The sequence below is a fragment of the Misgurnus anguillicaudatus genome, chromosome 2 (assembly GCF_027580225.2).
Source record: "Misgurnus anguillicaudatus chromosome 2, ASM2758022v2, whole genome shotgun sequence".
NCBI lineage: Eukaryota > Metazoa > Chordata > Actinopteri > Cypriniformes > Cobitidae > Misgurnus > Misgurnus anguillicaudatus.
Window position 1 is genome coordinate 15,468,808 of NC_073338.2, and position 136,843 is coordinate 15,605,650.

The window sequence follows — 136,843 nt, forward strand, 5'->3', positions numbered from 1 at the left end:
ATCACATAATAAACCAAATATATTTACCCGTTTTAAAACACTCTTGTTTTCCAGGTCACAGTCATATCCAACAGGGAAAAAATCCTCGGGAAAAGCTTTCAGCACTTCAGATACTAATCCAAATCGTTTACCTGCATTACCGCGTAACCAAAACGCGACGCGTCGATAAATACAACACAGGTAAAACCCTACGCGACGCGTACGCAACACTCAGTCTAAAAAAATAAGTAAAACTAGTATATTTCTCTAAAAGACTGACGACAGTTTCATTCCTGTCGGCGTTTTACTTCCTTACATCGCAGTTTGGTTTAATTTTAGCTGAGGCGATTGATGACGCGCCGCCCTCCTCTGCGTTCAAGCTGCTATTGCAGTTGTGTGACGCCCTGACGCAGGTACACACCTGTGCTAAGCCTATAGCTGCTGTTATGTAACACTGGTCAAGTATTCACGATTATTAGCTTTGACTATTTATGTTTAACTCGTGTAAAAATGTAAACATGGACACTTATTTAAATATTTATTAAATAATTGTGTAAAGGCATATAAATGTTAACCCAAACATTCATTGTACATTTATAATAAAACGCATACAAACAATTACAGTATTTATAAGCAAAAAATGTTATTTCAAGCATTGCAAATCAGGACATAAAGTAATTTATTTAAAGGGACGATTAACTTTTTAAATATTGCTAACCACCACAGATTAAATCATATGATGCGAGGTTTTTTCTTTCTAAAAAATTTAAATACTTTTAAAGAGTCAACACAGTTTTTTGGGAAGACGAGAAAAAACAGCCTGTACTTGCTATGATCGGACAATATCTGGATTAATATATGGATTAATATAACCTGTGACGTCAGCGTCAACGCTTGTTTTCACCAGTAGGTGGCAGCATATAATAATCAAACGAAGACCTCAGCCTATGAGTCAACACAAGGACCACCCAGTTTAAAAAGGTTTGGGTTTTCTCAATCACACTTTTTAATAACTATATAAACTTCGATAATAACTTGTACAAACATTATTATCTACCAATTAAAAGATGATTCGTGTACTTCAATAAATAAATGTCGTTTTATACGTACACTGTAAAAAAATTCTGTAGAAATTACAGTATTACTGGGTGTTACTGGCAACTAGCTGCCAGTAACTTACCGTAGATTTTACATTTATGTTATTTACTGGCAACATTTTGTTTAAAGTTAAATGAACATGAAACATTTTTAGACTTTATCTTCTACAGTAAGTTACTGGCAACCAGCTGCAAAATTACAGCAAATTTCTTACAGTGTGCTTTTCAATGCTTATACACTAATTCAACACATTTAAATACATATGGTAAGGGTTTTGTATATTTCTGTGTGTAGTGTGTTTTCATGTCTTTTATTTTGAAATCGTGCTTTGTAGTTCATGTCCAGCTCTTTGTAGTCTTTTCTGTTACCAGGCCACATGTTTTGATTGATAGACACCCCACAGCATGATGCTGCCATCACCATATGCCTTACAGTTAGGATGGTATTGGGCAGGTGATGGTTGTCCTTCTTGTCTCATCTTCAAACAGGATCTCTGAAGCTTAGTCAGAGTGACCATCAGGTCTAGGTCCTCTCTTATTTAGCCTCTTCTCCCGCGATTACTCAGTTTGTCCGGGCAAACAGCTCTTGGAAGAGTCTTGGTTGTGCCAAACTTCTTTCATTTGAAGATTATGGAGGATATATAGCTATTGTAAACCTTTAAAGGGGCCATGGCACAAGACTTTTTTAAGATGTCAATTAAATCTTTGGTGTCCCCAGAGCAAATATGTGAAGTTTTAGCTCAAAATCTCATATAGATAATTTATTATAACATGTTAAAATTGACACTTTGTAGGTGTGTGCAAAAATTTGCTGTTTTGGGTGTGTCCTTTAAAATGCAACTGCTGATGAAGCGCAAACACTGATCACAATGATAGTGGTTTGTTGCAATTGAAACTCAATTGTGCTGTCAATTATTTTTTCTCTTTCTCTCTCTTTTTCTCTGCACTAAATGGCAGTGCTGTGGTTGGATAGTGCAGATTAAGGGGCGGTATTATTCTAATAAGAGCTCCTTATGACATCATAAGGAGAGCCAAATTTCAACGACCTAATTTTTCATGTGCTTGTAGAGAATGGTTTACCAAAACTAAGTTACTGGGTTGATCTTTTTCACATTTTCTAGGTTGATAGAGGGACTGGGGGCCCAATTATAGCACTTAAACATGGAAAAAGTCTGATTTTCATGCCATGGCCCCTTTAACCTCCTAAAACCCAAGCTTTGGTTTGTCTTTTTTTCAAGATTTTTTTCAGCTATTTGGGGTTAGAAAGAACCAATAAATATAATAAACAAATATTTTTCTTTGAACATGAAGCAGTGTAAATGTCCACATTTGTGTACAACTTCAGTTACACATAATTAAGTATTATGGTGCAAACAACAAAAAATATGATGTCCACGTATGTGGACACACCAGATCTTAGGAGGTTAATGAAGCTGATGTGTTTTGTAGCCCTTCCCAGATCTGTGTCGTGCATCCATCCTGTCTCTGAGCTCTGCAGCAGTTCCTTCGACCACATGGCTTTTTTTTCTCTGATATGCATTGTCAGCTGTCAGGCCTTTTATAGAGAGGTGTGTGCCTTTCCAAATCCTGTCCAGTTCGTTTATTTTAGCATACACTGTAAAAAATTAGCTGTAATCATGCAGCTGGTTGCCAGTAACTTACTGTAGAAGATAAAGACTTAAAATGTTTCATGTTCATTTAACTTTAAACAAACGGTTGCCAGTAAATAACATAAATGTAAAATCTACAGTAAGTTACTGGCAGCTAGTTGCCAGAAATACCCAGTAATACTGTAATTTCTACAGAATTTTTTTACAGTGTAAGTGGACTCTCATCAAGGTGTAGAAACATCTCAGCAATGATCAAGAGAAAAATGTCAAGTGTTATTGCAAAGGGTCTGAATATTAATGCAAATGCATGAAACAAATCGATAGTTTTCAAAAACTTCTAAAAATGTGTCATTTTGAGGTACTAAGTGTAGATTCATGAATTTAAATGACTGTATCAGGCTGCAACATAACACAATTGAAAAGAGTAAAGGGGGTATGAATGTTTTCTGAATGCACTGTATGATGTCTCTAGTGCCATTGTCTCTTGAGAGTTTAGTTTGTGTCAGTCTTCCGTTTGGTAAGTCAAGTACAGTCATGTTCAAGACAAGTCTTTATTTACTGGGGGTCTTACTTCCCTTTACTGATACATGTAGGGGCAGTTAGGGTTTAGATTAATCCTAGGCATTAGTTATATTAGGACATTTAAGTAGTTTGTACAAACATACCTTACAAAACACAATACTGGTGTGCATCTTAAGACAAAACAATGCCACTGATTTATGTTAAAGGGGACATATTATGAAAATCTGACTTTTTCCATGTTTAAGTGCTATGATTGGGTCCCCAGTGCTTCTATCAACCTAGAAAATGTGAACAAGATCAACCCAGTAACTAATTGAAAAAATGAAAAAATAGGCCATTGTAATATGGTTCCTATTGTGATGTCAGAATAGGATAATACCGCCCCCTTTATCTGCACTATCCAACCACAGCACTGCCATTTAGTGCAGAGAGAAATAGAGAGAGAGAAAACAATTCTCAGCACAATTGAGTTTCAATTGCAACAAACCACCATCATTGTGATCAGTGTTTGCACTTCATCAGCTCATTTGCATTTTAACCCTCAGAGACCTAATCAATCGTCGACGATTGAAAACGGCACCTCTGATTCATATTTAAATAACTTAATAACCGTAAAACGTAGCTTCTTACCGTTTTTTTTCTGCAAATAGCTGAGGAGTTAGCCTTCACGGGGATATATTTGGTGTCTTTCTAGCTTTTACAGAAAGTTTTTTATCCAGCCTGAAACTTGTCCCTCTTTTCGGAGTTGTTCAGCAATGCATCCAAACTCTTACATCCTAGATGTATCCACTTGATGTCCAAAATTTATCGATTTTTCTATCGGGTTTACCGCTAGCTAAATGCAACAATGTCCACTGATGCTTTCTGTTTGTGTACGTCATCACGCATGAGTGCGTCATCACGCATGTGTGCGTCATCACGCATGTGTGCGTCATCACGCATGTGGCTTGAGGCTTTGCATCAATAAATGTAATGAAAGCGCCTGGACTTTTTTTTGTAAAAATGTAAATAATTTTTGATCTGTATAATTTATAATGTTCATTTCTGTGCTCAAGGACTCCAAAGACATGAGACAACTGTTTTACAGAGGAAAAATGCTTAGCTTTTATTATTTTGTGTGTGATTACAATAAATATATAATTGATTCAATTTCTGTTTTATTTTTTTATTTGTCTTTATGGTCCCATAACTTATTTTACATGCATGTGACATCAATACAACACACATATTCTGACAGTCCAACTTGTCCTGAAAAAAAGATTTTGTAGATTGTCTGTGCACTACAGGGTTGATGTTTTACAAGCTTTTTAAGAAAATAAAACCAGACGGACAATACATTGTAAAAATGACCTTAGGGCTCTTAGGGTTAAAGGACACACCCAAAAATGGCACACTTTTGCTCAGGCCTACAAAGTGGCAATTTTAACATGCTGTAATTAATTATCTGTGTGGTATTTTGAGCTAGAACCTCAGTTACGCACTTTGAGGACACCAAAGATTTAGTTTACATTACATCTTTAAAAAATCTCATAAAATGTCCCCTTTAAGATATGCCAGCCCAGCTAACAAAGAAAAGTTTTAAGAACATTCCCTGAAAGTTCCCAAAAATGTTCTGCCAACATAAAAAAGTGTCCAGTTTTCTTGACGTTCTAACATTTCTGTGTTGTCTGAACGTTGAAGGAATGTTACATTTTACCATTTGCAAACGTTATAACAATGTCATATTTTAATGTTCACACACTGTTTAAAACAACAACTGTTTTTTATATTGACTTGTTTGATTGTTATGTAAATGATAGAGAAACATTGCATTTTGTTATTTTATAAAACATTATTTCTGAATGTTCAGTAAATATATTGCTGTAGAAAACACAATTCACTTATTGTTTAGATGTTGATGTTTTGTTTCATTTAAAGTCACTATGATGATGATCATTGTTTGTTTTAGTTGGACTCTTGACACTTGACTGTTTTTTTGCTAGTTTTTCCCTGGTTGCATTACTTTGTGTCTACATAACCATTACATATGTGTTTTATGAAGTTAATAGTGCAATTCTGTGGTAGTTGGTATATAATAGTAAAGGTTTTACTCACCAAAAGTTTTTTTCTGTTAATAATGTATATGAGATCCAATACTTTCACAACAGTTTGTCTTAAAGGAGTTTTAGAAACTATGGACAAAAATTAACTGCTGTATATTTGGGACGTACAAACATCAAGAATCAGCAAATACAGCGGTTAATTTTTGTTTAAAGTTTCTAAGAATCCTTAAAGGGACACACTTTTTTTTAAAATATGCTAATTTTTCAGCTGCCCTAGAGTTTTGGAATCTATTCAGCTGATCTCCGGGTCTGGCGGTACCACTTTTGGCATGGCTTAGCACAATCCATTGAATCTAATTAGACCATTAGCATCGCGCTAAAGAAAGAGTTTGGTATATTTCAGTTTTTTCATGACAAACATTTATAAAGTTGTAGACTTTAATGCCCAAATATGAGGCCTAATTTCATTTTTACCGGAGCTGCTATCATCTTTTTGTCCATGGGATTGCATCTGTATGAAAATGAATATGAGATGTAATAATGTACAGTCCTCCTAAGTTTAATAAGTTCTGTGATTTAATCGTGACAAAAAATTATATGTATGCATTTACTAGAGTAGAAATTTCCAATAACAACTCTTTTTTTTTTTTAAATATATCATAGATATATACACTAGACGCTGCTTGGGGATCTAAGCATGCATCAAAACCGCTGCCATCTTAGAACAGGGGTCTTGTCATAGGAAGTAGCTAGATAACGCTGCTATCTCCACCTGTACTTCGAGTTCATGGACGATGCCGGACTTTTGTGCTGCGTATGGATGTTAGGGCAATATGCATTATAGTTAGAAAAAAGTTGATTTTCATTATATCAAAACTTAAATTTTTTTCTGAACTCAATGCTAAATGTCTGACTGTTGAAATGAACCAAAAGAAAACCAAGAAAATCGCATTCATGATGATTTATTGTGAATTTATTTCCATTACACCATTGCCTACAATGACGTTGATGCGGGGTTCCCCTGTTTTAAGATGGCAGCTCTAGTTGACCCATTCGGTCCAATGAACTGCCGTAGCCAACTGTACATATGAAAATATATGCTCGTAGTTGCTGTACACTTGCAGCAACACTTTCAGTTTTAGTAGTAAAAAGGATTCAGACCTCCTTTACGTGCTGTTGCCATAGTGAACCGAGCTCCATTGATGATGGCTTTTAGGGGTTGTGCACACGCTTAACTCAGAGTCAACCTACTCAGAGTCGATTGAACTAACTTATTTCAGCTGTTCTGTAACCGAACACTCAGAGTTTCCTATCTCAAAGTAAATGAGTTCAAGTTTTGAGTTGGTTGAACTTCCTTATTGAAACGGGCCCGGTGACTTTAAATAAATCAAAACATCAACTAAACCTAATAAGTGAATTGTGTTTTCTTTGCAATATTTTTACTTAACATTCAGAAATCATGTTTTATAAAATAATAAAATGCAATGTTTCTCTATCATTTACATAACAATAAAACAAGTCAATATAATAAACAGTTGTTGTTTTAAACATTGTGTGAACATTAAAACATGACATTGTCATAACGTTTAAAAATGGTAAAATGTAACATTCCTCTAACGTTCAGACAACACAGAAACGTTCTTAGAACGTCAAGAAAACTGGACACTTTTTTATGTTGCCAGAACATTTCTGGGAGCGTTGGGAACTTTTTTCTGTTAGCTGGGATGGCAAGATGTTTTTAAATTAAGTCAGCTCAAACATGCATTTTAGGCTGGGACTAGCAGCTGTCCTGGAACTAACTTAAATGTTAATGTGATCTTGATCAAAAACAACTTATCCTAAAATATATCAGTGCAAGCGTTGTGTCTCAAGATGCACACCTGTAATGTTTATTTTTAAATTATGCTTTTAAAAATGATTTAAATATCCTACTCTAAAGTATATGGTCTTCACAACTACTTTTATGGATATTAAAACTCAAAACTTTATTTTGTATATAAATCTTTGTAATAAAACAAGAGAAAAATATTTTTGATAACTTTGATATCGAGACATAATTAATAATAAAAAGCAGGTTGTAGACTGATAAAATAAACATTCTAAGGGCTCAGTCACACCAAAAGCGCTTATGGCAGTTGCAGGCGCCTTTTTTGAATGATATTCTATGGGCAGGGCGCGTTTGCGCGCTGTTTATGCGCGCCGAGCGCCTTGCGGTTTTCTGCCGCCTGCCGCGCACGCGTTTTTGAAGGAGCGCTGAGAGCTGAGGAGCGCCTGACGTCATTCGCGTCTTCCATTGTCCAATCGAATGAGGGGAGAGGCGGGCCTTACGTTGTGGCGAGGGAAGTTTACAGTTGCTTTGAAGAACCGGACTCCACTCGCTCACTCTCTCCTGCGTGTTTGTGCTCCTCTTATCCTCAAACAAGGTCAGAGCAAGCGCCCTCTTTTTAAAGTTTCTGCTAATATGACAGTTAACAGCAAAAGAGCGCTCACGCTTCAATATTTGATTGACAAGACAGCTGACTCTGTGGTTGCTTAGCAATATGAAAAGCCGCGCTGCACTGCTCTTTTTTAAAAAAGGCAGTGCGTCGCGCCTTGCGTTTGCAAGCGTTTAAAGCGCTTTTGGTGTGACTGAGCCCTAAATTAATTTAATAGTATTGTAAATAAACCATGAGTGACATTTAATTGTATAACTCAGTGTTATTTGTATTTATTGTATTGTTTACAAAACCATATAAGTGTTACTCGTATATTTTTCACCACATCTACATCTCATTTCTCACTCTGTCTCTCATGTTCTTTCTATTTTTTTCTTCATGTTTCATGCCTCTATCTTTTCTGCATATAAAGATGGTAGCAGGAGGGAGGGGTCAGGAAACGAAAGAGCAGTTGTTGTGTTTGCACTTTAAATGATTGCAAAACACAAAAAAGAGTGGGGACAACGATGGGCAGTTCTTCTTTTGTACTTTACTGCGCAAAAGTAAACTCTGTAACACTGTTACTTGTTTCTCTTAACTGGCCAACCAAACTCTTACTCATGATGAGATCATCTACAATGGCCAATATCACTAATACACCACACTTAACACAAGTCACTGTTTCCGGCTTTTTGCAACAGCTTTTCTCTCGAAACACATGTCACTAACCATTGCTCAGTACAGGAAAAACAAATATCTGGTTTCCATGGTAACATTCTCTGCATCCTAGTAACAGAAATAAATATGAACTGATACATAGTATCTAATAATAACTTACAGCAACCTTTCACCTAAAAAAGCTTACTTCTCTAGTCTTTAGTCTAGTTTCAATTACTTGATTACATAAGTCAAATGATGATTTTGAATGTGGGTTACAGCTGAAACCACCATCCTCCAATTTTAAGATGGACTTTTTAATTGTAGAAAGATTACAGGGCTACATGCATAAATAGTGCCAAATTACATCACTGTGATCTTTCCTCTAGATTTATTTTTTCATGCTTCTGTATCACTTATAAAATCTAACCACATTTTTCTTATAGTGAAAGTGTAGTAAACATGTAAGGAATAGTTGACGACAGGCTGTTGAATTACAAAAATAATGGCCGACCTGACAAGAGTTTATTTATTCTGTTTATACCACAGTTACCACAATTCACACCCGTGAAAAAATCTTTAACCAATCAGAATAAAGCATTCAACAGCCCTGGTATAAAAGATTTTAATCTTTAATTTCATTACAAAACTATTAAACTATGGCTACTGTACACTGTCAGAAAAAAATGGTCAAAACATGTACCCCAGCTGTCTCTTTCCAAAAGTACAGCATTGCACCAAAAAGGTTATATGTTGGTACCAAAGGATGCATATTACATCAACAATACATAGTGTCTCAAAGACACCAGAGGTACACAGTATTTTAGTTACATTTTCCAAACATCTTTATCAGAGTTTGTCTTGGGAAAAATTATAAAGCACAGAATCACACTGTTTATTTCTTTATATTGCATATTAAAATGTATTTAATACCTAATGACAATAAAATTGCATGCTTCGTACTTTTACTTAATAAATGTACTTTTTACTTAAGTAAGAAAGTATGTTTAATGTATTTATATGCTAAATGTAAAACAAAAACTTTTATGAAATGTAGTGGAGTAAAAATAATGATATTATGCTTTTTAATGTGTGTTTTCCAAAGAAAAACACTGATAAATTACGAATACTTGAAAAATGTACTTAAGTAGACAGTGAAATACTTTCCTCTGATTTGTGCCAAATGTATTATTCATATCTGTACCATAGGGCTTTTTTAAAGGGTACTGCCCCAGTGACAGCTGGGGTATATTTTGACCATTTTTTTAACAGTGTAGCAAAACTGTGGTTAGTTTCTGGTAACAATGTTTTAACTATAGTAACCATGTTTTGGTTTGTTTCATCCGTAGTAAAACCATAGTGAATTGAATGTGTCATCATCTTTTGAGGAGAGAGAGAGAGAGAGAGAGAGAGAGAGAGAGAGAGAGAGAGAGAGAGAGAGAGAGAGAGAGAGAGAGAGAGAGAGAGAGAGAGAAGTTGGTAACTACATTTTTTCCCTCGCGCTCATAAATTCTTGTAAAGAGCAGTAGCCCTATATGGGCGGGGGTTGGGGATGGGGCGGATCGAGGAAGGGAGGGGATCCTCAAAAACTTGGGTTAAAGTGTGACTGAAAAATCTGATGCTGGACCGCGCCTACATGTTTCTGTTTCAGCTTGAGCTCGCACTTGGACGCAAAGATAACGGGACACGCTGGTAAGAGAGACACGGGATCATTTACATGCTTGTATCATTTGATAACACAGTAAAAGTTTGTTTTCTGATAGCGCATTTAAACGCATTTTACCTCTTTTTAACTACATCCTGGACGCAGATACCGATAAAACACTTTATTTTATTAACTAAACGAAGGCGTTTATTAAAAAGCGTACTGTTAATAATTAATGTAAGATTTTAAACTGTGTCTCTTATATATTAGCCAGTGCGTTGTTAGCTTGTGAGCTATATCGTTTTGATACGATTTGTCCATTTGAGACAGACTGTAAAGCATCGCATTTTAACGTGTACACAGGGCTATGTTCTGTACTATGGCTGGGTGCGGCACGTGGAGAGACACGCCCACCAGAGAGGGCTCGTCGTTAAAAGAAAAAGATCTTGGGGTGGTTTCACGGACAGAGATTATCTAAAACCTAGGGCTAAACTTTTAGTTTAATTCATATGTAAATAGTTTTAACAAACATGCCTTACTAAAAACATTACTTGTGTGCATTTTGAGGCAAATGCATGTATTTTAAGATATGTCAGTGCACGTTGTTTTCAGTTTGGACAGATCTTACATTTCTTTTAGTCTACTAAAATCCTTGTCTGGGAAACTGCCCTCATATGTGTTAGACAAATGTTAAGATGCGAAGTATCATGAATGTCATTAGTTTTACTTTTGTTAACTATTTAATTTTTGCTTAAATTAAAGGGGTCATATTATGAAATTTGTTTAAGATTTAAGGTTTTGTAAAATAAGTATTTGTTGTCCACAGAGTGCATGTGTGAAGTTTTAGCTCAAAATACCACACAGATAATTTATTATAGCATGTTAAAATTGCAAATTTGTAGGCTTGAGCAAAAGTGTGTCGTTTTTGGGTGTGTCTTTTAAAATGCAAATGAGCGGATGAAGTGCAAACACTGATCTCAATGATAGTGGTTTGTTGTAATTGAAACTCAATTGTGTTGTCAAGTCCTTTTCTCTCTCTTTCTCTTTGCACTAAATGGCAGTTCTGTGATTGGATAGTTCAGATAAAGGGTGCGGTATTATTGTAATTCGCCTTGCTACCTACCTAACAAAACAGGCGAAATCTGAACGACCTAATGTTTCACATGCTTGCAGAAAATGGCTTACTCAAACAAAGTTACTAGGTTGATCTTTTACACATTTTCTTGATAGAAGCACTTAAACATGGAAAAAGTCAGATTTTCACTAGCCTGGCTCCGCCCTCCTACGTGCTTCCGCTTAATTTTAATTTCGCTTCAGTACAACGTCTGGGACTGCTGTGTAGAGTTTCGTTTTCTCCTGCAAAAATCTGCAGGTCCAATCAGCAAACAGAGTAGGGCTGTGCAAAAATATCGATACAGCTAACTATCGTGATATACAGAAGTTAAGCCAGAGCAAGAACCAGGTTTGCTAAGTTTTGTTGGTCTGATTATTCGTACTTGTTGTTTCCAGCCGGTTTCGGCGCATGATATACGTCACGTCCACACGTTAGCGATCGCCTATGGCAGATCCTGAGTGACTCTGGGCAGATCCAATAGTTTTAAACTTCAACAGAGGACCATCCTTAATGGAAGTAACGCTTTGCAATGGAGCGTGGCCAGACTTAAAAACTATAGTTAAACCATGGTTATTTTGTGGTAACCATGGTTTAACTATAGTTTTTGCTACACAAATCTGGAGGTTTACTTTTTTGTTATAGTCTACTCAAAATGTTTTTCATTTACTTGTTGATTTTATTTGATTCTTTTATCGTTGTTTAAAATGTTGACATGCATAAAAGCCTTAAGCTAATATAAAAATATGTAATAAATAAATATTAAAATTAAGGCTATAGAATGTGCTTTGGCAGGCAACTTAGTTGGAAACCACTGCTATAGATAAACCATGATTACAGTAGTAACACCATGTTTTTTCTAATCAAAATATGATTACTACAAAAAGATAACATGCTTCATTTTCATAAGGGCTGTCTGGTCGTGTTTTGACTTTATATTAGAAAGGATGTCATGCAAAATGTTACTGAAGTTACAGTCTTCTCTAGTCTCTCTATCTTGTCCTTCTTTCTCGTTTAACTACAACAGGCAAAGTCTCCCTACACAGCTCATGTTTTCTGTCCAGTCTTGAATAATAGCACTTTAACCTGATTAAGAGAGAAATTGAGTTGCTTATGGCGTGACTCAGACAACCCCCTGACCTCCTCTTTAGCTCCATCTCTCAGAGCTCATCCCTAATGTCGTGTTCAGCTTAAACATATGTTTGCTTATATGGGCCTGTTTAAAGGGGTTTCCCAACAATTTATGCTGCATACAAATCAATCTTGTGCAGTCAACATATAATGAGTGGCTATGAGTGGATGACAAAAGACATTGTAGGGAATTTCCTTCCACTGATAGTATTGTATTTCTTAAATAGAATGTAAAAAATGTTGAAAGAAAACAAGCCAATGATGGGCGGCCTTTAGAGGAGCGAGACTGTGAGAAAAGGAGAGGAGCCGAGTTGGGGGAATACTGTGTGGAAAGAAACACCAGGCACATCCCGCACGTTTGGATAGGTCACAGAACATCTGAAACACATCAACAAGTTGGAAAATGTGACACTAGGCAGACTGTAAGTGTAGCGGGGAGAAAATCGGGATGGTGCAACGGGGTATATGACTCACAGCTATGCTATTCCCGCTTGTGTTTAATATACGAGCGCTGTGAGTTGAATGCTTTTTTAAACCCAGAGTCTGCTGTTTTTCCATATGTGGTTCTGAATGCATCTGCCTGTGCCTTTCTCTCCTCACTCAATAATTGCTGTATTTTTATCCTCTTTCCTTTCTGTGCTCGTTTCCTTTTGCGTTCTCTTCCATCCACTTAATTTGAAGGATTTATTACAAACAGGCATGCATTCACTGTTTACTTGAACGTCTCGGTGTAATCCAGGCGACAAGATGAGGGAAGAATTACTGGCTGTTACAGGACAGGACCATGTAGGCGAGCTAGGAAGGGAGGAGGCTCTCAATGCTACGATTGTTAGCTTCATTGGCTCCTCCCACTGAGGTTGATGACAGATGGACTGTGGGGTTGAGTTAAGGTCTCCGTTGTGCTGTGTTTGGCAAAATAGCAGAAATTTGAATGCATTCTTTCACCAGTCTGGAATCCAGATTGACACTCAGGGACATTTTGTTATATGGCATTTATTCGGTATGTGAGCGACTATAGCATTTGCATGATCTACAGGCTGGCAATTGTGAGGAATTTTAACTACCCGTGTGACCATAACTAACCAGCATTAGTGTCGTTACAAATAAGAAAAGGTTTGATCTGATGTTTTTAATTTAAAAATGCATTCTCCTTTCCCATGTTTAGTAAGCTGTGTGTTAGGCTCAATTGCCTGGAGCGTAAACATTGGCACTTTGGCCTTAAAGGGGTCATATTCTGAATTTTTTTTTAAAGATGTAAAATAAGTCTTTGGTGTTCCCAGAGTGCATATGTGAAATTTTAACTCAAAATACCCCACAGATAATTTATTATAGCATGTTAAAATTCTCACTTTGTTGGCCAGAGCAAAAGTGTGCCGTTTTTGGGTGTGTCCTTTTAAATGCAAATGAGCTGATGAAATGCACATACTGATCACAAGGATGGTGGTTTGTTGCAATTAAAACTCAATTGTGCCGTCAATTACTTTTTCTCTTTGCACTGAATGGTTGGATAGTGCAGATTAAGGGGTGGTATTATTGTAATTAGCCTCGCTACCTACATCACAAAACAGGCAAAATCTGAACGACATAATTTTTCAAATGCTTGCAAAGAGTGGTTTACCAAAACTAAGTTACTGGGTTGATCTTTTTCACATTTTCTAAGTTGATAGAAGCACTGGGGACCCAATTATAGCACTTAAACATGGAAAAAGTCTGTTTTGGTATTCCAGCCAGCTAGACAGAGCAGCATAATACCGGCCAATGCTATTACGGACATGACTTTCGGATTGGCTGACTAATGATAAGATGTCTAAGTCTAACCATTAATTCTTACTTTTCCTTCTTTTGCTTCTAGACAACCAAGAAACCCAGAAAAGCAGAAAATAAAAGAGGACAACAGTTGTACACAGCACTACAGTAACTCAGAGCTGACATTAACTGTCCTCTAAATCTTCAGTTTGTGAAGCCGAATCTTTGTCCATCATGGCGGTGGTGTTGCGTTCCTCTCCGCTCCTGTGGGCCCGTTTGGCTGCCATGGTTTTCGCCTGCGTAGCGTTCAGCGTCGCTCTGCACGGAGGGCAAGTGGGCCACGGCACGGGTGACTGGTGCATCTTCTGTTGGAGTTTCAGTTTCGCTGTAACTCTTTTGATAGTCTTAGTCGAATTGTTTGGCCTGCAGACCCGCGCACCTGTTTCCTGGAAGAACTTCCCGATCACGTTCGCCTGCTACGCCTCTCTCCTCTGCCTGTCCGCCTCCATCATATTCCCCCTTTACTTCCTCAAAGGCTACGGGGGCCGCAGCGAGACCAACAACTATCGTATCGTGTCTACTGTCTTCTCCTGCCTGGCCACCATCGCATACCTGACCGAAGTGAGTCTCAGCAAGGCCCGTCCAGGAGAGGTGGCCGGCTACATGGCCACGGCGCCGGGACTTCTAAAGGTGTGCGAGACCTTTGTCGCATGCATCATATTTGTCTTTATCAGTGATCCTGTGTCGTACAACCAGAACGGGGCAACCAACTGGTGCCTGGCCGTCTACTGCATCTGCTTCATATTGTCGGCAGGCATCATCGTGTTGTGCGTAGGGGAGTTCACTGGCTTGCTGCCCTTTTCCTTCGCCCGCTTCCTGTCCACGTTCGCCCTCCTGGCTGTGGCCATGTATCTGTCCGCCACCATCATCTGGCCCATATATAAGTTTGATAATAAGCACGGAGGTCAGAGCACCAGACCCAGTGGCTGTGGCTCCTACAGAGGCCTGTGCCCATGGGATAAGCTACTTGCCATCTCAGTGCTCAGCGCTCTCAACTTCCTTCTATATCTGGCTGATCTCATTTACTCAGCCAGGCTGGTGTTTGTCAGTGCTTAAGGTGTTAAGCAAGAATAAGTATGAAGTAAAACGAGAAGGAGGCGAGAAAAATGTATGACAGGAGGAAGGAAGTGGGGGGTTGAAATGTTGAAATGCTAGGTCTTGAACTGTATCAGTGTTATTTGTTTTATAGCTATTTGGATCGTGCCTGTTTAGCAATCATGTGTACAGGAAGGAAACATATGCTTAGTATTTTACAAAGCCTGACTATTTTATTTTTATTGGGTACAAAGATATGTTTTTTTACATTTACAAGTCAAACGTTTAGACACAATTAACTGTAATAAAATAACCTTAAAGTGTAGGAAATTATGTACTGACACAAATATGTTTAATAAATCAATGTAGTCAACCTTTATCAGCTTACCATATCCTGGGCATTTCCTCGATCAATGTTGAAGAGATAGTTCACCCAAAAATGAAAATTCTGTCATCATCCAGACACGTCTAAATTTCTTTATTTTGTTGAACACAAATTAAGCTATTTTGAGCAATGTTTGTAACCAGTAGTTTTTTTCCCTACTATGGATGCGGTGGGGCCGGTGACTTCTTTTTCGAGGGCGCATGATTCGAAGCTCGTCAAAACATGTATTTTGCCCATCATGTGTGTGGCTCATCATGTCAAAATGTGCGTTTGCCACGTCATGTGAACCTATGTGCATCACGCGTCGTGTCGAGGTAGGTGTCTGCTGCGGACGCTTCGAGGGGGTTTATGATTAAAGAGACGCTTGTGTTTGCCAGATACTCCCTTAAAGTTAGTCTCTTGCGAGTATTTCCGGAACGTGAGCGTCTCTTTTGTCATAAACCCTTTCGACGCGTGTGCAGCGGGGACGTATTTTGATATTACGCGTGATGCACATAGGTTCACATGACACACCGAACACATATTTGGATATGACGAGCCACACACTTGACACACCGAACACATATTTGGATATGACGAGACACACGATATTTCAAAATTTTTTTTTATTCCTGCCCCTTGGAAGAGAAGCCACCGGCCGGCACTGTATGGAAGTCAATGGTGCCCCTGCTTTCTGCTTTTGATTACAAATATCTTAATTTGTGTTCAAAAGAACAAAGAAATTTATATGGGTCTGTAACAACTTTAGGGTGAGTAAATGATGACTCATTTTTGGGTGAACTATACCTTTAAGAGTCGCATCCTGGGTATTGAAGGATTTTCTATATGCTGGACTCTTCTTGGCTACTTTTACAATCAGATCCAACTCTTGGGTCCAACTTTTATCTAATTTTAACTATTACTGTAGATCAAAGCATTTTCAGATAATGAGAAACATTAACTCATTCAGCTTTGTCCAAACCTTTGACTGAATTTATTCACTTTTGCTCATTTATAGTATTTTTTAAAGAGATTTTTGTACATTTTGCACGGCTTTGCATGAAGAATACATTTATTTTTCTTTGGGATATTGTACAAATGTTAAATTCCCAAAGGAAGACTTTCAATACTGTTGAACTATTTGCTTGCTCTTGATATATGTGATATAACACTTGATATATTTTAGTATATACTGTAACACTGCCATATCCTGTTATATATACTGGATTTAAAAAATCAGTCATTAATCATTCTCTAAAATCTAACTTCCATAACATATGACACATTAAACATAAATACAGAAAGGAAATATAAATGTATATTTGGACTTTTCATTCAAACATTTAAGCCACCCAAGGCATTGAATATACTGTCATTTCTATATGCATAGATGCATATTTGCTAGATGTTATGCTGTGTGGTCACGTTTTAAAAATGTATCTGCGAATGTTAAACATGTTTTCGTATGTCAAATCTTTGCTGTTTGATTCCAGCACACAGTATCAGTTACACAACACTCCCCGAAATGAAACCGAGATGACGGTTGCGGTGTCGAGTCTCTGGTTGGCCTGTGCCTGCCACAGACTGTTACAGTTCTCAATGCTTGAATGAGAACGTTTCCATTGTGTTATCAAAGCCATGTGTAATACTGTGCCTGCATTCTGTGCATCTATCTGTGCTGACTGGAGAATAGCACACACCGCAGCGCTGTGTGAATGTGTAATCCAGCTCTGAATAAAAGCCACCAAAAAGAAACCAGTGTGTGTTTGTGGTCCTGCCTCGTGTACGTTGTTTATGTGAATCAGACTCTCATTCATTCATGCTTTGTTTAAAGTTACCCTCATGTGAAAAGATAGAGAACATCTGTTGACTACGTCTGATCACATGATTTACATTTTAAGAGTATGAAGAACACGTATGCTCTTCTCGACGAGCAGATGAGCACACACGTCTGCATACTGAGCTCTTCGTAAACATATAGTACAAATGGTATGGTTTTAAAAATACAAGCACATAAACACAGCCAGAAAGTGGATTAGGAGTTATATCTAACCTACAGGCACCCAGTAATTGCTCATAGTTTGCGCTTTTATAGCTCACAAGACTTAAAGGCACAATATGTAAGATTTTGCATACAAATATTCAAAACACAGCTCGTAATCCTAGGGGAAACATTTTTAATGCTATTATCACCTATATATCACCTATAAAGCATACGGGAGTGATATAGCACCACATATGGTTCTACATAGCACAATATGGCTCTACACAGGTGCTATATGGCACTTAAAATAGTTCCCCTATGATTAGGACCCAGTGAACCTTGTGTACCGATTCAATGGCATTACTATCGACTCGCCATTGCAATACTTTGATGTCATTCTCCGATCGATCTGCACGGTGCTGCAAAAATTCTTTGTCGCACTTACATTTTTAAGTTCAATCAACTTGAATTTCCTTTTCATTTCAACTTTCTTGACTAGTGAGGAGTTGCTATAAATTATAAAAAGTTATTTAAACTTTACTTCATAATTTGTAGGAACTCCTCACTTATGGAAGGTATTTTTGGTCTTTTTTTAAATAATTGATTGAATGATGAAATAAAAAATTAAATTACAAAATGTCCCAAATCTGAAAATTAAATGCTAAAATAAAAAATTAAAACATTAGATTAAATTATTTCATTTTCAACGTGGTGAAGCACTATTCCGGCAAAATTGAAAAATAAAATTTAATTGGTGATTTGACATTTAATTTTTCTTTTTTTTTAAAGGCTTTTTTTTCATGCCCAAGCAATAATAGGGACAAAAATAGTTTTAATTTTATGTTCTTTTATATTTATTTGTTTTCATTTTCGTTTTCATTTTTAACTTGTATGCAAATTCAATGTTAATCAGTGGGTGGGGTTTACTTGCTTAAAAAAAGGGGATTGGCTGAAGCAGTTTTGCCAACTCAGCGACTGTGTTGCCAACTTAGCTACTTTATTGCTACATCTAGCGACTTTTAGACCCATTTAGACAAACCTAGCAACTGTTTGGATGAATCTTAGCTTCACGTCTGTACAGATAGGCTTCTGTGTCGCTTGTACTGGAGTACAATCCTCGAGTGCCGGGTCTTGCTGTCACGGTGAAATGTGCGTCTCTGTGCATGGAACTGGGCAGTGAGCAAGAGCTGACGCGTGGATAAGATTTGCATACATTGTTTACGTTTCAAAGGAGGAACAAACACTAAAAAGTGTCTGGTTCGCTGTATGTGCGTATTTTCACACATCTGATCCGGTGATGCATGAGTTCAACGAGCTGCAGCTGCAGACATACACAAACAGTCACTTACTTTTAAATGAACATTGTCTGTACACATACTGTGATGAGAGTCTTTTGGGGTCTTCTCTGTACACTGCACTGGACACAACATAGGCTACAGTTCTGACCATAGCTAAAGTGTTAAATTTTTTATTTTATCATTTAATTAATTAATTTTAAAAAGACCAAAAATACCTTCCATACCTAACTAGTCAAGAAAGTTGAAGATATTTGTAAATTCAAGTTGATTAAACTTAAAAATGTAAGTGCAACAAGACATTTTTTTACAGTGTAGGCTAGTAGTAGCACTACAGTGTTTTTTGTCTGTTGGCTTACATTATAACATTAAGTTTTATAACCATTATTTCATTACTTTACATTTGGGGGTCCCGCTGGATTGATTTACATCGACAGTGGACGTGAAGAGACCACAACCCCATCATTCTGCTTTTCTTCAGCTATGACAGCTACAACCTTTAATGGAGTAATTGTCCCAAATGGCACCCTAAACACTCACAATGTTCCTAAAAGTCTGCACTTGTGTGACGGGATGCCGCTTTGGCTGTCCGAAAGAAGGTGCTGCGAAGCTTGCTCAAGTTTGTCTGTTTTTGCACTCATGTTTTGTCTTAGTTCATTAACAGTTTCATTGTCTTCACCTGTTCTCCATTAGTTTAAGCATCCTATATTGTCATCACCTGTGTCTTGTGTATTTATACCCCTGCCGTTGTTTCAGTCTTGGTCCAATCTCGTCAATGTTATGTGTGATTACAGCTGTCATTCTGTTTGTTGTTTTTTATTATTATTATTAAAGTTTATAGTTTTTGGAATTTCATCATCCTCCTCGTCTTCCTCTACAAGAACCCTGACAGAAAATCGGACCAAAAACAACGATGAACATTAATTTGTTTTAGTGTTCAGTTCTCACAGTTCTTGTTTTTTTAGTTTTCCCTGTCCCCTGCTCATCATGGACCTCCCGGCTGTTCGCCAAATGTGCCTGGAGCAGGGTGATCGCTCCCTTGAGGATCACGTCAGAGAATTCTTGGGACAACACATCTCACCACCTTCCCAGACAGCTGCCTTCCTACATGTTGGCCTCAACCCAGCCACATGTGTGCAGCTTTCCGGGGAGGCTCCTTAAGGGAGCTTCGTGGCATACGTGTAGTGGGTGCTGGTATCCTGTGGATCTCTGTTTACCAGCTCTCCCTTGTTAGACAGCACATCTCCAATGCCCACAAGTGTCCCACCCAGCCTCCCACTTTCTCCTCCTTCATTGTCATCCTATTTTTCTGCTCTGGGTCCGCAGGCACCTGAAGACCCCTCAGCTCACCCATTTGCTCGCACCATTTGGTCCCCACTTTAGCCTCCGAGACCCTAGTCTCAGCCTCAGACGTCACGCCCACAGACTGTTGGCTGAACGTCTGATGTTTTTCATACACTTTTCTGGAAACCCTGGGAGAATGTCAAAGTCGTCTTTGATTGGTTGAAATAAACCGGATTTCCAGGAGAAGCGAGTTTCGCGATTATTTTCTGTCCCTGGAAAACAAAGCTCTGACGTTCCATTGATGCAGAGAATCAGTCGTGTTAACGTGGATAATAATGAGCAGTTATCGTGATCAGCTAAACATTGGATTCTAAAAAATATGCAAAGTTCGCAGCATAGACTCTCTAAAAGACGTCCAAGAGTTTTGCTTAAGGCAGTTAGTGGAGTCAAAAAGTTCGGTTCTCCTGAATTGCTTGTATGTGTTAAAAAGTGAAGAGATATGCTTCAAACAGACGTTTAACGGGAGCGTCTCATTGGTGTGGCTGTTGATGAAGTGCACAACGTTGTCCTATGGTGAGTAATGTTGTTTATTTAGATGCTATTCGGTTGCAGCTGGTTATTTCAATAACTGACTTGTTGCCAGCCGGCTCGTTATTGTGGGGAGTCCAAAACGTGACGCTAAACGAAACATACTTGGTTGTTTGACATGTCGGTCAAACATCTTGTGGGCGGGCTTTGTCCAGAAAAAGCAGCGAAAAACACCAGACCTTCAGTATTGAAGGTCTGGCTACGCGAGACCACCGAGGCCCAGACTCCACCTCGGCCCTGCAACCTTTCTGCTTCACTTAGACCGTTGCCCATTAGCCCAACAGCTCCACCAGGCCCCCTTATTGCTCCAGACAAAGGTGGAGAAAGGTTGGTCAGTCATTGTTCCCCCCCATGCCTCAGGACTCCACTCCTCTAGCTACACCTTGTCGCTCTGTCCCACCAGCTCTGTTGGGCTCCTCCCTCCCTCCCTCCATCTCCACCTTTGTCCTCAGTCACTCTGGCTCCACCACTGCCTTTGGGAGCCCCGCCTCCACCTCAGTCGCCTAATGCCGAGTTCAGACTGCATGATTTTCAAAGTAGTCGCGTCACAGATCTTTTCATACTGCATGACTATCTGGGGTAACGTTCAGTCAGTGTTTTCACACTGCACAACGAATCGGCGACAGGGGGTTTCACATGGCATGACTTTACTATAGGCAGAATCACCTGTGTCCCGGTCTGCACACGCCGTCGCACAGCCCAACGCCCGCGAGAAGTGACAAGGAAACAACGCAAGGTCGTGCATGCAAGAGCAGAGTTCTCACGTGACACTTTAGATTATTATTAAAAATGATAGCCCGCAAGAACCTTGCCATACAAACTGTATGTGCGCTCATTTGTAGTGAAAAGAAAAAGAAAAGAAGCCCTTTTCTTAACCAAATCCATGTTTGCTGATATTATGGGCTGTACCTTCATAACTCCTCCCTGAACTTCCAGCTGCCCTGTATGTTGCTCTCTCATTGGCTGTAGGTCATCGCCGATGTTATTTTCAGTCAGAACACATTTCATACGGCATGATTTTGAATCGCCGACAGGTCCAGATATTTAACATGCCAGATATCTCACGGGTGTCGGCGACTCCTCTGCAATTCTCTCAGATCACGTTTTTGATCATTCACACTCTGTGATTGTCACTCACGTGCACGAGCACCGATTTACCTGTGATTTCGGGCATTTGTCTGCGATTTCTCAAAACCTGTCGGTGAGTCAAAATCAGGGCTAAAATCGTGCAGTCTGAACTCGGCATAAGCCTTCAGCTCTACCTTGGCCCTTTGGAACCTCAGCTTTCCCCTGGCTCTCCGTCTGCTCGGCTCCACCTTGGTCTCCACCTCCCAAGTCTCCCCCCCCATCGCTTGTCCTCACAATCTCCACCCTGGGGCTGCATCCTGGCTGGTCTGTGGACCAAAATCTGTCTCTTCCTGCATTATTGAACGAAATAGGGGGCACCTTTTGAAACCCAAAATAACAAATGTTTGGTCTTGAAAGAATTATAAGGATTTTAAAAAATCTGTATTTTTGGGAAATCTGCACCCACAGATCTCTTCTGGAGATTTCTTGGGTCTTTGTCTATGAAGAGGTACAGTAAATCGTAGAAATCTTTCTATGCATTGCTCTAGAAGTGAAAGGGAATTATTAATAAAACGAAACCCTTAAAAGCACTTTAAATCGCTTTGGATAAAAGCATCAGCCTAATGCATAATTGACAAACATCTAAAATAATAATGCCAAATGTGATGGTCTCTTCAATAGGCAGGAGGACGAATATTTGTCAAACTCAAACACACACAGAGATTCATTTACCTATCTCTCATTTAAACAGGAAGAAAGGAAGGGTGTGGCCCTTCCTGTAACCTTGGTAGCCCAGTTTCAGAGCCTTTAACATTTCATTCACCTTGCTACACGAGAAAAGCACAAAATGGAGGGGCAACTGAATACACAAGAGTTTTGTTGTCCAATCTGTCTGGATTTGCTGGAAGATCCTGTGGCAATTCCATGTGGGCACAGCTACTGCATGGACTGTATAAACAACTACTGGCCCAAAGACGATCAGCTAAACATCTTTGACTGTCCCCAGTGCAGACAGACGTTTAGTCCCAGACCTGTTTTGAACAGAAATGGCATACTGGCAGAGATGGTGGAGAAGCTGAAGAAACCGGAGCTTCCAGAGGATTCTCACATTTACAGCAACTGGATTCCAGGGGAAGTAACATGTGATTTCTGCATAAGAAGAAAGCTAAAAGCTGTGAAGACTTGTTTGGTATGTTTGGCGTCTTACTGCCAAAATCACATTCAGTCGCACTACAGCTCTCCTGTCCTAAAGAAACACAAACTGATCGAAGCCTCCGTGAACTTACAGGAGAAGATTTGTCCTCACCATGACAAATATTTGGAAATTTATTGTAAGACCGATCAACAGTGCATTTGTCTTTTGTGTGTGATGGATGAGCACAAAGGTCACGATACAGTTTCAGCAGATGCCGAGAGCGCCAGGAAACAGGTAAAACGAAAAATGCCAATTAATTTTTGTTCACTATTGTACAGCATTGTATAACTTTTTACTAAGATGTTAAAAGAGAAAAAATTGAAGATATTGTGATAAACGATGGTAAGCAGTTTTTTGTGATTGTTGCGGGCAAAAATCCTCGATTTTGCAGCACGTTTTCTTAAAAAATGCGATGGAATATTCGGGATATTTATGCAATTTATGCATTGGAATTGCGGGAATTTGCGAAAATTGCGGAACTTGCAAAAACTGCGGAAACTTGCAAAAGCTGCAATGATGTTCACTTCACATAATCACGTCACTTCATAACGTTCCCATGGCAACAGAGGACACGGCTGCGCTTGTGAGAAGTAAATGCAACATTTTTCGACTTTCTGCTAATATATACGTACTTTTTGCTACGAAAATGCGAGGATTATAAAATCATGCAAGCCCCGCATATTTTGCGCGCGGAAATCTGTAATTAATGCTGCGAAAGTGCGTCGTATTTGGAAAAAATGTGCCCCCGCATAAATATGCGGACTTTGGCTGATTATGCAATAAATCGTGCGATCGCACAATCGCGTTTTTCTGGAGGGACTGCATTGACTTCCATCGTATTTGTTTATCCTACTATGGAAGTCAATGGTTACCATCAATTGTGCTTACTATCATTTATCAAAATATCTTCTTTTGTGTTCATAAAAAAGTTCATACAGGTTTAGAACAACATGAGGATGAAAAAATGATGACCGAATTTTCAGTTTTGGGTGAACTCTTCCTTTAAGTGAATTACAATCTCATCACTCTTTTCATTGAATCCTTCTGTAACTAAAACCAGTTTCCACTGCAAGAGCCAATGCACATTTTCCAAAGTGCACTCCACCTCGACATGAACGAGTTTGATTGTATGGAAAAGTTCATAAAACAGAGGACCTGGTAAAAATAGATTATGTCCAATATGTTTGGGTTTAGGTTTCTTGCCCCTAACTATGAAATAGCTGTGAATAGATGTAAAGTTAAAATGCCAAACTTCCTGCAGTACATTCAAATTTTGTCCTGTGTATACACAAAATGTCCTTTATTTCCGCAATGATGAAAATCTTCAGCTGTTAACCAAACAGAGACTGGATTGTTGTTTGCGCCAGTTTTCTTCTACTTTGAATAATCTGTATGCTACAGTGGGAGTCTCATTTGAAACTCATTTGTTTGTCACTAATTCAATGATTTCTGGATTTTCCTCACAGAAGGACCTAGGGATGACGCGGCAAAAATACAAGCTCAAAATCCACAGTAAAGAGAAAGAACTGCTGGAGCTTCAACAGGCTGTGGACTCCCTCAAAGTAAGAACTCATGCATTTTTGTCTGATGCTCTCTGTTTACAAGTAAGGCATTATCTTCTAGCATTATCTTCTCATGAATCACGTCTCATCATGTTGTGCCATGAAAGAGCTCGGCGCAGTCTGCAATGCAGAACGGTGAGCAGATCTTCAGTGAGTTGATGCAATCGATTGAGAGGAGGTGGAGTAAATTCAGAGATCTGATCAGAGATCAGGAGAGAGCGGCAGAGAGCATGCTGCAGACTCTTGAGCAGGAAATCACTGAACTCAAGCAGAAAGAACATGAGCTGGAGCTGCTACTCCAGTCTAAAGATCAGATCCATGTTCTTCAGGTAAACAAGTCTGTAAAGGTAAACATCTATAAATCCGATATAGTCCGGCTATGAGTAACTCACTTCTAGCCTAAGAAAAAAACTTGAATTTGGTTACATGTCGTTTTTGCCAAAATAACTTGTATATGATGCATGATATTCCATCATGTAAGCAAAGTCAACAGCAATTACAAGGTGTTTGGTTTTATTTATTTAATTTTATTTATTTTTGGGCAATGGTTAGATGTCTCATCATGATCAGATTTTCACTGATAGCCCAAATGTTGCTTTGTTTTAGCATAGGCCAATCTAAACATAACATTGAATGTGACGTTACAGTAAATTTCGTATCTTCTTCTGACACAGGTTAACAATTTAACAGATTATTTCAATGCAATCTTTGGCATCTTTAAAACACAAAATTGCTTGCTGGATACTGATAAATAGACAATATTTTAATCTATCCATCTATCTGTCTGTCTGTCTAGAACTGTTATTCCTTTTCTTCTTTTCTACTTCCTGATCCACCCTTCACAATAGCCAAACTCTCTGACTTTGGGAAGACAAACGATGCGATATCTGCTCTCAGGATAAAGCTTGAAGATTTCTTTAAAGGAGAATGGCTCAGGATTTATCAAGCTGGTAGGGGAAAACAAGTCGATCCTTCTGCCAGAGCAGTTTCTAGTGAACCCTTGTGAAATCATATCTTCTGGTTTAATGATTTTCATTTTTCCTCACCAGCCCGATCAATGAAGATCCTCCACTGCACAGTGCCCAAAATTAGATCAGAGTTCCTCTACCGTAAGTTTGTGCCACACAATAGATTTTAGGAATTATTTTATGAATGTTTATGCTCTATCCCCCAGTTTCACAGAGAAGACTTAAGGCTACCCCCTGCTGAAAAAAACAGCATACCAGCAAGACCAGCATATGTTGTGTTTTGGTGCTGGTTTGCTTGTGAACACCAGCTAAACCAGCACCAGCATCAGTACCAGCTAAACCAGCACCAAACCAGCACTAGCACCAGCATCGCAAGCTGGTCACACCAGCATCCCATGCTGGTCATACCAGCAAGACCAGCATATGTTGTGTTTTGGTGCTGGTATGCTGGTGACCAACAGCTAAACCAGCATTAAACCAGCATAATTCCCCTGCTGGTCCATGCTGGTTTGATGCTGTTTTTTTCAGCAGGGTATTCCAAGACGAAGACACATGTTTGAGCTGTCTCAACTGAAAATAACCAGTGGCGGCCAGTGCCTTCTCGGAACAAATTAAGTGTTTGGGGTGTCGTGTGTGGGGGTTAAAATATGTGTTCGGTGCGTCATGTCAACCTATGTGCATCACGTGTCATGTCAAAATACTTGCCTGCTGCATACATGTCAAAAGGGTTCATGATAAAAGACACTTTCTAACACTAAACTCTGATTAAACATGAGAATAAAGGCGGGGTGCATGATTTTTGAAAAACACTTTGGAAAAGGGTAGACTTGTAGCCAATCAGCAGTAAGTGTCTACTAACCAACATCATTGCCTGGGTTGCATATGTGTGGGGCGGGTCTATTAAAAGAAGGTCCAGATTCTATAGAGGTAGGGGCGTGTTTGTTTAGGTGATTTCAAATATCCACATTGGCTTTCAGAGATCATGCACCCCGCCTTTACAGTTTTTTACAATCACTTTGCTACTATTTTCAGAACCTTGATGTCATTTTTCACAACTCTAGATACAAAACTCAAAACGGTAATCACTTGTAACACAGGCTGTCTAGTGTTCAAAACATTGCATTGTGCATTCACATCTTTAAAGACATCTTGCACTTGCACAATCATTGTTTCAAAACACAAATTTACTGTGAAATACCATGGAAACATAACTATAGATCACCCACACACAAGCAACTGATTGTTTGTACAATCATTAAGTATTGTAGAACAAAATTGGTGATACAGATTTCATTATGGTACATGTAGAGCAAATACATATCTGTAAAAGTTCTGCAGTAGTAGAGAGAATACGACAGACACATTGGAATCATTGAACAAAGTTTGTAATGTATTGATGAAAACACTACAGTACAATCACAACATAGGTCACATCATTTCACAATCTGCACTCAATCATCAGTAACAAGTTGGCAGAATTGGACAAGCAATTACAAGGGCCTGCATCTATACAGTACAGTGATAATTGGTTCATGCTCCATGCTTATTGGTTACAATGAACCTCATTATCTTGAAACTTTCATGATTTTCAGTAAACATGGAAGATTCTTTGTCTGTTGCATACAACTATTACGAATAATGCAACAGTTACTTATCATTTTGGGCAGTTGTATTGATTGATAGTTAGATCATTGTAAGAAAATGAATAGACACTTATTTGAAATGTGATGTGTGAATAGCCTTTTGAAACAGTAGTACTTTGATGTTAAGTTGTGTCATATTGAACATGTGATTTTGGTTGAATGAACAAATGATCCAAGTTTTATGTGTATTGTATCCAAGCAATTGAGAAAAGAGTTAAGAGTTTTGAAAAATGTGCATTTTGATCTTTGGTTGTGGGTTTTGTGTCTGGAGTTGTGGGGAATGACATCAGGGTTCTGAAAATAGTAGCAAAGTGATTGTAAAAAACTGTAAGATGTTTAACCATCTTTTATAAACATGTCTTAGAAAAAGATGTTACTGGTCTGTATCTTGAGACAAATCAATGGCATTGGCTTATTGTAAGATCTGTCAGTGCAAGTTATTTTTAGTGGCGACTCGTGAATGCGAAACTCGTCGAAACATAGTCATGTATGTGGCTATTTATGTCAAAATACATGCCTGCTACAGATGCTTTGTAAGGGTTTATGATAAACGAGACGCTTGCATTTGCTAGACACTCAATTACAGTTTTTTACAATCACTTTGCTGATAAGGCCTAGTCCTGGCTTTAGCTAAGCCTTGTATGCATAACTAGGCTATAAGTTGCTGGGTTATTTTTAACTCAACATCGGGTCTAAAGCTAACTCACTCAGGCACTGGGTTGTAATTTAACCTATGCGGGGTTCTTTTAGCATATTGTTGGGTCAAATATAAACATTTTGTTTACAAAAAACAATACAAAACAATGGCACTGATATGTGTTAAGATATGTCAGTGCAAGACGCTTTTAAATAAAGGAAGCTCAAACATGCATTTTGGCGACTATGATAAGCCCTGTCTGGGAAACCGCCCCTTCGTGGGTTATTTTAACCAAACAACTGGGTTTGGCCCTTTTTGATACAACGTTGGGTTGAAAATAACCCAGCATTTTTCAGAGTGCTTACATGAAAAAACTTTTCATAAAAAGCCAAAAAAATGAATGGGTTGGAAAACTTTTAAAGATTATTGCTTGACATTTCATTAAAAAAAATAATTATTAAATCATTGCAAATTAAATGTGAATATACAGTGGGCTTCAAGAACCTTATAGGATTTTGGAAATTTAAAACTATATAATAATAAACATTTAAGATTCTTTAGTGCCAAATCAAAGCACATTTGGTATGTAGGCCAAGTAAACAGAAACATTTCCTTGCTTTCACTGAAGCACATATAATGCTTTCAAATCCTGCTGTGATATTATAAATCATCCGGTTTGTACAAACTAGTAAAGTCCGTGCCAGCTCAGCTATTGAGCCCCACTTTAAAATAATATATATCTGTTTCCCTGTCTAATTTCCCAGATTCCTGTCTACTGCAACTAAATCCATTAACATCCCACAAGGACCTGAGTTTGTCTAAGGAGAACAGAGAAGTGACGGTGCAGAGCAGGGTGCAGTCCTGCCCAGACCACCCTGAGCGCTTCGATTACTGGTGCCAGGTGCTATGCACAGAAGGCCTGACGGGCTGCAGCTATTGGGAGCTGGAGTGGAGAGGGATGGGTGTAAACATTGCCGTCGCATACAAAAACATTGCCAGGAAAGGGGATAGCAGTAAAGCTCACTTCGGCTACAACGATAAATCCTGGAGTTTGTTTTGCTATAGGAAGGGCTACGCTTTCTGGCACAATGGGATCGTCAGTAAGATCTCTCAGCCCGGTTCGTCGAAGATAGGCGTGTATCTAGATCACAGAGCGGGGATGCTGGCCTTTTACAGCGTGGGTGAGACCATGAGCCTACTACATAGAGTTCAGACCACCTTTACACAGCCTCTCTATCCTGGTTTTGAGTTTTCATGTTATGGAGCTTCAATCAAGTTTTGTCAATTGGAGTGAAGATGAAGGGCTATTTGGTTTTGTAAATTAAAAGTTAAACACGTAAAGTTTTTTCTAAGGCTGTCAAAAGATTGGTCGCGATTAATCGCATCCAAAATAGAAGTTTGTGTTTGCATAACATGTGTGTGTGTGTGTACTGTGTGTAAATATTATGTTTATATATAAATACGCACACATTCATGTATATATTTAAGAAATATTTGCATTTAAATACTGTAAATACATTTATATAATTTATAATAAATATTTTATATATAAATATAACCAATTTTTCTTAAATATCTACATGATTGGGAGCGTTTTTATATATAAATAATAATTATACAGTACCCACACATGTGTTATGTGGACACGGACTTTTATTTTGGATGCGATTAATCGCGATTAATCTTAGTTTTTTCATATAGACGGTTTATTTCTGATTACAAGCTACATGAATAAGTAGATTACTTTATTTCAAATCATAGCTAAAGCATATTAAAAACTACACTGAGCTATGTGCAAAATTAATGTATACAATATTAACTACAGATTGGCTGACGAATCTCCCTTCACATCGCGGTGATCCATGATCGGTGTGCCCCCTCTTCTTTAGGAAACCAAAACATTTGTTATTTTCAACGAGGTATTTGTTCCAGTTTAGCCACTAGTCAGACCATTAAACAAACAGAGACCGGAAGTTAAGTTTCGTCCAGTCGTGTAACAGCGACAACGCGCGTGATTCCGATAAAACCGTCTATATAAATATTCTCTCATAATTTACTCACTCTCAAGCCAAATACTTCTTTTCGTCAGTTAAAAACAAACATTAAAATGACGTAATGGTATCTTCTTATATGGGGTTTAACATGGTGAAGCTTCAAAAGGCACAAACATCCATCATAAAAGTAATCCAAATGACTCTTTTGGGAAATATATGTCTTCTGAAGTGAAACAATCCATTTGTAAGAACAAATGAGCTGTTTTGTGCTTATTTAGTGATCAATAGAGGGTATGCATTGACGTCACTTTTCCACGTGACCACGCCGGAACTTGCCCTGTTGAGTGGCAAACGTTCAACAAAACGGCTGGTTTTCATAGCAGGTGCTGCAAAAATGCCAGTAAAACTGACTATTATCAGCTTAAATTGAATTTAGTTGGACTTGATGGTAGAGGTGGACAATACTTAGTTACATTTTCCAAGCATTTATGCTTTATTAGGGTGTTTGTATTGGGAAAAACATTACTTCACCACAGTCTAAAGCATATAATCATACTGTGTATTCTTTAATATTGCATGTATTTAATACCTAATTATTAAATTTAAATTGTGTACTTTTACCTAAGTAAAAGTACGTTAATGTACTTAAATATTAAATGTAAAACAAAAACATATTATTTTTGAAATGTAATAGAGTAGAAATTATGATAATATCCTTTATAATGTATGTTATGTTATCACATGTTATAAAAAAAACACGGATAAAATACAAATACTTGAAAAAATACTTTTAAGTAGAAAGTAAAACCTCTACTTGATAGTGACCCTAGCAACTTGTCAGCCCACCTGTGATCTGTGGACGTTGGAATGAACAATCTATTTACTTCTCCTTTCTTCTCCGAATTCTTGTTAATCTGTTAATACGGTCTATCGCACAACAGCTTTTTTCCCATTTCGATGCGTTTTGCCACTCACTGGGCGTAACTGCAGTCCCTCTCGCCGACAGTGACGTCATGTGCAACCCTCTATACGTCAACCCGGAAGTTATTGGGACACTGATTCCCTCGCTAAAAAGCCCAATAATTTTTTTCCATAGACTTTTAGATTATCACAAAAAATTAGTTCTGTGTTTAACAAAAGTTTATTACACTTGAAGTGTAAATGCATTTATTAGAAATATAAAAAGCCAAATTTTCACTCCAGAATAAACATAAATTCATAAACGTAACGAACAAAACATATAAGTGTCATAAACTTGTTAAGCTTATTTTTGATGTAATCTTAAAGTCTATGGGAAAAAAGAATGGGCTTTTTTAGTAAGGGAACCATAAACTTTAAAAAAATATGGACGTAGTGTCCGTGATATAACTTATAGGTTTGTGAAGAGCTTTTTTGGAGGGGTCATGTCGTGAAAATGTTAGCATTGCCACTTTGTAGGTGTGAGCAAAAACAGGTCATTGAAATTTGGCTTTCCTTATGATGTCATAAGGATATCTTATTAGAATAATACCGCCCCCTTAATGTGCACTATCCAACCACAGCACTGCCATTTGTGCAGAGAGAAAGAAAGAGAGAAAAAATAATTGACAGCAAAATTGAGTTTGAATTGCATCAAACCACCATCATTGTGATCAGTGTTTGCACTTCATCAGCTCATTTGCATTCTAAAAGACACACCCAAAACGACACATTTTTGCTCAGACCTACAAGGTGGCAATGCTGACATTTTCACGATATGACCCCTTTAAAGCTAATAGTAGGCGGTGCCTGCCGTCGCCGTCTTGGCAGCACGTCACTCGTGAATAACTGAAAATAGGTAAAGAGGCGGGACGTGGGTGAAGCTGAGGTGGCTGGTTGCTGAAACCACGCCCACCTAGCTCGACTCTAGTGACAGCAGTGTCAACCCGTCACTCAAGTGGCCACGCCCTTAATTATGCAGAACTTTAAGGCTTAATATAATTATTGCGGATGAGTTACAAACAAATTCACCCCCTCACAGTTGTCATGAAGGGCAAAATTAGCTAGACAGACCAAAAACACTTTTTGTACCAGGCTGTAAATATAATAATTCCTGCTGTAAAGTTGGGCATTTTAACATGGAGGTCTATGGGAATTGACTACCTTTTGGAGCCTCTAGCGGACAGTCGATGAATTGCAGTTTAAGTCACTTCAGTGTTGGCTTCATCAGAGGCTCTGTCCCGGGTGGCACACTCCGGACTTGTGGACTTCCTCGGAGTCCGCACTTTGATGGCATCGTGTGGTGCAGACCTTGGGGACCCTCAACACGAGTTCACAAGGGTGCACTGGGGTCGTATTTTGGGACAGACGACGGAAGGGAGGAGTTCACACTGACGGACAACTTCTCGTATTTCCGGGTGACGCTCGGGTCTGTCCCAAAATACGACTCCGGTGCACCCAAGTGGACTCGCATCAGGGTTCCCTAAAGTCTGCACTACATGATGTCATCAAAGTGTGGACTCTGAGGAGGACCACAAGTCCGGAGTGTGCCATTTGAGACAGGGCCAAAGAGAAGTTGCCCATCAGTGTGAACTCATCCCTTCCGTCGTCTGATTGGTCGGATTCTTTTTCGCAAGGACTTCTGGGTTGGTAAAGTGCGTGGGGCCTGCTGCAGTGTGGGCTTCGCCGAAGACCACATCAAGGGTGCCAAAGGGGCGCTGATGAGTACACTTCGAAGCATAAGTGTGCTCATCAGATGGGACACCCTACAGTCTCGTAGACTAAGCGAGCACGTGCAATTTAAGGCCACCAGACCAAAAGTCCACATGAGGTGCGCCATTTGGGACAGGGCCAGAGAGATCAGAAAGTCGTCCCTCAGAGGGAACCCATGTCCCACTTCCGGGGTTGACCAACAAAAATATGTCATCCCTGCGCCGCTCAATTAAAATAATGACTTGTTTAGAAAATATGTCATATCTGGGAGACATATAATTGGATAATAATTGGTGTCAGTCAAGCAAATATTTACAACGTATAAACATCTGTGATCACATCTTTATATTTTAAATATATGAGGTTTACATGATCTAAGTAACTCTCATCCCTGCCTTTCTTCTGTCAAGTACAAGGATTTTTGTAATAACAGAAATAAAACATGTTGATTTAAAACAAATAAAAATGCTTACCCTACAATATGATTGACTGACGTAGTTTTTTTTTTTTTTGAAAGCTAACACCTCTCAAAAGCATACAACGATACATGAGCAAAAAAATGGAAACAGCGCACTCTGGTGGTTGATTTGATGAACTCGTTTAAGCATGCAGCGTTTAAATAATTATTTAGGAACACAAATAAACATAACTGTAAAAAATGCATAGCTTGAATGCACTGTAAGTCACTTTGGTTTAAAGGCAAATGCATAAATTGAATGCAAACGAAACAGGGAGGAACCGTGAAGGGGAAAGGATGGGGGATTTCTGAAATAAATTGTGTTTGAAAGATTAAAAGATAAAAACAGGCTGAAAGATATCTGCTGCTCAGGAGAAGACTCAGCACTTATAAACAGAAGCTAACCTCACCAATATGGGTTCAGACAATGTTACAACAAAGTCCAAGATTTGGGATGAAAATATGCTGCTGTTTGGCAGGGTACCAAGATGCAGTCTTGCTTGTTTTGGAAACAAAATAACATTCCCATAAGGCAGATTTTCACATAGTTACTGAGGTGAATCAGATTCATTACAGTGATTTACAGCTAAAATGAAACTATTTGTTTATCAGCTCTACTATTGGGAGTTATGTAATCTAGATTTTGTAAAGGTCAGGTTCTAATGTTTTTACAAAAGTTAAGTTTATCTCTAGACAGCACATTTCCTTTAATTCTTTGTTCAGTGTGGGTGCGAATGGTGTTCAAAAGTTAATATTTAATATTAATATTTGATATACAGTTGACCACTGTTAAACATCTTGATGATGTATAGATAGCATGTGTTTCATGAGATGTCATTAGTAGTTCTGGTAGCCTAAAGTACAAAACTACCCAATACCATAAAAAAGTAACAAAAGACAGCTACTGTAATTTTGCATTTACTGCCAGGGTATTTAAGGTATCATGATATAATCCTTCTATCTGATACAATCACTGTACCACGACATGCCACAGTAGTTTTTGTAAGGGTGAAAACAAACCTAACTAACACCAACTTTATAACCTTTCAAGTTAACAAGAAATTTAAATTTCTGGCAAGATGGGAAATAACTACGGCCTTATAATCTCAAGAACCGACAAGCGGATGACGTCGAAGTACCGCGAGAACTATTCGAGAAATCATAAAGAGGAGTTTGCTGTCGAATCGCTCTCGCGTTAGTTTGATGATGTCATCCCCCTGTCATACGTTGCTGCGCGCCCGCGCCGCATGAAGTCCAAGGAGATGACCAGCAGGTGGCAGTGTCTTTCTTGTAGCACAAACCTAACCAAATATGCACTCCCAATACATCTGCATGGTCCACTGACAATTAACTGAATCTGAATGTAATCATGAGCTTTATTTAATGATTATAAACCCTACAATTCTGCCTTTACAAATATTTATGTAAGTTAGTTTCATGTCAGTGTACGTTACATTTCAACTACCAGGACTACTTTCAAGACACGACAAGCTCACTGATCCCACAAACGGGCAATATCAATGCCAAGTGTGTCATTGGCATTCAACGATGTCCCTTAAAGGATGGGAACAGATATAAATGTGAAGATACTGTAATAATAATAAGACGGTTTTAGCAATAACAACATGAACGGCTTTTGTGGACTAAACACAACTTCAGGTAGACTTTCACATAACGTTAGAATCAATAACAATTGTATTTAATTTCATTTTACATTATTTTTTTCTGATAACAAGGGAAATAAATTGCAAGTAAATTACCTTTGTTCATATATCTAACGCGTATCAACTATTAGACTGAGCTAACGTTACTGTGTAAAATTAATGTATACATAGTCCTTGAATTCTTGCCTGGCTGCAAAACCTCTCTGCAGTTGTCATCCATGCTCGTCGTCTCCCTTCGTCTTTAGCAATCCAAAACATCTTATTTTTCGACAAAGTAGTTTGTTTCAGTGATCAGTTTAACAACTAGCCAGACCGATAAATAAATACAGACCGGAAGTTCATTTTGGTTCAGACTCGACCGCGACAACTCGCGTGAGTATGATTGGATGCAGGCGGGTTGTCGCGGTTACGTGTCTGTACAGAACTTAACTTCCGGTCTTTATTTATTGATCGTTTTGGCTAGTGGCTAAACTGAACTCTTGAACAAATACCTCAGCGAAAATGAGAAATTTTTTGGTTTCCTAAAGACGAGGGAAGACAGCGATACACTATTTGAAGGGAGATTTGGCAGCCGATCTTTAGTTAAGATTGTATACATTATAAATTACACATTTTACACAGTAATTTGGAACGTGTAGATACGCTTTAGCTATGATTTGAACTAAGGTAATCTAACTTGTTATTTTGCTTGTTATCAGAAATAAACTACTATAAAAGGACTCTGATATTGATTCTTTGTGGAGTTTACCGGAAGTTGTGTGATTCTCGCGAAATTAGACTTATGAGGTGTCATGAAACATTTTGATTAAAAAAGTAAATGCAAAGTAAGAGTATCAAAATAAGAAGCATACAGTTACAAACATCTCTTCATGTACTATTTTGCACATGATTTCAAATGACAAACCAATTTTTTTTTTCCACATTTAAGGGGAAATTTTTATTACCACAATGTGTCCATGACTGGATTTGTTTTTTTTACATGGAAATATTTATAATTAAAAAATCTAAAAAATAAAGAGCTTCAGTGCATGTTATACTAAAAACATGTAGAGTAAAGAAACGTGGTATTTGGTGATCATTGGTAAATGTAGATACAAAAATAAGGAATATTTAAATGTGTCCAAGACCAATTTTCTCATCCTCCGCAACATTTTCAATCATTGTTTAAGCCCTCAAGGAACTAACATTTTCAAAAAAAAAAAAAAAAAAAAATAGTTGGAAGGGACATAATTGACTGTGACACTCAAGATGGCTACGAGGTAAGCAGTTCTTATTTTTTTCTCTCCAGATAAAAGTTGAAATTTTGTTTGTCATAGTACCTAGACATCTTTTTAGTTCTCATTACCGAAACATGAGTTTGTAAATGCATATATTTAATGTAATATCATGTTGCGGTAATGATAATTTTTTATAATTATAATCTAAAAATGTAAATAGTTCTATAGGAAATTCTCTAAAAATAATGGTTATAGTAAGTTCCGACCTTAATCCTATATGTGCAAAAAAACCTGTACACCTTTTAAGTCTGGATTTCGTGAGAATCACCCAGTTACATTTGTTCCACAAAAGCAGTTGGTTTATGTTGTTACTGCTGAAACCATCTATAGCAATGATGAATGAACTATTTCCCCCGTTTAATAAATATCTGGCTGTTTATTAGCATTTTAAGTCATTTGAATTGAAGGTGAAAGTATTTGTGTATAGTAAACCACTGCAACCAGATATTATAACAAATTATTTGCATTCATAAAAAATAACAGGCAGACAAATAACAGTTACTGTAAACACTGGATTAACACACTTATATTGCAGCATTTCGGATATGACAAATATGGAAATATTCTTCTGCCAAATGCATGAATGTAAATTTATTGTAAATGGGATGAATGACAAATTCTGTATTCCTGCCAACAAACTAAATAATGAGGATATACAAATGGATCAAAACGTATAAATGATATAATGATAATGTATTCTGCATACAGATTAAAACATTAGTTTCATTCAAATATGCAGTCAGGAAGCCATGACAGTTAAATATAAACATACTTACAACTTTACCCACCTTTGTGTTATACCACAGATCCATTACTTAGTCATCAATATTATTGCCGTATTTTAGCAATACATCGTATTTCAAATATGAAATCATACACAGATTGATATGCTGTTAACTATACACTGATTATTATTGGACTATAACAGAGAGGATGTTGTCAACCAGGTCTGCTGTCCATGTGTTGCCCCATCTGAAATGATCTGATGTCCTCTCCGATAAATTCATTCACTAAAGAGATAAAAATATATATTACACATCATTTATCATCAGTCAAAGTTCATCCATGTTTTCAAGCTATGTAGTTTATATGAACTATTCCTTCATGTATATCACACAGTTATACCCACCTTCCTCCAATGTGATATGTTGCATCGATGAAGGTCCTGTAAAGTCAGGGTGACCCTCCAGCTTCAGACCGTCTCTTTCACACGAGGGTCGCATCTGGTGCTCCCAGCCCTCGTAGTGGTTGTACGGCGGCGGACACAGATCCTGATAGTGGCCGGTGTTTAAAGGAGGCGAGGAGCACATGTCTTGTGGCCCGTGAGGATACGGGGAATGAGCGAGCGGAGGAAGCGGCGAGCTGGAGATCGGGCTGCTTGCGGGATATGGACTCAAAGAGCAGGAGTGTGAGGGAGACGGTGATGAGGATAGGTAGGGGGAGTCCAGCCAGGGGGATTGAGACGGTGAGGGGGAAAGAGGCTGCGAGACTCTTGGATACATGGGAGGAAGAAGCTCAGTGAAGCCCAGTTCAAGGCTCTCGAAGCTGGGATGCCTTTCGGTCAGGGCACCTCGGCCCCCGCTGTCCTCTGGGACATCCGGTTTACGGCAGTACTCATCCTGGTAAGCATGCGAGGGAGAGTAATCGCTGGAATACGGAGGGAGGTGGAAGGACATGTTTCTGTCGTCTATGGAAAGATCTGGCCTCACATGTAAACCCCTGTCTGCTACACCACCGCTCCCTATGGGGCAAAGCGTCACCCCTTCCAGTGGTAAGTGGGTGGGGCGGGACATGAGGGGATCTTCTTCTTTAAACATGACTGATAAATAAGAACAAAATTAGAATAAGAATGAGAGAATGAAAGTAATGGAGTGGGAAAGAGATAAACACTTATATTTACAACACTTTTCTGTGCCACAGGTTTGAAAGACTCACTGGGGAGATATTTAAAACAGTGCGTGCTGCTCCTCTTGCGTTTCCCATTAGACACGTATAAGCAGACGGACACCGGATGACTCAGGGAAAGATCATTGTAGGCCGGCACTCGTACACACAACAAACGCTACACCATAAGAAAAAAACATGGTATTCTTTAAATGTTCAACTTACATACATTTCTTGTAAAGTTTGGCATTTGTGGATTTACCTCATTGCTTTTGTCCCTGTCTACATGAGCCTCTTCCTCCCACTGGACTTTGCCATCTAGACATCAAAAATAACTTATTCAACATTAATTTCCTTACTATAAGAAATTCACTTCCATTTGATCTTATACAACATACTTAAAGGAATATTCCATTTTCTTAAAAGAAAAATCCAGATAATTTACTCACCACCATGTCATCCAAAATGTTGATGTCTTTCTTTGTTCAGTCGAGAAGAAATTATGTTTTTTGAGGAAAACATTGCAGGATTTTTCTCATTTTAATGGACTTTAATGGACACCAACACTTAACAATTAACTCAACACTTAACAGTTTTTTTCAACGGAGTTTCAAAGGACTATAAACAATCTCAAACGAGGCATAAGGGTCTTATCTAGCAAAACGATTGTCATTTTTGACAAGAAAAATAACAAATGGACACTTTTAAACCACAACTTCTCGTCTAGATCCGGTCGTGATGCGCCAGCGTGACCCCACGCAATACGTCATGACGTCAATAGGTCACAGAAGACGAACGTGAAACTCCGCCCCAGTGTTTACAAGTGTGTTGAAAGACCGTTCCGACGTTGTTGTATGTCAACTGATACTAATTAATGTCTTTGTGTCAGTTTATTGTTTAAAATGGTCCGGAAATGTGCGTTTTATATATGTAACACGTGACCTCCCTACGTCACCACGCATTTACGTTAGGTCGCGCTGGACCGGATCCAGACGAGAAGTTGTGCTTTAAAAGTGTATATTTGTTACTTTTATTGTCAAAAATGACAATTGTTTTGCTAGATAAGACCCTTATGCCTCGTTTGGGATTGTTTATAGTCCTTTGAAACTCCAGTGAAAAAAACTGTTAAGTGTTGAGTCAAGTATTAATTGTTGGTGTCCATCAAAGTCCATCAAAATGAGAAAAATCCTGCAATGTTTTCCTCAAAAAACACAATTTCTTCTGGACTGAACAAAGAAAGACATCAACATTTTGGATGACATGGTGGTGAGCAAACCATCTGGATTTTTCTTTTAAGAAAATGGAGTATTCCTTTAAAAATACTAAATACTCCCACCACATATAAAAATTACCCTCAAGCATCCGAGATACATATGTACATAATTTTTCAGACTAACACATTTGTTGAGTTATTTAAGTAAATGGCCTTGCTTTTTAAAGCTTTATACTAAGAAAACAGGGATCTGGGTACTTTGAACCCAAAAAAAGTGCATTCATCCTTCACAGAAGTAATAAAGCTCATCTGCAGGTAGTCAATGCGATTTTGTAAGAAAAATATCCATATTTAACATTTTCTAAACTATAATAACTAGCTTTCGGTAACGACGCCATCTTGGACTCAAGCAATTTACACAAGAGTTTTTGCGTAGTGAACATTGGTTGCAAATCCATGCAAAATCGTGGACTCTTGCTTGGACCTGAACATGCATGGTATGTATTCCCAGAGTGCCTGGGCTTTAAAGGGGTCATATCATGAGACTTTTTTAAGATGTAAATATAAGTGTTTGGTGTCCCCAGATTGCGTATGTTAGGTTTTAGCTCGAAATACCCCACAGATAATTTATTATAGCATGTTAAAATCGCCACTTTGTAGGCCTCAGCAAAAGTGTGCAATTTGTGGGTGTGTCCTTTAAAATGCAAATGAGCTGATGAAATGCAAACACTGATAGTGGTTTGTTGTAGAGCTGTAATCGGGCCTTAAAAGTTAGGCCCGAAATGACCGAAGCCCGACAGAATGCAGCCCGAACCCGAACGTACATTTAGATTGACAGCTTTTTAAAAGCCCGAATCCGTTTACACCCCGACATTATTTAACAGCTTTTGTCAAGAATGAGTATTTTACACAGGTTTTAACATTATTTATTTATGAATAACTAGGCTACACGCCACTTGGAAGTTGAAACAAAGAAATAAAATAAGTAATCTGTAACATCGTAACATCTCATTCTAAATAGGCCTATGCAATACACTATAAATAGGCCAACATGCCAATTATTTTTTTAACAAATTAAATTAAGATAATACATTCTGAATTAAGATGGGTATTTGGCAATAACAAAATTAAGATAAAGGCTCTGCGGTATTTGCTTCGGCACTTCTCCCATTAATGCCACCATTAGTCTATATCCTCTGTCTAAATTATGTATTTAAGACTCAATTAATATTTAGTTATACATTGAAAAACCTTTACTCACCAAGATTAGGCTAAATGTTTTTGTTGAGGAAAATTATTAAATCCACTGTAAATGGCTCCAGTGCGGTCCTGCGCTTACTGATCCAGCAGCATTGAACTTGGCCGCTCATTTACCACGCAAAGCCGGAACGCAAGCCAGAGCCCGTGTAAAATGTCAGAAATAAAGCCCGAACCTGTCGGGTCCCGACGAGTCCCGTCGGGTTCGGGCAAAGATCTTCAGCTCTAGTTTGTTGTAATTGAAACTTAATTGTGCTGTCAATCATCTTCCTCTCTGCACTAAATGTCAGTGCTGTGGTTGAATAGTGCAGATAAAGGGGGCAGTATTATTGTAATTGGCCTTGCTACCTACCTCACAAAGGCAAAATCTGAACAACCTAATTTTTCACATACTTGCAAAAAAATGGTTTACCAAAACTAAGTTACTGGGTTTAACTTTTTTCACATTTTATAGGTTAATAGAAGCACTGGGGACCCAATTATAATACTTAAACATGGAAAAAAAATTAACGCTATGACCCCTTTAATGATGTGCTTGGATTAATGGCATTAGGTTTAATAAGGTTGCGGTCATGACAGTGTTGCCCTTGCTTATTTTTTTGTCCTCCATTCAAGTGGCGTGCCATAAATGAGTAGAAAATCAACAAATAAATAATTGAGTAAACTATTGCCCTGCCTCCCCAATACTATCGTCTATCGGCGATCTCACAGGCTGACGATAGGACGATCTCACTATGGGGCATACCGCCCAACACTAGTCTGAAAGATAATGGACATATGTATCTCGGATAGTTTGAGGGTGAGTAAATCAATTTTGATATTTGGCTGGAGTATCGCTTTAAGATTTTGTGGCTACTTCGTATTTCATGCTTGTAACTTATTCCTGTGGCTCAGTTGGTAGAGCACTGCATTAGTAGCGCAAATGCCACGGGTTTGATACGCATTATACATATACACTGATACAAATGTATATTTTGTATGCACTGTAGTCACTTAGGTTAAAAGCTTCTGACAAATGCATACCTGCATCTTTAATTTGATGTTAAAGGAATACTCCACTTTCATAAAAAATCATCCAAGATGTTGATGTCTGTCTTTGTTCAATCGAGAATGTTTCTGAAGAAAACATTCCAGGATTTTTCTCCATATAGTGGACCTCAATGGTTTACAGTGTCAATGCAGTTTAAAATTGCAGGTTCAAATGGCTCCTAATGATCCCAATCGAGGCATAAGGGTCTTATCTAGTGAAACAATCATAATTTCGCCAAAAAAACACACTTGTAAACACTGGTGCGGTAGTTTCGCAAACATTATGCATGACCTTTCAACGTGATTATGTAATACATAAGGTCACGCTGGCGTTGTGGTTTAAAAGTACATATTTTGTATTTTTTGGCAAAAATAACAATCGTTTCACTAGATAAGACCCTTATGCCTCAGTTGGGATTGTTTAGAGTCGTTTGAAGCTGCATAGAACTTGCAATTTTAAACGGCATTAAAACTGTAAACTGTTGAGGTCCACTAAAGTCCACTATATGAAGAAAAATCCTGAAATTTTTTCCTCAATAAACTTAATTTCTTCTTGACTGAACAAAGAAAGACATCAACATCTTGAATGACATGGGGTTGAGTAAATTATCCAAATTTTTTTATGAAAGTGAAATAATCCTTTTCATATGCAGTAATGTACTTACCTGAACCTCTCTCCATAAAGAAAACTCTGGAGTTGGGCAGGAAGTTGGTCCCACCCAGTATAAGCTCCTCCCCTCCTTCAGCTGAGCAGGAATTGAGACTGACAGACTCCACTACTGGAAGCTCTTGTGCAGAGCGCTGCGCTGTTGATGGAGGGAGATATTTAACCATATATACCTGTGACATTTAAATTATATTGAGCCTTAAAGTTCAGCATAATTAAGGGCGTGGCCACTTGAGTGACGGGTGAACTGCCACTACGGTCACTAGAGTCGAGCTAGGCGGGTGTGGTTTCAGCAACCAGCCACCTTAGCTTCACCCACCTCCTGCCTCTTTACCTATTTTCGGATATCCGCGAGTGATGCTCGGCCAAGATGGCAACGCAAGGCACCGCCTACTATTGGCTTCAAAAATGATCTTCAGAATTCTATGGGTGATGTCACAGACACTAAGTCCAGCTTGTTTAACAGTCTATGGAACACACCCAATGAGATTTGAAGTTATGTTGGGTTATAACAACACAGAAACAGTTAAAAAAAGTCTTAAATCACAACTCCAGAGGTTCACGAAACGAGAAGGGAGAGGAAGGATGGTGAACTTGCATGTTAGTAAAGTCAGGCGCAGGAAAAAAACTGTTCAGTGTTCTGGAGACACCTTTAGGACTTTCAGCCACAAATATTTATTTTCCCAGTCTCTCTTGTACCCACACCTTCTCTTTTTAATTGATGATGGTGGTGCAGAGTCAGACTCATTTTTCAAACTGGAAAGCGTGCATCTAAAAGGTATCCACGTTCGTGGCTGTGTGTGCACTGCGCTGTCATGACAACAACAAAAAAGTTGACAATAACCTAGTCAGCAGTTCAACTGATGGGCAACAGTAGCTTGCGAGTAGCGAGCGAGCCTGAACTGTCAAGTAATGTTCATTTGGCTGCCTGGGGCTCGAGGATATAGACTCTTTTTGAGCAAGCATTGACTATGCGAGTCCCAATTCGCCTACTTATACTACGACCTAAAAGTATGTACTGTTTTTGTGAGGAAAACGTACATACTTTTGAGTGTGTAGAAAAAGAGTATGCACGTTCTGGGACGTACTTCGATGACGTCATGCAATGTGATCGAAAACGTGGTTGCCTAGTTACGCACACCACCACTGTTAACAATATTTCATTCATTCTTACAACTAATGTTCAATATAATTTTATTTACTATTACCATCTTTTTTTCTCATCGTTTTTTTTTCACAATACATTTTACAATGTGTTCTATTAAGTTGAGGAGTGAAGCAGAGCATCATTGTAGAACCAAACGCAGGTCGTTTGGGAGGCGGGTGGTTCTGACGTTCATGTGCAATGTGTGTAACAAAAGCTACTTATTTTAAAGTCAAAATATTTAAAGTTTATAGTATAATTGTTTAACGTATTTTATATTTAATTTTATACTTATGGGATAACTCAAAAATACCCAGCTGAAAATGAACCATGCTTTTACTATAGTAAAAGTGTAGTAACCATGCTTCTTTCATTGGACTAATAAAGTTAACTTTGTACAGCCACAGTATTACAAGAAGCAAGAGGATCAGTGTGGTTAAGCTCCTCCCTCCCGCACGCAATGGGTTGTGGGCAATATTAGCCGTCGAATTCTAACCGGAAATAGTAGACCATCCGGGTATCTTTGGAATACTCATTTCAACATACTACGATTTGGGACGTACTTATTCTAGTTTCCAATACTATTTAGGACGGATAGTATGCGAATTGGGACTCAGCAAAAGTCTCAATTTGTGGGACGCATGAATTGAGCTTCAAACGCTGTGCGCGCACGCGCTACGCGGGACGGGTGGTCACCCTAAGTCCAGTCAGTGCAGCCATTTGGATTACTTTAATGATTGATGCATGTGTATAAACTGTAAAGTGATGGATACTTCTATGAAAAAAACTTTTTCAAATACAAGTCAAACAGATCTGAGATTTCATGAGGTTGAGTAAATTATAAGAGAATTTTTATATTTGGGTGAACTCCCACTGAAAAGACCAGTTTAAACCAGCTAAGCTGGTCTCCCAGTCTGGTTTTAGATGGTTACGCTGGTGTAGTAGGCTAGTTTTAGATGGGTTTTGGACACTTTTAGTGACTGTTAAAGAACGTGACACACACGTCTCCCGGAAATCCTGTATAATTCAACCAGAGTCATGATTTAATCAGAGTATGACTTTCCAAGCTACTGAAGTGGTTTCAGAAAAGTGTGCCATATGCATCAGATGTTCGGCTGAGGCTAGCTAAACAATAGCTTGTTGCTAATGTCATTCATTTATTCGAATGAATAGGGTTAACGTTTCGAACACTTCATATATTTTGTTTTGCAATTTTTTTGCAACTGATTAATAAATAATACAAATAATTTGACGCATACATCGAAAATTTCGTACTACAGTGTGCAAAGATCTTTTTGTTTGCTAATGAATCTAATGCAATATGCACAGCGTCATTCTATGAGAGTTTTATTGGAGAGCCTGTATTACATTTTGACAAGATCACAAAACAATCTGTGCTGCCCAGACTGTTCAGATTAGGCAAATAATCAAGGACCTTGCAAAGACCTTCAGACAGATGTTTTTAAAAGTGGGAGCCACAAGTACTGAAGACATTTCCCATAATTTACTTTTATTGTTAGTTACTTGTTTCAAAAAAGTAGATTCTTTTACATTCAGTACAGTATTCATTTTTTATTTCAAAAGATTGAGAAAAGGTTCAATGGGACGCCTCTAATTAGTATAAATTGGCACCATCTACATCAGTGGTTCTCAAACTTTTTCTCCTCTCCTTATAGGGTCCAAAGAAAATAAATGACATGAAACAATCTCAAACTTAGAATTTGAATTAAACGAAACATATTAAATTACAGATGTTTAGTTTGATTACACCGAATTTATGATAAATTAATTTTATAAAATGTCATAAAATTGGAGCACCCTGGCACCATCTCGTGCCCCCCCAGGATGAAAACCACTGATGTAGTACAGTAAATATTTTTCTCTCTCCATTATTCATTATCTTCTACCTCATAAGACACACACTGAATAATACATTTATAATGAGGAATTAATTTACCAATGGGCGTGGATAATGACTTGTTACACTCACAGCATTCAATGGGTAAAGAGGCCACCTGCAGGGCTAACACTCGCCCCGGTGGGACAATGGGCGGAGGCAGGGGCAGGTGCGTGCGAAACACCAAACGCACTCGAGTGTTTTTTCTCCCTACGTCCGTCTCTCCTTTCCTGAGCTCAATGTCGGAGTTCCTCAGCTTCAGAATACCTGCACAGTCAATACTGAGAGAGAAATAGAGGATTCAGATGATATCACACACTGAAGTATCTATGACACACACATTCAGATTGTTAAATAATGTCTCACAGGGCAATCATGTTGTTCTCAGGGTTGAGGGGGATGTCCAGCAGTTTGGTGCCGGCCTGGATGCTCTCCTGACTGGCTGTGCCCACCATCTTCCCTGTGACTCTGCATGGAGAAAAAAAACATATATCATCAAAGACATAGATCTGTGGTACCACACACTTAGTTTGGTCAAGTTCGCAGGATACGGAAGTTTAACCTGTGTATTTGATAGAACGGATGAGGCCGTATTGACCGGTCGTCAGCGGTTCCTACAAACACCTGTAAGGAGAGCGGCTGTCTCTCGGTGTAACCCGTGAGCTGGAGGACATTGTCAGGCAAAAAGAGGGAAAAATAAAAATTAAACAATAATAACAAAAAATCATGAGTCATACAAATAGACCTACGGCCTTAAAGGGGACATTTCACATGACTTTTTTTAAGATGTAAAAAACAATTTAGTGTCCCCAGAGTACGTATGCTAATTTTATTTAGCTCAAAATACCATATAGTAATTTATTATAGCAAATTACCACTTTGTAGGTGTGGGCAAAAACATGTCTTTTTAATGCAAATGAGCTGATGAAATGCAAACATTGATTGCCATAATGGTGGTTTGTTAAAAATTTAAACTCAATTGTGCTGTCAATTATTTTTTCTTTCTGTCGCTCTGCACTAAATTGCAGTGCCTGGTTGGATAGTGCAGATCAAGGGGCGGTATTATTATAATAAGATCCTATTTTGACATCACAAGGGGAGCCAAATTTCAATTATCTATTTTTTCACATGCTTGCAGAGAATGGTGTACCAAAACTAAGTTACTGGGTTGTTCTTTTTCACATTTTCTATGTTGATAGAAGCACTGGGAACCCAATTATAGCACTTAAACATGGAAAAAGTCAGATTTTCATGATTTGTCCCCTTTAACAGAGATATGCAAAGTGATGGCACCTCTAAATAATAAATGTTACCTTCACTACTGGATGACCTCCAGGCGATGCTTTCACTGCTCCTCGACTGCCCTCGGTTTCATAATGAGCCCGATGATGTGGTCGTGGCTGCACCTCTATGCGCAGCTCATACTGGTCAAACTGTGAAGGCAGGGGCCAATCCAGCGGTGGCAGTGCATTAGACCTGGAGAAACACCAAAGCGGAAAGAATCTAAGTTCAAAGATCAAAGCTTATTATTCCTGTAAAAAGGAGATGGTGGCAATCCTAAAAATTGGACTGTGTGCGCTGGCCCTGGTTCTACCCCAGCCCAGAGCAGGGGGCACCGATAGGTAATCCATTCCTAGTGCAGGGGGCTCCCTCCTCATCTGAGAAACCTCTGGGAGGGGGCAAGGAGAGTTTGGAATGGGGGTCGACTCTGGTTCAATTTCTCGGGATGATACCTGCAACAGCATAGGGGTTGTGCATGGCCAAAAACACATCAAGATGGTGAATATACAGAATATAGACAATTAGATTCTTACATCACACACATATTTATTTCATTGAATCGAAACTAGGGATGCACTGATATGATATGACTGGAGATAAAAGCAATTTTCCCACTGATCTGAGCCGATTATATCCAGGCATTAAAAACGGGTGGATAAATGGGTAGGAAAGTGTGTGGAAAAAAATCCTTTGTGTGGAAATATTTTGAATAATTAAATATTGAAATATCGTTATCGGCAAAGAAATTTTGGTGCATTCCTAATCATATAAAAGAAATGCAGTAATATTTCACACACAAAAAGCAGTAATATTTCACACGGATGCTCACAAGATGGTCCATAGGACCACTATTGAACTTTAGGACCATCACCTGTTCCACAGAGGTCTTCCTGGTCTTCTGTGGGATGTTGAGATCACAGCTTGTTGGTGCCTGAGCTGAAGTTTCTCCTGTGTCTGGCAGAGAGGTGGGATCCTCAGAGTAGCTACTTCTGCGGGAGGTGTTGGGGGAGGCCAATGGGGAGTTCCTGCGCTTTTTGCCCCCGGGTGAAGTGGGACGCGAAGAGGGCGATAGGCAGAAGTGGGCGGCTGCTTCATTAAGCTCCTCCTCCTCCACCAGCAGGGAATCGCAGCTGGAAGCCGGACTCAGCCATCCACGAGACGAGGAACTGGAAGCAGGGCTGGGGGTGGGACTCAAGGATCCTGACATGACATCACGGTAAGAGTCTAGCAGGGGCAGGTATAGACGTTCCCTGTCCCAGCCACCGCCACTGTCCCAGTAACTTCCTCCTCCTGGGATTGAATCATCTTCGGGGGAGATTGTGGTGATCTGGATGCTGGGGCACTCCAGCACTTTCGACTCTGATACCTGGGGTGAGAGAACACAAAAAGAAGAGAATTTCTTTTTGTATCATAAAAATATAATTGTGATTAGAAATTTTTTTGGAGAAATATCAACATAAAATAACATTTGTACCCAATTTTACTTTCAGAATGTGATATTTTAAATACTAAGCAAAAAATTTTGGATCATTTTGGACCAGAACAACTTGGTATTTATATGAGATGTGGCGAGAGAGTTTTATGAGAGTATAAAAATAGTGAATCATTGATTAAGTATTCAGCATTTTTGTTTGTTTAAGATAACATGCACAGATGAAAAAAGTGCATTAAGCAAAGAGGGAAAATTTCATTTCATGAATCTTCATGAAAACAATACACAAATATAATGCTTTAATAATAATAAAGCATTGTTCTTAAAAATAATAAACTATTTGACCTCTGTTATTTATTTGAGGGTCATTTATCTATGTGCCAAATTAAATATGTTCAGCAACAGCTCATGGCAACACATTCTGTTCACATTAAACATCACTGGGCAACAAAAACCAACTCCCAAAATTAAAGCCAGACATCTGGATTTATTTCACCATAATTAATCACAATGTGAAACACAATCCTTGTTTGTGGATATTTTAGAAATCTACAATGCAGGTTAAAGAGGTTCTCACCTGTATTGATCTGGCTGGCAGACTCTCATAAGTGCCACTGATGTCTCTGACTAAAGCCCGTCTGGGTGGTGGAGAGTGCATCCCTGCCCTGTGACCGGCTGATGGAGAGGGCAGAGGGATGCCCACCGGTTGACCTGACATTGTGTTAGTCATGTTAGTCTCTGTGAAGAAAATAAATAAGCTGATAATAGAGCAGGGCGAATCACAAGGTTTCTGGAATGCATATGGGATAAACATATGGGTGAAATATGAGACATGAGGCCTATAATTGCCTTTGTGTGTAGACTTTATTTATTATTTCCACAGGGGTACACAGAGACTTTTTACCTCAAAAAATATCTACAGTTTTACTAATGGAATGATTTCTGACATTTCACTACGTATACTACAAAACTAAAAGCTTAAACTTACAAAAGAATACCATGGTACACAACCACAGAAATGTTTGCACTACAGTGTTTTTGGCCATTTTGCCCTTATTTGATAGACAGTAATTAAGAGACGACAGGAAAGTACAGGGTGGAGAGAGGGGTATGGGATCGGCAAAGGACCTCGAGCCGGGATTCGAACTTGGGACGCCGGAAGTGCGTCTGCCCCATATGTTGGAACACTGTCCATGACACTATCGGCTCCGAAAGTAATCACATTTTTAGCAGATTGATAAAAACGCGGCTTTATTACAGTAAAAGTGCAGTTATCATGTTTTTAGCAGATTGATAAAAACAACCATGGGTTAATAAAAGTTCAGTAGTCAGGTTTTAGCAGATTAATAAAAAACACAGTTTATTACAGTAAAAGTGCGGTATCACGTCTTTAGCAAATTGATAAAACACTATTTTATTACAGTAAAAGTGCAGTGATCACATTTTAGCAGATTGATAAAAACACGGTTTATTACAGTAAAAGTGCAGTGATCACATTTTTAGCAGATTGATAAAACACGGTTTATTACAGTAAAAGTGCAGTGATCACGTTTTAGCAGACTGATAAAAACACGGTTTTTATTACATTGCATTTAACCTGTTTTTTCCAGATTGATTAGGAAAAAAACAGTAAAAGCAGTTACTATGTTTTTGGCAGATTGATTCCTATTTGTACTTTTTTTTTTTTTACAAAATTCCATGGTTATTTTGTGTAAGGGTAGTTCTAGTCACCATTCTACGTGGTGATACACTGTGGTTACCATTGTAAATAAGTAAAGGGTCAATATTTACTGTAGGCCCCACAACACAGTATGTTTTAATTGGTTATTATATACTTGAATTAAACTGCACATGTATTAAGATGTTAAAAATTTCAAGAATGACAATAAACAGTTGAAGAAAGGAGTTGCATTAAGCGCGTTAAACGACACTGTCTATCTGTACAGCTCAACGTTACTGACGTGGATTACAGTAAACGTGCAGTATCACATCTTTAGCGGATTGATAAAAAAACACGGTTTTATTACAGTAAAAGTGCAATAATCATGTTTTAGCAGATTGATAAAAAACAAGGTTTTATTACAGTAAAAGCGCAGTAGTCCTGTTTTTAACAAATTGATAAATTATATGTTTTTTTTATAGTTAGAGTAATCATGATTTTAGCAAATTGATTAAAAATTATTTAATTACAGTAAAAGGGCAGTAATCACGTTTTTAGCAGATTGATAAAAACACGGCTTTATTACAGTAAAACTGCAGTATTACATCTTTAGCAGATTAATAAAAAACACAGTTTATTACAGTAAGTGCGGTATCACATTATACAATGTTATTGATGCTATAGACGCGGATTACAGTAAAAGTGCAGTATCACATTATACAACGTTATAGACGCGGATTACAGTAAAAGTGCAGTATCACATCTTTAGCAGATTGATAAAAACACGGTTTTATTACAGTAAAAGTGGAATAATCACGTTTTAGCAGATTGATAAAAACACGGTTTTATTACAGTAAAAGCTCCGTAATTATGTTTTTAACAAATTGATAAAAGATATGGTTTTATTATAGTTAAAGTAGAGTAGTCATGATTTTAGCAAATTGATTAAAAATGACTTAATTACAGTAAAAGTGCAGTAATCACGTTTTTAGCAGATTGATAAAAACACGGCTTTATTACAGTAAAATTGCAGTATTACATATTTAGCAGATTAATAAAAAACAGATTGATTAGAAAAAAAACAGTAAAAGCAATCACCATGTTTCTGGCAGATTGATTTCTATTTGTACTTTTTTTTTTTTTTACAAAATTCCATGGTTATTTTGTGTAAGGGTAGTTCTAGTCACCATTCTACGTTGGTGATAAACTGTGGTTACCATGGTAAATGAGTTAAGGGTCAATATTTACTGTAGGCCCCACAACACAGTTATAATTGGTTATTATATACTTGAATTAAACTGCACATGTATTAAGATGTTAAATATTTCAAGAATGACAATAAATATTTGAAGAAAGGAGTTGCGTTAAGGGCGTTAAAACGACGCTGTCTATCTTTACAGCTCAACGCTATTGACGCGGACGCACGACGCTGGTGTGTGCGGTACATGCAGATGCCAGGAGGGGAAAAGAGGGCAGAGAAAATGAATAAAGGAGGGAATATTTTGGAGAGAGGTATGTATGTGCATGCTCAGTAAACAGAGACTGAGGGTTCGGGTCCAGATGGCAGCCGTTAACTGCACTCACACGCACAGCTGATTAAAAACACATTGCGCTGCTCTCCACACTCACTCATAAACACACGCACACTGCAGCGGGAAACAACGCAGACTAAACTAACGAGAAATTAAACTTGTGGTTGCTTTTTAAACGTAATAAGACATACAAACTCTCCTAAAAAGCGAGCAAGTATGAATATTCTGATTTAATGAACAAGATTAGAAATGCGTTTTTCCTTATTATAGATAACACGAGGTTGTGACACTGATAATAGTTTATACTGTTCTATTTGGGATTTAAATAGTAACGTTAACCCAAATCTATAACCAGTACTATTAAACAACACCATCCAAATATGTACGGCCCTGCCATGTGTCTACTGACCGCTGATGCCGGTTGACTCCTGATGATGCTGGCCGCTCTCATTGCAGTCCTGCGGGCCGCAGCGGTTCTGGTTCGGCGGGTCCTCCTCGAACACAAGTTTAAACTCGAACTCTCCCTCCTCCCATCCCGAGCCCGGCGCGGCCCCCATCTCTCCACTCCGACAAAAGTGTCACCCACACCGGCAACTTGTAAATCACCCGGTCCCGCACACTCCTCTGAGATGAAGAGTTGAGATGAGCTCTAAAACTCGTGGGAAATCATAAAGCTTTTCCAGAAATCCACCGTGCGCGTTCAAGTGTAATGAAATAAAGACGTAAAAGTTAATTTTCAGAGCGTCGTTTAAGTATCACGTTTGGCTGGATGGTTGTCTTATCTCCGCCTTGCATCTCTTTATGTAACTTTTTTCTTCCCAGCAGATTCGTTGCGATTTCCTTGACAGTCGGTTATTATAACTTCATCTCACGAACGTCTATCGTCCATATCCGACCGGCCGATCGCGCTCAAAATCCAAACTCTTTCACGTGCAGCAATAAATAGCCGTTAAACCGTTTTACATTCATACTACGTCGCAAACACTGACATTCAACAAAAAGTTATACTGTATGAAGATTTTCGTTCTTTACCCTTAATTGCCTTTGGGCGGGTTCATCAGACCCGTTATAAACTCCCTATTAGGCATTTGAGCTGTCGATCAAAAGACCCCCCTCTTCTTAGCTGTACATGCCCTCTTTTGCAGTACACTCTTTTCAGCGCGCCGATTGGCCAGCGGATTTAACCACATCTTTCAGCGTGAATTATAACTGCATGGTATCCTCAAGAATCTAGTCCAACAAACATTTAGGAACACGTTCCCCTTCATCCGATAGTGAATTCCTTTGGACGAGGACCAGGCAAATACGTCTGGCGAACAGCTCCTAAGACAAAAAAAATGTCTTTCCACATTCCACATGTTTAACAGTTTATTCATGTGCACGCGAAGGTTTTTCCCTCGTGATCCAGACAAAATACTGAACCTTCCTGTCACCAATATGAAGGCTGACACATTCATTATGACCTCCGTCCTTCTTTTATCATAAAGTGTATTCTATTTCATGCAACACTGCGCAGACCAATCGACATATGACGTCGATTTATCGCGAGAGCAATCGAAATCGCTGCGCTCTCGCGGTACTTTGATGCCGTATCAAGTAGAACACTCCGATATACACTCCCATCATACTTTCTTCTGTTTAGCCCCGCCCCTTCCTTCTCCCAACTTCCAGAGCCATAGAAAGATAGAGTTGCGTCAAGTCCGTTCACTCCAATGGAACGTTTTTTTTTACAGCAATGGCGGACCACGGAGTCTCTCCAGAGTTCCCGGAAGTCACAGTCAGCTCCATAGAGTTGCATTAGAAATATTGAATGTGTTGAACTTAATACAAGTTTTAAGACTTAATACGCTTGACAAATAAGATTGTATGTTAGCAATACATGTGAATCGAAGGACTTTATGCATCAGTGTGTTTGTAGTGCATTATTTCTCATTTAATTAGTACATTTAGGGGGTGTTAGTAGAAAACGGGTCAGGCTAGGACAAGCTGTGGATAACTTTAGCAACACACAACAAACCACGAACAGCCTTGTATTGGTAAATTTCGTTTTCTTAATGCAGATCCATCCATTATTGTAAATATTGTGTAATTAGAGAGGCTATTAAATAAAGTGATGGTGGTATAAAGTGCATATTTATGCATGAACGTATGGGTGTTTTTGACACTGTGGTTTTGCTGGTTAATAAATAAAATAAATGTATTTATTAATAACTTGTCAAATGTATACTTACATAGTTAAGAGATTAGTAATCATTCAAAGTGATTATGATGTTATTTCCCATCAGATGTTTATATTACCAACAAAAAGAAAACTACACTAAGTCAGAAATATAATTTTAATTTATAATAAATTAAACAAAGTGCTTTGTAAGTCTTTTTTAATGTTGTGCTTTGTACATTTATAAATTAAACCAGTATGAGTTACATACACAGCACATTCACTTTGTATATTATTAACAGGCATAAACATTATAAACTTACATTAGTACAGTGTGATGCATTTTAAAGTGGCTAAAGGCAGCGTAAAACATGTTAACAAGCCACATACCAGCAGATGACCATACAAATGTTCCTATATTGGTGGATTTAATTAGTCAAAAAACATTGTTTATATAACTACATAACAATACTACATTCACATTTTGATGTGATATATAAATATTGTAAAAAAATGCGTTTCTTGACTATAAATTAAGAAAATTCACAGCTCTTTGCTTCTAACTCAATGTATTTCAATGGCTCACTATGGGCTTCTAGGAACTAACTGAAGTCTCCGTGAATCACGTGACGGCCGAGCTTCTGGACTTCCGTTGGCACAACTCTGTTTCTCTATGGCTCTGCCAACTTCTATCCAATTTCTCTCCTCCTTCCTTTCCCCTGTAAGATCTGTTTCTCATTATCCTCTGTAGTCTGCACTCTGTCTGAGAAGAGAGACGAAAAAACTTAAATAAACATGTCCTCTCTCTATTCTTTCACCACCTCTATGACAGTTCTCACAATAATTATCTGTTATCTTTATTTCAAAGCATGTTTTACGTGCTGCCTGTCGTTTGATGAAGTTATAGTTAATTAAGAGGCATCTTTTTCTGTTAGCCCACGTAGTTCGTATTTACTATAGTGCTGCAGAATATGACAGTAATAATAACATTTTGTAAATGTATACTACAGTATTTTGTGGTCTTAACTTGATAAATTGTAGTAAATACTGTTGTGTACTGTAATATTTCCTAAAGTAAGGTTAAAAACACTAGTAACTGGGGATTTGAGTACAGTTTAGTATAATTTTCAACATTACATTCCCTAAATATTATTTTAGAAGAATGATGCCTTTTGTAACAGGATCTTATGTGTTCCTACCCATGGGATTTTATTGTGAGGCGTGCCCAGTTAGATTTAATCAGAGTTTTGCATCTCTTAAGTTTTTAATGCACTAACAGGGGATTCCAAAAGCATATTTATGAGAGAATATTGCCATCATGTGGCCAACAAAGGTAGCCAATCTGAATCTGTTCCCACACAGATTCTCATCACGTCACAATGACGTTGGCTACATGCAAATTTGACTTGTTACATGCATGCAACACGACGGATCGGTTACTCGTTTTACTGCCCCAGTGAACTCAAGTCATGAGAGTTTGGAGAAGCTTATGTTACTCATGGGAAGCAGGTCAAAGAAAAAATGAACCAGAGGTCAGAAATAAGGAAATGGTCCTCTCTCTCTCTCTCTCTCTCTCTCTCTCTCTCTCTCTCTCTCTCTCTCTCTCTCTCTCTCTCTCTCTCAGAAATTACTCATATACAATTATGGTTTCCCATACAGTTTAGGAGATGCGTAGTCTATATCCTCAAGGGAATAAGTAATCCACTTAAAGCATGTATAATCTGTGAAACAAATAACATCATATAGGCTACACACATTGGGCCTCATTTATAAAAAAAGTTTCTGCGTAGTAATGATCCTAAATTTAATCATTTTTTTCAAATGCGTATAGGACGTGTGATTCATAGAACGAATGTGCGCACAGAAAACTTTGAAATATGAAATAAATTGCTAATGATCTTCAAATTGTGCGCAGTTGAACAGTTTAAAATATCCGCCTTTAAAGGCAGGGTGTATGATTTTTGAAAAAACACTTTGTAAAAGGGAGTCGGGCCGAGTACCTAAACCGGGTGTGCCTCATAAGCCTTGAAAAGTGAAGCCTCTGGCTCTTTGATCGCCCCCTGGTGGCTGGCTGCAGTACAAGTCATAACCCCGCCCTCTCCATTCAAATGTATAGGACTTTGCTCTAAATAAAAAAAATATTTACACTTCCAATAAAAGTTTTCGAAAGATGGTTTTGGTCCTTTCAAGTAGTTGTTATCACGCTGATATATGTTCAAGTGTTAATTTTTGTGATAAGTTTCATTTTAGCTTGTAATTTGATGCTATAGAAACAGGGCGTGTCCAGAATGAAAGGCAACATTCCAACTTAAACCCATTGAGCGAGCTGTCTCTTCACTACCACGCGGTTTTATACATCTTGCCGCTGATTGGGCCGACATTTCTGACACATCCACCAAACAAGAGAAAACAAGAGCTTGAACGTGTCCCTGGGTTGCGTATGAGTGGGTTGGGTCTATCAAAATAAGGTGCAGATCCTATTGGGGTATCAAATTAATTTCTTTGACCTCTTTGTTTAAAGTATAATCTGACTCCAATTTAATATACTAAGAATTTGATGCAGAATATCAATTATCTATTGATCATAATTTAGATGCTTGATTATTTATAAATTCTCATAATCTTAATTATTCATTTATTAGTGAGCCAATATCGCACAGAGTATACGGACACAAAATTGTCAGTCTGATCTTAGTCAGAGGTTTCTCGGTAAACTAATACTTTTCCGTCTGGCTTCCCCATGTTTGCTCTGATCATAAAAATAGTTACTTTAGTCTAACGCTCATGCAACTTGCTAAGTCAGGTGATAGACATAAATCTGAGAGTCCAGGTGCACGTTTAAGCTCACACCGGTGCGTAACGTATTGCTACGGTTTCCTGGTTGATCGACATGTTTCCTAGAAACGGTGTGCAACAGGTTTTAGATGCGTTTGCTCTTGTTTGGTGGGTGTGTCAGAAATGTCAGCCCAATCAGCGGCAAGATGTATATAAACCGCGCGGTACTAAAGAGACAGCCCACTCATTGGGTTCAATTTGGAATGTTGTCTTTCATTCTGGACAGCAAGATCAGTGACTACAACATCGAGAGTATTTTACAGTATTAAACACACACTTATAACGATTTCATCAGGCTTCAGAAACATAAAAAAACCCCCGCAAAGAATGGCCTCTCAGCTACCGTAGTTGCAGCTCTTGCACAACAGGGTGTTCAACGCATCACTGTTTCTGTTTAATAAACGTTGTGCAACGTTTTGTCGGGGCTGAACGCAGCCCTGGTGAATGTGCCCCATGCTCCATTTAACATCAAAACACCGGTATGATCATATCCTGTTAATACCAGACTCCTCATAATCTACTGGAAAAAATAATTTCTGCAGAAATTGTATTGATTTATTTTAATTCTTAAGAATTTAGATGAATCAAATGTAACAATTTATTATACCAGGCAGGTTCCAGATTCAAACATCAATTTAAGAATATCATACAGAAAGAATATGATTCAATTCCAATTAATTAAAATGATCAACAGTTGGAAAAGTTACATAATGCCTCCATGAATCCCTTGCCATACCTTAACTACTGACCAGAACAAGACAATGTTAAACTACAAAGAATCCAGTTTGACGTGTTCCAAGTGACCTTAAAGGCCACCTGGTCAAAATCCAGTTTGACCTGTTCCAAGTGACCTTTAAAGACACCCGGTCAAACTAGCCAGAACTGTTCTGGCAAAACCCCACCTCTACAAGAAATGCATCTTCTATCCTAAGTTCTAAAACCTTGATCCATCTTATCTTAGACTTATAGAAATGAGACCTTTTTACTCATCGCACCATGACCTTTAAAATGAAACCACACATAAATATAAAATTGCAATCTCAGAACAACATATATACATATTATCATATATATTCAGCAGATACCCAATGATGTGAGCCTGAAGGCTAACAGTGCAAAAGCCTTTGTGACGAAGAGATTAGAAGAACAAAGAATTGCATGTCTGTAACCAGTTCAACCTGAGGGTCCAATTTGGGTTAACAACACCACCTGAGGTTTAATTGTTTTACAGTGTCTCTTCATGAATAAACTTAAAGTTTATAATATAGCAGCTGTCCTTTTCAAGCCGCAAAATGGCTTATATTTCCAAAAACCTGCAACAATTGGCAGGAGTGCATATGTTTTCTCATACCATGATGTTTCCACGTCAAAGATAGTTTCTATTAATATTCTATTAAAACGTTGCTGTGGGTTTTTGCGTACACACACTCCACGGTAAAATCTGTGCGTATGCATTCTTTATAAATGAGGGCCTTTGTATTGGCATTTTGTTGGCAATTAATCTTTCATTAAAGTAAACATAAAATAAATTACTGTGTTCAATATGGTTCAACAGTATACATTCAATTCATTGATGCATTTTATTCCTTTAAATTTTTTACAATATCTTTGCCTTGTCTCTCAAATTACTTTACTTATAGACCATTTCAAAAGATGTAAACAACACTGGTCCAGAAGCACTTCCTGTTTCAGTTTTTTAACACTCGATAAACGTTGGGTTAAAAACAACCAACAGAACATATAGAACTGAGTCAAAAAGTTAAACAAACATCTTAAAGATAATGATATATGTGTCACAAACTGAACGGGGAAGTGGTTCTGGACCAGTGTTGTTTACATCTTTTGAAATGGTCTATAGTCATCGATCTGTCTTATGTTAGCAAATTGTGAGTGGAAAGATAACACCTATTACAAGTTAAATATAACATCTTTTATAAGAGACTTTGGAGTTCTTTATAACCGTTATAGGGTGACCGTACGTGACATTCTTCCCGGACGCGCCCTGGACAGGATTTCGGTGCGTCTTCCGGAAGTCGTATTTGTTGACAGCATACGCCATTCAGTTAAAAACATAAGACATACAATCGTAGTTTCATTCTTACCTTAAAATTTAATGGTTGCTTTTCTGTAATAATAATAATAATCATCTATGACGTATGCGGTCGAAAATTACGACTTCCAGAAGGCGAACCCGAAATCCTGGCCAGGACGCGTCCGGGAAGAATAGCACGTATGGTCACCCTATGTAACCTTCCTAAAGTCAGATGAAGTTTGTGTGAAGAATGTAAAATGAGGTTATGTAATAATCATTGTAAAGCTTTGTTCTTTAGTATTTTGTCTTGTTTGTGTTCCCCATGAAATCAAAAATGTCTTGTCCTATAAGGATATCTAACTAGTGTGCTCCAAAACATTGGCATTATTTGCATAAAGCATTCAAATCTTACATCGCTGCGTCCGAAACGTCTACTTCCATACTTTATAGTATGCGAAAAGCACTATTCACCTACTATATAGTATGGAAGTATGTGGTTTTAGATGCAGTGCATGTCTCCGCATTGTCTTCTGCAACTATTTTTATGACATCACCCTATATTGTATGTCCCGCCTTAACTTCATGTTTCATTGAAATTACATAAAAACTATGTATGGTGCAGTATAAGTCATTATTTACTGAAAATCTGTCTATTAAAATAATGCTGATGTACAGATTGGACATCAATGTCATCAAATGTCTTCAGTTCTTGTGTTACCAGGTCATTGACACCATACCTGGCATGCCATAAAGGTTAAGGAGATCAGAACTGTTGTGGCATGGGACATTTTCAACGTATAATTTCAATTTCGGTCTGTTTTTCAAATATGGTTAGATTTTTACATTTTCAAACGTATTTCTTAACTTTTTATGGGGAGAGGCTGTAGACTAACCAAACAAATTGCTATCAGAAAGGCTAAAACATGTAAAAGCAGGTAGAGAAATAATGGTTGGGTGCAGAGGTATGGGACTGTGACGCATCCCATCCACTCCTCCATCCATCATGAACTCTCCCAGCAAGCTGTAGCTTGCAGGTTATGGAAACGTTTCCTTTCAAAAAAGGGAAAGGACATGGAGGAATTGGTGTGTTGAAATAAAGGGAGGAGGAAAGTGGGGGGCCGGTCAGATTTAATCTTGAAACAGTAGAATGTAAAAACTAGCTGTTTAGTGACAGAAAGAAGGAGCTGGGTATTGGGTATAAGGCAGGCCTATATAAAAAGTTTCTCTATGAGACGGTAAAAGAAAGAGAGCCTAACGGACAGATCCTCATAACCTAACCGTGTCCATCTGGTCACTTCGGGGGAAATATTTTTTTTCATCTTCTATCCTGATCGAATCAATATCGGTGAGTATATCAATCTCTTTGATTTGTCTTCAGTATTAGCACCAACTTCGATTTTCCATCTCCATTTCTTCCTATCTTTTTCTAGTTTTGATTTCGTGGTTGAAAGTTTTAAATTTTCACACATGTCCACTGCTGTAAGGTCAGCTCCGTGTATAAACAGGGACAAACATGATGACAGCATTGAAGACAGGACAATTACATCATCTTACACGATATCGAAAAGCGCTCATATCGTTCCTTGTTTCATTTTGCTACTTCTTCCTCTGTATTTTTTCACTTGAATTCACATATGGTTTGTTTTTCTTGACACACGCGATGGGAACAAATGTTTGTAAGACAAATGAAAATTTGAATATTTACAGAGCATAACAGTATCTGTGAGTGGCATTCCTGGTAGTTAAGCTCAAAACTTACACGGCATGTTGCAACACATGTAGTCTGCACGTGTTATCGACTGCTGACAGGTTATTGGCTGAATCAAAATATTTTTGTGGTTGAGAATCCTTGGCAGTCCTTAAGGCTGGCATGCACTTTAGTTGCATTCTGGAGGAGAAGGAAAATAAACTATAAAAATAGCTGATTATTTAAAATATTATTGGATAACTTGTGCACAGACATATTGGGACAGTTTCCCGGACAGGGTTTAGATTTGCCTTAGTAACATTAGGACCTTTAAGTTGTTTTTTACCAACATACCAACAAACATTATTGGTGTGCATCAAACAATGCCTACGTTATATTATAAGACATGCCAGTGCAAGCTGTGTCAAACATGCATTTTAGTCTGGGATTAGGATAAGGCCTGTCCGGGAAACCACCCCGTTATGTTTTATTGCCAATTGTTTACGTTGTTGTTCATACCATGATTACGAAAAACTTTCTCTTATAACATGATTCATCTTAAAAGGCAATAATACAACTTGAAATAATAACATGACTCAACATTACGAAAATCATTTGTGACCAAAATTTGTTATTGCGTAACAATGAACATTGGGAACATTGGAACTGCTATACAAGTAAACAGGACCAAAAAGTGTTGTAAATAAAAAAGCTTACTCTGTTATTAAGTACAATGACTCATTGAAGATCATTACATATCTTCTGCTATTCTTACCAAATGAAAGCATTTCTCACAGCATCAGTTATTATTGTCTGTTTACACCAGGTCTTCTGAAACCTCTCTGATGGAATCAATCAACAAGAGCACCTTCATTCACAACACGAATGCAACCATACCTGAAGATAAGAGCATCGTAGGTAACATCCCTGCTACCTTTGGTGCCCTCATCCTCAGCATCGTCTTCCTCTTGGGAGTTCCTGGCAACCTCTTTATTATCTGGAGCATCCTGGCACGTGCCCGCAAGCGATCCGTCACCACCCTGCTCATTCTTCACCTGGCCTTTGCGGATGGTTTTCTGATGTGTCTGACTATTTTCTTTATTATATACCTGGCCCAAAAGAAATGGATATTTGGAGCCGTCATGTGCAAAGTGCTCTTCTACTTGTGTAATACGAACATGTACGCTTCTATTATGATCATTATGCTGATGAGTCTGCACAGATTTGTAGCAGTGGTGTATCCTGGATACTTGAGAGCTTGCACTCGAAGGAGGACAGTATTGCTTTTGCTCGGAGGCCTGTGGATTGTCGTCTTTCTTTTGGCACTCCCAGCTTTGATATTCAGAGCAGAAAAAACTGAGATAAATTACAATGGGAAAAATCGCACCGTGTGTGCAACCGATCACACGCAATCACGTCATGTGAGTATTTTGTCTTTGCTTCAATACACATTGATGTACACGTTAGATGTATGCAAGACAAGTATGGAGCTCTAATGGTGCATTAGATTAGGGGGAGAGCAGGGCACAACCTAACGCTTTTTGACTTTGGCTCTATCATTCAACATTTTTTAAGTTAGATTAATAATTTTTTTACACAATCAACACACACATTTCTGTGGGGAGTGCAAACGTTATAACTTACCCCATAGGTGGGGTTTATTGTAACACCTGCTAGAAATTTAGTTTAAACAATGATTCAATAAAATTCTGTCTATATACTAAAGGTGGATATTGTTTATATATATGCCTATAATAGATAGATATGCACACATTCATCCATTAATGATCCTTCATCTAACCATCCTTGTATTATGAATCAATGTATATAAATGGATTTTTTTTAAAGAGATGCACAATTAAGACAAAAAATAATTGTGAGTTATTTCCCCTGATATTGTATTAACAGTTTTCATTTTGATGAATAGTATTTACATTGATTTCATTATCATCGTATACCTAAGGCTTAATTGTAACTAACCCCGCTGTTAAATATTTTTTTAATCCCAGCTATCAGTTACTGGGAGTTGCTGACATGTTTCAAAATGGTATTATGTTTAAGTAACAAGACAGTGATTAAAATAATATAAGGTTGGATTTGGTGACTTACACACCCATTTCAGAAATATAAAGACATAAGATGAAGAAATGTACTCCAAAACACTCTTTGTTCAATATATTAACCAAAACACATCAAAACTTTTCATAAATTCACAGGAGACCAAAATCACAGACTATATTGCCCGATATAAATATGTAAAGTAGCAGTGTTACAATGAACCCTTTGTATAGTTTGTGACCTCACCCCTAAAAAACACATAGAATTATGTATGTCTGATAAAGGCTTATTTATTCAATATAGAGATATTCATGGTGAGCTTACTGAGGTCAGATGATAGTTATGGGCAAAAAAGTTTGCAAATAAACCTTTAATTCTGTATTCTTGCTGAAAGGTCTCAATTCAAAACCACATCTGTATTAGACCTCGAAACCTAAATGTTTAAGACTTACTGCACCTTTACATTTTGTTATTATTTTTATAGACGGTTTCAGCAGTAACAACATAAACAAGCGGCTGTCGCGGTCCGCATGTAACTTCCGGTAAACTCCGCTAAGAATAAATAACAACAAAGTACTTTAAACGTAGTTATTTATATAACAAGCAAAAAAACAACACATAGATTACCTAGGAAAACAAAACATTTGTTATTTTCGACGAGGCATTTCAGTTTAGCAACTAGTCAGACCATTAAAAAAACGAAACCGGAAGTAAAGTTCGGATCCAGACGTGTGTCACGTGGATCCGATGAAACCGTCTATACTTACTGTATTCTTACATTATTACTAATTTAGGAATACAGCAAGTCTAAATATGACTAGTGTAAAAATTCAGTAGAAATTACAGTATTACTGCCAGCTATTTGCCAGTAACTTACTGTAGATTTAAATGTATGTTATTTACTGGCAACAGTTTTTCAAAGTTAAATGAACATTAAACATTACCAAATCTTTGTATTTACAGAATAAAGCTAAAATAACAGCCTTACACTGTAAAAAAAATTGTGTTAATTTTTTACACAATTACCGTTACCTCTGTGTGTTATGCCATTTAACACCTTATTTCATGTTAAAATTAGGGCTGGGCATAGATAAATCTAGATTAATCTCATACAAAAGTAATTTTTTGCATAATATAAGCATGTGATGTGTGTAAATATTATGTATATTCACACACACACACGAAATGTTTTATTTAAATCTTTTTTTATTATATAATTTAGAATATATAAAAATATAAATATGCATACACGTGTAAATGTTTATTAAATACACACATGAATGTGTGTGTATTTATATATACATAATAATTACACACAGCACACACTCATGTCTTATGCAAAAAATTACTTTTATTTTGTATGCGATTAATCTTTGCCCAATCCTAGTTAAAATAAATGAAAGGGACAACACAAGTTGTGTTAAAAACAGTGATGGGAGTAACGCGTTACAAAGTAATTCTATTACTGTAATTCCACTACTTTTAGCGGTAACGAGCATGTAACAAAGTATTTTTTTTAAATCAAGTAACGCAGTTACAATTACTGAAATTTAAATGAGTTTGTTACTCGCGTTACTCTATTTTGTGTAAAATGAACACTTGCAGACAAGACATTTCTGATCTAATGTCGCAGGACCGTGGTGGGCGGCACAATGAATAACAACACAGAAGGTGTGTTAGTTTAGGGACCACACTCATTACCGCTAAAAGTAGTGTAACCACAGCAACAGAACCACTCTGCAACGCGTCACTCCCATCAATGTTTTTAACACAACTTGTGTTGTCCCTTTCATTTATTTTAACATGAAATAACACATTAAATGGCATGACACACACACAATGTGTAAAAAAAATTACACATTTTTTACAGTGTATGTAAAGCATTCTGGGAACCAAAATCTGAAGAAAAAAACGGAAAAGGTTGATAAGGATTTCTGGTTCCCAGAATACCTCGCATGAGGCTGTTATTGTTTAGTTTTGTTCTGTAAAGACAAAGACTTGTTAATGTTAATTTAACTTTAAACAAACTGTTGTCAGTAAATAACAAATAAAAATAACAGTAAGTTACTGGAAAACAGCTGCATAACTACAGCTTATTTTATACAGTGTACCTTTGTTCATTTTCATGCACTGATATATTTTATCATTTTTAAACAGGCGGTTTTCCAATACACCCTTGAGACAATGGTGGGCTTCTTGGTACCTTATGCTGTAATAGTCTTCAGTTATGTTTGTATCCTCCGCCGCCTCAGAGAGACCAAATTCAAGAGGAGGATTCGAAGCGAGAACCTTATTCAAGCCATTATTGTGACATTCTGCATTTTCTGGCTGCCCTATCATTTTATTAATACATTGCAGGTAAGTCATCCCTTATCACCGTGCTGATAAGCCAAAAACTCTGTTATAATTAAGGTACACATTTTTACCATTTACCTTTTGGTCAGGTGGTTGCAGCACTTACACCAGAGGGCTCGCTGGCCAAAAATAAGTAAGTGCTATTAAAGATCTGAGAATATGTTTTTGTCAGCCTTTGCATAAGGACAACAGGGCCACATTAACCATTACATGCTTTCTGTCCCCAGACTGGATAAAATCTGGCAGTCAGGGCGCACCGTTACCTCTGCTCTGGCTTTTATCAGCAGTTGTGCCAACCCCATCCTCTACACCTTTGCTGGGCGCTCCTATATTAAAGCTGATGGACTGGCATTCATGGCTAGACTGTTTGAAGGCACCGTGCTCGACTACAATTCACGGAGAATAGACACATTATCACCCTCTACAACTGATAGTCCATTAGCACTGGGGCGCAGAAAAAACACTGGAACTTAAATTGTATTTGAAAAACACTTAAATTATTTGTATTAATTTAACTTCAGTTACAAATGGTCTAGTGCACATATGGACGCACACATACAGCAGCTCACTTTATTTGCTCTCGTAGATTTACAGATCTGTACACTGTTGTTATACATTTACAGATTTACCAGGCCTGAATAGAGAAGTTTATGTAAACAGTGGAATAGCAGAAATGGTTTACCTAAATTGGGCCTGAATTATCTGTAGTGTTATGTCAATACAGAACACCAGAAACAACATGACGTTGCGTCACATTTGCTATTGTATATTCAGAATTTTGCTGCTGGATGAAAGACTAAAACTGTATCTGAAACCGCATACTTTCCTACTATATAGTGAGAGTATGTGAGAAAAGTAGTATGTCCGAATCTATAGTACTCACATGACAGTAGGCGAGAAGTACGATGAGCTACTTCTCCCAGCTGAATTCTGAAGTGTGAACACATTTCTATCCCATGAGGCCATTGGCGAATGGAAAGCGACACAAACGATGCTGGTAGGTCACATGACAACAATAACATGGTGAATGTAGCATGTCTGGATTTCATACTATATAGAAAGTACTTCTGAGAGTGGAAAGTACTTAAGAGAGTATGTAATTTCAGACGCAGCCAAAAGCGTCAATCCAGGGACAATAAAACCCAAACTTATTTTCTTAAAACAAAAAAATAAAACATTCATCTGAATATATATTTAATTTGTATTTATTTATTGCAGCACGTTAGTGAATACTCAAGGAAAATACATAAAACATTGCACATTACAATTTCTAAAAAATAAGCAATATAGTTCACAGCACCATTTATTTATCTTTATAAATGTTAGCAATGCCAACACAATTATTTATGTTAGTTCATTGTGCATTAACTTATTACAACTTTGAGTTTATAAATGTTTTCGCAAAAACTGTAAATAATAAAAGACTAATAAACAATGTAAAAATAGTTCATTGATAGTTCTTGTTAGATAATGCATTAACTAATGTTAAATAGATAGTTCACCCAAAAGTGAAAATTGTCAACATTTTCACTCATGTTGTTACAAACCTGTACACATCCTTCGCTTTGATGCCCACAAAGGAAGATATTTTAAGTAAAGTTTGAAACTACACTGATCATTACTATAGAAGTGAATGGGGCTCATGATTGGTTTAGTTACAAACATTCATCTGTGGTTATAAGAACAAACACATTTATACAGGTTTGTAACAACATGAAAGAGTCAATGAAAATTCTCATTTTTGGTTGAACTATCCCTTTAACAAACACAACCTTATTGTAAAATGTTACCCAATTATGTTTGTCTCGAACACTGAAACTACAAGAAAAACACTGGAAAAAGGAAGAGGTACCAAATGAACCTACAAATAAACCAACTCAACATGGTTGTTGTAAACATTCATTGGTCACATGTGAAGTAAATGCCTAAAGAAAACAAGAATTAATTTTACACAATTATTAAAAGAAATGCAGTTCTACACATTGGTTTTAAAGACTTATTTGAAAAATGGTTTCATGTCAAACAGACAACACAGGATAATTTTACATACCTTTTTAAACCCACCTCCATGCTTCATAGTGCAAACACCTGTAACAGATTTAGTGAAGATGTTAAAATATTACAACCAAAACAGTCAAGTACAGTTCAGAGCATATAAGGTAAAACGGAGACTTGCACACAACTAATAAACAACGAATGTGTACCAGCACACGTATTAAACAGAATTGAGCAAAACTACATTCACTGCTTTGACCCGCAACTCAACCCGATCAGTGCAGTAAGATTGTAATCATCAGTTTCAGGTGAAACACGGACTGCAGAAATCATCATTTCTGGGTTGAGCAGCAGATACAGATATGAGAGATAAACACTGTATAACTATAACCTAGTAAACCTACTGTACACTATCTGGATGTAGTTAAACTAGGATGAGCCTGGCGTTTCCACAACCAGCCAAACTTCACGAGACACTTTTTGACCTTTTAACAAGATTGCTCAAATTCTTAACATCAGATGGATGTTTAGATAAAGAGAAAAACTATATGCACGTGTGCACCACATCCTTATGTGATAGGTTTGCAAGAGCCTATATGGCATGGGCACTTTCACGAAACGCATCTTTAAATAAAGAAATCTGCCATTCACAACATGCTTAACTTGTGTTTAAATAAATATGCAAGTTGCCTTGCATAGCATATATTCTTGGTAAGTGATGCTTCATACAATCTCCAAACCATACATAAACCTGTGTGGCAAATATTGATACAGTAAGATCCAACATACCTTTACAAAAACGCCCTTTATGCTTCACAGCCTAAAGACCTGAGGAGAATTAGAAAACATGTTAAAATATTACAACAAAATTTTTAAACATTTTATCATTGAGTAAAGTTGGAACATGAAGACTATCGCTGGCTTTCATATGAATCACATTGCAACACATGAAACAATGCAGTAACTCTGAAGTAGTGTGAGATTTAGATACATCACAAACTATAATTAAAAAACGAAATTCAGATTAAATCTACAACATTTCTGAATCCTATATAGCGCAACTCAACCCGATCAGTGCAGTAAGATTGTAATCATGAGTTTCAGGTGAAACACGGACTGCCAAAATCATCATTTCTGGGTCGAGTAGCGGACTTAAAATTAAACCGCCATGAGAGAAACATTGTATCACAAACCATATCCTACATCTGGATGTAGTTAAACTATGCACCTGCCATTTCCACAAGCAGTGAAACATGTTCCCTTCACGAGACACGTTTGAACTTAAGATTACGTAAATGTTTAAGACGTATAAATGAAGAAATAAAGAAATAAACTTACAGGTATGTGCGTCGCATCGTTCTTTGCATCTTTATCTCTGAAGGCTACACAAATCTTTTGGTCCGTTTTATGTAGTTATTTTAAATGATCAGAAAGGCAACCAGTCGTTTCCTACATCGCTTCCTTTTTGTCTAAATGCGTAAAGTGCCATTATATCAGATATACGTTTGTTTGGTCACCTGTAAGATTGCTAACATACCAATTAGATAATTTATTTCTAATTAAATAATTTAATATCTTCTAACTAATGCTACCGTTACTCAATGTATCTCGAGCGGAAAAGAAGGTTGTTGTAGCACGAGGCGGTATTTATCTAACCCTAATAAACCACGTGTTTCTTTAGAAAAAAACCCGCTTCCGGTTGTGGCCATTGGCTGTCCCTTATAAATAACAATAAGGGTGAAACTATTTCAGTGAAGTCAGTTCCTGTGTGATAAAATGGAAATAATCGATTTATTTGAGTTGTATTATTTGTCAGTTGGCATAAGGTAATTATATTTAAAACATTACTCGTGGGCCTAAATTATTATATTATACAAATTATATTATAAAAGTTAACAGTAGCTATTATACTAAAAGATTACCAAGAGTAAGAAATATGTTTAATCTCAAATTATACATTTATTACATTAAACCAAACAGCGTGTAAATTTACTGTTTCATTTATACAGTTTAAGTGAAACAATTGCTGTTTTGAAATTCATGCGGCGCCGCAGAGTACCGATACACGCATGACATCAAAGTAACGCGAGAGCGATTCAAAAGCAGACTTCTCGGTATTCTCGATTCGCTCTCGCGGTAATTCGACGTCGCATTAAATCGAATACACCTAATGCAAACAGACTCCATTGTTTTCAAGGAAGGTAACTTGAATATTTCCCTTACCAATATGGCTGCGGCTGTGCTCCTTTTCAGTTTTGATCATCACGTGGTAAGTTTACGAAACTATTTGCTGTTAACCTTCGTAGACAGAAACATGTAGTGGATTTCTGCTGTGCAAGTCAACGGATTCTACAATACCGACATAATGAGATTTGTAATAGGTACATTGCATGTATCCTTTCTGCGTTAGTGCGTGCTATAGCTGACAATTTATTTACTACTGTGTTGCTTATAGTTGGAAAAAATATTCTTTAGTACAGTATTAGTCACAAAAACCATTGACAATTGCACGTGATATTGCTTTATTAGTCACACATGACTTCATTCAATGTTTAGTTGTTTAAAAGTAACTTAGGTTTTATTCCATTTGATTTGTTTTGTAACTGCACTGTCTGGCGCATGCGCATCTAACGTACTCGTGCTTGCAAGCCAAATTGCACAAATATTACGTTATATATAACGTTTATTGTGATTAAAGTCAATGAAGCTCTATGTTTCTTACTGTGCACTTTCGATAGGTGGAGGTTCAGGATTTGTTGGTCGTGAGCTGACTCGTTTGTTGAAAAGCAAAGGTCATGAAATAACAATCATATCCAGGCAGCCTGGTCCGGGAAAAATAACATGGGTATGGGTGTGATGCTCTTATTTTTATAGACGTAAATACTCAGATTTCTTTTAAATTACTTTCATTTCTGTTAACTCATAAGGCTGACGTAGCGTCTGGAGGTTTACCGCCATGCGAGGGTGCTGTTAATCTAGCAGGGGAGAATATCATGAACCCCTTGCGATGGTAAGGATTGTTTTTTTTTTCTTGACGTTTCATGTGGCGCTCCTCAGACCAGTGGGTTTGTGACATCAAAGTACCGCGAGAGCGGACTTCTCTTTTTGCTTTCGAATAGTTCTCGCGGTACTTTAATGTCAGCGCCTCATGAAAACACTTTTTTTTGTGTAACAATTAAATGCCAATTTAGGTAATCTCCTGAAACTTTATTGTCGTTATTAATATTTTTGCTTAGGTGGAATGAGAGTTATAAGAAGGATCTGTTATCCAGCCGTGTAGATACGACCAGAATGCTTGCCCAGGCTATTGCTGCCTCACCTACTCCACCACATTCATGGGTGCTTGTCACAGGAGTTGGTAATGAAACAATGTTGTTTTAATAATAATAATACAAAATTATATATTTATATTAACATACAGACTTTTGACAATCTGTTTAACAAGGTGGATTTTAATTGTGACTTTTCTTTCATTTTGTCCTTAGCATGCTATAAACCTAGTTTTCAAACCCAGTACACTGAGGAAAGCGACTGGACACCGTTTGACTTCCTGTCTCATCTGGTACAGGAGTGGGAGCAGGCAGGGCAACTTCCTGACAACAGTGTTAAGAAAACAAGACAAGTGATCATAAGACCAGGTGTGCAATAAATGTTACATTCAATGCTTTACTAATTGAGCAACATGAACACAATATAATCATAATTGCTGTTGAATAGTTATTACAATTGAAAGCTAATGCACAACATAAAGGTACACTGAGTAATGTTGTTTATTAACAGTACTGTTTGTACTGTTAGTAACAGTGTGTTTTTTACCTCCCATATATGCGCAGGTGCTGTTTTAGGGCGTGATGGTGGTGCCATGAAACAGATGATGATCCCATTCTGGCTTGGCCTCGGAGGGACTCTTGGATCAGGACGGCAACCCTTCCCCTGGATTCATGTCTCAGACCTCGCTGGAATCATTGCCCATGCACTAGAGCCCCATGAAGAACCACCATCCACAAAGCCAGATATATTTAACGGGGTTGCGCCTGTGATGAATACAAATTATGAGTTCACTAAGGAGTTGGGCAGGGCTCTGAAAAGGCCTACTGTCTTCCCTGTGCCTGGCTTTTTCTTAGATGCCTTCCTGGGTTCTGAGAGAGCTGTTATCCTCACGCAAGGACAGAAAGTGGTACCCAAAAGAACTCTTGAATCAGGCTTTGAGTTTAAATACCCAGATCTTACCTCTGCTTTGAAAGAAATTATTGGAGATTAGTGTTCCACCAAAACATGGGAATCATGTCCAATAAGACGTCTCAAGGGAGAGAAGAGGCATGGCAATTTGTGTAACTTTTTACCCTAGTGCAGTGTATTTATATAAATTGTACATTATTAAATGTTCTCCACTCCCTTTGACTGATTGACTTTTCTGCTTAGGAACTATACATAGACAATATAATTGTAATTAAGTTTTACAATAAATGTTGAGGCCTGTGGTATAAGTGTATTTTATCATTAAATATTCTGTCTTCTCCCATCATTTCATATCATTGTACCCAAATAGCAAATTAGATTTTTTTTTACATTTAAATATTTTACCACATTTAACACCCTATATCAGATACGTTTCAACATAGCATGTTTAAACCAGGTTAAGCAACATTATGTGCATCCCAAATAAAGTGTACCTCCTTCTTGAATTATAGGGATAGATTACAAGCACTGTGTTGGTGGTTGTTTATGGCGTTTTAGAATTGGACCAACATATTTTGTGATCTTCATCTTTCTTAAACCTACTACAATAAAAGCAACCCCAAGTATAAGTATTTTTTAAATATACAGTGGCAAGAAAAAGTATGTGAACCCCTATGAATAAACTGGTTTTCTACTGTGATTTGCCATAAAATGTGATCTATCCTCATCTAGGTCACAATAGACTAACACAATGTGCATAAGGTGACAACACACAAATAATTCTAGTTTCTTGTGTCTTTTTTGAGAACCCCCATTAAACATTCATAGTGCTGGAGGAAAATGTAAGTGAACCCTTGGATTTAACAGCTTGTTGAGCCTCATTTGGCAGCGGGTACTTCAAGCAAGCGCTTTCAGTATTTCTGAATCAGACCTGCGCATCGTTCAGAAGCAATTTTTGCTCATTCCCCTTTACAAAACCGCTTTTACTCGGACACATTTGTGGGATGTCTGGTGTGAAGCGCTCTCTTGAGGTCATTCCACAGGTTAAGGTCTGGGCTTTGACTAGGCCACTTCTGTACTGTCATAGACACCGTGCCTGTCCAAAGACTTGCGTATGGTAGACTCAGCAACAGAGCTGTGTGCCCGTTTCAATGATGTCTTCAAGCCTTTAGCTGTTACACGTGGGTTCTTCTTTACTTCATTGAGTATTCTGCATGGTGTCTTAGGAGTCATCTTGACTGTGCGCCCACTTCTAGGAAGGGTAGCTACAGTATTTAACTGTCTCTATTTATAGACAATTTGTCTAAATGTAGACTGATGGAGATCTAAACATTTTGAGATTGTTTTGTATCCCTTTTCAGCCTTATGGAGTGCAACATCTCTTGATCAGATATCTTTATAAGAGCATGGTTCAGAAGAGCTGATGCTTCTTAAAGGGGACATTCCATGAAAATCATACTTTTTCCATGTTTAAGTGCTATAATCAGGTCCCCAGTGCTTCTACCAACCCAGAAAACATGAAAAATAGCAACCCTGTAACTTTGTTTTGGTAAGGCTCTCTCTGCAAGCATGTGAATAAATAGGTCATGCGGATTTCGCTCCCCGCATGACGTAGCTAAGGGATCCTATTATAATGATACCGCCCCTTCAACTGCGCTATCCAACCATGAACGGCCTCACGAGTGCGATAGACAGAGAGAAAGAATGACTGACAGCACGACGCGTTTGTATTCCATCAAACACAAACAGGAGCCTACAATCTTATAACTTGTAGTTTTAATAATCTTTCTAAAGATTGAATTAACGTTCTAAAGGATTAACGTTACCTTAGTGCAAGAGAGAGAGAGAGAGAGAGAGCGAGTGAGCGAACGAACGAGAGAGAGAGAGCAACGCGACGTTCGCTTTCAAGTAAGTTATGTTGTTTAATATGTTTCTCTGATGTTTATATGAATGAACACGAGGGTTAATGCACTGCACGAGACAGAGTGAGTGAACAACGCATATTCACTATCATACACAATAAGTAAATATATTGTTTAATGTTTCTCTAAAGTTTCAAATGAATGAGGAGTTACAAAATAGATGAGAGACTGACAGAAACGCGAATGTGTTCAATATGTGTACACACTAATCTTAAACATGTCATTTGATCTGTTTCTCTAAAGTTTAAGCATTAAACGTGTTGTTTTATTACAGATCATTTAAATGTGCTCGTGTGGTTTGGTCAAAAAGTAAACTTCTGAGTGTTTGTGGACGTGTAATTTATTGTAACATGCTGAAAATCATTGTGCCTGTTTAAAAGCAGCATGAGAGCTAAAAGTCTTTATTTTTATTCTACAATGTTTCCCATCTGCTGATAAACATGTATTTAGTATGCACAAAACAGATAATTGACTTTTTAAACATGTTCAAATATATAATGCTTAACATCGCTCACTAACTTCTTTCGTGAGAGAATCTCCCTCGATGTAATAAACAAATCTAATCTAATCTAAAAATGCTCTGTCTGACCAGAGCCATAGAAGGATAGAGTTACGTCAAGTCCGTTCACTCCAATGAAACGGTTTTTTTACAGCAATGGCGGACCACGGAGTCTCTCCAAAGTTCCCGGAAGTCACAGTCAGCTCCATAGAGTTGCATTAGAAAGATTGAATGTGTTGAACTTCAAACAAGTTTTAAGACTTAATACGCTTGACAAATAAGATTGTATGTTAGCAATACATGTGAATCGAATGACTTTATGCATCAGTGTGTTTGTAGTGCATTATTTCTCATTTAATTAGTACATTTAGGGGGTGTTAGTAGAAAACGGGTCAGGCTAGGACAAGCTGTGAATAACTTTAGCAACACACAACAAACCACGAACAGCCTTGTATTGGTAAATTTTGTTTTCTTAATGCAGATTCATCCATTATTGTAAATATTGTGTAATTAGAGAGGCTAAAGAAAGTGATGGTGGTATAAAGTGCATATTTATGCATCAACGTATGGGTGGAATGTTTTTAACACTGTGGTTTTGCTGGTTAATAAATAAAATAAAATAAATTTATTTATTAATAACTTGTCAAATGTATACTTACATAGTTAAGAAATTAGTAATCATTTAAAGTGAAGATGATGTTATGTCCCATCAGATGTTTATATTAACAACAAAAAGAAAACCACACTAAGCCAGAAATATTATTATAATTTATAATAAATTAAAATAAATTAATATTAAAGTCTTTTTTAATGTTGTGCTTTGTATATTTATAAATTAAACCACTATGAGTTACATTCACAGCACATTCACTTTGTACATTATAAACAAGCATAACATTATAAACTTACATTAGTACAGTGTGATGCATTTTAAAGTGGCTAAAGGCAGCGTAAAACATGTTAACAAGCCACATACCAGCAGATGACCATACAAATGTTCCTATATTGTTTATATAACTACATAACAATACTACATTCACATTTTGATGTGATATAGAAATATTGTAAAAAAAAATGCGTTTCTTGACTATAAATTAAGAAAAATCACAGCTCTTTGCCTCTAACTCAATGTATTTCAATGGCTCACTATGGGCTTCTAGGAACTAACTGAAGTCTGCGTGAATCACGTGACGGCCGAGCTTCTGGACTTCCGTTGGCACAACTCTGTTTCTCTATGGCTCTGGCTGCGTCCGAAACCGCATACTGTATAGTAGGTACTGAATTAGATGAAGTACCTACTTACTTGGCGTTAAAACAGTAGGTACTGTATAGTATGAATCCTGGTAGTATGAATGAGATTCGGACGTACTACATCCGCCATGTTGCTACATCACGTGACATACGTCGTCATCACGTCATGTCATCTCTCACGCGAAAACAGCAGCGTGCCTCTTCTTCGTTGGATAACTCCTCGTCCGGGGCATCATGGGATAGTGAAGCGTCCATCGTATGCACACTGCAAAATCTAACCGGAAGTAGTAGGTCATCCGGGTACTTTTCGCATACTGTTTTTCGAATACTATGTATTCGGACATACTACTCGCCTCGCCTACTGCTTTTCGCGTACTATATAGTATGTAGTAGGCGGTTTCGGACGCAGCATCTGTGTCTGACTACAGCGCCAGCGCTTGAGACTCCGCCCACCTGAGCAGCTCGTTTGGATTTAAAGGGATACACACAAAAACGGTGCATTTTTGCTCAGCCCCATAAAGTGCCTATTTTAACATGCCACAAGAAATTACCTATATGGTATTTTGAGCTAAAACTTCACATATGTACTCAAGGGACATCAAAGATTTATTTAATATCTTAAAAACGTCTTCTGGAATGTCCCCTTTAAGGACAGCAATCTTAAAACGTGTGAGTGTCTTAATATCAATCAAAGTTGCAATAAACCACACATTTAAACTCATTTTATTAATTGGACTCCAGTTTGCCAGCTTCTGACAAAAAAAGCTTTCAATAAAGTAATTAAACTTAAATTTTCCTCCAGCACTGTGAATGTTTAATGGGTGTTTCCAAAAAAGACACAAGAAACTGGAATTATTTATGTCTTGTGAGCTTATGCACATCGTGTTTGTTTATTGTTGTGACCTAGATGAGGATCAGATAACATTTTATGGCAAATCACTGAAGAAAACCAGTTCATTCCTAGGGGTTCACATACTTTTTCTTGCCACTGTACATGGTACACATTGTGAATAAAATTAGTTTTTTGTCCACTCGCCTGTTGATGATTGAATCGTTCTCAGTGTGATGATTAAGGTCTGCGGAGTTTCCTGGTCATGGACCCAAAATTTCAATGTTTTGTTCCCCTAGCCACTTTTGCCTTATGGATAATGCATCTTTCTTGCAATCTCATGGCAGACTGCTTACAGGGTCTGTGTACTTTTGTGTCCATTCATTTTTCTATTTTTAACAAGGCATTTATTTTTGTCTTTGGGGCTTAGCATCCGTAATATTTTGGTTACAGTATTAGGTGCTATCTGAGTCCTCAATGTCTGTTGTTCTGCATTAATAGCACCAACATCATCATCCTCTTTCTTACTGTCCTGCTTGTTTTCTGCCTCTCTCTCTACGTATCTTTTCAACAAACCTTGTGTTGCGAATATACTGGGCTCCAGTAGGTGATTATGGTTCCTGGCTTTGCACTGTGTAAGGTGTTGTATTAAACGGTGTTGATTCTGTATTTGAGAATTCTGCTTTGTGATGTTCATCCACGCACAGTTTATATTTCCCCTTTTTCTTAGCATCATAGTCGTGAACTTCATGATCAGGTAACTTGCCTCTCATCTTTCTTTTGAACAGAAGCTCAGCGGGACTTTTGCCTGTTGTATTTTGTACAATTCCTCTGTACACTGTGGCATACTTCCTGAGTTCTCTTTGCCAGTCGAGTCCTAATTTTTTTTCACTGCTCAACTTCGCCATTTTCTTGGGCCCATTTAGGTGTTGTTTTCAGGTCTTCCGTTTACCTTGCAGAAATCCATGAATTAATCTGACCAGAATTGAGGTCTGTTATCAGACTTCAGTGTAAGTGATCCTAAGACTATCAATCACTTTTGTTGCAGTGGTGGAGGTCAGTATGTACCTATTGTAATAATCCACTACAACTAGGATTGAGTGATGGCAACAGTCCAAGTAGATCCACTGGTAGATTTTGCCACGGGCCATCTGGCTATGGTAAAGGTCGCAATGGTTCTGGAGCATCAGGGGGAGGTACAATTTGACAACCATGACATGATTTGCAATATCTTTCTGCAGCTTTGTCCATGCCAGGCCACCATCATTTTGTTCTCTGATATTGTTGGGTTTGAATAATACCTATATATCCTTCATATGCCAGTGAAATTGCTTGTGCTTGTAGTGCTTTTGGAAGAACTAAAAAACATACAACACACAGCTCATTAGTTACAGGTGCATATGTCATACAACTTTCAAAATTTCCACTTTCTATTGCTTTTCCTAGCTCTGTGAGTTCTGAATCTATTTCTGAAGCTTCCTCCCCTTGCCTTGTAGTTAGGGCTCTTGGGGTGGCACTAATGGCCTCAAATCGCACATACTCATCCGATTCATGCAAGTTTTTCTCTATCATTGCTGTACTTCCCAGGAGTCGAGAATTACCTTAAAACCCATTGCTCAACATGGCCACAGGGCGTCGAGCGTGTACCTTTTTTGACTCTTATAGCTTATCAAACCAAACTGTCTGCCAAACACAGGGATGTAGCCTCTCTCAGGCCCATATAAGGGCAAGGGCCTCCCTCTCAGTCTGAGAATACCGTCTCTCACAGTCTGATAAACTCCTACTGATGTTGCAAACAGTCACCCATTGTCCTTTTTGACACTGCGTCAGTACAGCATCCAACCCTCCAGGGCTATAGCATCACACTTAAAAGACCCCTTTACTGGCAATGGCTTGTCAGATTAATAAGAGAATGACTTCCTTTCCATTACTGGTATGTATGAATGGCATTTAATATTCATTGATTTCAATCTTTCCCACGTTCTTTCATCAATCATATTACTGGTTGCACCAGAGTCTAAGCATTTTCAAATGTACATTTCTCAAGCAAACATTTAGTCTATTGTCTATGTAATTATCTTGAATGATGAATGCATAATCATGTTGTGCTTCAATTTGATTGACTGTTTGCTGCTTTACATTTTTAGTTTTGTACATTTCTGAGAAATGATCTTGTCCTTTACACGTATGGCCTGTCTGACCTCTCACGGGACATTTTAAATCTCTCGCTAAGTGATCAGTATTACCACATTGATAGCACTGTTTATTCACCTACCGCATTCTGAGTGGTGTTTTTCCCCTCATTTTTCCAATTGCGATTCACAGACTTTTTGTCAGGGATATATGTCTGAACAACTACACACAGAATCACCAGAGGAATGACAAGAGGTGACTGCATTATTCCACACAGAAAAAGTGCTGCCTTGGTCAGTCTGCCTTTTCTGTTAGGGAAAGTCTGTCTACAAGGTGAGATAACAAAGACAAGCAGACCATATTCTGGTTATTTAGATGAGTTGAAGACCAGTTTATGGTCATTTATTCTGATGTTCAGCAACAACAAATTGCAATCTACAATATAAATTATGCCATTGCTAAAGTACTGAGGTGACTGCATGTGCTATTGTTTGAGGCCTTGCAAAAATTATATGAAGATTCAAATGTGGGACCATACATTATTTTCTATTCATAAGAAATGTAATTTCTATGATCAAGTAGAAAATTATTTAGAAAAAGTAGAAAGTTTAATAGTAAATTGATTTAATGGGGTGGAATGCCTGCTATAAGAAATGGTAATCCGTTTTTTGGCTTATTGGGTAGCGCTGTTGTCTCACAGCAAGAGGTCCCTGGTTCGAACCCTGGCTGGGTCAGGAGGTCTCTGTGGATTTGCATGTTCTCCGTGTCAGCATGGGTTTACTTCCCGGTACTCAGGTTTCCTCCCACAGGCCCCAAATATGCAGGTTAGGTGAGTAGATGTTAAATTGCCCTTCCCTCAAATGGATGGACCAACTTGTGTGAATTAACTTTTATATAGATTAACTGGTTCTCGCAATGAATATAGATGCTGGAGTGGAATTAATTAATGAATTAAAATGTTCACTGTAGAGTCAACCCAGGGAAGGTCTGACTCAACAGCCAATCACCGTCCTTACAGGACATCATCTGATTGGATGAGCTAGTACATTGGGTCACAAACTGTTATCTCAAGTTTTTGTAATGAACTTGCTTTCTTTTACAGTGCACTATATGAAAACAATAATTGCAAAGATAAACAGGTTTATTTGCAAATAAATACAACAAAGGCATAACTGTTTTGTCTGCAAAATATTACATTTAATAGACGACCTCATAGATTCTCATCGTTTTCTGTGTGTTCCTCCTCATGAAATACTGGCAGCAGATCTCCCCAGTCACTGTTTCTGGCACACCTGTACATGTCTCTGTAAAAAAAAGAAAATAATTTATTGATTTTATTGAAAAATTATAATCTATTAGATGATATAGCAATTCTGCTTACACACAGACAAAAAGATTGGTTAAATACAAGTGTAACATACTTTCCATGATGACGTGCCGTTACGGCGAGCTGTCTGAGTTCTCCATTGGAGCAGCAGAGCTGACACTGAACATGTCTGGGTCTACGATGCACTTGTGCCGTGAGTCTGCCCATATCCAAACCCTCAGTCTTTAAAGCTTTCTCTCCATTTGACCTGGATATAATTAAATAACTGAACTTCTCCTGCTGTCTGTCTTGGCTCTGTGAAGTTTAATTGATAGAAAGAGGTCAGGAGAGAAGTATCACTGGATATCAACTTGCTCAGTTGCTGAATTAAAATGTATTGAATACGTAAATAAATCATCTGGGAAAAGGGCGGTTTTGTTGACTTACCCTGGATAAGGGCAGGGAATAATAAAACTGGGGGAAGTTGCAGGGTACTACAGGTTGGTTGATCAATTTGGGACAAGGCAGCTCATGAGTACACTGTACAAAATACAGGAAACAAAATAAAACTGATGCGTCAATATTACCCACCAAATAACAACACATAACATGATTTACTACAATCCAGGTATCACATCAGGATAATGAGAATGGTTTTAGTGATGCTGTTTCAACACACCGGCGCAAATACAGCTGGTTTCCTCAAGTCATGTGTTACCTGCTCTTCTCCCTATAGTCATACAGAAAAAAATACAATATACTTGTGTAAGTTACTGTACAGGATCATTTTTAGACAATTAAAAACACGCAAAATGTTAAATTCCCTGCTAAATGAATAAATGTAAATGAGTTAGTGACAAATGACATCACATACATACTACAATTTCTAAAGAATGAATTTATATAACCATCAACCCAAAAATAAAGTAAAACCCTTCTCGAAATCAAGTCAAAGTGTTTCCATTACCAACTTTATTTTCTAAATGTCGACAAAAGACTATTGGGAAATGATGACGTTTCCATTTACATTTGATATGAAATGTAGTTTTTTCACTCACGATAAGTCATTCCAAACATCACATTGACTGATGTTTGTACGTTAACTAATATCACATCCACCGCACTTGGTGGTGAGGAAGTTTAAACCGAAGGAGACGTAAGAGTATTATCCAAACATTACTGCCAAGGACAGGCCCTTATACTTAGGAAATAATAATAGGGAGGGAGTGTTATTTAAACATTATTGGCAAGAAAAGCCTCTTGTACTTGGGAGCAGGTTTTTTGGGAGGTTTTAGTACATAACACTTTATCTTCTAATGATTATGTGACTAAATTGCATCAGGTGACCTAAAATGCAAATAATTTCCAGTTTCCAATACAGATTTGTAAAATACACCTTTTCTGAATTTCCTAAAATAGCACCTCATGCGAGCGTAAAAACATTTTTGAGATATATGGGAGTTTTTGCTAAATTAACATGTTTCCAGTTAGGAATACATATGAATTTGAATGTATTCATAATTCTAATATCCATCAAAATATCAATCTTCAAAAAAAAACTATATATCTTTGGAAAGCTCTAAAAATTTAGTTTCATATTTCAAAACCTTTTTGCATTAATAATAATGCTGTGGCAGAAATTATTAATTTGTGACTAAGATTATGCAGCTAATTGTTGACACCTAGTGGCCTTTGTTGGTAAAACCACTAAAAGTGTGACAGAAACCTAATTTTTTTGTGATTTTAACTTGAAATTTGTATAAGAACTAGTTTAGACTTTATTTTGGGCGTAAACGAATCGGCAAAATTGACGTTTTTCCATTGGCCGTATATTCAATTCGCAATATCAATTTGCGCAATTTAAAGGGTAATGGAAACGCAGCTATTGATATCAGTATAAAACACTGCATAATATGTTTAATACAAGTCGTACATTACAGATCACCTTGAGTATAGTGTTTCTGGCCTCCATAAGGATCTGATGGCCTTCCTTGGTTCCATTCTCAACAAGGACCTGTAGAAAGTATAAAAAACTGCAATTAAAAACTATTAATCTTCATAAGAAACAAGATTGTACTGTATTCAATATCACAATGATGTTAATCAAGATGTGACTTTAAGGACTACTATTCAGCTTTATCACTCACAAGATATTGGTTGGTTTTTCTCCACAGAGTGTAAATAACATTGATTCGCTCGTTCAGAGTGGCTAGCTCTGACAAAGAGAAAGCAGCTAGCACCAGATCAAACTGCACCTGCAGAAATGAAATGACATTCAATATATTCTGTTTGGGAAATATGAAAAGATTTTAGGATAGAAATACCTAAAAATACCTTAGGAGAAACAGGGAGGAACTGGCGGAAATATACTTCTTTGATCAATGGATTATCCAGTTCGTCACCTCCTGTTTGGTGCCCACAAACCTCATTAAACACAATACATTATATATGTCTATGTAAGGTGTATATATATTTAAGTTTTACAATAGAAATTACCTTTTATCAACTGTTCTGCCAACATGTTCATGTCTCCAGAGCTGTCAACACAAACATACTCCTTCAAAGAGTCTCCCCAGAGGGTGTGTGATGCCCTAAGTGAAAGAAAAAAATATTTATACAAAGTGTACTTATAAAACACACTTTTAATATACAACCTTTCTATTTAGGTTTAAAAACAGAAATAGGCAGTTATATCTTACCAAGTACATGATCCAAGTCCTGACCCAAAATCCAAAAGAGAATATGGTACAAATAAAGGATCTCTCTTCTTTATCTGAAATATATACCAATGACGTATAGGGACACATTGAAAACAAATTAGAGAGGATGTTGATGTATTTTAATAAAATACAAACAAATGTTTACTAAACACCTCATTTAATGCTCTGGTGACAGCAGCATAACCACCTGCGAGCCTGGCAGCCATATACAGCAACCCAAGTTCTTTATCATACCTTTAAAGATAAACACACACTAAGAAACATGCATGCATGCCATAAGTGCATTTAATAAGGCATTCGAAACACAATCTCATTCTATGTGATGTATTGTATACAAACTATGCATTTCTACCTGAGAAGAGTCCTGTGGTATGTAGTTCTTCTCAGTTCAGATAATACTTGCTTTCTTATTCGAGCCTCCAGTTCATGGTCAATAGCATCTGAAAAAATATAGTTTTTTAGTGGTTTGAGGGTAATTTTCAGTGCACGAAACTTCACCATTATCTTCTTCGTTATATATACACCCCACCTGTATGAGTATCACTCTCTTCATCCAAATATTTCCTCTCGAGAAGAATGGCTTTCTCCCTGAGCTGTGAGGTTTCTACCGCCCGCTTCCGGCTCCAAAGGAAGTTCGACAGTTTATGTGCTCTTTCTGTCAGATCTTTTACCTCCGCCCCTACAAAATACACATTTTAACCACAATTAGAAATATGCAATAGATGAATATGTGTATTTTTAAATGGTGAACATGATTTGATGTTTAATTACTACAAATGGTTAAAAAAAAGAGGTGAATTAATTCTTACTTCGTAGAATGGACAGCGCTGCTTCCTGCAGTTGTTCTGGCAGCCGCACTGTTTTGAGGTTTGTAACACCTGGGTGTTTTCGATGAGGAGCACCTTTCAGGAAGTTAGTCTGGACAAGAGGCTCTGCAGTACTCTGACACTAAAAACAGACATAATGTAAATGCTTAAAACTATTAGTCAATTTAATACATTGATTATGCAATCTAATTATCTATTTTTAAACAGGACAATTCTGAATCTAAAGTATGATTTGTTAATATCACCTGATTCTATTTTATTTGACTTTATTTAGCATATTGTGTTATTGTATGTTTCTTGTTCTATTATGTATAATGCGTTGCTAATATTGTAAGCGACATAATCATGCAAATAAAGCTCCTTTAAAAAAAAAATGGTAAGACTTCAGATGATAAAATGTAGGGTGGTATTTTATCAGGAACTGAATGTGAGATGTTAGGCTTGTTCGACTTCATGCGGCGCCGCAAGAATCGACAACCGGATGACGTCAAAGTATCGCGAGAGCGAGACGAAATATGATTTCTTGAATCATTCTCGCAGTACTTTGACGTCATCCGGCTGTCAGTTCTTGCGGTGCCGCATGAAGTCGAACAAGCTGTCTCTCCATATGACAGGTGTTTAAATGGGAGGAGTTACTATATCAAAGTAGACCAATCACTGCACACCAATTACCATTTTCTCAACTTCCAGTTGTTTGACTCAGTTCAAATAGCAAAGTTTGTCAAAACAACACACTTGATCAACATAAACACCAGATATCAATGCAACCTGAACGGACAGACAATGTAACTGTGTGAATAACTAATAACTATGTACAGGTTACGCTCTCCTTTATCACCATCACTCAAAACTATAGCGCGCTCACGCCGTATATAGCCAACGCTCTCCGTGATGTTGAAATACAGCGGAGGGAAGCTCACTGTAGAGGTCACGTGCTGAGTGCTCGTCACTCGTCCAATCACCTCGGGGAAGGTCTGAGACAAGAGCCAATCGCTGTCCTCACAGGACATCATCTGACCGGATGAGCGAGTGCACAGAAAACATGGGTCACGCGCGGTGTTCTCGCACAAGACGTTGATGCTCGCGCACGATTCCGCGGCTCAACCGATGCGATCCGCGCTGGCTTGGAAACGCTCGCGGCTGGCGCAATGAGTTCGATGTGTGAGCTAGCACAAGATGCTAGAACCCAATTCAGACTACTCTCCCTCCGCTGTTTTTAACATTATTGTATGAAAAGCTTTACTTACCCTCTGTGTTTCTTTTATACAAAAAGAAACGTAACATCTTGGACATTTAACACACACTCGGCTGCTAAGTAAATACATTTTTATTCAAAAATAGTGAGCGAAGCGAGATCGCGTGTTCGTGTGACCGTACGGCTTCAAAACAAATCCGTCTAGAAACAAGCTGTGGTGGTGAATTCGTTCCTACGCAACAGGTCCGCGTTATTATACATTTGGCGCCACTCAAAACACAAAGCGAAGCTCTTTAATCTCAGGTTAGTATTGATTACATTGTTAAATAGCGGATGCCTGCATTTTTTTAGAAGAAAAGCACGGCGTATATCTAACATTATGTATTTTTGACGTAGTCAAATGAGCCATTTAGTGAGTCCGTGGAAAGTGTCCCGTGCAGTTGAGGAAGTGTTCACGTTCAGACAGCCACAGTCCCTATATACGCAGTCAATTCTTTAATTAAAAACTATTTTATGTCATACTGTTTCATGTGTCATACGCTAACATATAACTTAAACGTATTTCCTTATAAGAGTTTAAAGCATGAGACGAACAAGAAGTTCACGAGGCAAGTCTGTGGCAGATTCAGGCAGTGACACCTCAACGGTAAAGACAGGTAAATACCTCATTTTCACAATAAACAAGTTAAAACGACTTATTATTTAATAATAGTTTTTTAATGTACTGAAATTAGCTCGTGCCCACCACATTGGTTTCAGATTTATGGGTGTGAGTTAGAGAGCTGTGTATTGGTTTAAAGTTTAAAAAGGGTTTAATGACTTGAAGTGATGCTGAATATATAATATCTATTATTTTTCAGTTTGGCAGTGGAAGGGGGACAATGGTGAGTGGGAACCGTACAGTCCAGAAATCTGTGCCCAGTTGGATACAGCCATGCAGTCTGGAGCAAAGTCGCTGTCATTGACATTTGGATCTGGTTATGAAGTGGATCTTGTAAAACTGGTTCAGATTAACAGTGTCACCAAGTATAAGCGAAAAATACGCCTTCAAAAAGTGAAGTCAGGTAATCTGTGTCGATAGTTTGGCAGTTCTTCTGTATCTAATGATGCCTCTGTAGAGAAACTAACAGCGGGTGATTTGTTGCATTGCAGAGGATCTGAATGAAGGTGATGTTTTGAATGGTAATAATAAAGGCGCAGGTGTGGCTCAGATCAAAGAAGAGAAAGAGGAGGAAGATGAGCAGCCGGTGTCCAAGAAGAGACGCAATGAGGGGAGGAGTCAGAACAAAGCCAAGCCAGTTGCCAAAGAGGAAAGTGAAGGTGATGCACAATAAAAATTCTTCCTGTTTTTAATAATACTCATTCCTGTATCATAGTCTTATTCTGAGAAAATAGTACAGAGATAAAACTCTGTCTTTGTAATAATTTATCAAAATAAAATGACTAAATCTCTAAAATGACTGTCCTGTCTTTCATGAATGAATCGCATGATGTCCCATGGTTAAATCCTAACACTGTTTCATATTGACGTAACTTGTGTTTTTGCCCCAGTTGCTCATGACCATACATTTCTCATGTTTGTAAGCAGAGGTTGTGAAGACTGTGGTTATGAAGGGAAAAGCTCCAGTTGACCCAGAATGTAAAGCTAAAATTGGAAAGGTAAATAATCTGTTACAGTGATTCATTTTTGCAAATGCAAACTTTTTTTTGCACAAAAACGTGGTTTGTTTTAATGCATCTTTTTTTCTGTTGATCATTCGCAGGCCCATGTCTACAGTGAAGGGACTGATGTATATGATGTTATGCTGAATCAGGTGAATAGTGCTGAAAAATATCAAAACATAATGGGCCTCATTTATCAATCTAACACAGAAACAAGCGTTGACAGGGTTCACATGCTATTCATAATTTTGCGATTAATTTGAATATGCGATATCCTATTATCAAACCATTTTCGCTTGGGATTGGGGTTAGATTTGAGGTTTGGGTATTGGTTTATACGTTTTTTCATCTGATTTTTAAACTGTTTAAACTGAATTGTTTTCGCTTAGGGTTAGAGTCAGAGTTGGGTTTGGGTAGGATGTCATTTTATGTAACAGAAAGTCGTTCTAACCCCAATCCCAAGCGACAATGGTTTGAAAATAGGAAAAACAATTGAGTAACAAATACTGACACGAAAAAGAAAGTCGTGCCACCGACATAAAAATGTGGAAATACGCAACTGAAACGCTCTAAACATTGCAAAATGAATTCAAATACAGTCACATTCCTATCTTACGATATCTGTTACCAACGGCGAGTCGAACTGCTTCACTGCAGAAGGAGGCGGATATCTAGCACCAGTGCTGTGATTGGCTAAAACGCTTGGGGGCGGGGAGTGCCTTCCACGCAGCGCTGCCTTGAATGCTTCGTTGGGGGCTTAAAACACCAACAAGCTAGAAACTCGTGACATGAAAAAACGTAACCGGGCCACGCAGAGAGTCATGAAACTTTTGAGTTTAAACAAAATAGCTTGGAAGTAAAGGAAGGAAATTATAGGTGCAGAAAAATTTTAGTGGCATCTAATGGTGAGGTTGCGAATTGCAACCAATGGCTCAGTCCACTGCTCACCCCTCACTTTTGAGACACATAGAGAAGCTATGGTAGTCGCCACCGGAAAAACATGTAATTGATGGAGACAACCTAGTAAAAAAAGTTTGTCTGGCTTCTGTAGAAACATGGCGGCACAAAATGGCGAATTCCACGTAAGGGGACCCTCTGTGTATGCAGATAAAAAACGACTGAATCTAAGATAATAAAAAGATAACGGTTCATTATAAAAAGGTCTTTATACACCCCATATAATATAGTTTTGTATATTATTTTGCATTTCTGTCAAGAGGTCCTTCTAAAAATTACACACTGCACCTTTAAAGGAAGTAAGAAAAATGCAGTTTGGCGCCAGATCACTGAACAGAAATTGATCTTACACCAAAAATGCCTATTAGTCTTGTAATTTCATACAATTAACATAATTATACAGTATTTAAAGCCGGAGTCCACGATGTTTGAAAGCCAATGTTGATATTTGAAATCACCTAAACAAACACGCCCCTACCCCAATAGAATCTGGACCTTCTGTTGATAGACCCGCCCCACACATACGCAACCCGGCAAGGATGTCGGCTAGTAGACACGCTCCTTACTGCTGATTGGCTATAAGTGTGTTTGGTAGTCGGCCCGTCTCCTTTTCCAAAGCGTTTTTCAAACATCGTGGACTTCGCCTTTAATGTAAGAAAATACTTATGTGATGTAATGCCCACATGAATAATACTGTAGTATACTAACAGGGGCGGTTTTCCGGATTGGGCTCATCCTAGTCCCAGACCAAAATGCAAGTTTAAGCTGCCTTAATTTATAAACAACTTGTACTGACATCTCCTAACATACATCAGTATTGTTTTTTGTAAAAACTACCTAAATGTTCTAATATAACTGAGGCCTAGTCCTGGACTAAACACTGTCTGGGATACTGCCCCGTATAGTAGTATATACTGTAGTAAAATTCGTAGATAGTGTTTATGGATTTATATATACTAATATTTACTAAACAATTCAAGAGATATGTTGTATTATAATTGTTATGATGAAATATTCTGCATCAATGCATAAAAATGTAAATAAATATCAGTATATGTGAATTTTGTACATATTGATAAATGCCAAGTCTTGCGTGGAAACGACCGTACGCCCAGTTTGCGCCTGTTTCATAAAGGAGATCCATTTTGTCTAAAGCACAACATCTGATGTCTTCTTTTGCTTTCATTTTTCAGACTAATCTTCAGTTCAACAACAATAAATATTACCTCATCCAGCTCCTTCAGGATGACAACGCGAAGGCTTACAGTGTATGGATGAGGTGGGGGCGAGGTATGAGAAACTGTGACTTTAATAATTGTATAAAAATCTAGATCTTAACCCAGACAAATCATCATTCATGTTCATTTTGTTTATATCTTCAGTGGGTAAAGTTGGACAGAACAGCTTGGTTAGCTGCGGGGGGAATCTAGCTCAGGCCAAAGACACCTTCAAAAAAAAGTAAGATTGATGCTACTGTTCAAATGTTTGGGGTCAATTGACTGAAATATCATGATCTTCAAAACCCTCTGTCAAGCCATAAAGTCAAACCAAAATGTATTCCCGACTGAAAAGACCAGCATAAGCTGTTAGCTGGTTTTAGCTATTTTAAGGTGGCATTGGCAGTAGCTGGTTTAAGCTGGTCCTCCCAGCCTGGCCAGCTTTAAAGGTCCAGTTTTTTCTGTGTTTTTAAAACTTTGATTGTGTTTACAGTGCACAATATAACATGTTCATGTTTCACATGTAAAAAATGCGGTATTTTTCACAAAATTTACTTTTATCTCTATAACGCTGCAGGGCTCAAAATTAACTTTTTTATTTGGTAGCACTGGTGCTCCCAACTTTAAAGAGTTAGGAGCACCAGCAAAAATTTAGGCGCATCCATCCAAAAATTAAAAAGCACCACAACTACAATGTAAATGTAAATAGATTTATTTTATACCGGGCTTTACACATCCTATGGCCAGCATTTAAAAGTTGGTCTTCTATTTTTCTTTTGGCTGCATAAATTCCTAAATTAATACCCAAATGCTGTTGAAATAGTATAGCAGCAATAATAATTTAACAATTACAGGTAACATGATTAAGATTACATAGAAAATCTAGCACACACGTAAAACACTGATTAATTGTGACATTACAAAAGTGACCCTAATATAGAAGGCTAATATATATTGGTATTGATAACTGCATTACCAGGATGCTTTTACTACTAAATAGGCAATGTTTTACTAAATAAAAAAAAACATACCATCAGCATTGTCGTATTCCACAGCAACATGGACCACAAGGATGTTTGTCGAATCTGCATTCACCAGCGCATGCGCACATACACCATCAAACACACTTTGACAGACAGGTCGGTGTCTCCATCAATAATAAACACATTTGTCATAACACGTCTTGTGTTTTTGGCACTTTCGCCATGTTTAAGCAAGGTACGTCTGGCGCTTAAAATGTTTTGATTCCGCCATTAACGCCGTTTTACAGGATTTACAGTAAACACAGTAAGTTACATTTTCAAAGCGGAGACAGAGACGAGACACTCGAAATCTTTAAGCCACTCTCTCTGAAAGGTTTAACGTCAACTCGTATTTTCCGGTGGTGGAGTTACATTTGAATCCGGATTGTCGTCAAAAAATACAGTAATAACCTTGGCTGTAATCGGCTCGCTCTCGTCATGCTCGCGACGCGTTCGTCTTTTCACATTTCCGCGCTTCACGGCAACAAGGAATGACTGACGCTCATATTAGCCAATCTGCGGTCTTCATTAAACGCAAGAACTTCATGGTGAAACTTGATTGGTTATGTATCGTTGGAGAGAACACTGAACCTGGGACAGCGCCAGCACGCAGGATCACAATCAACTCGCGTCACAACAAAATGGGCAGTCGCACAAATGCTCCCAAATATATTTTAAGGTCGCACAGATTAAATTTCGGGCGCATATGCGACCAAAATGGTCGCAATTTCGAGCCCTGGCTGTTTTTACTGTTTTATGAAGTCCCTCCTTCAGAAATACGTATCGAATTCTGATTGTGTAGTTTGTTTAGTGTGTTGTGATTGGATAGCAGCTTAGCTTAGCAGAGCCGTTTGAGCCAAAGCTGGTGACTGACGTATTCCTGTTGGCGGAGTTTAGTCAAAAACTCATATATTGACGTCATTCAATCGGGAAGTAGAGCGCTGTAGTCCAAACCAGTCATTCGCTGTAGGCTTTGACAGGGGAATTCTGTTAAAGAAAATATATCGCCTGGCAGTAAACTTTGAGCTTTATCATTTTGCAGATATTTTTTATGCACTAGTAGCAACATTACACACTAACTAAAGTTTGAAAAACGTGACCAGAAAGAACATGACCTTTACAAGTGATCAAAACACAGCTAAACCAGTTTAAACCAAGCTGGGAGACCAGCAAAAACCAGCTCACCAGCTTATGCTGGTTTTAGATGTTTTTATTCAGTAGGGATTCAAACCCCTTCAATATTTTACACATTATCACAGTTTATTTGCTATTTAAGTAATGGTAATAAATTATGACAAGAAATACTTGATATATACCAAATTAGGTCAACCAATTTCCAAGCATTGCTTAATTTTGTTCAGTCTGTGGTTTAAAAAGGTCACATTAGCATGAAAAAAAATAAAACACTTAAAGGGATAGTTCATCCAAAACTGAAAATTCTGTCATAATTTTCTCATCCTCATGTTCTTGTAAATCTGTATGAATTTCTTTTTTCTGGTGAACAACAAAAGAAGATATTTTGATAAATGATGGTAAGCACACAGCTGATTGTAACCATTGACTTAGTAGGAAAAACAAATACGATGGAGTTTAATGGGTACCGTCAACTGTGTACTTGCCATCATTTATCAAAACATTTTCTTCATCATTTATCACAATACTTCCATAATATTTGTTTTTTATAGTTGCATTCATTGTTATTCCATAATTTTGAAAAAATTTGAGTATAAATTTATTCGAAACTTTATTTAACAAATAAAACATCCTGAGTAAGTGACTGTAAACTGGTAGTGTTTAATATGTTGTATTATTCAAAGATGTCTACAAATGTAAATAAACTTTAACTAAACTAAAATGACATATGCTACTTACTGTACATGCAGGTTCTTAGACAAGACCAAGAACGAATGGGAACATCGTGCAAGTTTTGAGAAAGTTGCAGGAAAATACGATATGGTGTTTGTAGACTACAGCATTGAGGACAAAGTAAGGAGATGCTTTCATTTTAGCTACAAGTACCACACGAGCAATTGTTTCCTTCATTCTTATTTTTTTCTTCACAGCAGGAGGACAAGATATCCCCTCCTCTTGAACAAAAACCCTGCCAGTTAAACATCAAGGTTAAGTCTCTCCTTGAGCTCATATGTGATCTGAAAGCAATGGAAGAGTGCGTGCTGGAGATGAAGTTTGATATCAAAAAAGCTCCTCTCGGTAAGTGTGGGAAATAATATTAATAGTGATGATTAATGTTCAAACAAACAGCAAAAACATTGCAAATGAAATGGCAGAGAAATGAATTTTGACGGTATTTATTTATCCTGAAGGTAAACTAACAGCAGAGCAAATCCGAGCCGGTTATGCATCTCTGAAGAAGATTGAGGACTGTTTAAAGAAGAAAGGCAATAATAAGGAACTACTGGAAGCATGCAACCAGTTTTACACTCGTATCCCACATGATTTTGGGTAAAAACATCTATTATTCAATGGTGTATATATAGTTATTTGTAGGGGTGTAACGATATGTAGTGGGATGGTATTTCATATATAATATATTTTTTAATGCATGGTGATTTATGTTATCCTATTGGTTGATGATCAAATCAGTGACAGATCTATTTAACTCATTCACCGCCAGCCTTTTTGAGAAAAGTTGCCCACCTGCATTTTTGTGATTTTAACAATATTTTAACAAAATTTCTTGCAGGAAAAATTATTTTCTGTAAAAATATAAACATACAAATTATATCAAATTAAAGAACACACCCTCTGCTTTCAAACAAACAATAAACAAACAAACAAACAAAATGGGGAAAAAACGTTTCATTATATATTTACTTTTTCTACTTAATTTAACCACTGAAATATGGATATTTCTTTTCAAAAATACAACATTTTGAGCAAAAAGCTTAAAAAATTGCGTTTTTGTAAATGAATTTATGTTAGAGATCAGACTCAGAATGACTATCAAACATAAAGGCAGTTAAAATAAATCATTAAATCTTTTTAACTTCCGGTTTTTATGCATTCGGTTTGGTGCCATCTGGTGGATAAAAGCGGTATTACACTTTCACTTTGAAATTCGTCCAGAAAGGCATATTTATTAGTTAAATATGAACTCATAAATGACGAGATAACTCGTCAATGGCGGTGAATGAGTTAATTTTTAAGTTAAATATGGAAGGTTCAGCTAAACCTTTAATAAATGCATCATTCTGTAACAAGTATATGTACAACAAAAATGTTATTAAAAATTTCAATTTTGCAAATATTGTGATGCTACCGTATTATATAGTTTTTTATGGAATCATGAGCTATAGTGTCACATGCCTATTTATTTATTTTAGTTTTAAGTTATTAGATGTTTTAAAGAGTTGATGTTGATTTTGGGCTGCGGACACCACCCGTCATACGCACAGAGGACGAGCTGAAGGAAAAGATTGCTTTGCTAGAGGCTCTTGGTGACATTCGGATTGCTTTGAAAATGGTTCAGTCCAGCATTCAGAACGACGAGCATCCTCTGGACAGACAGTATCAATCTCTGAAGTGTCAACTGCAGCCACTGGATTCTGACAGCAATGAATATAAGGTGCATATTTTCATAACCTTAATGGGCAGAGAGAAAAAAATAATTGACAGCACAATTGAGTTTTAATTGCAACAAACCACCATCATTGTGATCAGTGTTAGCATTTCATCCGCTCATTTGCATTTAAAAGGACACACCCAAAAATGGCACATTTTTGCTTAGGCCTATAAAGTAGGAATTGTAACATGCTTTAATAAATTATCCGTGGAATATTTTGAGCTAAAACTTCACATACGCACTCTGGGGACACCAAATACATATTTTACATCTTTTAAAAAATGTCATAATATGACCCCTTTAAATGGATAGAAACATGAGACACACATGAAACCCACGAAAAAGCATTTACATGCACTCAAGTTGTTTCAAACCTCTATAAATTATTTTATTTTGCAAAGGAAGATGTTTTAAAGTGGGGCACCATTGACTTCCATAGTAGGGAAAAAAACACTGAGGAAGTAAATGGTGCCCCTGATCTGATCTGTTTCAAACATTCTTAAAAATATCTTGCCTTGTGCTCAGCAGAACAAAGACATTTATACAGGTTTTTTGGGTGAACTATCCCTTTAACTAAATCTTGAATCTGAATTACACACACTTTGCTTTTTGTTTTGTTTTGCCATGAGCTCACTTTCTGTTTGTGTGTAGGTCATAGAAAAGTATCTCCACTCCACTCATGCACCAACACACACTGACTACACAATGACCGTCCTGGACATCTTCACCGTGGATCGAGAGGGCGAGAAAGACAGCTTCCTTTCTCAGCTGGACAACAGGTACTAAACCAGCTTTCACATGCTGATTATGAGAGTTAATTACTCTGTGACCTCTTGGGTTTATTGTGCGGGTGCTTCTCAGATTTCACAGAATTATGCTCTGTCTGTGTATTTCAGATAGTAGTTTATTCTTTTATGTGTGAATATTAGGATGCTTCTGTGGCATGGTTCTCGTCTGTCTAACTGGGTGGGGATCTTGAGTCAGGGGCTGCGAGTTGCTCCACCAGAGGCTCCTGTAACTGGATACATGGTAAGAACTCTTACTTCTAATACTCTGTCTACACAGGACATATGCCTGGATATAGTCAATGAAAGTGTCTAGACCAGTGGTCGCCAACACGTTGATCGTGATTGACCAGTCGATCATTAAGACTTCCCCTGTAGATCCCGCAAGTAAGAGAAAAAACGTAGGTTGGACCATCTGGATGATTGTGATTATTCCCCGCAGCATTGTGGACGTACATGTTTCTTAAATGACATTAAGTTCTTCATATATATACTGCTCTACAAAGGCAAAAGGCAGTAACTTCGTTTTTGATCGAAAATTAGTTATTGATATTTTTGGGACATTCAAGACCTCCTTTATCACGTGGATAAGTATCTTGAATCAATTTTGTTGTTTTTTCGAGAAAAAATAAAAATCAAGAAAATAACTGACAACTAAAGTCACTAAAAAGTCTAAATTTTAAAGTCATTTTTCTCAGTTCTACACTCTAGCGAGTTAAGGTCTTTTGCCTTTGTAGGGCAGTATAGTAGCCTAGTAAATGATAAGTGGTTTGTCGTTTTAAGTATTATTTTTTTGATACAGTCAAATCCTTGCTCACAATGAATGGAGTTCATTTATCAATTAATATAAAATTACATAAGTTTGTCAGATCTTATTTGGTGCACCAGATATTTAAAAAAAAGAAACTTTTTAAAAGAAATAAAATATTTTTTTATACTGGCCCTGTCAGGCCAGTGGTTGAGGTTTTCACTTACCCTACCAAAATTTCCACTAGCCCCAATATAGAAATGTCAGTGTCTGTCACATATTTAAAAATAAAAATTCAAAAGTCAAATATAATTGTACCTAAAAAGGCTCCCAAATTTTTTGCTTTACCTGTAAACTGACAGCAAATTCAATTCAATTTTATTTTTATTTATATAGTGCTTTTCACAATTGTTAGTTGTTTCAAAGCAGCTTTACATTAATAGATGTAGGAAAAGCATAGAAAAGCGAGCGTGGTAATAACGTAACATATACAGTAAAGTAGTAAGTTAAGCCAAAGGTGGTGGTCTCTCCAGGGGATGAAAAAACCCCCTAGGAGAAAAGCCCTACTGGCTAGTCCAGAGGGAAAACTCCTAGGAGGAGAAAAACCCTTGAGAGAGATATATATATATATATATATATATATATATATATATATATATATATATATATATATATATATACTATCGGGTATGTGAACAGGTAAGCGAATTAAACTGGTTCTGCCGGTGGTCACCGGTCAGGCATCGACTGGGCATCGTTGAAGGACGGTCAGTAGATCAGTGGTGTGATGACCTTCACAGCTGCAGGAACTGGGTCTGTTTGTCTCATTGTCCTCAGGGTCGAGGACGAGACAGGGAGAGAGAAACAGAATCCTATTAGCATAGTGGCCGTTCACATGTAATAAAAGTGTCATACAGTGTTGTGGTTTAAGTCAGCTCGGTTCTAGACAGGCTAACTATTGCGGCATAAGTATATTACCCAGATGAGTTATGTGAGTGCTTTGTTCTAGACAAACTAACTATTGCGGGATAAGTACATTTACTTGACATTTTATGTGAATGCTTGCTTTATTAAAGAAGAATGTCTTGAGTTTAGATTTAAATTGATCGACTGTGTCCGATACTCGAACAGCAAACTGTGCACAATATTGCATCGTTTCTTTCTTCGTGTTTTACCCAAGTAAATGTCTGCTTCCAAGATGTTAAATAATATACAGTATATATTATTGATGAAAAAATATTTTAGTGACTGAGGGTGAAGCAGTGGCCCAAACGGGCAAGTGACAATACTTTTTACTGGCTCGAACATCTCTCACGCTTGCCCCGGGCCACCAGGCAGTCCTTTATGTTGAGCCCTGCTTGTCTTAATAAAACAAAACAAAAGATGCGACTATAATGATAAATAAAAACATTACAACTTGTATTTCAATAGAGACAACATGGTATTACCAACATGTCATGGACCAGTTCTGATAAAACAATTCGGTTACATATCTGATCTAATGTAAATGATTTAAAAAGTCTGTAAAAGAACACTAAAACCTACCAATTATACATAAAAAAATATAATATATTTATATAATATAATAAAAACAATTGATTTGGTGAATCAGTTTTCATTCTCATTGTATTAACTACACCGCTTTTACCAGTGAATGTCACCAGCGTGCAGTTTTTTGGCCACATTTCGCATGTTAAGGTTTAATTTTGAGAATGTTTCCCATTATTATGAGATACGTAGTCATTATTTTTAGTGTTATGACATACTGACTTTATTTGTTAACTGTGTCTATGGTGCACGTTTTCCCTTCATTTTACCACACTGAATATTTTGAGTTTTCCTGGCATATGAAAATTGGTCCTATCTTTAAATAGATAGGTCTTTCCTTTCATCAAGGCCGAGGTTGGGGATCTTGGGCGTAAAAAGGTTGGTGAGCACTGGTCTAGACTGATGTCTTCAATGGATCGTTCACCCTAAGATTAATATTTTACTTGCCCTCAAACCAGGTTTATATATGACATTCTTCCTTCAGGTGAACACGATCTGAGGTTATATTAAAGAATATTCTGGCTCATTCAGCTTTATAATGGCATTAGATAGTGCCCCATTTTTAAAGTTCCAGCATAGACGCGCTCAAACTGATGCATTGTTGTTTTTGGTGTAGACAGGGTGTTTAGAAAAGAAACAAGTACAAAACAGTGTTAGCTGACATAAGCAGTCTATGTTACAACTCAATCACTGAATCTTTTAACCTCTCTGTCCTTGTAGTTCGGTAAAGGGATTTACTTTGCAGACATGTCATCAAAAAGTGCAAATTACTGCTTTGCCAGCCAGAAGAACAACCAAGGAATTTTGTTGCTGAGTGAGGTTGGTTTCCCTTGTGCAACCAGATTTTCCACAGTTTCCTAAATGTCAAAAAGATCATCTTTGGCTTTGTCTTATTTCTCTACAGGTTGCCCTTGGGGGTGTCAACGAACTTTTGGATTCCAATTACGAAGCTGACAAGCTGCCCTTTGGGAAACATAGCACAAAAGGCCTGGGACAGACTGCGCCCGACCCAAACAACCATGTTATATTGTGAGTCCAGTATAAGAATGAAATGATAATAGAGTCAAGTGCTATAACTGTTTTATATTAATGTTCACTTTTTGTCTCTTAGGGATGGTGCGACTGTACCCATGGGGCCATGTGTAAAGACCGGGGTGGGGCAGAGAGGCGGCTACTCGCTCCTGTATAACGAATACATTGTTTATAACCCTGCCCAGACACGCATGAAATACCTTCTTCATGTGAAGTTTAATTTCTCCTCGCTGTGGTGAAGCAAAAGAGGATTCTTTACATTCAGCAAACTGACTTTTGAATATTTATATATTAATGTCTATAACTAATGCAATCTGAGGTGAAGGACGTGACATGTAGTATGTGGTATAGCTCATATATTCATGAAGGTGAAGAGAATTTAAGAAATCTTGAAGAATTGCATATTTTACATATTAGATATGTTCTGCTAATGTAAGCTAAAAGTTGTTTTTGTTAACAAAAGAGGTGTGTTTGTTTTTTATATGAAAATAAAATGTAATATGTTGTATACTTGTATACGTTAATTCTGTTCAAACTTCCACAAAAGCACAAGTATTATCCATACTGTTTGTTTTAGGCCTTATTCTGGTTTTGTTTCAAGACTAAGTAAAAAAAAGAAAAGAAATATGTGTCAATCTTGCAAAACCTTTCACATTTAGTTTAACAATTTACACAGTTTCTTTTGGAGACCCATGTATGTGAATGTATACAGTATGTTTTTAGTGCATGGGTTTAGTAAATCATAAGTAGGCCGAGGAATATCATGACAAATATCTCCCACCATCCAGATAATTCAATTAGAAAACTAAGTAGAAAAGTTTCCTGCTATACACTAACATTGCATAATTGATGATCATTATTATATTATTAAATATATCTTGGTTTTGTAGAAGAGCTCTCAGTAGTTGCATTTCATAGAATCCTAATTTTTAATTTTAAAGTTACAAATGTGCTTGGGAAGGTGATCACACCATTTTTTAGAGTTAAAGGTGTAGTGCATCCATATATCCAGGTGAAAAAGTGCACTAATATACACTTTATGCTTAGTAAATGTGCTATTTAATGCACTGATTTTGCACATGATATAAAAAATGTGTTTTTAGTACGTCTGAACATAAGAACATCTAAGTGTGCTCAACTTGAGACACCATTTATTTCAATACACTAAAGTATTACTGGTATTTAGTATTACTGAAGTAGATCCATACTTTTAATTAATATATATTTATACACTCTCAGAAAAAAGTACAAAAGTTGTCACTGGGACGGTACCTATTAAAAGGTCCTAATGGGTGATTTTCACGAAATCCAGGGTCCAGCATCAGAATTTTTAAAAAGCCCTTGAAGCCATTTTTTTACTATAACCATTATTTTTAGAGTATTTACAACATATTTCCTATAAAATTATTTACATTTTTTTAATTATTATGAAAAATTATCATTACCACAACATTATATTACATTAAATGTATGCATTTACAAACTCATGTTTCGGTAATGAGAACTAAAAAGTTGTCTAGGTACTATGACAAACAAAATTTCAACTTTTATCTGGAGAGAAAAATAAGAACTGCTTACCTGGTAGCCATCTTGAGTATCACAGTCAATTATGTTCCTTCCAACTATTTTTTTTAAAAATGTTAGTTCAGGATGAGAGGATGAGAAAATTGGCCTTGGATACATTTATATTATTATTGTCTCTACATCACCAAATACCATATGTTTCTTTACTGTAAATGTTTATAGTATAACATGCACTGAAGCTTTTTCTTTTAGATTTTTTAATTATAAATATTTCCATGTCAAAGAACCAAAATCCAGTCATGGACACGTTGCGTAAAATTTCCCCTTTAAATGTGGAAAAAACAACAAAATTGTTGTCATTTGAAATCAGCAAAATAGTACATGAAGAGATGTTTGCTTCTTATTTTGATACTCTTATTTTGCATTTACTTTTTTATCAAAATGTTTCATGACACCTCATAAGTCTAATTTTGCGAGAATCACCCTAATATGTACTATTTTGGTACAGATGTACCTTTGAGGTACCAGTATGAACCCCTAATCTGTCAATGTGTCTATTTTAGGTAAAAAAGTGTACATTTTGAAAAGGTATCACCCCAGTGACAACTTTACAACTGTACAACTTTTACACTTTATTTTGCACAAAATTTGAATGTAGCCTACTACAAATGTACTTGCTTATATTTAAGTATATGTTTAATACGTTTAACTATACTACATTTTTACCTGAAGATTATTTTACTCAATGTAATGCCATATTAGGGGCCAGTCACACCAAAAGCGCTTTAAACGCTTGCAAACGCAAGGCGCGACGCATTGCCTTTTATAAAAAAAGAGCAGTGCGACGCGGCTTTTCATATTGCTAAGCAACCACCGAGTCAGCTGTCTTGTCAAGCAAATATTGAAGCGTGAGCGCTCTTTTGCTGTTAACTGTCATATTAGCAGAAACTTTAAAAAGAGGACGCTTGCTCTGACCTTGTTTGAGGGTGAGATGTGCACAAACACAAGAGAGAGTGAGCGAGTGGAGTCCGGTTCTTTAAAGCAACTGTAAACTTCCCTCACCACAACGTAAGGGCCGCCTCTCCCCTCATTCGATTGGACAATGGAAAGACACGAATGACGTCGAGCGCTCCGCTCTCAGCGCTCCTTCAAAAACGCGTGCGCGGCAGGCGGCAAAAAAACTCAAGGCGCTCGGCGCGCATAAACAGCGCGCAAACGCGGCCTACCCATAGAATATCATTCAAAAAAGGCGCCTGCAACTGCCATAAACGCTTTTGGTGTGACTGGCCCCACTGTATAGATTTTCTTTCTTTAGGTAGAAAAGTAGGCCTATACTGGCATAGAGATATACATTCAATACATTCCCCACTCAATGTTCGGGACAAAGACATTTGATTTTTCTTTGTCCTTGGTGTGACAGTACCCAGAAGCTCTACATAAAGACCAGGGTGGGGCAGAGGGGTGGCCACACCCTCCTCTGTGGAGAATATTTTTGCCCTACCCAGAAACAAATGACATCTCCATTCGAGTTCCTTGCTTTTACCTATTTACTTTACTTTTTAAGCCACTGCTATTTAAACAAGCGTTTAGTTGACTGGGTTTCATTTTTATCTTTTTATTTTTATGTTTATTTATAGAGCACTTTTCACAGATATAATCACACTTATTTGAGCATACTGATAATACATGAAACAGTTCTTATATAAAACAAATTCAAAAGTTTGTAACCTACATACACGGGTTATGAGAAATGCATTTTATTAAAGCTGCAATTCGTTACTGGTTAAGAATAAAACAAAAATTAGTTACAGAGCATGAACATAAACAATAAATATTAAAATGGTCTCCTTATCTTGCCTTGATTCACAGTGGTAAAATTAAAATAAGCTTTTGCTTTGTGTTTCACAGTAGTTGTTTTTTAATTCTGTAACTTCCAACTTTGTTTCAAACAGAGACAGAATAGATATGCAAAAAATACTTATTGCAATAAACTAATTAACAGACAAAAATGGACATTTCTGTTATATTATATTGCATTGTATCTATGTGATATGCTTTTTTGCTGTTTCAGTGCAGTTTTTTAAAACAATTTATTATTTAAAACATTTTTATGTTACACATCTCCAACTAATATAACACGCTGATGTCAAGTACAAGGATTTATGGATTTAATATAAGCATAAATAAAGAGCAGTCATGCTATCAAAGGGTATAGTACAAGATTTGGACGATTTCACGAACCACAATGGCGCTTTTATCGATGTCATTTACGATTAAGGCATTAAGCATATAAAACGTATTGTTAATACTGTTGTGATCAGCAAAGAGAAAGAATGTAGTACATATTAGCATCATCATTATCTGTTAAGGAAACATGTGCTTCTGGTTAATATATACAGAGAAATGTTTAATAATTAATACTCCTAATACAAATACAGCTACACCTAATAGAAAACAAACAACATTTTTTTTAAAATAAGGTGAGTTTTCACATTTGGATTCTGCTGTTTTCAAGGGATGAGGAGATGTACTTTGATATGAGGCTGTGGCCTGGTGGTCAGTAGAAGTGGTTGAGTCTGCACTTGTCCATCCGGCTGTCTTGTTTGTATGCCAGCACAAGTGTTATAAGTGTGAAAGGTGTGACGTGAAAGTACTTGAGATGAATCTACACCAGTCCAGCCTCAGCATTTTGAATGATCTTCAAAGGTTTCATGTATTTTATGAGATGAATATTGTATGCATGTGCAGAATTAGGAGTGCTGCTGCTGTGTATGTGTGTGTAAATGCTGATGTGTCAAATATGTCTGTGCAGGTATATGTACATGGAAGTTTAGTTCTTTGAGCCTCCGCCAATAATCATAAGTATGTAGAGGAAAATCATGATGATATCCAGGTAGATAATTAAAGCACCGAAGACGTACTCTTCAGGGTTCAGATTGTATTTTTGCCTGCCCATCACCAGCTGACAGTCCACCGCCAGGAACTATAACAGAGATATAAACAAGACAATGAGAAACAAATCCATATCTTAAATACATACAACATACAATCTAATCTGTTTTAAAGAGACACTCCACTGGAAGCTGATCTCCGGGTCTGGCGGTACCACTTTTAGCATAGCTTAGCATAATCCATTGAATCTGATTAGACCATTAGCATCGCGCTAAAAAATAACCAAATAGTTTCGATATTTTTGTTCCTATTTAATCTCTTCTGTGGTAACATTTTGTACTAAGACCGACGGAAAATTAAAAGTTGTGATTTTCTAGGCAGAAATGGTTAGGACTATACTCTCATTCTGGCGGACTTTGCTGCTGTAACATGGCTGCAGCATGCGTAGTGATATTACGCACTGCCCGAAAATAGTCCCCTTAGTAACTTTAATAGCAGGGGACTATTTTTAGCTTCTGCGTAATATCACTGTGCCTCCTGAAGCCAAAAAGTGGAGTGTCCCTTTAAAAATCTCTGGTTTTGCATTGGTGGACAAAGTTGTTTTTTATACACATGCATGTTATCAATATTTGGGGGATTGTCGTTAAAGGTCCACTGTGATTTTTAGCGGCATCTAGTGGTGAGACTGTGAATTGCAGCCAACGACTCACCCCTCCCTTTTTAAAACGTATAGAGAAGCTACGGTAGCTGCCACAGGACAAACATGTCATCCCCTAATAGTGCGTTCATACCAGACGTGAATAAAGCAAACAATGCCAGACCAGAGACAATAGGCTTTATGCCCAGCTGCACTACCTCCTGAACTTCAGCCAGCTCCTTGTTTCCTGTCTGCCATTGTTGGACGGGCTGATTAGTCTAGGTGTGCCTGATTATTGTTGTGACTACTGAGGTCGGTCACGCCTGGATTGATCAGTTTGTCCAATAATGGCAGACAGGAAACAAGGAGCTGGCTGAAGTTCAGGAAGTAGTGCAGCTGGGCATAAAGCCTATACAAAAAGACAGTGCAACAACAATACAATACAATACAACAAGACATAAAGGTGCAGAAAAATAAATAATATTGCCAATCAGTACAGTTGGTGGTTCTGAGTAAACATCTTTTAAACATCTCTACACATATGATTTTATTATTTTTCTTACCACTGCATACAGAAGAGCTCCCAGACACCCATAGACAATTTGCAAAACCCTGGAGTAAAAGAAGATGCTGAAGAATCCAAACATGAGTAAGTCCACAGCGAGTATGAGCAGAATGCCATTACACACAGTGAAGTCCAGACGAGTCTGAAAGCAGAAAACATACAGCTGGAATTAATAGATGAAAAAACAAATAGACTCAGATGTCAAGTTATTCAATAATTGGTCCTTAATGTTTATAAAGTTAAATTGTTATAAAAATAACACAAGCTACAGAATATTAAACTTGCTACACAAATGAAATACTTTGAGTATACAGTAATGTGGTTCAGTGCTCATCCAGACTCTAGAAAACTCTTGAACCTCATTTTTTTCATATTTTAATTCCTTACAAAACCTTGACAACCACTGCAGTCTATCATACTCTTTAGATATATTGTGTATTGTTTTAAGTCATTGATGATGTGAGAAGATTAGTGTGAGACAAACTGAATATACCTGGGCAGAGAAAATGATGATGGTGAATGAGATGATCACGGTTGATCCTAAAGCAATGACCACTGATGTTGTGTTGTGATATGAAGCCACAGTCCCGACCATGTAAGACAGACTCAGGGTCACCATTGTCTGCACAGATACAACAGCATATAACATGACATGTTTACAAAGACAATAGTATAATGGAAACAGAAAAATTTACAGTTTATATATATATATATATATATATATATATATATATATAACAATATGAAATATTTTGCATTTGGCAGACATTCATCCCCAGGACATTATATGTATAAAAATACAAAAACTTTAAAATACAGTTTACTAGTTAGCTTAGTGTCTTGCATGTTAATCTAACACCAAATTTAAACTATATAATTTAAAGTCGCCATGAAACGGAAGTATCGATTGCCTAATTTTCCCCGTGTTGACGTATATCTGAGTGAAACTGCTTCTGAAATGAAAGAAATATGGATTTGAATTTGTCCATCGAGATCTGATTGGATCATTTAAAGTTGGGTCATGTGGCTAATTGCTAATCGCAGACCAAGTCCACTTGCCATACCATATGACCGGAAGTGAAGAGAGATCGTTTTGAGGAGATTTACATTTTTAATTAAAGATTACAAGGGCACATGAATTTTTAAAAAAAATAATGAAGCTTACAGATAAGTCATTTGTAAAAAAAACCTGACAATATTCCAAAACAAATGACAGTTTTTCATTTTAATTTCATAGCGACTTTAAAACATTTAGGGGCGGTTTCCCGGACAGGGATTAGACTAGTCCTAGACTTAAACTGTTGAGCGTCGCCGTCCCGAATACGGGACACCTAAGTTTGCATCAATATTGTTGATGTAAATTTTTATCTATCACTACAAACTATATATCGTTGGAAAGGTCTAAGCCTCCAGAATAGACATTTCAGCAGTGTTTTATAAAATAAATTATGTAGGGAGAGTAATTGATTCATTTATGAAGAGAGTGTGCCTCAAAACATTTATTTTCTGCTAAATGTCACTGTCCCACCAGCAGGACGACTACATTTACTTCAGTGTTTGCATGTGAATTCTAATCTAATCATGACAAACTGTATATTGTTTGAAAGCTCCAAGAGTGTAGATTTAACTCAATAGGGTGGGGTGACGCTTAAGAGGTTAAACACTTTTAAGAGCTCTCCAAACTGAAAACAACTTTCACTTACAGATCTTAAAATACATCAGGGCCCTTTGTTTTACTTCAAGATGCACACAGGTAATGTTTTTAGTAAGGCATGTTGTTTAAAACTAGTTATATTTCCTAATTAAACTAAGGCCTAGTCCTGGATTAAGCTAATCCTGGTCCGGGAAACCGCCCCTTAAAACAAGCATTTTCATCCATCCCTGCTCTCTATCGCAATACTTTACCTTTAAATATACAGAATAAAAATATTCAAATATTTTTATTTTTTGCATTTTTTGGTGGATAGCCATCTTTACTTTAAATATATTTTTTTTAAAGTATAAGTATAAATATTTTACTTAAATGCACATTTTATTCATGTCCCCAGGATTTTACTGTTTCCCAAGACTTTCCCCGCTTTGAAAATCTAGGAATATTGGATCTTCTGAAGGCCACTTTAAATATAATCTTATTTGAAGTATATTTTATGGTTTCTTTGATGTTCTGATGCATTTACAGAAATGTTTTATTAATGTACAATGTCCCCGATAACTAAAAAAAAGGGTAAATCAAAAGTCACTATTCTCATTTTCTTTTCAGTATATTTTATGATGTTGATGCTATGACTGTTTAAGTCTAAACTTTAGACATTCTTCTTTAACAAAGCATTCACATAAAATGTCCAGTAAATGTACTTATCCCGCAATAGTTAGTTTGTCCAGAACAAAGCATTCACATAACTTATCTGGGTAATATACTTATGCCGCAATAGTTAGCCTTTTTTGAAACGAATGGATTTTAAACCACAATACTGACACTTGCATTACATGTGAACGGCCCCTACGCTAATAGAATTCTTTTTCTCTCTCCCTGTCTCGTCCTCGACCCCGAGGACAAAGAGACAAACAGACCCAGTTCCTAATGCTGTGAAGGTCATCACAACACTGATCTAATGACTGTCCTTCTACGTGATGCGCGACCAACGACCATTGGCTGAACCAGTTTAATCCGCTTACCAGTTTCATATCCCTATCGTGTTTATATATATAAATATATATGTATTTCTCTCAAGGGTTTTTCTCCTCCTAGGAGTTTGATCTATCCTTTAACGATAATCTATTAATGTATTTGGTTTATCATATAATAATAACTATTATAGTATAATATTCATTATACATCTTTACCATGTCAAGGTTTATTACAGGCTGACCCAGTTATCCCTTACATCAGTGGTTCTCAAACTTTTCGGCATATGCACCCCCTTGTGTAAGGTGCATTCCTTTGTGCCCCCCAAGACAATTCATGGCACAAAACATCTCAAACTTTAAATTTAAATTAAACAAAACATATTAAATGATACAATGTAGTGATGCTGGTTAGTCTTATCTTTTCTGAGGCAGAAATGATAAATGAATGTATTTTAAAAGATGTCAAAAAGTGGGGCCTCCCGGCACCATCTTGCACCCCTCAGTTTGAGAACCACTGCCTTGCATAAACCTGGAAAGCCATTGCACTTTGTCAAGAGGAAGTACAAGCTGTACCCATTTGTTATGAAAAGGAAATTACTACCTTACAAAATGCTAGACAGAGGAAGTGGGAAATTTTGTCCTATGGTTAAATCTATGTGATTTTACTATATGTGACCCTGTTTGTGAAATTCAGGCTAAAGTCTCATAATCTAATGATGATAAAAGAGCATCAAAGTTTACATTTACTTTAATTAAAGATATCAAGGTTATATTTTCACAGAATGTTCTTTATATTATGTAAAATGATTTTATGTAAATCACGAAAAAGGCAATTTTTACAGGCAGGGTCACAAATGAGAACAATGAGAGAAACAAGACTGAGGAGGAACCAGCTTTGTGAAGGTTAACCGTCCACTGATATAAAGATTTTGAAGTTACGTTCATGTTTGAGACCTGAATCATCTAACCACTGGTGACTTTTTAAGCTTGATGATGCTCTAATGCAAAGTATGACAACATGAGAACAGAAACTCACCAGTGCCATCAGGTTCCAGGGATGCGAGCGACTACACTTGGAGAAAATGGCAAGACACGAACCCACCACGACAAAGATGATGTATGAACTTAAGTACACCCAGATGCTGCCCTGAACCGCCACCTTGACTGTGGTTGAGAAGGTGAATATGCACACTATAGTAAAGGTGACTAGTAACTGAAGGGTTACCACGCTGAACACCTGCATGTGTCAAAAGAAAGATCCTTATAATTGCATATTATAATCAAACTTGTACGGTTTCACTAAAAGCTACCCACCTTCCTGATAAATGCTTTCCGAATAGTGTCATCCTCAAATTCTGACACTAGGAGTTCATTATCTTGATTTGGATTAGATTCATCTGATGCAAAAACAAACAAACACGTTGTCATTGTGACATTCTTCCTTTATACACCTATTTGGTTTTATAACACTATGGAAAATGTAATGTGTCAGTAGATCACTGATGCAATCATATGAATTGCGTAATATTAAAAGCATGGCTGAAGTATAACATCTGTTGTGACCAAAGGTACATTTGGGTCTTCTTTTTTGAAGCCAGCCTCCTCTGGTGGCAGGTTGGGTGCAATGAAGCCGCCTTGTGGAGGGACGGGTTGGTTATACATGATAGGGCCTGTAGGGTACGGAGGGGGCATGTAAGATGAAGGTGGGAAGATTGGTCCTGCCAATGGGTCATTTTCTGTTGCAGCGTTGTGGTTTTCTTTGTCCCCCATGACAGGGGCTGTAGGGTAAGGAGGGGGCATGTATGATGATTGGGGGTAAATTGGCCCAGCCAAAGGGCTATTTTCTGGTGCAGGATTGTGGGTCTCTATGTCTGACGTGACAGGGGCAGTAGGGTAAGGAGGTGGAGGGTAGATTGGTCCCGCCAATGGGTTCTTTGTGTCCGTCATCCTAAACAACAGAAGTTGTCATTGCAATGTCAGGATATCAAAAGAACAGGACAAGATGCAATACTGATGTAAAAGCAACTTTGGTACAAATATTTAAATTTCAGTTATTAGAGCACACTACAATTATTAAAAACTATATTTTTTTGTACATTTGTAAAAATAATATATTAATAAATATATTTGTGTTTTAATTCTTAATGTGGCAGTTTCCAAGACAGGGATTAGATTAGTCCTAGACTAAAATAAATGTAAGAGCTGTCCAAACTGAAAACAACTTGCATTGACATACGTTAAAATACATCAGTGCCCTTTGTTTTGCCTCAGAATGCACACAAGTAACGTTTTAATAAAACATATTTGTTCAAACTAGTTTTATTTCCTATTAAACTAAGACCTAGTCCTGGCTTAAGCTAATCCCTGTCTGGGAAACAACCCATATATCACTTTTTCTCATCTATAATAGCCTGTAACAAATTAAAAATCCTGTAAAAATCCTCCCTAAACTTCCCCCAAAACTTCCCCCTGTAAATACAGGTATTTATATACTCTCTCAAAAATAAAGGTGCTTGAAAGGTTTTTTATACATTGAAAAAAATTATTCATTGAATTTAATCCATTTTTTTAAGGTAAGTGGTTGCAATCCATTTTTTAAGCTACATTTAAACAAAAGTTTTATATTTTATTTTACTTTACTAATCTTTTTTGTTTAAATGTAGCTTAAATAAATTGATTGCAACCACTTACCTTAAAAAAAAGTATTAAATTCAATGAATCATTTTTTTCAGTGTAGCGATGTCATAGAAGAAAACAATTTGGGTTTCAAAGAATCATTCAGTCAAACGTTTTTAGAAGTACCATTTCTTTTTTACGTTTTTATAATCTGAAAAACCTTTTTATCACCACAAGATCCTTTTGTTAAACAAAAAGGTTTCTTCAGATGTTAAAAGTTCTTTATGGGACCATTCGTAAAGCACCTTTATTTTTTTAGGAGCGCAACTATGGGCATTGCTAGGTTTAGAGGGGATGGGGAGGGGCTTTGCCCTCCGAGAACATGAAACCCATAAACAAAGTAAATATTTTATTATAATAATGATATTAATTGTAATATGAGCATAAAACTGAAAAAAAAACAGTTTGCAGTGCTTTAGTTGACCGTATTTATTTTTATTCTTTCTCTCCTTGTAGTTTTTTTTTCTTTCCTTCTTGATCAACCTTTACCTAATGTCTGCTCTTTTTTGCATTTCCAGTTTTTATATTCTGTTGCCTGGCTGACTAATTCAACCTGTTATGTGTTCAAATGTTAAAATTTTGAACAGCATTACTCTAAACACACACTGTAAAAAATACTTTGCTGCCTTAACATTTTTTGTTTAATCAACTGAGATTTACAAGTCATGTCAACAGAGATGAGTTGTCACAACTTATAAAATATAGTTGAGAAAAGTCAACTTAATTTTATAAGTTATAACAACTCACCTGTAGACAACTCATCTCTAGTCAAGATTAATAATAGTAAGTTGAAATGACTTGTAAATCCGAGTTGATTCAACAAAACATTTTAAGGCAGCAAAGTATTTTTTACAATTAACTATATTTAATATTTATTACATATTTATTATATATTTAAATAATTTATTAACTATATTTCTCTTAGGCCCTTCATTTTATATAAGTTATTTTATAAGCTTTACCATACATACATTGGGATAAACTGTGTTACTAAGAATTGAGAAACAAGTTGCTAATTTTGCAGAACAGTTTTATTTTTTACCAGAAAAAAAGGTTCATTATATGTGACCCTGGACCACAAAATCAATCAAAAGTCGCACGGGTATATTTGTAGCAATAGCCAACAACACATAGCATGGGTCAAAATAATTGTATTTTTTATTTTTGACTGATCATTAGGAAAAAATAAGCAAAGATCATGTTTTGTAAAGATATTTTGTACATTTTCTTCCTGTATATTATAAATTCGTTTATTATTAGTAATATGTGTTGCTAAGGACTACATTTGGACAACTTTAAAGACAATATTTTGAGTTTTTGCACCCTAAGATTTTTAAATAGTTGTATCTCGGCCAAATATTATATTTTTTATTCAGATTTAAGATGATGTATTAATCTCAATTTAAAAAATTTACCCCTATGACTGGTTTTGTGGTCCAGGATAACATATTAAAATTTAGTTTACTTCCACTGTAAAAAAGTAACTTACTGTAGAAGATAAAGACTAACATTTTTTAATGTTCATTTAACTTTGAACAAAATGTTGCCAGTAAATAACAAATGTAAAATCTACAGTAAGTTACTGGCAGCTAGTTGCCAGTAATACCCAGTAATACTGAAATTTCTACAGATATTTTTTACAGTGTATTTATAACCTGCATGGTGTCAAGAGTCTTATACCGCTAATAAACAACCGCTTACTGGTTTAACTTTAGTTGTATTGTTTCACTGGGATTGTTCCCCATACTAAAGTGTACAGTTTTACTTTTATTTAATCAAATTTCATTTATATTTAAAATACTAAGAGGATAACAAAGGTTGATTAAAGAGACATTTAAGCTACAGAGTCTTTTGTTTTTATTTGTAGGACTGCTGATATTTTAACTTAAAGGGATAGTTTAATGAAATGAAAATTTTGTCAACATTTATTTACCCTCAAGTTGTTCCAAACTATTTACAAAACCGTATACATTTCTTTCTTCTTCTGAATACAAATTAAGATATTTTAAAGAATGTTTGTAACCAAGCAGATCTGAGGCACCATTGACTGCCATAGGATAAAACAACACTATGGAAGTCAATGATGCCCCAAATCTGTTTTTTCAAAATATCTTGTTTCAGCTCATGCAAGTTTGCAACAACTTGAGGGTAAATACATTTTGACAGAATGTTCATTCTGCACTGAACTATCCCTTTAATTTCACAGAGTCGAACTGATTATTTAAAATGAGAACACGCTTCCTACAGTTGAGGCAAAATCTGTTTCTCATTAATATCCATTTCATTTCTTAATTGTCAACTGAATCATTTAGAGCACAAATAAAAATAAAAATGCTCACCTGGTCTGTCTGGTCTAGTTTGAGGTTTGAACACCCAGAGGTATCTGATGTTTAAAGTATCACCTGTGATTTTCACACAGCCTGAAGAAGCTTTCACATCCGTTATTACGTCACTAACAAAAACCCGCGGTGTGGAAAATCTGTAAAAAAGAAGCTGTGGTTGCAAACAATTGCAAGCTAACCGAAGTTCACATACACTTGTTTCGTTTCCAGTTAGCTTGAATTGGTGCAAAGAACGTGCACCAGTCACAATAAAATAAAAAGCATTAAAATAAATAAATAAAAACACTGATACTTTTCTATGACAATAATAATAACATTTCTCATTTCATTGTTTACAAACCACTTCACTTTCATTTTTTTTCTCATAATAATGAAATATAATAATGAAAGTATACAATAATGAAAGCATATAATATTGAAAGTATATAATAATGAAAGTTGCCCATCAGTTTCTGTATTATTCTGGCCAGGGGTCTAACAATAGTCATTAATGAGTGAGGTAAAAAGCAGCTAATGATCCTGATGAAAACATACCCACAATAATTTTTTTTCTGTAATAAGACCTATTGCTTGCATATGGTTTGATATGTTCATACTTGGTTTATGTCCTTTTGTGTTCAACAGAAGGAAATCACAACATGAGTGTACATAAAGACGGGAAGAGGTTTCACAAGTTCAACAACACAAGTGCAACAAAAGCGCTGTTGAAACATAGGAAGATTTTGACACATGGGGCAAAACCCACTAAGCTTTGTCTTCTTTCATTACTGCAGGTTAAAACTAAAGGGCTGTTTTCCGGACAGGTTTTAGATTAATCCAGGACTAGTCCTTAATTATATTAAGACATTTAAGTCGTTTTTACAAACAAACCTTACAAAAAACAATACCGGTGTGCATCTTGAGACAAAACAATAACATTGATGTATTACGATAAGGTGTTTTTAAATTAAGGCAGCTTAAACATGCATTTTAGTCTGAGACTAAGATAAGCCCTGTCCGGGAAATACCAAACAAATAATCAATATATAAAATGACAAGCTTATTTTAAAGACAATGCATTTTTAAACTAGGGTTGTAAAATGACACAAATACGCTTGCACCAAAGACACTGCAACTGTCATGTACTACAGCTCAGTGTGTTTGTGACTGTTGTGTCACAACATAAAGCTTTGCATTTCTGTAGCTCAGTGGGTTAAAGGTGCCAAAGAATGCATTGAAATAATAAATGTTACATTGTTCTCTGATATCTACATAGAAGGTATGTGGCTTTATTAAGTGCAAAAATGATCCTGAGACAATTTTACATGTCCATTTAGGATTTTCCCATAGAATGAAATGTTCTATTATTAACTTATTTGAAAAGGTCATGAATAATAAAGTTGAGCTCTGCTCTGATTGGCTGTTTGTCAAGAGTGTCAAGCGCGAGTGATTTAAATGTTAAGTCAATGTAAAGACGCGCGTCTGGAGGTCTTGCGGCGCGAATGAGGCGTTTAGCACGGCAGACGCGATTCTGCCTCATTCGCATGAATTGAGCGTTGCCACGGGAAATGCGCGAGTTGAAAAATTTAAACTTTGGCGGAAAAATGCGCTGCATTAACCCCTCCTACGACGCAAATTTCCAGATGAATGTCTCAATGACTAGAATTTCACGCGTGAATGAAGCAAGTAAACTCAAAATATTCAAGCGGCAAACTAGAAGCGGTAGACGGGAATTTGACGCCTCAAACACGGCTGGTGTGAACCCACAGTGAGGGGACATAGCTTGAAAATCAGACTTTTTCCATGTTTAAGTGCTATAAAATTCTATCAACCTTTATCTGCACTATCCAACCACAGCACTGCCATTTAATGCAGAGAGAAAGATGGAGAAAAAAAATCAACAGCACAATTGAGTTTCAATTACAACAAACCACACTGAAAAAAAATTATTCATTCAATTTACTTTTTTTTTTTTTTTAAATAAGTGGTTGCAATACATTTATTTAAGCTCCATTTAAAAAAAACAGAAAAATTTAATTAAATAAAAAAGTTTGGTTTAATTTTTTTTTTTGTTTAAATGTAGCTTAAATAAATGGATTGCAACCACTTACCTTTAAAAAAAAATAGTAATTTGAATGAATCATTTTTTTTCAGTGAGGTTTGTTGTAATTGAAACTCAATTGTGCTGTCGATTATTTTTTTTCTCCATCTTTCTCTTTGCATTAAATGGCAGTGTCGTGGTTGGATAGTGCAGATAAAGGGGGCGGTATTATTGTAATTGGCCTTGCTACCTACCTTACAAAACAGTCGAAATTTGAATGAATAATTTTTTCTGTGCACCATCATTGTGATCAGTGTTTGCATTTCATCAGCTCATTTGCATTTTAAAAGACACACCCAAAAATGGCACACTTTTGCTCAGCCCTACAACGTGGCAATTTTAACATGCTATAATAAATTATCTGTGGGGTATTTTGAGCTAAAACTTCACATACACATTATGGGGACGCCAAATATTTATTTTACATCTTAAAAAAAATCTCATAATATGACCCCTTTAAAAAAAATTAAGGTGCTTAACAATGCCATGAAAGAACCCTTAACATCTGAAGAATCTTACTTAAAAAAAAAAACATGACCAAAAATGAAAGGCAGCCATCACACTTAAGCATATTTATTGTAAAAAATACATATAAAAACAATTTGTCAGACATACAAAAGATTTAGGCATAGAAACAGCATCATGGACAAACAAAAGACAAAGCCATTTTGAAATGCAATACATATTTACACTTTAATAAATAAATACTCAGTTGTTCTTTAGCAGAATGAGGGCAGATTGTCTGACTGGGGGTGTGAATATCCTCAAACCATATTGACCTAAAAACATTTCCACCTTATTCACTTTTGACCAACAACTGTCAAACCACACAGGATCAACCGGGTAAAAACCCTTAGCACTGAATAATAACATAACTTTCCATTGATTTTATACTGTATATATATATATACTTATATTTTTTTTAATGAAAACACCACCTTTGGAGTTAGCTATGCCCCAGAATAATAAAGTAAATATGGATATTGAGGTATGGCACCATATAAGTTAAACAAAGGGCAAAAGCTAACGTACAGAGCTTAAAAGATTGTCAAAATACTCTGACAATACCTCCCATCCACTCCACAATGCACTGCACCACAAACACAAAACAAATGTAACTGTAAAGATGATTCCTGCCATCCACACGCACACCATCTTAAGTATTCGAATATAAAAGATGAGTCTCCTCTAAACCAAACCCATTACAATACTTTTCGGAGATTTATGACCTCCAGTGGGCCATGCAGGGAAAGCCCAGAAGGCATAAATTTCATACGTCCAGAAAGTCTGAAGTCCTCCAGGACGTTACTATTCAAAATATAAACCATTAATCTAAGGCAAAGAAAAGGTAACAGACCAACTCAACACTATAAGACACAATAGAGTCATCAACGTAACACTCAGAAATCAAGTAACCCCAAAAACCTCAAAACACATATTTTTAATGTAAAAACATCTCTGTGTCGGGATCTTAAACCTGTCCAAAATATTGGCTTTCCACTGTACTCTTCCTATAGTGCTGGTGAAGAAGTCCTCATTTCCCATCAGCTGCACTGAAACTCCATCTCTGGCAAGGCATGAGCCATATGGCATCACTGTACCCGACACACATCTCCCGAGTCACAGATGGCCTGATTCACACGCATTCAACATATTATCAGAGAAGGCCTGGTGTGACTGGATCTCTTCAGTCTACTACATCCCATCCACATTGAAGCATGTTGAATGAATGACTGTTCACAGTCCTGCACAAAAACCAAATCTGCGCCCTAAATCCGAATGATGTTGAACACGAGCAAGCACCTACAGACATTTCACCGCAACCAATGATACATCCATTAATCTGACTAGTTGATGCATTGCTCCGGTTTGTTAATAACCGAGCAGAAGTATTCGGACCAAGAGGAACTGAGAGCATGTGGATAAAACCAATGTTCCTATTAGCAACAATATGGGAAATAATCCCCCCACCCTCAGAAAAACCCCCCATCATTTAGTATCACCCGAAATATAAAACATCATGCCTTGTATGTAATCCTGTGCAATATTTACGCATGTACAACTTATTTCTTTTCATCCAGGATCTGCCAAACAACATCAACCGAAAAAGTTCATTCAAAGTCTTCCCAGCATGCTGAGCAAAACCCAAACACCAAGCCTGCGAACCCAGCATAAATGACGGCGTATCCAAACTCCATCAAGATGTCCGTGAGACGATCCGTGTGTACCTTTTCTCTCCGGTTACATTTCAAATCCATGTCATTTGACGGTCTCACGTTGAGTTTTGTGGTAAAGAGTTAAGAGAGAAAAGGCAAGCAGAGCAAACCTGCTGTTCAGTCAGGTGCTGCAGAGCAGAGAAAAAGCCAAATCACATCAGAAACTTAAAGCCAGGCTTACTTAAAACAGGCTTATTCATTTAGCAACAAGTTTTGATGGTTGTTATCCGTTTCATAAAATATATGCTCCTGCCCGGGGGTATTGTCTCCTAAACAGATGACACAGAAACAAACATTAATGCCAATGTCAAAATAGACACCATACTCTCTTTTGTGAATGCCTAAATGCTCACCTGAGTCGAAGTGTCATTGCACCTGGACACACGAATCAATCGAAAGGATGTTCAGGACAGCACGGCTTCACTTTGCTCCATGTATCAATGCAGCTGTTCAGAGAAACAAAATCAATATGCATTCGATCTATTCGAGTCAAACTACTTCAAAGCACAACACTCAGGTTTCATGTGTTTGTAGGGGTGTAAATCAGATCCAATAACGTTTTTCTCCTCCAGCGATGCAATATTTCCCGATACAACAAACACTGCTTCAATGCAATTACGATTGGATTAATTTATTGATCTTTTTATATTATGTGCCTAGTCAAACAGTTACATTTTTAACTCTTTTTTCACCATTGACTAGTGATGGGCAATTTCGAAGCATGCCTTATGAGGCTTCGGAATATTTACGATTCTTTTGGTTCGAATCATTGGTTTGTAGCTTGTTTCAAACTGGCCAAAGTCACATGATTTTAGCAAACGAGGCTTTATTACGTCAAAACTGTTTTGAAAATCTGAAGATTCACCACTAGGCGGAGTTGATCACAAATGACCAGTGTAGGTGAACTCGGGTCAGTTTTATTATAAAAGTTCATAAAACATTAATCCTTCTGACTAATAATACTACAATTTTGTCTACTTTTGGTTTATAGACAGATTTAATGACAAAAAATGATAATTAAAAAGGGAGTTCGTTTTAATGATTTTGCCATAAATAAAACTAATTGGTTCAATTGATTTGCTGCTTCGAAAAGCTTTGTTTCTCCCATCACTACCATTGACGATAGGGCTGGACAAAAAAAATAGATTTTTTGATTAATCTTTTTTTTTTAAATGTGGTCGATTCAAAATCAATTCTCAAAGGGAATAAATCAAATTTTTTTCATACCGTAAAACTTCAAATAATAGCAGAGTCCCAAATAGATGCCTTGTGTGACGACAGGTTTGGGTAAATAAACGCCTGTCTCAAATAAAGGCCGGGTCTGTTTTTTAGTTTCGGGTTGTATTAAATCTTCTAAACCCCGTCAGATTGTCTGTTTAAGCCAGTTCTATGGTGCAGATTGCACACGCTAAAGTTTTACCGGTAGATGTCACGTGACTAGGGATGCATATCAATTAATCGCGATTAATCTATAGCAGAATAAAAGTTTTTGTTTACATCATATATGTGTGTGTACTGTGTATAATAACTTTGTATATTTAAATGCACACACATGCATGTATATATTTAAGCAATGTTTACATGTGTATATACATTTGTATATTTATGTATAATTTATATTATATATAAATACTTAATACATAAATATATTTTTTTCTTAAAATTATACATGCATGTGTGCATATTTATATATAAATAATTATTATACACAGTTCACACACATATATGATGTAAACAAAAACTTTTATTCTGCTATAGATTAATCGCGATTAATTGATATGCATCCCTACACGTGACAGACGCAATCGTTCGTTAATTATCACTATGACAACACAACAAGTGTCGTTGTCAGGATTGCAGTGATGATGACAGTAGCGGAGTGGCAATCGTGAGGCTCTGGACTTTTCCCGGTGTGCCTGTAGTGTTTTGAGGGCCGATCTGATAATAGCCGCGCTTTTAATCTTTTGTCATGCATGCACACATATTGTATTTCTCAAACGAAAAAACTATTTATCATATATTTAATATGCTGTAGCACCCAAAATGTATCTGGCTGCACCGCTCTCTCTATCAAGCCTGTCTCCCCTGGAGTCGTAGTCGAGCGTGCTTCGTGCAACTTATTAGCCAATCAAAAAAAAGAAAAGAAAAGAAAGAGGCTACACAATAGCCAATCAGAAAATAGCACTGTTGTATCCGTGTAAGATTTAACGCAACAACCAATAAAAAAGCATACCCTTGTTTGCTTTATTTATGCTGCCAATAATTTAAGACTGTTATTCTTACACAAACTAATTTGTTAAACACATTTAAATTATAAATAAAACGTAATATTTGAACAATTAAATTAAAAGCCTGTCTCTTATAGATGCCTGGTGTGATGATAGGTTTGGGAAAATAAAAGCCTGGGCTATTATTTGAAGTTTTACGGTATTTATTTCCGCAAACATTGAACGTAAAATTAACGTTAATCTAATTACTAGTCTTCTTCACTAGATGTCACACTCTTTTTTGCCTTGGACGATGTTACCAAGGAGCGAGAGGCGAGCCTGTCATTCATTTATTCAGTGCTTAAAATGGCAGTTTCAGGTGCTTTATCGATGTTGAAGCATTTTAGATTTCGCAAGCAAGATGACAATTATGTTGTGAACAAGAACAAAGCTATATACGTGATTTGTAATGCAGAGGTAAAATGCTGTAGTAATATTAAATCTATATTCATTGATTTGAATCGAGTACAAAAATTGACATGAGAATCGGAATCGAAAATTGAACCGATAGCTTGCGAATCGAAATCGAATTGATCTGGAACATCTGAATCGGCCCCAGCCCTAATTGACGTTTTTTTCCGGCAATGCTAATTTACGCTTTTATCCACTAGGTGGTGCTCTTACCCAACTTATAAAACACTAAAGCATTCACTTAGTTAAAAACAGTTGAAACTTCATGTTTGTTTTGTTCATCGCTCTAAATCTGATCACTAACAAAAGTGCTTTACAAAAATTCAATTATCTAAGCTTTGTGTTCAAAATGTTCTATTTTTGAAGAAATCTACTCATATTTGAGAGGTGATAAAGAGAGAACAAATGAAGATAGGATGAAACTTTTTTTTTTAAGTAGAGGGCAGAAGACCTGTTCTTTCATTTGATATATTGTATTTTTATAAATGTAAAGAATAACATTTTCTGGAAAACATTAAACTTTTGTGAAAATGGCAAAACGCTGGCGGGGAAAGAATTAATAACTTACAAATGCAACTAAAATATATATCATGAAATAGAAAATAAAAATCTCTGCCCCAATTGGAATATTTACAACATCAAACTAACAAAAAAATACATTTTTTTGAAATAAAAAATAAAAAACCAATGAGGGGAAAATAATATCAAGCTTATGATAGCAACAGTCAAACTTCAGTATTTTGTGCCAAAATGTGCAATAGTACCGGTCACTGAGGTAGTTAATATAAAAACACACACAAAAAATAAAGCTGTTAAACTTAAACGTTTAGAGGCAGTTTCCCGGACAAGGATTAGACTAGTCATGGACTAAAATAAATGTAAGAGCTCTCCAAACTGAAAACAACTTGCACTGACATATCTTAAAATACATCAGTGCTGTAATGTTTTTAGTAAGGCATGTTTGTTAAAACTAGTTATATTACCCAATTAAACTGAGGCCTAGTCCTGGTTTAAGATAATCCATGTCTGGGAAAGCACCCCTTAAAGGCGGGGTGCACGATCTGTGGAAGTCAGTGTTGACATTGGAAATCACCTAAACAACACACATTCTTTTGATAGACCCGCCCCACAAATACGCAACCCAGGCAACGATGTCGGTTAGTACAGGGGTTTTCAAACTGGGGGGCGGGGCCCCCAGGGGGGCCACGAGATGGTGCCAGGGGGGCCCCAGTTTTATGACATTTTATAAAATACATTAATTTATCATGAATTCTGTGTAATTAAACATAAAAAAATAAGGCTACTAACCAAAAGCACTACTTTATTTGTATAATTTAATATGTGTTTTAGTAAAATGTTGAGTTTAGAACAGTTTTTTGTCACAAATTTTCTTTGGGGGGCAGCGAAGGAATGCACCATACACAAGGGGGGCCGCACGTTGAAAAAGTTTGGGAACCACTGGGTTAGAAGACACGCTCCTTACTGCTGATGTGTGTTTTGGTACTCTGTCTGACTCCCTTTTCCAAAGCGTTTTCAAAAATCGTGCAACCCGCCACACAACTTTAGATCTTATAGTCAAACAAGTGCTGCAGTGTTCTCTTTAGAGAGATTTTTCTTTAAAAAATGAAAATAAAAAAATCAACATGTTTAGAAGAGAGGACACCGCGTTCTGCATGAACAATATCACCTGCAGTGCTAAACAAACGCTCGTCTTCTGTCTATTTCTCTGTGTTTTCGCTACTACAACCGTTTGGTTGCAGCATCGCATTCACTTGCTGACGCTAGCAGATGGAAATAAACGAAAATGTGCGCTTTGGCAGAAATGCGTAGATGGATGTTACGTCAAGGAATGAGGACGTGGAGAGTGTCAAAATATAGGTACATCATATTTAATATTTTATGTGCGGCATCTATGCGTCATATCGTTAGAAATTTAATCAATGTATCGATCCATATCCATGTATTTTTACACCCCTAGTCGTTAGTGAAAGTACCTCTTATGATAGACACACAGGCAGGCCAGTCGAGCGATGGTCTCTCCTTGTAGTAGATCTTCAAGACAGATTGAACATTCGCCACTGTCCTTAGCAAGAACATCCGCTATGGGGCAAACAGATGACGTATTAGACTTATTAGCAGAAGAAAGAGATCACCAATGACATAAAGAAAAGGAAGCTTACTGTTATAAGGAAGAGGTGGAGAGGTGAGACAGCTTAAAAGGTGGTCCTCGATTCTCCCCCCGGGGAAGGGTTTGGTGCAGAAAGGGCAACGTATAGCTGAAATGGAGAATTAAAGAATAAACAAATTTATACTATGACCCTTTTGACATTCTGTTAAAATATATCCTTGACATGATATCAGGAACAGGAACAGTACAGAACAACCAAACAGAGACTCAGACCTCCAGTGAACTGGATTTGATGTCCATTATGTTTAATTTGTCGTAAAATTAATAGGGTTGTTCAGATGGTAAATAAAGCTTGGTTACTGTATTAAGGGGGGGCTTGTGTTGCTGTCTTTGTCAAACCTGTAGACTGTTTTCTAATCGTTGTCACTCACTATCAACACTGCATGCCTTGTATGAAAACCAGGAACAGGAAATTAACATAACTGGACGTTTAACATCACTGTTTATTAAAGCAAACGGTCGTTTTCTTGCGTACCACCGTGACGGTTGTTGACTCTGTAGAGGCCGATCCACGCCTCAGACATCGGGCGCGCGTGGTTCCCTCTCACCCGTGCGGATCTCGTCGTGACGCCGCTCCCGGAAGAGTGTCGAGCGCCGGGCAAACGCTCCGAGAAAGTGCGCTGCGGTGCACGGCCTATTTCCTCCCCGCTCACAGGGCCCGTCGGGCTTCCGTCCTCTTCGCGTTTCTCATCGGCTCCGTTGTCGTCCGTCGGCGAGGCCTGGCTGGTCAGGGACGGGGACGCGGTGCGATCGGCGGGGCTGCCGTCACCGCTCGCCTGGTGTCCGGTATCCGAATCGCTGCCCTCCTCTGACCGGCTGTGATTCGCCTCTGAATCATGATCGAAACTACCGGAAAACTCCACCATGAGGCTGGTAGGCCTTGCGCTCCGGATCCGTCGACAGGATTCCCGCTTGATGCCATCTTTATCGAAAGATGTTGGTACGGAGTCCTCATGTAAACGACTAGATCTCGTGCCCATGTTTAGCCGAGCTCGCGCACTTAATACCGATCGATCGATGACTGATCAGCTAACACGATCGCTTCCGTATGAGCCCCCAGGATATACAACCTTATCGTACATTGATTTAAACGCCATATAACATCGAAATGTACTGTATTTTGGTTTTATTCTTTCATTTAAGACAACTGTCTACCGCATTTTCCTGGAAGTTATGTCCTGTATTCCTTAACGCACTATGCCGGAAGTTCGCCTTCTGCGCGCAACCGATCCTTTGACGTCACAGTCTACAATGACTTTTCATCCAATCATAGAACACGCACACCTAGCTTTTGAAAAGTACTGCACTGATTTTGAGAGTAGATGATGTGGGTCGTTAAACATGTGAACTAACAAAGACAACTAAACTGACTTAATTTCTTTATTATTCAAATATAAGTGAAATATACTTTACATGTTGCTCAGAGAATGTATTAATTACCATTCTATTGAACCATCTGCCTAAACCCTAATGAAAAACTCCAGAACCAATACTATTCAGTCTTCAATTTTAGATTTATGTGACTAAAAAGGACAAAATGAGACAACATTGCAGGATTTATGTAAATAAAAAAAACTGAAGAAATTTTTTGACTACTATAACTTTGTGGGTTAAGGACATATTTCTTACGGCAGGGAAAAGGCTATAGAGTAATTCTTTGATGGTGATTAATACTGTACATAAAGTCTAAACATCATCTAGAAAACTTATGTATTCATGGTTTGCACACTTATCAGAAGCATCTTTCTCTGACAATAATGTGATACTACAGTATGAGATCCAGCTCTCTCATAGCCGTTTGTCTTTCTAAAGAACTTAAAAAACACTGACACTTAAAATTAACCATCATAATGTAGACACACAAATATCAAGAATCCAAGTATGAATCACAACAATGGTGACAATAAATTGAAAAGCGTTATGCTGCAATGCATGCTGGGTATCAACAAATTAAAAATCTCATCCAGGACTCCCAGAATTTCAATAAATAATGAAAACTTGTACTATTGTCCTTGTCACCATTGTTGAGATTCATTCTCTGATTCTTGATGTTTGAGTTTTGTTAAGCGCACTACTTTTTCCTTCAGATGGACAAGAGTTCTGGGCCTTCCACTGTAGTATTTTAGTATTAACAAAAATTATATTTCAGATGAGTATTTAATAAATAATCAAAACAAAAGTAACAAACTATTTAAAAAAAAAAAAAAAAAAAATATATATATATATATATATATATATATATATATATATATATATATATATATATATATATATATATATATATATATGATGTATGATATTATGTACAAACAACCACCAAAGAGTTGCAATGTTGTCTTTACTCAGTCATAACAAACATGTCTTAAACACACAAAGTTATAGCAGTCAAAAAAACTAAACAAGATCAGAGTCAAGTTCAACTAAAACAAACACTGATCACAATAGCGGTGACTTTAAATGAAAAAAATAAAATAAACCTTGAGTAAGAAAATGACTCTACAAGTAAGATGTAAAATGCAATTTTATGTTTCAGACAAAGATGGTGAGAGAGAGGATAACAGAGCTTTAAATTCTGCTTCAGTGTTACTTTTTAACACTCTGTAAGATGGGACAATATATACACCCATCAGTGTTTGTTTAACTTTGGGGATTTTGCTGTATGAGGACTTCCTGGGGGCTAAGTGAGGGCTGCCCGTGCAGGGCCAGCGCTAAGGGGCCAACGTTTTGCCAGTGAGCAAACCTGCGCGGGGCCCTTAGGCTGGCCCATAAAGGACCATCGTAGGCTTGTTTGCAGGGAAGCTGCTGTCGAATCACAACAACACACTAAACAAACTACACAATCAGAACTCAATATGTATTTCTGAAGGAGGGACTTCATAGATCAAGGAAGACATCAGCCCGTTTTTAGGACAGTGAAAACAGCGCTATACAGATTGTGTGAAAAATACTGCGTTTTTTTACACGTGAAACATGAACACGTGTTATATTGCGCACTGTAAACACAATCAAAGCTTCAAAAACACAAGAAGAACGGGATCTTTAATAAAATGTTGTACCTTTTTGGGTACCTTCAGGACCTATTGTGTACTTTTAATGGTACCCAAAAAGGTACAATATTTACCCATAAAAGTACTGTTGAGGGGAAACCACATGTTGGCCCAATGGTGTAGTCTAAGCGGCAAATGTTTCAGCCATTAATTTTGTAAATTTTGTCTCGCATCAAAATATGAAATCTTGCTGTTTAAAATGCGAATCAAATAAATATCTCTAATCTAAATTCGCAGATTATCAATGTTTGATCTTTCTAGACTCTTAAAAAATGGGGTAAATAGCACTAAAAGCTCGTAATCATAGGGGAACCATTTTAATGCTATAGCACCTATAAAGCACTTATGAAGAACCATATGGGGGGGATATAGCATCACTATAGCACCAGCTATGGTTCTATATAGCACAATAGGGTTCTGCGAAGGTGCTACATAGGTGCTATATGGCACTTGAAATGGTTCCCATAGGATTACAACCCAGTGAACCACTTTTAGTGCTATTTAGCACTGTTTGTTTTTAGAGTATACTATAACTTTGAATTGACTCATTCAACTGGTTCTCAATGTCAGTCACAAACTCGACCATAGATAAAGGCTAGATGGCTCAAGGCGGAGTCCCTAACGGCATCACAGGGTGCTCGCTCACTCGTAGCATTGTGTTTAATGGAGCATGTCCTTTTGAATGACCATGACTTGCTCAATTTTCAAAAGTTTTTTCGGATGGTTTTGTTTGTTATAAACGTCAGAGATGTACTTATGACACTGCATACTTAATGAATCATTTTCATGAATCATGTTAAAGCATCCAGAACTACAGCCACGTTAATAACGTTTGTAAGAGACCAAAACGTTTGAAAATCGGTAGAAAATTGAGCAAGTTATGGTCATTTAAAAGTAATGCACCATTAAACACAATGCTACGAGTGGGCGAGCTGTCTGGGGTGGGATGGCCGCCAGGTGATGACATTAGAGACTCCGCCGTAACACATCTTGCCTTTATTATACATACTACCAAAACACACTTGTAGCCAATTAGCAGTAAGGGGCGTGTCTACTAACCGACAACGTTGCCTGGGTTGCGTATGTGTGGGGCGGGTCTTTCAAAAGAAGGTCCAGATTCTATTGGGGTAGGGGTGTGTTTGTTTAGGTGATTTTAAATGTCAACATTGGCTTTCAGAGATTATGGACCCTGCCTTTAACAACCAAATATTATTTATATGTTATTAAAAAAATGATACAATTTTAGTGAAATGTTAATTTACTTTCAAAGTTTTCTGTCTAGTTTCTGCACAGATGGAAATATTTTTTACATGCATTGTTTAGATTTAGTAAACTAGAAAATAATGCTTGTGTAAGGGGTAAATATTTATATAATGCTTCTTTAAAGATATTAACCTGTTTTTCTTGAATATCTGGGGATAAAGCTCCTAATATGTCCATGATCCTATATTGTAAAGAATTCACTTAATTTTAGCTTTTGACATACAGTATATATGTAAATAAATGAGTCACAGATCAAATACTGATGATTGTCATCTAAACAATTTTTAGTATTTGTTTAGGGAGATGCTTAATTTTTAGGCAACATCCCAATCAGCTGATATCAAATGAGGGTTTTACTTGGTTAACTCACTTTGAAAGCTTATTTCTGATATGAACTAAAATTCACAGTAGTTGTAGAACACTACCTGTGTATTATATGTCATGTTATGTATCGGTTCCTACTCCTCCACAGGCAGCAGGTGGAAGTAAACTATTACACACACGTACTACAGCCAAAACCATTTTACTGTCAGAAGACTATATAAAAAATGTAAGGCTAATGTAAACAGACTGAAAATAGGATGTATTAACTCCAGTCCTGCATAATTTTGTGGCACAGTAAAAAAATTAACTCGATACTTTTGACTAATCTTTAACTGTTGAATCGAAATGGATGGATTCGCACATGAAACTAAAGATGTTTCTTTCAGTGATTTAATTGACTTAGCACAAATTTCATGCATAAATAAGTGAGATGACATATGTTAGTAAATAATTATGTTGGACATGCAGGCCCGGCTGCAGGATGAAATGACTGAGGGGGCATGTGAAATTGTTGAGGGGGCTTAACTTTATACCATTAATGATACACGGAGATCTCGCTTTGAAAAGACATTTTTAAATACAGAGGTCCATAAAACACTCCATATGCAACTGCACAGCACAGGTAACCATGGCCGCGGGAAAAATCTCCCTCTCGCCAACAGGGGGTGCTGCAGCACCCGCAGCACCCCCGGTTGGCGAGAGAGGGATATTTTTATATTAAGTAAAATATTTTGCACAATTTATATATTACTTATGAATATTTTGGAAAATTATTTTTTACACACGTAGGTATTTTGGATTTTAATTTCATTACTGTCTGTGCCTACCCATCTCCGTGGCCTCATCCGAGCGCACTTTCTCCGCCTTGCGTCTTTTGAAGACATGGGTACGCAGCACCATGACCCAGAAAAAACTCACACACCTTTGGCTGATGCATGCCCACACAGAAATTCTGAACTCCCATGGGCATTCGTCCCCTAGTATCTCATGAGAGACTTTGGACTTTATTATACAACCGGGGCAATGCGCGACGCGAGTGTCTTTTGCTAGAGTAAAAAGCGCGTTGAAAATATGCGCAGTATTAATGGGATGACAACGCGGGTTTGCATACATCAGGGGTCTTCAACTACTTTTCTTCGGGGGCCAGATTTTAAAATTGTAAATATGATGCGGGCCAAACTTTTACCCCTATTTTTACTCTTGATATATTTTTTACTTTTACCATATATATGTGTGTGTTGTCTTCGTTTTTGTTACTTTTGTTGTAGTATATTTGAAAAAAACATATTAAAAACATGCATTTTCAAAAAAAAAAAAAAAAGAAATTTAAAAGCCTTTTAATTACTGAAAACTCATATTTTCTTTATTAATATTTATTATAAGAGCCAAATGTTAATAGTAAAAGTGTAAAAGATCAACACTCCTAAACATATTTTGTTTATAACTGTTTAACTTTCATTAATTGTTACATGTCAAGTATTCACAACATATAGCCAGTCTTCTCCTAATGACTAAAACTCCACTACATGTTTTCTTTTTTTATATTTTACAGATATAAAGGCTAAACAGCCTTTCCATTGTACATTACCGGTACATACAGATATAACTGTCGGGAGTTCGCCCCCTAGTGGCATGAAAATGTAGTTTAATCGTAAATCTGTCATGGGAGAGAACCTTTAATCTACGAATATATTTATAGTTAATACTTTACTTACCAGTAATTAAAGTATTCAAGTGTTTCTGATAAAGTAAAACAAAAATAATTAATAATTTTACCTTTGCACACAGTTTTGAACACACTGTAATACATCACTTCCGGTCGCCGCGTCACATGCGGTGTAGTCGCATAAGTTTATTTTCTTTAAAGCGTAACTAAACCCCTGGTCAGAGCCTGACTCCACCCACTGGCAATATTTGAATAATGCTAGAAAAGTGGGCAGATCCCAACAGAGATAGAGCGGACGAACTAAGCTTGTACCAAGTTAGTCTCGCGTAGCCAGACCATAGACTGTAAAAAAAGATGGACGACGCGACGTCGCCTCCCACCATTGTAATGAATTGAAGCCAAAAATGTCCGTCCACGGTCGCCGCCATGTTACGTAAAAACGTCAGTTTGGAGCCGAGGCATGCGCAGAAAGAATCGTCCGTGAAGCCAGAGGCGGAGCCGCGGTATCAAACTTCCGCCCAAACGCTCGCGCGGCCAATTCAACCACTCCAATCATAACGACACACCCCGTTTCTATAGCATCAAATTACAAGCTAAAATTAAACTTATCACAAAAATGAACGCTTGAACATATATCAGCGTGATAACAACTACTTGAAAGGACCAACACAATCTTTGGAAAACTTTTATTGGAAGTGTAAATATTTTTTTTATTTAGAGCATAGTCCCATTCATTTGAATGGAGAGGGCGGGGTTATGACTTGTACTGCAGCCAGCCACCAGGGGGCGATCAAAGAGCCAGAGGCTTCACTTTTCAAGGCTTATGAGGCACACCCGAGCCAGACCTTCAATAACAGATTGTGGGCGTGACGTCTGAGGCTGAGACTAGCATAGATATAAAGGCTAGATGGCTCGTCCGCGCTGCTGGCCAATTGAGTGCAACGTCCGCATTTTGGTGGCCATCTTAGGACAGGGCGCTCGCTCACTCGTAGCATTGAGTTTTAATGATGCAGGTACTTTTAAATGACCATAACTTGCTTAATTTTTTACCGATTTTTAAACGGTTTGGTTTGTTATAAACGTCAAAGATGTACCTATGACACTGCATACCTATACTAAAAATAAAAAATAAATTCATGAAACATGTTAAAGCATCCAGAATTATAGCCACGTTAATAACGTTTGTAAAAACCCAAACCGTTTGAAAATCGGTAGAAAATTGAGCAAGTTATGGTCATTTAAAAGTACCTGCACCATTAAACTCAATGCTACGAGTGAGCGAGCGCCCTGTCCTAAGATGGCCGCCAGGTGATGCCGTTAGGGACTCCGCCTTGAGCCATCTAGCCTTTATACATATCTATGTAGACTAGTACCAAGTGTGTGGTGAGATCGTAACAAGGGCGTGGTAAGCTTGAATCTGCTTACGTCACGAGTCATTTTTTGGACCCAACATCCAATATGAAAATACAACTGCAGTAGCCACTGTTCAACCTGAAGAGGGCAGCACTCAGACGTTTTTACACCATATATTGTAGTATTGAAACACTTTGTATCCAAATGTCAAAAAACTTACTAAAATCAATGAACAGCACTAATAAACCACCATTCTTACAGATCAGTAGCCTAACTAAAAAAAGTTGGATTAGGGTTTAGTTACTCTTTAATGCATCCAAAGCTCGAATTGGATCAGATAATTACGCACCCGCAGAGGATTGGCACCCCACACAGCCACTTTCTGTGTTGTCTTGTACAGTGGAGAGGTAAAAGTAACCACGCTGATTTTAAATCAGACTATGGTCGTTTCTCAATAAGGCTGCAGCCTCCGGAGGTCGCATTTCGAGGCTGCATACGTCAGTAAGTCTAATTTTAGAATTTTAACAATTATAAAGTTGACTATTATGATCAGTTAATCGTTAATTGTTGTAATATGCTTCTGATTTGTAAATGTAATGCTCAGTTAACTTAAACTTGATGGCGTGTGCAGTCTGCATATGCGACCTCCGGAGGCTGCAGCCTTCCGATTGAGAAACGGCCAAAGGTGACCGGCGGGCCGGATGATTGGCGGCCCGCACTTGGCCCGCGGGCCGCCAGTTGACTAGCCCTGGCATACATGGATGCGAAGCAGCACAAAAACGCGTTTTAATATGAAAAATTAAAGGATTAAAATGTAAAAGATTATTATTGAGTCTCTTGGACATAAATGATGACCGATTATGAGACGTTAGAAGGCGCAAAGAGCTGCTTCATCTGTAGCTAAGTAAAATAAATGCTTTGCTTTAAACAAATGCATCTATTTTTAAATGTTTTTTTTAAATGCAACCCCACGAATTTATTGTATGACTCTGTACCTGTGGATATGGTGAGATGAGAACGTTTGTAAATTCTTTATCTCTTGTTTGTAACAAATAAAGTATTTTTAGAGTACAAACCTTATATAAAGCCTAATATATTCTAAAAATGTAATTATACACCATGTATTTCTTTATACAATATCAGAACTAAACCCATTATTATTTTTGTTCAATTTATGAATTATTTATAAGTTTAAAAAAAAGATAGTAATAGTACTATTTAGTTAAAAAAAGAGCTATATAAAAATATACAATGTATGTTACTGTGAGAATATTTCACCACTGTTAATCGACGTGTGATCCTAACTTAAAAACGAAAGTAAAATATGTTCGTCCGCATGGACATTGAAAATACGTTGTTATAATATTATATGTTGTATGTATATCTGAAGTTGTAATGAAAGTAATTTTTCATGGGATTTTTAAAAGTATTTCTGCTTCTGATTAATAGCGCATATATTCATCTGAGAACTGTCTGTGTTTCAGACCCTGCTGTCTGCACTGACTGAAGTGTATATGACAATAAAGTAGTGAAACTCAATGTATTTATTTAAAAAAAAAACTATTTTCAAAGGAACTGTATTCTGACAGTTATTCAAAGATGCGCAGATTATTCCGCAAATTATTTGAATATTAAACGAGAGAATGTATACGGTAATGGACGTCTCATATGGCAATAAATATCCACATAGGCTATAACTTAACATAACAGCATAATGAAATGAATAAACAAACAAGGAAGCAGGATTGACATGTAAATTGTATTATTATTACCAGAAAAACAGCAATATTACTGAAATAAACTCTGAGGTAGGCTAAATGCGCAAACACACTGTTAACCTCAAGTTAATAAGCAATAAAAGTGGATAAAACATTATTATCTCTTAGAACTTTATATGACAAAAATGATATTTAAAGGAAATTTATTCTTACAGCTATTAAAAGATGCACAAATTATTCCATATATTATTTCCTGTTTAAGAGCGCGTTCGTCTCTGGCCTTGCTCTGTTATAATAGCTGATTGACAGATTCACATCTCCGTCTTTCAAACAAGTATCATTATAACCTTTATAACAGTAGAGTAAACTTTATAGTTGCTTCCACTGTGTTTGTCTGATATGAATAACACACGTCGGCAAATTATTATTATTTGAAAATAATTTGTGTCTATTATTTGCAAATTATTATCTTATTTGAATAGATTTGTATTGCTGCTTCCACAGACATCAGGGTGTATTTTACAAACTATAGGCTATTGTTTTACCAGTGCTTATGTGTATTTAAATGTCTGAAATCTAAAATAAACATTATGAGGTTGAAAACACATGCATAGTGTTGATATATGACAGCGCTGAGTTCGTCCATCTGGCTCAGCGTCAACCAACGCGAAAGATGTTTGAATCTGATAGTAATGTCACGGGATAAGGTTAAATTAAATTATTATTTAAATCAAAAGGATGGAAATTTTATTTGTAACCATGAATAGAAAAATAAAACAGAGGGGGCACAAATCAGATCTGAGGGGGCAATGCCCCCTTTTGCCCCCTCGTGGCGCCGGGCCTGTGGACGTGACTATTTTACTCATCTGAACACATGCAAATGATGAAAAACAACAAAAGCATTTAATCACAGAGAGTATTGTTGCTCACAATGCTTATTCAGACAGCATCATAAAAAAATTAAGTAGATTGTAGAAACCCATGATTCTGCTTATCAGATGACAGAGAGATAATCTGGAGTCATTTTACAGAAAGTGCACATGTACAGTAACATTTATAGCTGTAAGCTGCAATTCCAAGTCGAGGCAAACATGGGCAGTTGTGCATAAAGGGAAAAAAATCTTTGTTTTTAGTTTACTGTCACCAAAATGGTGAGAGGCAGACAAGATACATGTAAGAGGATGTCCTGTGCCCATATCTCAACTTGACAAATCTGGTAAAAATAACCGTTTGTTTATGGGTTATATGTACAAGAAATCTCAAACTGTAAGTCAAAACATGGGATGTTTTGAATCACTGGGCTTGAATCTAAGGAACTGACTTCAATGTAAATACGTCAAACATAGCCAAAGTTATGGGGTGCTAACACACCTCTGAGCTGCTCCATCTTTATGTATTTTTAAATCTCTATTAAAAACTCATTTGTTTTTCTTAGATTTTGTCAATTGACATGGTCAAAAATGTGTATTGTTTTTTATTTATTGTATTATGTGTCTTGCTTGAATGTGTATTTCTATCTTCTTGATTAGTAGGCCTTTTTCACTTTGGACTTTATTTAACTCAGCTTTTTTTCTGTACAGCACTTTGGTCAGTCTGGTGTTTTCAATGTGCTTTATAAATTTAAAAAAAACTAGAACATGCCCCCCCCAATAATTAGAAATGGCCACATTGCCCCCTCCCCCAATATTAGACTTTTTAAAGGTGACATAGAATGATTGAAAGGGGTATTTATCCTTGTTCTGTGATGTGACATATAGACAAAAAAAATTTTGTTTGGGTCTGTAATGCCTTAGAAGCTTCATAAAAACCTCTCTCAGATAGCTCTATTAGGGTGGGGGATTTTAAACAAGTGGTTTTGCTTCCTGGGGGTCTGTAAAAGGTGTCAGGAAGAAAGTCTGGCAGCCCACTGTCTCCCAGCAATACACCAGAGAATTCACCTGTCAACACAAAATCTCATCATTAATACCTCATAAACAGAGTGATATTCTTGACACAGCCATTATGTAAAAAGTGGTTATTAATAGGGATTGTGTGGCTCACCTTGTGATAGGCACTGATAGATTTCAGAGGTCCGAAAGATTCTGGAGTCATGGACTGAGCCAGCCCATTTTGCCAGTGTTCAATGGAAAAGATCAAAAAAGTTATGTTCACCTGAACATTAATGCTGTAAAAAGATTTCATATTTACAAAATCTGCCTCTGAGGGGGCTTTTATCCTTATGTATATGCAGTCCAGTGCACCAATGACACTGGGTCTTGTAAAAGAAATGAGATTTTGTGATGGCTCCAAATGATGACTCCTCACCATTGTAGACTGAATAGTACTTTCACAAGTTTGACATGATACCTTATCCCTTTTTGGAATCCAGAGAGATGGTCTCCTCATCATCATCGCCGTTATGTGCTTTTGAAATTTGGTCTTAAACCCTATGACATTTAATCGGATTCATATTGAAGCTAGTAGACAAGACATGCCAGGCCTATAGTATGCCTTTGATGGAGTAGGGGAGACCGGGGTTGGTTGTCACAATTTTTACTCATGCATGAATTGCTCATCTTCAAAAAATCTTTCAGCAGTAATTCCTACATGAAATGAAACTTAGGAGTCTTGGCTTTAAATGTGTATACAATTTAAGTTTCGATTGTATTTTAACAGGAAGTAATTAACCATCAAAGACACTCTGACACAATGTGACGGGGTTGGTTGTCACAGGGTATGGGGTTGGTTGTCCCTATAGAGGTTCAATAGGATTTCAGTGATAAATTGGGATCTGAAAAGATAATGTGTAACTTTTTTGTTCTTTAATCTAGAAACTCCAAATAAGTTTTAATATGAATCCACCCCTATGAAAGTTGTTATTAATGCCCATTATGTTTAAACAATAGGATTAAAGTGGGTGATCAGTAACTTGAATAGGCTTTATGCCCAGCTGCACTATGAACTTCAGCCAGCTCATTGTTTCCTGTCTGCCATTATTGGACAAACTGATTAATTCAGGTGTGTCTGATTATTGTTGTTGTGACTACTGAGGTCAGGCACACCTGGATTAATCAGTTTGTCCAATAATGGCAGACAGGAAACAAGAAGCTGGCTGAAGTTCAGGAAGTAGTGCAGCTGGGCATAAAGCCTAATGTCTACTGTGTTGAGAAATAAAATGAAATAATTTTTAGCATTAAAACCTCTTTATTTAATGCTTTATTTTATTTTAACAGCAAACAAAAACAAACAAACAATCAGACAAACAGTCTTAAAAGGTCTACATGTCCAATATTCTTATGTGACAACCAACCCCGCAAGCTATGTGACAACCATCCCCAACTGACTTCTTGACAAACATAAGCTAGCTGCCACACGGCTTTAACTTGATCGCTAAAAGATGATTCAAAATAAAGCTACTACTTTTAGCTTTTTAATGAGTGTTTTGTTTTTGAATGACTAATATTCTACAAGATCTCAACACAAAAACAACACCAACATGAACATTTACTCTGACCCATAAAAATAAAAAATTGTCTTCTAACCTCAATGTTTTGTGTCTGCTCAGCAAAATTTCAAGTGCAAATGAGTAAGCTATTAAAGGCTAACAGATTGATATCAAAATTGTACCACAGCGTCATGTAGTGTGTCTGGAATAAGCAGTGTGACAACCAACCCATGAGACAACCAGCCCCGGTCTCCCCTACTCACTGGATCAGCATCGTCTGGTGCTCGTGCTGGTGGCTTTAATAGTAACACAGTGCTGCCAGACACTGCAAGGCAATAGGCAAACCAAAGTCAGACAGTCCAAACAGATTCAATATGAATGTGATTGTGTCCCATGTAGAGATGGAAGAACATACCTTGTATGAAGCGGGTGGCATCTTGGGAGGGACCTATGCTTGTCTCTTTTCCCCCAGGGATCCCCTCCAACAGGCCTGCCTTTATTTAACTCCAAAGCTGGCCTCTGCTGGGGTGAGGTCAGCTTTTGGTGACCCACCACCCGTGCCTTGTCTCTGGGTATTCTTTTTCACTGCTAAAACAGTACAGACAATGTGTAAGCAGGCACCTTCTTGGTACAATCTATGCTTGTGCATTATTAAGTATTAGTCAGGGCCCTTACCATTCTGCAGAATGTTCTTGTATTTGATTTTGACCTGCTGCCTTGTCCGTTTTGGCCGGTCATATTTAATCTACATCACACACACACCACACACAAAAAGAGAGACTTTATTTATCACACAAGAACATTCAATGGAGTCACACTGCAAAAAATGACTTACTTTGTATTTTTGTCTTGTTTTCAGTAAAAATATCAAAAAATTAAGATGCATTTTATTGATGAGCAACATGACCTAGGAAAATAAGGAAAAAAATCAGCCAATGGAGTATGAAAATTTGTTTTAAATTAAGTGTTTATGAAAAAGTATATTTCAAGAAAACTTTTAATACATCTTAATTTAAGAATTTTTTGATATTTTAACTGAAAGCAAGACAAACACACGAAGAAAGTCATTTTTTTGCAGTGCAATGAGCAAGTGACCTTGGGTCCTTTGAAAGGCGCTTTATAAATTAAATTGATTATTATTAATAGCTCATCTATTTATTCAATTAAATTTTTATTTATAAAGCGCTTTTCACAATTGTTTCAAAGCAGCTTTACATTAATAAAAGCAGAAAAAAAGTAAATGCTGGACAACATAAGAAGCAGAGTAGATAATGAGCGTAGTAATAATGTAAAGCTTTTATAATAATTTATTGAAGCCTTATCCAGTGTGATGGAGTTACTTTACACAATTTCACTCATATCTGCAGTCTATTTCATAAAAAAAAAATGAACTGTTTTATAATCAGAGTACAATGAATTGCGTTTTTGTAGATGTGAATTAAATATTTTATATTGTAATTGTGATGTTTCAGCGGAGCGGTGAGTGTGTAATTGTGCACTACTTACGCATTCAGGCGGTCTGCAATACTTTGCCACGCTTTATCTCTTTGCTTTATCACTGTGGTGGTGTTGCCTTTCTTCTTAATAATGTCTTTAACCTCCTCATATGGATTTGTGCCTCTGACGGGGAAAAGAACGCCGCTAGTTGCCATGGTGAATCGGTGAATCTGTGATCGGTGGCGGGGTCTAGTTGAGTGAGCCGTGAGCGCGCACCTATCCAGTATTGGTTTCACCTGGCTTGATGAATCCGTGTCTGATCATCCTGGCTTGGTCTTTGTGCAACCAATTAAGCCTTGACGCACTTGTTTTGGCTTCATTGAGCTCAGCTCAGTCATTTATCCAGGATGTCTTAATTCTACTTTTGTGTAACAGGCCCCTGAACTGGGCGGCACCGATTTAGGATATTTATTTACCTTCAAAATCTTCCCTTTATGCCAGGGGTGTCCAAAGTCGGTCCTGGAGGGCCTGTGTCCTGCAGAATTTAGCTAAAACTTTCAAACTAATACCTGTTTGAAAAACGGAGATGCGCACCTGACAATCAGCTATTACATAACAGATGAGCGAGACCACAGATGAACGTGCTCATAAATGGGAGTAATATGGAATACTTTCTTTACATCTTTGAAAAACTGTACTTTTCCTTTAAATATCATTTTTGTCATATAAAGTTTTGAGAGATAATAATGTTTTTTTCCACTGCTATTGCTCATTTATTTTAACGTGTTTGGCGCATTTACCTCAGAGTTTATTTCAGTTATTTAGCTGTTTTTCCGGTAATAATAATACAATTTACATGCCAATCCTACTTCCTTGTCTTTTTATTCATTTCATTACGCTGTTATATGTAATATGAAAATTACATAGTAGGAAATATATAATGTGATACGGCAAAGTTACCCTTCTTATTTTTATTTATTATATATAGCCATATGGAGACGAACATTTGCAAATGTGCTGATTTGAACCATCCTTAATCCACACTTACTATCAAATAGTCTATCTGCTTGATGGATCAATCCGACCGCATATGTACTTCAACAAACAGGCATTCAGCGGCGTGGCTTTTTACATCAAAGGCCGACAGGCTATGCCATTTGGGGAGCGCCGTTCAATGATCCCCCTATATTTTTAAAAATCCTAAACATGGTTGGACCTGTCGAACAGGTTGAGCACTTTTATGTTGAGCAAAGAGGCTGCACAGTTTGACCAGCGGGAAGCGGCCGCACATCAAGCCGCCACACGGGGTTGCTATAACTCGCAATGTATAACTATTATCAGACCGACCCTTGCAGCCTCAAAACACTACCGGCCCACCGGGAAATGTCCCGACTCTGCCGATGGCCACTCCGCCACTGAGTAGACTTCACAGTTACGTCACTGCAAGCTGCGCGCAATGTGGTTGCAGAAAAACAGTGGAAATGAATGAGACATGAGTGAAACGAGCAAGATAGCTGACTAGAAAATGTCCCATTGTGCTTTTAAGTGTCAGAATAGGAATGCCAAAAAAAGATGGCTTTCATTTTTATAGAATACCATCATCGAAGACACCATTTGAAGATGTTAGCAATAAACGGACAGACTGGAGCGATTAAATCATCTGGAAATCTATTAATAATTAGAATAGAAAATAAGTAGAGAAGATGTCCGGTGTTCTGTCGAAGTCTGTTCCCTCTATGTGTTTCTTATACCGTTTTTATCACATTATGTTTATAATTTATTCAGAATAAATGTTTTTTTTATACCGAAAAAAAAAACAATAATATCACAATTTTTTATATTTCATGATTTTTAATTTCCTTATATCTTAGCTTCCTGTTTGTTCTAAAATTATGTTTACATACTTAATAAATGAAGAGTTTGGTTCCAAAACGCAATAAATCCATTTTGACAAATTTCGGTAAAAACGTGTTTTCTATACCAAGAAAGTGACAAGATGAAAACCACTATTTTCTGTTACAAACTTTCACATAGCATCTTTAGGTTATAAAAACATAAAAAATTCAAATCCATAACTTGATTTTCAAAGATTTATTATAAAAACGAATGATTTTTTCCACAAAATGCAATAAATCCATGACAGTTTTTTATTTCAAAATGCTATAAATCTATTAAATCAATAGCCTATATAAATGTGCATTCATCTTTACCATTTTATATTTATTTAGTTGACTAGTGGTATACAATGATTAAAAAATAAACATTAATGGCATTAACCAAAACACTTACTTTGTAAGAACACAATGTGTTAGCATGAGAAGCTTGATGCTGTCTGGAGAACAAGCAACCGAGTGCCTCTCGCGGAAATTATTAGCTGTTGATGGCTTACGTTTCTTTCCCGTCACAGAAAACCATCACAGGTTTGGCAATGCAATTAAAGTATTATTTTGTTTTGTTTGTTGATCACGAAGTACAAAGTAGATGAGGAAAACTAGGACTCCGTGTACTCAGCGCGCCGCCATGTTTGTTTACATTGCGTGAATGGTCCGCTGTAATATCAGAAATGGATTTATTGCGTTCTGTAAAAAAGGGGCAGTGGCGTTTGTCGCATTTTGGTAAAAAAGGGAGAAAAGATGACAGAATATCACGGCGGGTATTGGATTTTGCGTAAAATTAATTATTTACTTTTAACTACTTACCTGATATAATACTGATGTTGGCAGTAACTCATTTTTTTAAAAAATGGCGTTTATCACGTTTTGTAACCAAACTCTTCAAATATATAAATATAGCACACAGTGTTATTAATATATAAACAGGCCTTTTTTAATGTATGTGTAAACATAATACTTTTATAATAGCTTTAGAACAAACCAGAAGCTATAAATATAAGGAAGAAATAATAGAAAACAGGAAAATTATGAAATATTTAATAAATTATATTATATAGAATACATGACAGTATTGCTTTTATATGTAGTTTAGCGATTCATACTGTAAAAATAATTGGTAACACTTTATTTTACGGTGTCTTTGTTACACATGTTACATGTAATTATTATAGTAATAACAGTAAATTATGCATAATTACATGCAACTAATCCTAAACCAAACCCTATTCCTAACCCTAACCCTAACCCTACAGTAAGTACATGTTGTTGATGATTATTACTTGGTACTTAAATATATAATTACAATGTAACAGTGACGCCTTAAAATAAAGTGTAACCAAATAATTGATTTAGCAAAAAAGAACAATACATATACATTACATACATGCACACATATCAGTAGCCAAGCAATTTAAACTTTTTATTTATCTAAGAAATAAATGTAACGTTATTAAAACGCTATAAGAAACATTGCACTAAAGGGAAACATATGGGAATCAGACTTCGACAGAACACTGGATCCATACCAATCACGGTTTAATGCTAAAACACTTCTCACCGCTATACTGCGGAGATATCACACTGCAAAAAATTATTTTCAAGAAAAATTTTTAGTATTTTTGTCCTGCTTTCAGCAAAAACATCCAAAAATTCCCAAATCAAGATGCTTTTTCTTGATGAGCAAAACGACCCAAGAAAACAAGTCTAGTTCTTAGACCAAAAACATCAAACCCAAGTAATTTGTGCATAAAACAAGCAAAAAAATCTGCCAATGGGGTAAGCAAAAAAATATTTTTAGTCAATCTAAATTCAAGAAAAATTCAAGATTTTTTTGCTTACCTAACCCATTGGCAAATGTTTTGCTTGTTCTATGCACAAAATCACTCAAATTTGATATTTTTGGTCCAAAAACTAGACTTATTTTCTTGGGTTGTTCTGCTCATCAAGAAAAAGCATCCCAATTCAAGAACCTCTAGATATTTTCACTGAAAACAAGAAAAAAAAGTCATTTCTGTTTACAAACACGAAAGTGGTCTATAACTAAATCATCAACTCTTAACATCACAAAACAAACTAAAGTCCAACAGCAAAACTTAAAACAATCAATAAAATAGTATAATAGTTCATTTGCATAATTAATCGGAACACTAAACCATCATCATCATCAAATTATATTTGCACTTTAAGCAAACAGTTATAGCAGACAAAAAACAACTACATTAAATGTATGTATGTATACAGCCAGAAATACAAAAGTTCATATTTGATCTCAGCAAAAGAAAATAAACACTAATAAAATAATGAAAAACAAAAAATGTTAAGATATGAAGACATATTGTAGTCAGCTCAGGTACTGATGGAGTAAAAGTTGATACTTATTCTTAAAGGGGTCATAGCGTGAAGACTTTTTTCATGTTTAAGTGCTATAATTGGGTCCCCAGTTCTTCTATAAACCTAGAAAATGTGACAAAGCCATTTTCTGCAAGCATGTGAAAAATTAGGTAGTTCAGATTTCGCCTGTTTTGTGAGGAAGGTAGCAAGGTGAATTACAATAATACCGCCCCCTTTATCTGCACTATCCAACCACAGCACTGCCATTTAGTGCAGAGAGAAAGAGGGAGAAAAGAAGGACTTGACAGCACAATTGAGTTTCAATTACAAAAAACCACCATCAATGTGATCAGTGTTTGCATTTCATCCGCTCATTTGCATTTTAAAGGACACACCCAAAAACGGCACATTTTTGCTCAGGCCTACAAATTTGCGATTTTAACATGTTATAATAAATTATCTGTGGAGTATTTTGAGCTAAAACTTCACTTACACACTCTGGGGACACCAAAGATTTATTTTACATCTTAAAAATATCTCATAATATGACCCCTTTAAAGCCCACAAGAACCTAAATAAATGTCAACAAAAATTAACAAACAACATTATTTAACCAATTATTCCATAACAGATTAATGCTTAGATGCTTTTAAGTAAAAAGCTGAACAAGATAAGTAAAACATCATACAGATTCTTAAAGAATCACATGCTCAGTCATTGCACATTGTATCC

At 37.1% G+C, this 136,843-nt stretch overlaps 10 protein-coding genes and 2 long non-coding RNA genes across 25 annotated transcripts in view; 5 read left to right on the top strand and 7 right to left on the bottom strand.

Moving 5' to 3' along the window:
* Positions 1–423, bottom strand: part of LOC129441879 (myosin IXb) — a 76,392-nt gene extending 75,969 nt beyond the window's left edge. For 2 of the 7 annotated variants that reach the window (XM_055201611.2, XM_055201617.2), the window contains exon 1: positions 28–422. The gene's annotated coding sequence lies outside the window, so the exon portion shown is untranslated. Of the gene's footprint in view, positions 1–27 lie in introns of all 7 variants that reach the window. The other 5 variants (XM_055201613.2, XM_055201610.2, XM_055201612.2 and 2 more) reach the window with 5 other exon arrangements.
* Positions 424–9,868: 9,445 nt separating this feature from the next.
* Positions 9,869–17,168, top strand: myadmb (myeloid associated differentiation marker b). Of its 2 annotated transcripts, none has more exons than XM_055201679.2 (2): positions 9,869–10,013; positions 14,061–17,168. In XM_055201679.2, exon 2 carries the CDS (start codon positions 14,189–14,191, stop codon positions 15,068–15,070), a length of 882 nt encoding a protein of 293 aa, XP_055057654.2. In that variant the 5' UTR covers positions 9,869–10,013; positions 14,061–14,188; the 3' UTR covers positions 15,071–17,168. The 2 variants fall into 2 exon arrangements, with proteins under 2 accessions (XP_055057654.2, XP_055057655.2); XM_055201680.2 differs by lacking the exon at positions 9,869–10,013 and adding an exon at positions 12,488–12,630.
* A 4,962-nt stretch (positions 17,169–22,130) lies between these two features.
* ftr66 (finTRIM family, member 66) lies at positions 22,131–29,034 on the top strand. Its single transcript, XM_055201653.2, has 6 exons — positions 22,131–23,061; positions 24,294–24,389; positions 24,497–24,718; positions 25,186–25,339; positions 25,439–25,498; positions 28,402–29,034. Exons 1-6 carry the CDS (start codon positions 22,480–22,482, stop codon positions 28,929–28,931), a joined length of 1,644 nt encoding a protein of 547 aa, XP_055057628.2. The 5' UTR covers positions 22,131–22,479; the 3' UTR covers positions 28,932–29,034.
* A 7,339-nt stretch (positions 29,035–36,373) lies between these two features.
* On the bottom strand, positions 36,374–52,120 carry nfatc4 (nuclear factor of activated T cells 4). Of its 2 annotated transcripts, none has more exons than XM_073873550.1 (13): positions 51,105–52,120; positions 48,081–48,241; positions 46,943–47,437; positions 46,347–46,523; positions 46,104–46,265; positions 45,353–45,453; positions 45,157–45,258; positions 44,851–45,071; positions 41,748–41,888; positions 37,846–37,901; positions 37,635–37,761; positions 36,829–37,518; positions 36,374–36,709 (listed from the first exon to the last, which is right to left on the bottom strand). In XM_073873550.1, exons 1-13 carry the CDS (start codon positions 51,250–51,252, stop codon positions 36,639–36,641), a joined length of 2,652 nt encoding a protein of 883 aa, XP_073729651.1. In that variant the 5' UTR covers positions 51,253–52,120; the 3' UTR covers positions 36,374–36,638. The 2 variants fall into 2 exon arrangements, with proteins under 2 accessions (XP_073729651.1, XP_073729654.1); XM_073873553.1 differs by having other exon boundaries at positions 44,884–45,071; positions 51,105–52,116.
* ltb4r2b (leukotriene B4 receptor 2b) lies at positions 50,557–64,311 on the top strand. 2 transcript variants are annotated; one of them, XM_055201673.2, is made up of 5 exons: positions 50,557–50,675; positions 60,234–60,828; positions 63,623–63,823; positions 63,910–63,953; positions 64,048–64,311. In XM_055201673.2, the coding sequence occupies exons 2-5, from the start codon at positions 60,253–60,255 to the stop codon at positions 64,292–64,294; spliced, it is 1,068 nt and encodes a 355-aa protein (XP_055057648.2). In that variant the 5' UTR covers positions 50,557–50,675; positions 60,234–60,252; the 3' UTR covers positions 64,295–64,311. The 2 variants fall into 2 exon arrangements, with proteins under 2 accessions (XP_055057648.2, XP_055057647.2); XM_055201672.2 differs by lacking the exon at positions 50,557–50,675 and adding an exon at positions 58,781–59,065.
* Positions 64,312–65,105: 794 nt separating this feature from the next.
* LOC129441931 (uncharacterized) lies at positions 65,106–67,723 on the bottom strand. Its single transcript, XR_008643714.2, has 4 exons — positions 67,154–67,723; positions 66,605–66,643; positions 65,871–65,908; positions 65,106–65,745 (listed from the first exon to the last, which is right to left on the bottom strand). It is a non-coding gene; the product is annotated as an uncharacterized lncRNA (long non-coding RNA).
* A 350-nt stretch (positions 67,724–68,073) lies between these two features.
* On the top strand, positions 68,074–70,302 carry sdr39u1 (short chain dehydrogenase/reductase family 39U, member 1). The gene is made up of 6 exons (XM_055201678.2): positions 68,074–68,196; positions 68,554–68,660; positions 68,743–68,825; positions 69,052–69,173; positions 69,301–69,453; positions 69,649–70,302. The coding sequence occupies exons 1-6, from the start codon at positions 68,181–68,183 to the stop codon at positions 70,074–70,076; spliced, it is 909 nt and encodes a 302-aa protein (XP_055057653.2). The 5' UTR covers positions 68,074–68,180; the 3' UTR covers positions 70,077–70,302.
* A 7,449-nt stretch (positions 70,303–77,751) lies between these two features.
* Positions 77,752–83,075, bottom strand: mettl17 (methyltransferase like 17). Of its 2 annotated transcripts, none has more exons than XM_073873578.1 (14): positions 82,995–83,075; positions 81,464–81,602; positions 81,184–81,333; positions 81,007–81,094; positions 80,807–80,888; positions 80,634–80,707; positions 80,431–80,525; positions 80,269–80,339; positions 80,082–80,189; positions 79,880–79,948; positions 78,614–78,664; positions 78,382–78,474; positions 78,050–78,249; positions 77,752–77,932 (listed from the first exon to the last, which is right to left on the bottom strand). In XM_073873578.1, exons 1-14 carry the CDS (start codon positions 83,052–83,054, stop codon positions 77,839–77,841), a joined length of 1,374 nt encoding a protein of 457 aa, XP_073729679.1. In that variant the 5' UTR covers positions 83,055–83,075; the 3' UTR covers positions 77,752–77,838. The 2 variants fall into 2 exon arrangements, with proteins under 2 accessions (XP_073729679.1, XP_055057636.2); XM_055201661.2 differs by lacking the exon at positions 82,995–83,075 and adding an exon at positions 82,729–82,869.
* On the top strand, positions 82,367–95,818 carry parp2 (poly (ADP-ribose) polymerase 2). 4 transcript variants are annotated; one of them, XM_073873565.1, is made up of 17 exons: positions 82,367–82,708; positions 83,250–83,332; positions 83,537–83,740; positions 83,829–83,996; positions 84,265–84,335; positions 84,440–84,490; positions 86,489–86,585; positions 86,678–86,753; positions 89,418–89,520; positions 89,598–89,745; positions 89,859–89,988; positions 90,913–91,120; positions 91,769–91,896; positions 92,047–92,146; positions 94,919–95,017; positions 95,103–95,227; positions 95,310–95,818. In XM_073873565.1, the coding sequence occupies exons 2-17, from the start codon at positions 83,260–83,262 to the stop codon at positions 95,467–95,469; spliced, it is 1,941 nt and encodes a 646-aa protein (XP_073729666.1). In that variant the 5' UTR covers positions 82,367–82,708; positions 83,250–83,259; the 3' UTR covers positions 95,470–95,818. The 4 variants fall into 4 exon arrangements, with proteins under 4 accessions (XP_073729666.1, XP_073729670.1, XP_073729663.1 ...); XM_073873569.1 differs by lacking the exon at positions 82,367–82,708 and adding an exon at positions 82,838–82,979 and having other exon boundaries at positions 89,859–89,999; positions 90,924–91,120; XM_073873562.1 differs by lacking the exon at positions 82,367–82,708 and adding an exon at positions 82,838–82,979.
* A 2,677-nt stretch (positions 95,819–98,495) lies between these two features.
* On the bottom strand, positions 98,496–108,652 carry LOC129441902 (protein lifeguard 1). Its single transcript, XM_073873524.1, has 7 exons — positions 108,492–108,652; positions 105,027–105,424; positions 104,791–104,870; positions 104,513–104,713; positions 101,342–101,470; positions 100,847–100,990; positions 98,496–99,737 (listed from the first exon to the last, which is right to left on the bottom strand). The coding sequence occupies exons 2-7, from the start codon at positions 105,421–105,423 to the stop codon at positions 99,585–99,587; spliced, it is 1,104 nt and encodes a 367-aa protein (XP_073729625.1). The 5' UTR covers position 105,424; positions 108,492–108,652; the 3' UTR covers positions 98,496–99,584.
* A 2,479-nt stretch (positions 108,653–111,131) lies between these two features.
* Positions 111,132–118,900, bottom strand: LOC129441911 (uncharacterized). Its single transcript, XM_055201684.2, has 5 exons — positions 118,132–118,900; positions 117,649–117,744; positions 117,463–117,568; positions 113,144–113,236; positions 111,132–113,059 (listed from the first exon to the last, which is right to left on the bottom strand). Exons 1-4 carry the CDS (start codon positions 118,634–118,636, stop codon positions 113,179–113,181), a joined length of 765 nt encoding a protein of 254 aa, XP_055057659.1. The 5' UTR covers positions 118,637–118,900; the 3' UTR covers positions 111,132–113,059; positions 113,144–113,178.
* Positions 118,901–130,707: 11,807 nt separating this feature from the next.
* LOC129441932 (uncharacterized) lies at positions 130,708–131,647 on the bottom strand. The gene is made up of 3 exons (XR_008643715.2): positions 131,127–131,647; positions 130,867–131,039; positions 130,708–130,776 (listed from the first exon to the last, which is right to left on the bottom strand). It is a non-coding gene; the product is annotated as an uncharacterized lncRNA (long non-coding RNA).
* Positions 131,648–136,843: the final 5,196 nt, after the last annotated feature.

Excerpts from the sequence above, each read along its gene's own strand:
- LOC129441911 (XM_055201684.2), bottom strand. The coding sequence starts at position 118,636 with ATGGGCACGAGATCTAGTCGTTTACATGAGGACTCCGTACCAACATCT. Across the intron at positions 117,745-118,131 it reads AGTCAACAACCGTCACGGTG|CTATACGTTGCCCTTTCTGC; the intron begins GTACGCAAGAAA and ends TCTCCATTTCAG. Across the intron at positions 113,237-117,462 it reads CTGTGTGTCTATCATAAGAG|CTGCATTGATACATGGAGCA; the intron begins GTACTTTCACTA and ends TTCTCTGAACAG.
- myadmb (XM_055201679.2), top strand. The coding sequence starts at position 14,189 with ATGGCGGTGGTGTTGCGTTCCTCTCCGCTCCTGTGGGCCCGTTTGGCT.
- ftr66 (XM_055201653.2), top strand. The coding sequence starts at position 22,480 with ATGGAGGGGCAACTGAATACACAAGAGTTTTGTTGTCCAATCTGTCTG. Across the intron at positions 23,062-24,293 it reads CCGAGAGCGCCAGGAAACAG|AAGGACCTAGGGATGACGCG; the intron begins GTAAAACGAAAA and ends TTTTCCTCACAG. Across the intron at positions 24,390-24,496 it reads AGGCTGTGGACTCCCTCAAA|AGCTCGGCGCAGTCTGCAAT; the intron begins GTAAGAACTCAT and ends GTGCCATGAAAG.
- LOC129441902 (XM_073873524.1), bottom strand. The coding sequence starts at position 105,423 with ATGACGGACACAAAGAACCCATTGGCGGGACCAATCTACCCTCCACCT. Across the intron at positions 104,871-105,026 it reads ACCTTTGGTCACAACAGATG|AATCTAATCCAAATCAAGAT; the intron begins TTATACTTCAGC and ends TTGCATCAGATG. Across the intron at positions 99,738-100,846 it reads GAGCTCTTCTGTATGCAGTG|TTCCTGGCGGTGGACTGTCA; the intron begins GTAAGAAAAATA and ends TCTCTGTTATAG.
- mettl17 (XM_055201661.2), bottom strand. The coding sequence starts at position 82,806 with ATGTATTTACTTAGCAGCCGAGTGTGTGTTAAATGTCCAAGATGTTAC. Across the intron at positions 79,949-80,081 it reads GAAAAACCAACCAATATCTT|GTCCTTGTTGAGAATGGAAC; the intron begins GTGAGTGATAAA and ends TACTTTCTACAG. Across the intron at positions 78,665-79,879 it reads CCAGAAACACTATACTCAAG|GGAGAAGAGCAGGTAACACA; the intron begins GTGATCTGTAAT and ends GTATGACTATAG.
- parp2 (XM_073873565.1), top strand. The coding sequence starts at position 83,260 with ATGAGACGAACAAGAAGTTCACGAGGCAAGTCTGTGGCAGATTCAGGC. Across the intron at positions 84,491-86,488 it reads ATGATGTTATGCTGAATCAG|ACTAATCTTCAGTTCAACAA; the intron begins GTGAATAGTGCT and ends TTCATTTTTCAG. Across the intron at positions 92,147-94,918 it reads CTCCTGTAACTGGATACATG|TTCGGTAAAGGGATTTACTT; the intron begins GTAAGAACTCTT and ends CTGTCCTTGTAG.
- ltb4r2b (XM_055201673.2), top strand. The coding sequence starts at position 60,253 with ATGGAATCAATCAACAAGAGCACCTTCATTCACAACACGAATGCAACC. Across the intron at positions 60,829-63,622 it reads ATCACACGCAATCACGTCAT|GCGGTTTTCCAATACACCCT; the intron begins GTGAGTATTTTG and ends ATTTTTAAACAG. Across the intron at positions 63,954-64,047 it reads GGCTCGCTGGCCAAAAATAA|ACTGGATAAAATCTGGCAGT; the intron begins GTAAGTGCTATT and ends TTCTGTCCCCAG.
- sdr39u1 (XM_055201678.2), top strand. Across the intron at positions 69,174-69,300 it reads GGTGCTTGTCACAGGAGTTG|CATGCTATAAACCTAGTTTT; the intron begins GTAATGAAACAA and ends TTTTGTCCTTAG. Across the intron at positions 69,454-69,648 it reads ACAAGTGATCATAAGACCAG|GTGCTGTTTTAGGGCGTGAT; the intron begins GTGTGCAATAAA and ends ATATATGCGCAG.
- nfatc4 (XM_073873550.1), bottom strand. The coding sequence starts at position 51,252 with ATGGGGGCCGCGCCGGGCTCGGGATGGGAGGAGGGAGAGTTCGAGTTT. Across the intron at positions 47,438-48,080 it reads TGCCAGCCAGATCAATACAG|GTATCAGAGTCGAAAGTGCT; the intron begins GTGAGAACCTCT and ends CTCTCACCCCAG. Across the intron at positions 36,710-36,828 it reads ACATATCACATTGGAGGAAG|TGAATGAATTTATCGGAGAG; the intron begins GTGGGTATAACT and ends TTATCTCTTTAG.